At 42.7% G+C, this 122,500-nt stretch overlaps 4 protein-coding genes and 1 pseudogene across 4 annotated transcripts in view; 4 read left to right on the top strand and 1 right to left on the bottom strand.

Moving 5' to 3' along the window:
- The window catches only part of LOC145410816 (organic cation transporter protein-like), a 17,070-nt gene extending 7,227 nt beyond the window's left edge, over nt 1-9,843 (top strand). The window contains exons 7-12 of the mRNA XM_080280938.1: nt 1,749-1,896; nt 2,319-2,410; nt 4,057-4,316; nt 5,537-5,721; nt 6,420-6,568; nt 9,678-9,843. Coding sequence (XP_080137064.1) covers nt 1,749-1,896; nt 2,319-2,410; nt 4,057-4,316; nt 5,537-5,721; nt 6,420-6,568; nt 9,678-9,843 — 1,000 coding nt within the window. The remainder of the gene's footprint in view (nt 1-1,748; nt 1,897-2,318; nt 2,411-4,056; nt 4,317-5,536; nt 5,722-6,419; nt 6,569-9,677) is intronic.
- A 206-nt stretch (nt 9,844-10,049) lies between these two features.
- Nucleotides 10,050-19,569, top strand: Swt1 (Swt1 RNA endoribonuclease). Its single transcript, XM_080280949.1, has 5 exons — nt 10,050-10,120; nt 14,048-15,404; nt 16,283-17,283; nt 18,065-18,205; nt 19,347-19,569. Exons 1-5 carry the CDS (start codon nt 10,050-10,052, stop codon nt 19,567-19,569), a joined length of 2,793 nt encoding a protein of 930 aa, XP_080137075.1.
- A 15,815-nt stretch (nt 19,570-35,384) lies between these two features.
- On the top strand, nt 35,385-75,769 carry Gug (arginine-glutamic acid dipeptide repeats grunge). Its single transcript, XM_080281841.1, is given in 21 exon segments — nt 35,385-35,576; nt 37,033-37,150; nt 38,375-38,445; nt 39,324-39,434; nt 40,683-40,867; nt 42,407-42,493; nt 42,926-43,139; nt 43,913-44,011; nt 45,337-45,417; nt 46,451-46,691; nt 47,800-47,983; nt 49,167-49,326; nt 50,223-50,321; nt 51,393-51,753; nt 51,910-53,902; nt 55,005-55,158; nt 57,598-57,722; nt 58,719-59,149; nt 70,944-71,123; nt 74,009-74,184; nt 75,191-75,769. Coding segments are annotated over 21 exon segments (5,373 nt in total). The 3' UTR covers nt 75,302-75,769.
- Nucleotides 75,770-102,355: 26,586 nt separating this feature from the next.
- Nucleotides 102,356-102,473, top strand: LOC145412265 (5S ribosomal RNA; annotated as a pseudogene).
- Nucleotides 102,474-110,087: 7,614 nt separating this feature from the next.
- LOC145411894 (uncharacterized) lies at nt 110,088-113,684 on the bottom strand. Its single transcript, XM_080281866.1, has 2 exons — nt 111,874-113,684; nt 110,088-111,720 (listed from the first exon to the last, which is right to left on the bottom strand). Exons 1-2 carry the CDS (start codon nt 113,682-113,684, stop codon nt 110,088-110,090), a joined length of 3,444 nt encoding a protein of 1,147 aa, XP_080137992.1.
- Nucleotides 113,685-122,500: the final 8,816 nt, after the last annotated feature.

The raw sequence follows: 122,500 nt of genomic DNA on the forward strand, positions 1-122,500 counted from the left end.
TTTAGACATTTTTATATTTTTTTAGGGTTAGTGTCCATCCCTTCCCTCACCATCTTCCCTATTCTCTAGTGGGTATAGCCTTGTCTTATTCTCCCTTAACACCTTTTCTTAACCGATTTATTTTGCCAGTTTTTTTTATTTTTTTATTCTTAGTTTGTGTCCATTTCCAACTCGCCGCGTCCATCCCTTCCCTCACCATCTTCCCTATTTTCTAGTGAGTATCCTTGTCTTATTCTCTCTTAACACCTTTTCTTAACCGATTTATTTTGCCTGTTTTTTTTATTTTTTTAATTCTTAGTTTGTGTCCATTACCAACTCGTCATATCCATCCCTTCCCTCACCATCTTCCCTATTTTCTAGTGCAGAGTTTCTTAACCTGGGAGACACGAGCCCCGGGGGGAAAAAGTAGGAATATCTCTAATTATACTTGTAATTACCTTAACAAAAGCGTGACTAATATCAAGATGATTATGAAAGAAATACATGCTTGGACGGCTTTATGAACTACGAGAAGAAGTAGCAGTATTTCTAGATTCACGGCACCAGGCAGATCTCCATGACAAGTTCCAGAGTGAAGGCTTTCTGCCATCTCTAGCGTACCTGGTGGATATCTTCGAAGCGCTGAATGCAGTCAACCTTAAACTACAAGGGACAAACATCATCATCATCATCATGCACCACTACACCATTGGAGCCTTCATGGCCAAACACGGCCGCTGGAAATGTCGAATTCAGGATGGAAATACAGCAAGTTTTAGTAACGTGGATTCTGCTCTCATTCACTATCTATCTATCTATATACCTAGGCTGCTTCCCCCAAGGAAAGGGAGGTAGCCGAGACAGGACGACACACTCCCCATTTACTCATCCATACAAACACATTCATTCACATCTTAGCCCCAAGGGGAGAACGGACAGATCCTCACCGCACCACACCGCACAAGGGTCAACTGCGCAATGCAATCAGTTACCTTAATTCGGAGTTTACAAAAAAATAAATAATCACTCATCTGACTGACTTGAAAGCAGCATTCATCAGATACTTCCCACATATAGATGAAAAACGTGAAGCCTGGAAATTCATCAGGAACCCATTTCAGTGTGAGGTAGCTGATGTTTCGGATGAAGTACAGGAGGAGTTTCTTGAGGTAAAGTCAAAGCACTGGATCTTGAGACGTTCTGGGTCAAGTACCTTCCTGTTTATCATCTGTTCTCACATCAAGTACTTCGGATTCTGACAATGCTTGGATCCACGTAACTTTGTGAAGCTGGATTTCCCATGATCGTTGCTGTCAGGGCCAAGTACAGACACCGGGTGAACGTTGAAGGGGAGTTGCGTTGTGCACCCTCTGGCTTTCCACCACGCATTCCAGATCTGTTAGCTAAGAGGCAGTGTCAAGCATCTCATTATACTGACAATTATAGTAACCTCATTTAATATGCTGGGTATATTGTGTTGCACAGAATTCATGCTCAGTAAAAAGACTAAAAGCACCTCCCCCTTTTTTTTTTCAGTTTTTCCTTAAAATCTGGCAGGGAATTTTATCAGTTTGTTGAAGATGCGAGAGGGGCGTGGAGGGAAGGACCAGCTACTAGAGGGGGCGTGGTAGTAAAAGGGTTAAGATCCACTACTTTAACCCCTCCCAACCCCCCTAATCCTTCCCTGTCCCCTCCCAACCCCCCTAATCCTTCTCTGTCCCCTCCCAAACCCCCCTAATCCCTCTCTAATCCCTAATCCTAATCCCCAGCCTGATCAATGAATCCCCGAGGTGGTTAATCGTGCAGGGGCGGTACCAGGAGGCGATGAGGGTGCTGCGTAGGGCGGAAAAGATCAATAAAGCCTCCCTCCCCCCAGACCACGTCCTCAGGTCCATCATGCAGGAGATCCAGACCGAAGTGAGTGGCCGAATTTTTACCCCCGCGCTCCGAATGCGAGAGCGCGGAGGGTGTAGGGAGGGAGTGTGTAGGGGGGAAGCTGTGGGTGTAGAGGGGTGAGGGGAGAGTGTGTGTGGGGGGGGGGTTGAAGGAGGGGAGAGTGGGTGTGTGTGTGGGGAGGTGTTGGAGGAGGGGTGGGTGGGGGAGGGGGAAGGTTGTGGGTGTATGGGGGGGATGGGGAGGGTGTGGGTGTGTGGGGAGGGGGATGGGGAAGGTGTGGATGTGGGGGGTTGAGGGAGGGGGAAGGTTGTGGGTGTATGGAGGGGATGGGGAGGGTGTGGGTGTGGGGGGTTGGGGGAGGGGAGGGTGGGGGTTGTATGCGGGGGTTATGTTCTCCTCCTCCTCCTCCCCAATCCTCTCTTATCTTCCTCTTCCTTCCTCAGAACGCGGCCACAGTCAAGGAGAAGAAACTGGAGGATGTGACGGCAAATATAAGAAAATCCAAATGTTCACCTTCAGTGCCTAAATGGGCCAGGTAAGAGAGAGAGAGAGAGAGACAGACAGACAGACAGACAGACAGAGAGAATAAGAGAATGGAGAGGTATATGAGGGAGGGTGATATATATTGGAGAGGGAGAGAGAGAGAGAGAGAGTCAGGAAGAGGGTGGAGAGGTGTATGAGGGAGGGTGATGTAAGTTGGAGAGAGAGGTATATGAGGGAGGGTGGTATATATTGGAGAGGGAGAGAGAGAGTCAGGAAGAGGGTGGAGAGGTATATGAGGAGGGTGGTATATATTGGGGAGAGAGAGAGAGAGAGAGTCAGGAAGAGGGTGGAGAGGTATATGAGGGAGGGTGGTATATATTGGGGAGAGAGAGAGAGAGAGAGTCAGGAAGAGGGTGGAGAGGTATATGAGGAGGGTGGTATATATTGGGGAGAGAGAGAGAGAGAGAGAGTCAGGAAGAGGGTGGAGAGGTATATGAGGAGGGTGGTATATATTGGGGAGAGAGAGAGAGAGAGAGAGAGAGAGAGAGAGACAGACAAACAGAGACAGACACACACACACACACACACACACACACACACACACACACACACACACACACACACACACACACGCAGATCATACTAACATATTTACTTACCAAATATATATACATTAAAAACCATAGGAATTTCTTATCATAAAATCACTCCATTGTAAAGTAAAATGTGATTAAATATTTTGACTAAGTTTATATGGATTGAGGGGTAATTTTTTTTTTGGGGGGGATCAGGCCCCACCCCCCCTTTTCAAAATTGCTGGCTATGGTTTTGGAATTTCTTATTATCTTTTTCCCCTTTCAGATATTTATGTATTTTATTATTTTATTTATGTTATATAGGAGGGGAGGGGTGGGGAGGGAAGGGAAGGGGAGGGTGGGGAAGGTTAGGTGAGGATAGGGTAGGGTAGGGTAGGGTAGAGTAGGGTAGGGTGGGGTGGGGTAGGGTAGAGGGGGGTTGGTGAGGTGAGGATGGGGTAGGGTAGAGTACGTGAGGGATGGGTAGAGTAGGGTAGGGTAGGGTTGGGTAGGGTAGGGCAGGTTAGGGTAGAGTAGAGTAGGTGAGGTGAGGCTGGGGTAGGGTAGGGTAGGTTAGGGTGGGGTGGGGTAGGTAGGTTAGGTTAGGTTAGGGTGGGGTAGGGTAGGGTAGGGTAGGGCACGGTAGGGGGGGATAGGGTAGGGTAGGTGAGGGATGGGTAGGGTTGGATAGGTACAGTAGGTGAGTTGAGGCTGGGGTAGGGTAGATTAGGTTAGGGCAGGGTAGGGTAGGTTAGGTAAGGTTAGGTAAGGGTAAGGTAGGGTAGGGTAGGCTAGGGTTGGGTAGGGTAGGGTAGGGCAGGGCAGGGCAGGCTAGGGTAGGGTAGGGTCCTAAGCTTCCTAATCCTAACTCATCCACATCAGTAGGTGATAAATTATGCTAGATAAAGTTAGACAGGACCTATTCTGACCCTTCTAATTCTAACTTTCTTTCAGCACCCACAAGAGAGATCTAGCTCTAACCCTTCTAACTCTAACTTCCATTCCATCAGCGCCCATCGACCTAGCTCAGTCTGTCTCTAACCGTTCTAACTCTATCTTTCTTTCAGCACCCACAAGATTGATCTAGCTCTAACCCTTCTAACTCTAACTTCCTTTCTTTCAGCACTCACAAAATGCGCCTCGTCGTCTCCATGCTGAGTCTCAACCTCTTCATCTCCTCGCTGGTCTACTGTGGCCTGAGTCTGAGTGGATCAAACTACAGCAACGACCCCTTCCTCTACATGGTGATAAGTGGACTGATGGAGGTGCCTGCCTATACCGTCACAGCGCCCATCATCAATCGCTGGGGGAGGAAGTATCCGACCATGATAGGATTTGCGATTTGTGGTGTTGTGATTCTTAGTCTGGCTTTTATACCGCAGTGTAAGTGGTTTGGTGTCTCTCTCTTTAATCTCTCTCACTGTCTTTAATTTCTCACTTTATTTTCTCTCTCTCTCTTTATTTTCACACTTTCTCTCTGCCGTAACAGCGCCCATCATCAATCGCTGGGGAAGAAAATACCCGACCATAATAGGCTTCGCGATTTGTGGTGTTGTGATTCTTAGTCTGGCTTTTATACCGCAGAGTAAGTGGTTTGGCGTCTCTCTCTTTAATCTCTCTCTCTCTGTCTTTAATTTCTCACTTTATCTTCTCTCTCTCTCTCTCTTTATTTTCTCATTTTCTCTCTGCCGTAACAGCGCCCATCATCAATCGCTGCGGGAGAAAGTATCCGACCATAATAGGCTTCGCGATCTGTGGTGTTGTGATTCTTAGTCTGGCTTTTATACCGCAAAATAAGTGTGTCTGTCTATCTATATGTCTATTTATTTATGTATTTATCTATCTGTCTATCTGTCTATCTATCTATCTGTATCTATTTATATTTAGTCTGGCTTTTATAATGCAGAGTAAGTGGTACCTTCGTTTCTCTCTCTCTCTCTCTCTCTCTCTCTCTAGTATTATAATTAGTATTGAATAGGATCTGTAAATAGTTCAGATTCAGTGACCCCCAGTTATGAGGTGGGAATGAGTCTCCTTGGTTACTAGTGAAAATGACACGAGGTGGGAATGAGTCTCCTTGGTTACTAGTGAAAATGACACGAGGTGGGAATGAGTCTCCATGGTTACTAGTGAAAATGACACGAGATGGGAATGAGTCTCCTTGGTTACTAGTGAAAATGACACGATAGGATTTAGAGAGCAAGCATGGTGTATTGCTATCTGACGTCTTTTTTTGCACTCTATTTGCAAACGCCAAATTCTAACTCTTCTTCCCCCATGTACCTCTAATTCTAACTCCTCTTCCTCCTTCCTTCTCTAACTCTCCTCACCTTCCACCTCTAATTCTAACTCTCCTTTCCCCTTCCAACTCTAATTCTACCTCATTCTAACTCTCCCCCTCCCCTTCCACCTCTAATTCTAACTCTCCTTTCCCCTTTCAACTCTAATTCTGCCTCATTCTAACTCCCCCTTCCCTTCCACCTCTAATTCTAACTCTCCCCCCTTTACCTCTAATTCTGCCTCATTCTAACTCTCCCCCTTCCCTTCCAGCTCTAATTCTAACTCTCCCCCACCTCTATATCTAATTCTAACTCTCCTTCCAGCACTGCCTGGACTGGTGATGACTTTTGCAATGCTGGGGAAACTCTCCATCACCAGTTCCTTCATGATACTCTTCGTCTTTGAGGCTGAGTTGATCCCGACGGAGGTGAGGCTGCAAGGGATGGCTATGACTATTATAGCGGCACAGATCGCAGCTACCGTCTCGCCTTATATTGCAGAGTTTTTGGTGAGTTATTGCAGAGTTCTGGGGCTAGGTTGCACTGTCTCACTCTCTCACTCTCTCTCTCTCTCTCTCTCTCTCTCTCTGTCTGTTTGTCTGTCTGTCTGTCTCTCTCCCTCTCTCTCTCTCCCTCTTTCTAGTCACCCTCTTCCCTTATATTGCAGAGTTCTTTGTGAGTTGGGGTTTGGTTAGTCTGTCTGTCTGTCTCTCTCTCTCTCTCTCTCCATCTATCTGCAAGAGGTAATATGATCTTTCCCTGATAGGTCCTACTTTCCTGTCTATCTATCCATCCATCCATCCATCCATCCATCCATCTGTCTATCTGTCTGTCTACCTATCCATCCATCTATCTATCTATCTATCTACATATCCATCCATCTATCTATCTATCTATCTATCCACAGGGCCCGCTCGGTCCCTGGCTCCCTTCTGTCATCTTCGGCTTCTCTTCCTTCATCGGCAGCGTTGCACTCATACCCCTCCCTCTGTCTGTCTATATTTCTTTCTATCTACTGTATGTCTATCTATCTATCTATCTATCTATCTGTCTGCAGGGCCTGCTCGTTCCCTGGCTCCCTTCTGTCATCTTCGGCGTCTCTGCATCGCAAGAATCGCACTCATCCCTCTCCCTTTGTGTCTGTCTATCTATCCATCCATCATCTAGGCCTGTCTATCTATCTATCTATCTGTCTATCTATCCGCAGGGCCCGCTCGTTCCCTGGCTCCCTTCCGTCATCTTTGGCGTCTCGTCCTTCATCGCCAGCGTTGCACTCATACCCCTCCCAGATTCACGCAACAAAGGCCTCCCAGACACGATTGGAGATTTGGACCGACTGTGGGAGAAGAAGGAAAGGTGAGAGAGAGAGAGAGGGAGAGAGAGAGAGAGAGAGAGAGAGAGAGAGAGAGAGAGGGAGAGAAAGAGAGAGAGAGACTTAAATGGAGTTAGTTATTGGGTGGAGAGTTGTATGAGGAAGGGTATGTGTTGAAGAGAGAGAGAGAGAGACAGAGTTAGTCATAGGGCGAAGAGTTGTATGAGGAAGGGTGTGTGTGTGTGAGAGAGAGAGAGAGAGAGACTTAGAGTTAGTCATAGGGTGGAGAGTTGTATGAGGAAGGGTTTGAAAAAGAGAGAGAGAGAGAGAGAGGAACATTCAGTCACTACAGATCCTTGCTTTAGTAGTAATAGTAGCAGTGGTGGTGATGGTAGTAGTAGTAGTAGTAATCGTAGTAGTATTTTTATTATTAGTAGTAGTAGTTCACTCTCATCTTAAATGTCGAGACCAACTGCCTAGTCCCGGGCTTCTATGCTCCTCTTGGGGCAATGTAGGATTGGATGATGGATGGATGGGTGGATAGTAGTAGTAGTAGTGGTGGTGGTGGTGGTGGTGGTAGTAGTAGTAGTAGTAGTAGTAGTAGTAGTCCCTACCTTGCCCTAGAGTGGGAAGTGAGGTCTGGATGATGATGATTAGTAGTAGCAGTAGCAGCAATGGTAGTAGTAGTAGCAGTAGTAGTAATAGTAGCAGCAGTAGTTGTAGTAGCATCAGTAGTAGTAGTAGTAGCCATATCAGTTGTTGTAGTAGTAGTAGTAATAAAATAAAAAAACACAGGCTAATAATCTTTTAATCAGTCTTTTGCCTCACACATATTAACAGCAAAAATCAATTTCCATATATATATACATAAGAAATAAAAATATATATATAACTCACTACAGCCTAATTTTGTAAGGTTTAAAAAATCTAGGTATGTAAATAATAATAATAATAATAATAATAATAATAATAATAATAAGTATAATAATAATAATAATGGTAATACTGTAGTAATAATAATAATGGTAATATTGTAGTAATAATAATAATAATTATAATGGCCAAATCAGTTTTTCTTGTCTATAGTCTTTTCACTCTAACTTGGCCCAAAATTGCCGTCTCTCCATCTTGAATTCTGAGTTGTAATAGAGGAGTAGCCTGATTATTATTATTATTATTGTTATTATTATTGTTGTTGTTGTTGTTGTTATTGTCATCATCATCATCATCATCATCATCATCATCATCATCATCACCATCATCATCATCATCCTCTCCCTCCTCCTCCTCCTCCTCCTCTTCATCATCATCATCATCTCCCTTCTCTTCCTCCTCCCCCTCCTCCTCCTCCTCCTCCTCCTCATCATCATCATCATCATCATCATCATCATCATCATCATCACTAATATCATTCCCTTTTCAGAAGTGACATCGATCCACAAAATGAGGATGAACTGGAAAAACTCGCCATCTAACAGGCATCACGTACAGCTGGTCAGAGTAGTGATCTGTTGTGTGAAAGGACGTGGTTTCGATTCCAGGGTGGGGAGGGAAGAGTTGGGTGGTTTGCTGTGAGAGAGAGAGAGAGAGAGAGAGAGGAGGGTAAGGGGAGAGTTAGATGTTTTGTGTTAGGTTTGTCTGATGAGAGAGAGAGAGAGAGAGAGAGAGAGAGAGATGGTTTGTTGTTGGGTTTGTCTGATGAGAGAGAGAGAGAGAGAGAGAGAGAGAGAGAGGAGGGTAAGCGGAGAGTTAGATGTTTTGTGTTGGGTTTGTCTGATGAGAGAGAGAGAGAGAGAGAAAGGGAGATATAGATGGTTTGTTGTTGAGTTTGCCTGTGGTGAGAGAGAGAGAGAGAGAGAGAGAGAGAGAGAGAGAGAGAGAGAGAGAGAGGAGGGTAAGGGGAGAGTTAGATGTTTTGAGAGAGAGAGAGAGAGAGAGAGAGAGAGAGAGAGAGAGAGAGAGAGAGAGAGAGGAGGGTAAGGGGAGAATTAGATGTTTTGTGTTGGGTTTGTCTGATGAGAGAGAGAGAGAGAGAGAGATGGTTTGTTGTTGGGTTTGTCTGATGAGAGAGAGAGAGAGAGAGAGAGAGAGAGAGAGAGGAGGGTAAGCGGAGAGTTAGATGTTTTGTGTTGGGTTTGTCTGATGAGAGAGAGAGAGAGAGAGAGAGAGAGAGAGAAAGGGAGATATAGATGTTTTGTGTTGGGTTTGTCTGATGAGAGAGAGAGAGAGAGAGAGAGGAGGGTAAGGGGAGAGTTAGATGTTTTGTGTTGGGTTTGTCTGATGAGAGAGAGAGAGAGAGAGAGAGAGAGAGAGAGAGAAAGGAAGATATAGATGGTTTGTTGTTGAGTTTGCCTGTAGTGAGAGAGAGAGAGAGAGAGGAGGGTAAGGGGAGAGTTAGATGTTTTGTGTTGGGTTTGTCTGATGAGAGAGAGAGAGAGAGAGAGAGAGAGAGAGAGAAGTGTCTTTAGGTGTCAAAAATAAATAATTAAATATGGACGTGAAGCCTTAATACTCCTTTCACATTAACTTGGCCTAAAATATCTCTCTCTATCTTGAATAAGGGGTCGTTGGGATGATAGTCACGAAGAAGTGCTGTGGAGAGGATGTAGAAAGTAATGCTATGGAGAAGATGTAGAATTTTAGCATTGTAACAAGAGTAACAGTAGAATATTTTGCTAGTCACGAAGAAGTGCTATGGAGAGGATGCAGGAAGTAATGCTATGGAGAGGATGTAGAATTTTAGCCCTGTAGCGATAGATTAACACTACAGTATGATGCTGGTCACGAAGAAGTGCTGTGAAATGATATAGAGCCGTAGTATTGTCTTTATATTCTTCTGTAGGTAGCTATAACTACATTAACACTAGAATATGATGCTAGTCACGATGAAGTACTATGGAAAGGATGTAGACCCTTAGTATTGTCTCAGTGCTATTTAACTATTAGAGATTAACATCCAAATATGGTGCTAGTCTCGAAGAAGTGCTATGGTTGCTGGATAATTATAAGTATTGGGCCTATGATGATGATAATGTACAATATTCTGGTATACCTGTTGACTAAAAATAAATAAAGGAGAGAGAGAGAGATCCTGATCCCACTGTCACTGGCTCTGATCCTGATCCTACTGTCTCTGCACTGAGGTCCTGTGAGGGGAGGCGCGGCCTGTCCTCCGGTGTGGCTAGTGGCCGTTACTGAGGTCCAGCTCCCTGAGGCAGCTGCAGGAGGAGAGCAGCTAGTGGCCATCTCCACAAGTGCGGCTAGTGGCCGTCACTGGTCCCTGCGGGCGGGGGGGGGGGGGCAGCTAGTGAGCGGCTAGTGGCTGTCTCTCTCCTAGTGCGGCTAGCGGCCGAAACTCAGGCACTGTCTGCGACTGAGTATTCAGCCCCACCCCGAACCAGCCGAGGGCTGGTCCAGCTGGTGGGGTGATGCACCAGCACTGTGTAGTTCTCACCGGGTCCGTTGCGGGGAATAAGGGTGCAAGGTAGTAGGGGGATATAGGCCCATACTGCCTGGGTATTACGCATGCCCTCAGAGCCCCTCTATGGTCTGCTCCTGGCGTGGGTGTCGCGACGTCCTGGAGGTGGCTCGTCACGGTGGGTATTTCACTGATGCAAACTATATCGATACAGAAAAATGATATAAATAACATGTTAGAGAATATTAAGGCTCGATATGCAAAACAAATGGCTAAAGAGGAGGTAATGGATGTCTTAAAAGCCATGGTCGGGCCATTCACTTATATATAGTTCATCATTGTCATCATCCGGACCTCTTTTCCCACCCTAGGGCAGGGTGAGAAGTAACAGTGTCCAGACAGCCCAAATTTGCCCAATCCAATGGACCACGCGTCCATTCACTCACTATCTGAAGTGGAAAGAATAATTAAAAGTGATGGGAAGCATACGAGAAATAGGAAGAGAGGAGGGAAGACACAGATATGAATGAAAGGGATGAAGGAAGAAGTAAGCATCACTGCATCAAGTGAATGGATGGTGGTAGCCACCTCTTACTGTCAGCAGGAAGTTAATGTGAAGCTACAGAACTTGGTGAATGGTTTGGGGGTATCCGATAGAGCCAGGATTCCGGGGGATTCCAGGATTCGTTTCAGAGAACTTATATAGTTAATTATTATTGCCGTAGCATGGCCCAGATTTCTTTCCTTTTGCAGCTTGTCACCCAGCTCTTTGGCAGAATGAGACCATATAAGCAACTCTGCATCCCTTCTGAAGCACTTCCTCGTGACTGGTGTCATTCTAGTGTTAATGTGTGGTATCCATCCATTCTGTGTAAATGATCTCCAGGGTTACAGGATATTATTAGTCTTATCGCTCTGTGTAGAGCCGCCTAAAGTGGATCAGCATCATCCGGACCAACTTTCCCACCCTAGGGCAGGATGAGGAGTAGCAATGTCTAGACAGCCCAAATTTGCCCAATCCAATGGGTCACGCTTCCATTCACTCACCATCTAAAGTGGAAAGAATAATAAAAAGTGACAAGAAGGATGAGAGAAATAGGAAGAGGAGGGAAGACATAGAAATGAATGAATAAGACGAAGGAAGAAGTAAGCATCACTACATCAAGTGAATGAATGAAGGTAGCCGTAGGTCTACAGGGGTATACCAATTTACCCGCTTCAGTGGGCATTCAGAGGTTGAGGAAATTCCTGGAGAGAAAGAGAGAGAATCACCATATTTTCGTTCCTTACAATTTAAGACATAACAGAAACCCATAAATAGCTTGTTTCTTCTTATAGATGAAAGCCGAAAATATCGTGGAGAGTTAAATTGTGTGGTGGGAGGAGCAGATTTTTTTTTTTTTTAATATGCAACCCTTTCCAAAAATATTCCGACGAACAAAAAATTAGAAGACAGTAAAATCCATGGCCATCTACGAACAAGTCCCCCCCAAAAAAAAAAGAAAAGAAAAGAAAAGCCAACTTACCCTTAAACATCAATCAAGTTCATGAAACGCTAAACTCTAAAGCATTATAAAATTGGTAAGTTACTAATATTACCTTCACTTATTCAGAAATCAAATAAATAATGATACCTTATTGCTTGACATTTGATACGTCCCATGGGCAAGACGGACCAAGTTTATTTACATTTACGACGATACGTGCTGTGGACGAAGGTACATTATTATTATTTTTATACTGAAACATCTATAACTTCATTAATTTGGTAAGTACTCAGTATATTCTACATTATATTGGCATTAAGTAGGTAATGTTAATCCTAATAATGTCTTAGTGTATCAGAATCATACCAAATTCTAGTATTAATATGTGGTTTTGGTCTCGACTCGTGACCCAGCAAAGAATTATGTAGAAACGACAGTATTTGGTATTTTCAGAAGTTAATAAGGAAGAATACACTTTAAGCTAGGCAAGGTTGGTTTAACATAGATGGGTTAGGCTAGGTTTGCTAGGCTAAAGCTATTTTAGGAAGTGTTAGGGGTGTAGGGTCTGTATTTGCCGTATATAATGCAGGAGAGATCCCATACGTATAGTTTGCTTTTTAATTTTTATTTAATAGCAACCTGAGAATTTAAAAAGTTGTGGAAATGCATAATTTTTAAGATGTCATGAACAACCTCACCAAATTTACATACAAGCTCTGGCAGTCATTCAAACGCAGTGTGTCCAGGCATCTCGAAATGAGTGGATCTTGAATTTGGCTCTCTGTTGTATTGTTTTTGCTTTTTCTTGGTGGGAATGGTTTGCGGGCTCCTGGCCTTTGGTTCCTTCCCTGTAATAAAAACAAAAAAAAAGTACCGGTAGCTGCCAGTCATATCAAGTTTCAGGGTGATTCGACTTCCTGGTTGTTCCATCACTGCTCCTTTCTTTCCTACTAACCAAACCTAATATGACAACTTAACCAAACCTAACATCATTTAACCATACCCGAACTTTACGTAATCTGATCTAACTAACCTAACTGATATGAGTTGCAGATGAATGGGTCTCGAGTTCGATTTGACTTATTGCCCTCAGCAGTATACCAATGTCAATGTCAACAAACCCAACTTCATGCTCGTAGTGACATGGACTTTAATTCCTCGGAGCTTTGGTATCTTAACTATCTTTAGCCAGATGCCTGAATCCTATAAGGGGTGCCCACAAACAAATTGCCTCCATGTCTCCCTGTCCCCTCCCATTTTGCTGCCCTCCCCCCAGCTCTCATCCCACTCTTTCATATGGTATTCTAAGTGAAATATACTGTTATGAAAGTTAATCCCTGTCATGAAATTTTCTATCAATCTGTCTATCGCCAGATGCCCTAATCCCTTAAGGGGTGGCCACAAACAAATCGCCTCCATGCATGTCGCCCTGTCCCCTACCATTTCACTGCCCTGCTTCCAGCTCACACCCCCCTCTCTCATATACCTCTCTACTCCATCCTTCCACCTCATCCTTGTCTCCCCCTCCCTCTCCCTCCCTCCAGTTCACTTACATACACCCTCTTAGTCAGTCTTTCATTCTTCCATTTTCTCCACATGTCCAAACCACCTCAGTGTTAGATAATGTTTAATATTGAACTCCACGAAAGAGTGACCTACCTAACCTAACCTAACTTACCCTCAAGTGTGAAGTAGTTACATGAAGGGTGAAGCTTCTGTAGAGTGGACCAGTTTCCCAGTCTACAAAAGTGACTCTGTTGTTAGTTTTCCACACTGTAATTGACATGGGAGATCAGTTTTGGGGGCAGCTTCCTATATGACACCAGCAACTTCACCCAGGAGCTCCCAGAGATTTTTTGATGAGGTTATGTGAGACTGACGAGGAGAGTGTGAGTGAGGTGGAGGGGGGGAGAGGGAAGGGGATGCCAAGGATGAGATGGAGGGATGGCGTGGAGAGGTATATGAGAGAGGGGGGTGTGAGCTGGGAGCAGGGCAGTGAAATGGTGGGGGACAGGGCGACATGGAGGCGATTTGATTGTGGCCACCCCTTACGGGATTGAGGCGTCTGGCAATAGATAGATAGATAGATGAAAGTGATGTGTATGAGGTGGATTTTGATGCTAGAGAGGGATGCCTTCAAATGGTGGCATTGATATGGCCAGGTGATGGAGCTGCCCACTTATACAAACATCCCACAGTCCCCTCCCTGTCCCCTAAAGGCATGATGGTGGATAGCAGAAGAAGGACAACTTTGGCCTGCAGTTCACTGGGTTCATGTTCAGATAAGCATAGGGTTGCAACTACTACTGCTACTATTACTGCTACTGCTGCTACTACTACTACTACTGCTGCTACTAACTACTACTACTACTACTACTGTTACTGTTACCGCTACTACTACTGCTACTGCTACTACTACTAATACTACTACTACAACTGCTACTACTACTGCAACTGTTACTACTACTACTACTACTACTGCTGCTACTACTACTGCTACTGCTGCTACTAATGCTACTGTAATTGCTACTGCTACTACTATTACTGCTGCTGTTACTACTACTACTACTGCAGTTATACAAGGCAGTGTTTTAATTATGTGACCCTTTTCTTTTTAGGTACAGAATGGAGGTAACCAATAAGTGCTCAAACCTTCCTCCAGGCTGGATAATGAAGGCCTCACGTCGATGCCCCACAGCGTCTTACTACTTCAACACTGAGACAGGCAAATCAACGTGGATCCACCCAAAGCTCCTTGAGTGGGAAAAACAGAATACCACTAAAGAAGAAAGTAAGAAAAAGAAGAAGAAGAAGAAGGTGCAAGAACCAGCTTTTACTTTGAAGAAGGACAAAGAAGACAAAGAATCACCTGAAGTAAAAATGCCCAGTTCGAAAATTAAGAGGCAGGGTGATACAAATAAGTCACTGAGTAAATTATCAGACTCAGTAGTAGAGGAAGAGGTTAACTTGAAGGATAGAAGCCCAGTTCAATTCTCCATCAAAGCCAAAGAGAAAGGAAAAACCCCCACCCCAAAAAACTCAGCGTCATCCACATCATTTGATACGAAACTAATTGGTTCTCATCTCAGTTTTATGAAAGGGAAACAGAAAGGGGTTCAGAAAAAGAGGGATGCAGGTGGTGAAGTGCAGAGTCCCAGGGTAGACTCCAGCAGTTCACCAGGACTGAGATTGATATCCCAGTCGTACAAAAATGAAAATGAGGAGTCAAAAGAAGAAGCTCCACCTGAGGATATAGTGAGTAGAAAGAAGCTTATGGGAAAGAGAAGAGGCAAAAAGAAAAAAGAAACTGGACAGGACCTAATTGAAAGAATCATTAGGGAAATAAATGAGGAATCAGCTCATGTTAAGAAAAAAGAAACATCACATGAGGAAGAGACAAAAAAAGTGGTTAAGAGTAGTTCACATCAGCCATCATCCAAGGAAATCTTGCCAAAGGTGGAGAAATATATACCGGTACCAAAAAAAATATCTGGTGACTCTTTAACATACAGAAGCTTTGAATTAGAGAGAAGTCAGAGTCCGCACATAAATGCCGTCCATGTTGATGAAGTAACCGACATGGAAATAGAGGAACAGGAGATTATAACTGAGATTGCCAACTTCCGAGGGTCGGTGAGTCATTCAAAGCTGCCTGGTAACCAGTGTCTACCCACCTCCAGTGTCAGCAACAGAACTGAGGCTGTGTACTTTGTAGTTGACACGAATATACTGATTCAAGATGTCACACTGCTCGAGACGCTAAAGGTGAATAGAATTGGGGGTAGGGAGACGGTGATTGTTATTCCCTATGTAGCCCTACAGGAGATGGACGGGCTTAAGAAGAAGGAGTCCATAGGGAAGGCCTGTCAGACTGCCATACGTTGGTGCCATAAACACTTCGAGGACTGTGATCCCAGGGTCCAAGGCCAGAGCTACAATAACTACCTCAGCACACTTGCCCAGAACCAGACAGCTGTAAGTACTGCACCACAATGTAGAGTAATGGTTGTCATTGTTTTGGTGGTGGTGGTGGCCTCCCCATTCTTTCTTTCTTTCTTTTTCTTTTTTTTTTTGTCTCTCATCTAATGTGTCCTGATCTCTTAGCCCTATAATTATCAAAACAGAAAATGTAGGTACACATATTTACCACAGCTGTGTGTTTTCCTGTGGTTGTTACCACAAATGAATTGCCTCCATGTCATCTTGTCCATCTGCCATCTGATTACTCTCCCCTCAGCTTACAAACCCCCTCTCTCATATACCTCTCCACTCCATCCCTCCCCATCATCCTTGATCTCCCCCTCATCCGCCCTCCCTCTCCCCCATCTTGCTCACATACACTCGCATAGTCAGCCTCTCATACTCCATCCTCTCCAAACAATCTCAAAGTATATCCCTTGATGTTTTCTAGCACATTCACATAATCCACAGTACTTGTTCACTTCCTCATTTGTCTTTCTGTCTCTCAGTGTAGCTCCACTGCTGTCACTCTTCACTTGTTTCCTTCCAACAAGTTCCAAGCTTCACTTCCATATTGTAGAGTGGGGATCACAGTACTCTCATGCAGTGACCTTTTTTATTTTTTAATATGCTCCCATGCCACTTTCCTATTGTTATCAGTTCTTTCAGTGAACCAACTAACTTTCTTCCCTGCTATACCATTTCACGCACTTTTCTAAGGAGAAAAATAGTTTTTAACTATGCAAAGCTCTGTCTTATGGCTACATGAGCTCCCATTACTTCTGCCTTTGATTATTTATTTTTTATTTCAAAGAGTATTTATATCTAAACAGTATTACGGAGTGCAGTGCTGTTTATACCATACTTTTATTCATGTTTACTTTGCCCTGCAGAGTGGGGATGACCTTATCCGAGACTGCTGCCTACAGCTGCAAAAGGAAGGGCTGGATGTGTGCCTACTTAGCAATGATGTCAACTTGTGCAACAAAGCCTTTATGGCAAATATTAGTGCAGTTGGCATTAAGAAGCTGCGATCTCAGCTGGCACTTGATAGAGCAAAGAATGGTCCCACTTCCTCCCCTGTTAAAAGGGAACTACCGGTAGATGAAGACTGTCCCATGAAACAAGTGAAGGAGTTGAGAGATGATGTACCCACAAGATATCAGATGGACACAATAAGCACGCCAGTAAGCTTGAGTAATTATGGACGTAGTACCACAGATTGTAACATGCGTGACTCATCCACAACCGTCAGTCAGGATGCAACACCACAACCAAAGAAAAGGAGAAGCAGGAAAAACTCCAATCTAAGTTGTGAAGAGGAACAGTTGCTTGAGGAAATCACCGCATCGCTTGAACAAACACTGAGTAGCATCTTGAAGGCCATAATGAAAGAGACGTACGAGGAACACTGGTTATCCATAGTGAAGCATAAGCCACCCTGGTCCATGGCTGAATTATTCTCGTGCTGGGACAAACACTGGATTGCGGTGATGATCGATAAGTTCCCCAGAAACATGAAGGAATTGTTGGAGGAAGTAAGACAAGCCCAGTTGGATTGCAAAAGGGGGAGCTGTAGTGTATCTAAATTATTTGATAAAGTAAAGCTACTGTATAAGTTTTTTGAGGGTAAATATCACAAACACATTCAGCCAATCCACAGAACACCTCAGCAGATAGTGGGTGATGATACGTCAAGACAAGCGCCCTCCACAATGTCTCCATCTACGCCCACACCCGCCACAACCCCTCCTTCCACACCCACACCCAACACACCAGCCTCTTCAGCTCTCGAAATGGGTGCAGAGCTGAACACAAACCAACCGCTACCGTCCAGTGTCGACAACGTTAAAAACATGATCTACCACGTTGGCGTACACATCACTCATTTTGTGTAAGTGTTGTGCTCAAAGATGAATGTTAGTTTTTTTTATTTTTTTTAAATAACAAAACGGAGGAAGGAAAAACAAATGAGTAAAAAAAAAAAATAATCCATACATCAGATTACTGGTGTCCTCTGTCTGTTGGCAAAGTTTGTGTATGTTTTTGATACGCCATACAACTTCAATTTGTATTTTTACTTATTTATTATTTTCCCCACAAATGCTCTATGCCCGTGTCTTCTTCATGTCACCTATAGTCTAACCGTCTGTGTTTACTTCCATATACAGCTCATTTTCATTCTCTTTCTCCTCCACATATATATACTTCCCGTCTCTTCTTCATGTCTCTTACAATCGAACTATCTATCTTTTTATGTGTAATCTATTATACATTTATTATTTATTATCTGTTATCAGTAATGTGGAGTGTGTAAATATGAATAGTTATATCTGTGAGGTTTGTCAGGATTCCAGGGGCTTAAAGGTTAGTGAATGAGAGTGTAGCCCGTTTTATTAGGCATGCATTGGTAGTTATCTCATTTCTATTTTTTTCTCGCTCTCTGGACCCTGCTTAACCCCATCGGTAGGTGGAAAGTGATGCCTGGTTGAAATGGAGGTGATGATGATGATGATAATGATAATGATAATGATGGTGGTGATGATGATGATGTTGATGATGGGGGTGGTGGTGATGATGATGTTGGTGGTGGTGATGATGATGGTGGTGGTGATGATGATTTTGAGGATGATGATGTTGATGATAATGATGATGATGATTTATGCCATTTTCAGAGCCCTGGTGCTTGACGCGTACAATGTGACACACGACCTACCCAAGCTCAGGACAGACAGGCAGATGAACCAAGAGGAGGCATTTGTCAGTGGCATCAATCTACATCAAGTCACTCTGGATCTTGGAAATGCGATTGTCAGGTACAGTACAATACAGATCTACTACAGTATTTAGGCTTGTAGGGTGGGATGTGGGAGTGATCATAGCTGCAGTTTGTGTCATGTGTCTATCTATCTATCTATTGCCAGGCGCCTTAATCCTGCAAAGGGTGGCCGCAGACTGAACGCCTCCATGTTGCCCTGTCCCCCGCCATTTCACTGCCCTGCTCCCAGCTCACACACCCCTCTCTCATATATCTCTCCACTCCGTCCCTATTGTAACATGGTGTGTAGGTGGTTTTGCGGTTTTGCAGTGGTGCAGCAGTGTCAAGTCGATATTGATCATTTTCTTCGATATCCTAGGGATTGTTCACAAGGAATTCGTCCCACCCGGTCAGTCTGTCAGCGGAGAGTTTTACTGTGAAGTTTTGTAGTGTTTGAGGGAGAACATCTGCCACAAATGTCCAGAACAGTGGAAGAACAAGGACTGGGTCCTGCATCATGACAATGCCCTCACCCACACATCAATTGTTGTCTGGCAGTTTCTGGCTTCCACCAACAAGGTAGTCATTCCCCACCCACCCTATTTGCCTGACCTTGCCCCCTGCGACTTTTTCTTTCCCAAGCTGAAATTACGACTGAAAGGGTGTCGATTTGACTCAGTTGAGGAGATCCAGACAGAATCACAGGAGGTGCTGAAGACCATCATGCCTGAAGCCTTTCAGGGATGCATGGACACGTGGAAAAAATGCTGGGATCACTGTATACATGCCCAAGGGGACTACTTCAAAGGTGACAGTGAGAACTAGGAGGTAAGGTAATTTATTTTCCTACAGTATTCAAATTATTGGAACTTTTGGGTAGCACCTCATGTATAAGAGAGGGGAGTGTGAACTGGGAGCAGGGCAATGAAATGGCGGGGGACAGGGCGACATGGAGGCGATTTGTTTGTGGCCACCCCGTACGGGATTAAGGCATCTGACAATAGATAGAGACAGATAGATAGAGTAAGAGAGAGAGGAACCATTGTAAGAGAGAAATCAACATGTACTGGTTAAATTGTATCCCTTGCTATACTCTTTTCATCTTCACTTGGCTCAGAATAAACCACTGAATCCATAATTCACCTTAAAACGTGCATGACTATTCTCTTTAAAACCAGCATGACTTTTCCGTTTCCCAGGTGTGTGAGTGAGAGGAGCCAGCAAGCACTTGTGGATTTGTGTCACCGGCTAGTCAACTTCTGGAGCGAGGCCCGGGAGCCCTGTCCGAACCTGCCCTTCACTGATGCGGACCTGGGGACGCTGGTAGGCTGTCAGCAGGGTCAGCAGTACCTCGCCTCTGTGCTGACTGACTTGGAGCGGCTGATCAATCTTCTCCTCCCAGTTATTAAGGTTCCTTCGTGATCTTTACTGACTGAATTTTTTTTTTTTTATGCAAGAAAGAAGGAACCAAAGGCCAGGAGCCCACAAATTGTTCCTTTCAAGAAAAAAAAATACAAAAGAGAGCCAAATTCAAGATCCGTTTATTTTGAGATGTGTTTGAAAGACTGGAGATCATAGGAAGTAGGAAATACAGACAGAGGGAGACAGTTCCAGAGTTGACCTGTTGCATACATGAAGGACTGGGAGTAACAGTTAACTCTTGCACTAGAGAGTTGGACAGGAAAGGGATGAGAGTTTGTTGATATGCCTCAGTCTACATTTACCTATCAGTAAGGTTCTTTCGTGATCTTTAGTGACTGAATTGGTATCCCTAATCAGTCTGCATATACCTGTCAGTAAGGTTTCTTGGAGATCTTTACTGACTGTTGGTATGCCTCAGTGTACTTTTACCTATCAGTAAGGTTCCTTCATGATCTTCACTGACTGAATTGGTATCCTTTATCAGTCTACATATACCTATCAATAAGGTTTCTTGGTGATCTTTACTGACTGAATTGGTATACCTCATCAGTCTATATTTTCCCATCAGTAAGGTTCCTGTGCAGTGTATAATTCAAGTGATCCTCGTTTGAAGCCAGGGAAGTGTTTTGGAAGTTCACAACACTCTCCTTCATATTTTCACAGCTACATTATCTCCTCCAGAATTTCACAACTCTGCCCTTCGCAATTACACAGCTTTGGAATTTCACAACTTCTACAGAATTTCACAACTTCTTCTTGCATTTGGTATTGTTAATTGGGTGAAACTTTGAAATGAATCGTACCTTACCTCCATACTCACAAATGAAGCACCTCATCAATATACTCCTACCAGTCATTATGGTTTGTTTGTGATCTATAGTGCAATTGTTCCTCAGTTTTAGGTCAGTGATGTGTGCAGAAACAGGGCTAGCAGTATCTATCTATCTATCAATCGCCAGACGCCCTAATCCTGTAAGGGGTGGCCCCAAACAAATCGCCTCCATGTCATCCTGTCCACTGCCATTTCACTGCCCTACTCCAGGCTCACACCTCCCTCTCTCATATACCTCTCCACTCCATCCCTCCATCTCATCCTTGGCCTCCCCCTTCCTCTCCCCCTCTCCACCTCACTCACACACACTCTCCTCGTCAGTCTCTCGCTCTCCATCCTCTCCATATGGCCAAACCACCTCAGTGTGTTTCTCCTAATGCTTTCTATCACATCCACATCCACAACACAATGCTCCTTCACTTCCTCATTTGTCAGTCTGTCTCTCCCTCCTCTCCACAGGGCCAAACCACCTCAATGTGTTTCTCTGATGCTTTCCATATTGACTGGGAGTGATTAACCAACTCCTACTGGTTACCAAGAATCCTTTATGATTTATACAGTAATACAGGTGGTCCGTAGGGTGTCAGGAGAGCAAGCAATACCTTATCTCCACACTGGCAGACTTGGAGGCCTTCGGTAATCCACTCCTACCAGTAATCAAGTTCCTGTCAAGATCCCCATCAATCTACTCACCCTGGTTATTAAGATTCCTGTGATTTATATTCTATCTTTCTATCTATCTATAGCCCGATGCCCTAGTCCTGCAAAGGGTGGCCACAGACAGAATGCCTCCAAGTTGCTCTGTCACCCACCATTTGACTGTCCCCCCCCCAACTCACTCCCTCCTCCCTCATATACCTCTCAACTCCATCCCTCCACCTCATCCTTGGTCTCCCCCTCCCTCTCCCTCCCTCCACTTCACCTACATACACCCTCGTAACCAGACTTTCATTCACCTTTCTATAATGCAAGCCCTTTTAATTTTAAGTCAGGGATGTGTACCAAACTTTCACAACTCTTTAAAATACATTTGGAGGCATTTTGTCTGTGGCTACCCTTTGCGGGATGAGGGCGTCTGGCTATAGATAGATAGATAGATAGATAGACTTTAAATCATGAGGAACTGTCAAATGAGAGGTCCCTTGTCTCCACACTGACTTGTAGTGCCTCATCGATTTACTTATACTATTTATCAAGGTTCCTTTTCAATCTATTATGCAAGTTGTTCTCATTTTAAGTTATGGATGCAGAAGAGAATTTCGTAACTGTTTTTCCACATGCTCAGTACTGTGAATTGTGGGAAGTTGTCAGATGAACTTCAGTGTTAGAGTTGAAGTTGAGTGAGAATTTGAATGTCATTTGTTTTCAGTGTTCTGTTGGTTTGAATATTTGAATTAGACCAGGAGTGTTTGCTTTATTTATTTATTTTTTTATTATCTTGTACTGGCATGAGTACTGAATGAAATAGTGAAATATTCTGTTGGGATGTGTGAGGAGAACATTCCTTGTAACAAATTCATCATCATCATTTTCATTATCATTATCATCATCATCATTTTCATTTTCACCATCATCATCATCATCATCATCATCATCATCATTGTCATCATCATCATCATCATCATCATCATCATCATCATCTCCAATGCCTTGCTCATTCTTGGGAACCTTCATATAGGGGATGGCCATGACAGAACTTGCTATCTATCTATCTATCTATTGCCAGAAGCCTTAATCCTGTAAGGGGTGGCCATAAACAAATCACCTCCATGTCACCCTGTCCCCTGCTATTTCACTGCCCTGCTCCCACCTCACACCCCCCTCTCTCATATACCTCTCCAGTCCATTCCTCCATCTCATCCTTGGCCTCCCCCTCCCTCTCCCCCCCTCCACCTTACTCACACTCTCCTCATCAGTCCCTCACTCTCCATCCTTTCTGCATGGCCAAACCACCTCAATGTGTTTCTCCTAGTGCTATGTCTATGGTGCTAAAATTATATATAAGTAGACAGTGCTAAGGTAGATGGAGTGAGAGTTGTGTAGTGGAGCATTGGGTAGCAACAGAAGAGCTGATGGTAGTGTACTGTATGTGTGTATGTTTCTTAGAATTCTAGTCAAATGAGGAACGTTAGTAATGCAGTAAGATCACATATTTATCACAGGTATTATTATTGTTGTATTTTCTCGGTAAGCTGTACAAGATTCTGGAGTGGCACTGATATAACTAGGCACTTTATAAATGGAGAATGAGAGTCTGACTAAGAGGGTGTATGTAGGTGAGGTGGAGGGAGGGAGAGGGAGGGGTAGACCGAGGATGAGGTGAAGGGATGGAGTTGTGAGGTATATGAGGGAGGGAGGGGTGAGTTGCGGGGAGGGTTGTCGAATGGTGGGTGACAGAGCGACTTGGAGGCATTTTATCTGCAGTCACCCTTTGCGGGATTAGGGCGTCGGGCTATAGATAGATAGATAGACTTTATAAATATCCCTCAGGTCCCCCATATGTCCAAAAGAAGGATGATGGAATGCAGAAGAAGGGCAGTGTCAGATCATGTCCAGATGAGAGTCAGTACACCATCATTAGCAACAGACAGCATATAACATTACTCATGAACAGTCCACTTCAGTATGGCCTCGCCGTAGTGCCAGTCCTCACACCACAGCACACTTAATCATCTCATGCCCCATACATTCACACCACAGACAGTCCTTGTGCAAAACTTCAGGAAAAGATCTGTGGGGGGTCAGTCTGTCTATCTATTGCCAGACGCCTTAATCCCATAAGGGGTGGCCACAAACAAATTGCCTCCATGTCACCCTGTCCCCTGCCATTTCACTGCCCTGCTCCCAGCTTACACCCCTCTGTCTCATATACCTCCCCATTCCATCCCTCCATCTCATTCTTGGCCTCCCCCACCCTCTCCCCCCCTCCATCTCACTCACATACACTCTCTGGGGGTAACCTGCTACAATGATGCTTCCTGCAGTCCACCGAGTGCACATCACAACAACAATTACAGTAACAAACAGCAATTTCACGTGTGTGTGTATAGTTCTTCCAGGAGTATGCCATAGTTAGTTACTCCCCTTATAATTCTTACTGATTATGGGGATCCCCTCCATGTTGAGAGTTGGTGCCTCAGATGCTGTGATATTTAGTCTTAGTACCTCATGTTGATGCTGGAGAGGGACACCATCTTTAGGAGACTCCAAATCACTCTCTAGTTGTACAAGTGCCCCTCCCTTCACCTTGCTGTGGGAAGGACCCTAGACTAATGGTGGTGGGGCACTGTCGACCACAAGAGAGCACTGGACCCCTACACTGTGTACTGTGCTGGAATGGTAGTAATACAGTAAGATAGCACATTAGCTTGGCGATTGTTAATGTTGTATTTTCTCGGTAAGCTATACAAGATGCTGGAGTGGCACTGATATAGCCGGGCAGTTTATAAATGTCCCTTAAGTCCTCTGTACGTCCAAAATAAGGATGATGGAGTGTGGGAGAAGGCCAGTGTCAGCATCATGTCCAGATACTATACTGGACCTGTAGGATGACCCATAGAATAATTGTTTACTTGTAGCTGTCGGGTCTGTGGAGTCAGGCAGACCAGGGTTAAGCAGCAACAATAAGAAATATCCCTTAGCTACTTCCCTAGCCCCTGATGAGAGGATGGTGGAGTGCAGGAGAAGGGAAGCAGAACAGTAATAAAAAAATGTCCCTTAGCTTCATCCCTAGCCCCTGAAAAGAGGATGGTGGAGTGCAGAGGGGAAGTATAGGCCTTCATTCCAGCAGGTTCACATTCAGATAAGCCTGGAGCCACAAGAACAGCTATTGTATGTTAGTGTTAAGTTACCCTTTTTTATTTAACTCATTTTTGCCATTCAGTGCACATTAAGTACAGAAAATATTGCCGATTGTAGTATTATTGTGGCCTACAAAGCTGATTTACCAGTATCCACCTGTTTACCATGCAGTCATCTTTTATTTTTCATGGATGTAAGGGAATAGGCACATCTGAAAATAGTGAAAATCTGCAAATAATGAAAACCCATCCAAAAGAGTCCCCAAAGCCATAATTATATCCATCTGTCTATCTATGTATCTATTGCCAGACACCTTAATCCTGTAGGGGTGGCCACAAACAAATCACCTCCATGTCACCCTGTCCCCCACCATTTCACTGCCCTGCTCCCAGCTCACGCCCCACTCTCTCATATACCTCTCCACTCCATCCCTCTATCTCATCCTTGGCCTCCCCTTCCCTCTCCCTATACCTCTCCACTCCATCCCTCCATCTCATCCTAGGCCTTCCCCTCCTTCTCATATACCTCTCCACTCCATCCCTCCATCTCATCCTTGGCCTCCCCCTCCCTTTCTCATATACCTCTCCACTCCATCCCTCCATCTCATCCTTGGCCTCCCCCTCCCTTTCTCATATACCTCTCCACTCCATCCCTCCATCTCATCCTAGGCCTTCCCCCCCCCTCTCATATACCTCTCCACTGCATCCCTCCATCTCATCCTTGGCCTCCCTTTCCCTCTCTCATATACCTCTCCACTCTATCCCTCCATCTCATCCTTGACCTCCCCTTCCCTCTCTCATACACCTCTCCACTCCATCCCTCCATCTCATCCTTGGCCTCCCCCTCCCTCTCTCATATACCTCTCCACTCCATCAATAAATAAAGCCTGTACGATTGAACCCTGGAATACCAAGGGACCACAGTATGCATATAGCTCATGGATTTTTTATTTTTTTATTTCTTTACTGATAAATTGGCCAGTAGTTTATTGAATAGTGTCACCATTGCAGTATTGTTTTGTTTATACATTACTCTATAATAATGTATGATTCAGTATTATTTGTACCTCTGTATGTATTGTATATATGTATGTGAAATTGAATGATGTAATTATTGTATTCTACTTACATTTGGAAAGTTGTATTTTTACTTAAGGAATTTATTACCAGTTACAGGCACCTATATCCTTTTTACTCTAACTTAGCCTAATAATATCATCACTCATTCTTCAGTACTGAGCTGTAACAAGAGTTTAACACTTGAAAATGATACTAGTCACGAAGAAGTGCAATGGAAAGTGAGTTGTGACATTGTTTTATTCTGCCACCGGGCTGTGAAATAAAGTGCAAAAGGGTAATAATCTAGGCCAAGTTGTTGTAAAAAGGGTATAGTGGTGTAGTGGTTAGAATGTCCCAGTAGGATTGACAGCCATGGTTTCAGTTCCCAAGAGTTGACAGGATTTTCTTTTTATCATGTTATGCCATCAAGAAGTTAGGCTTGGTCACCTACCCTTATATTTACTGAAGTTTGTTAGCTGAATCTGGGGCCTCAGTGCCTCATAGGGGATAGTATGGAATGGCCTGTTACAGTGTACCTCACTAAGTGCCTTAATGCATGTTCACAATTCTTTTGCTACCTGGTGCTAGATTTTAATTATTCCATTTTATTTTTTTTTTTATGCGAGGAAGATGGAACCAAAGGCTGAGCCCGCATGAAACGTTCCTTTCTAGAAAAAACAAAAACAATACAAAAGAGAGCTAAATTCAAGATCCGTTCATTTCCAGATGCCTGGACACACTGCGTTTGAAAGACGAGATCATAGGAAGTAGGAAATACAGACAGAGGGAGACAGTTCCATAATACTTTGAAAATTGGGAACATTTAGTTAGTACGTATTGTGTGTTACGTAGTTTATCATTCTTGTTATTTTTTTCTCAGTGAAGAAATATTGTCAGTTAAAATTCCATAAGCACCTGTAAAGCAGTATTTCCATTGTTGTTGTAGGTGTGGAAATGTGAACCTGTTGGAGTGCAGGCTATAATTACTTTCATGCCATCCACAATCCTCCTTTTAGGGGATAAAGAAGTAATTAAGGAACGTGTGTATAACCATGCAGGTGAGCTCTCATCTTGGAGCATTTAAAAGCTGTAATATGGACTTTGAGCCACTAAGTACAGATAAACCACTTTGTCAGTAAGCAGTATGCATGGTGATATGGTGGTACATACATGCATTTTTTCCTTCTCTCTCTCTCTCTTTTCCAGTAATTTTTGCTAAAGGAGAGATGGTTCGCTTGAAGGAGCATTGTGTATATATCAAGTGTTGCCTTAAATGATGCTGCTAATGATGTTAATAGATGTGATGGTCCTTGGAGATGACCAAATATACTTTTTCAACATTTTTATCAGTTCTGCCACTCAAGGACCATCCAGAATGTTGAATATCCCCAACTTATGTTTGTCTGTGCTTGAACCATGAGAACTGCCAAGATGTGTGACTTCTGCCCATGTTTAAGCACTTTCAGGGTTTCTGATTCATTTTGGCTGAGCTTGTAACAAAACCTAATCCACAAGCTGATCTATCATGTGTGCCACCTCTCTTTGTAAACATCACAGAGGGGCTCTTACACTAAACTACACTCAATCCTCGTAAACCACGGCAATTTGGGTCTGGACCACTGCCGTGGATTACAAATTCTGCGGTTTATAAATAATAACCCTTATGTGAAAAATTAATTAGGGTCTGGACTTTGGCCAACCACCCCCCAAAGCATCCTACCTACACCTATCTAGGCACCATCAAACACAAACATACAAATTTAGGAATATTCAGTGCATGTATTTAATAGAAATAAGCAATGTTAAGGGATCTCACCTTAATCCTATGATGATATTGCTTAAGTGAATGGAGTGGGGTGGTGTTGGGAAGAACTTAGAACCTCTCAGCATGAGGTGGGGGTGCTCCCTCATGCTGTTCTCCCTTCTCCAGCTCCTCAGCCTCCCTCAGGAAGCCCTCAAAGTCTGCCTGGTTTTGTTTTGGTTTCTCCCTGGTTTTGTAGATTGTCCTTATGGTCGACTCGTTCCTCCCATATTCTTTCGCCAGGCTTGCAAACTTCTCTCCCTTCTCAACATGACAAATGAGCTCCAAACGTTGACTATACGACAACGGCGGCTGCTTCTTGATGCCACAGGGCTTAGAGCGCTTCTTCGGGGGTTCGGGAGGGGCCATGGAAGGTAGGAGGTGGGGGGAAAGTGCACAAAAAAAGGCAGGTAGCTCTCGTACCGCACGGTGATGCTCTGTACTGTGCGGGTTGGCGGGCAGAACAACAACAACATGGCGGCATTAGTATGCACACTTGCCACCAGGGATGGGTGGTGATTGGTTGTTGGGTTGCGGTTATCAAATTGAATGCCGCGGTTTACGATTCTCCTCAGAAAAGGCCCGCTTCGGTGCCTAGATCCGCGATTTTCGTGACTTAACAGCGGTTTAAGGATGCTGGCAGTCTGACAGCCACTTTGCCGTGGATTACGAATCCGTGGTTTATAAACACGCGGTTTACGAGGATTGAGTGTACTAATAGCATGTTTTGTATTTTGTTTATAAAGGCTCAAATATACTTGCATACATCGGTCTTGGTCATCTAATGGCAGCTGTCCACATTGCTTGATCTTGCAGCCTCCCTATCCAGCCCCATATTGCTGAGGCCACACTGTATGACCTCATCTCAAGTCTTTTTGGTCTTCCTCTTGCTATTCTATCCCTGACATTCACACCTTCCACTCTCTGCAGCCAGTTGTTATCCTCCATCCAATCCACATGCCCCAACCATCGCAATTTACCCCTTATCATCACATCACTAATGCAGTACATTCAAGTCCCAACCTTCCTTTTAACTCTTCATTCACAAACCTTACTCCCCAGGCCTGTCATTCAAGGATGCACTGCACATCCATCTGATCATTCTCATCTGTACATTTGAGCCCACAAATATCCTCCTTCTTTACTGCCCGAGTCTCACTACCATACAGCATCTGTCTGTCTATCTATTGCCAGATGCCTTAATCCTGTAAGGGGTGGCCACAAACAAATTGCCTCCATGTCGCCCTGTCCCCCACCATTTCACTGCCCTGCTCCCAGCTCACACCACCCTCTCTTATATACCTCTCCACTCCATCCCTCCATCTCATCCATGGCCTTCCCTTCCCCCTCTCCCCCTCCACCTCACTCACATACACTCTCCTCATCACTCTCTCACTCTCCATCCTCTCCACATGGCCAAACCACTCCTAAAACATGGTATATACAAGGACTCCATAGCCCTCTTAAAGTCAGGAGGGGCCACATCTCCCAGAACTTCTTCCAGCCACTGCATACCCTTGTTACTGAGCTCCTTCCTGCCCCACCTCCAGCACAGTATCAAATCCCTCAAATAACATAATTCCTCCACAGATGCAAGACTCTCCAGCAAGATTAGTGTCTCTCTCTCTCTCTCTTTTCTGTATGCACACTTGTACCACTTTGTCACAGGGCAGACTCCTTCCCTACAAATGGCGTTGATCTCCACCTAGGAATCTTAGTCCGTACCACATCTTTTTAGTGCTCCAAGTATCAATCTATCTATCTATTGCCAGATGCCCTTATCCCGTAAAGGGTGGCCACAAACAAATCACCTCCATGTTGCCCTGTCCCCCACCATTTCACTGCCCTGCTTCCAGCTCACACCTCCCTCTCTCATATACCTCTCCACTTCATCCCTCCATCTCATCCATGGCCTCCCCCTCCCTCAGCCTCCACTTCACCCACATACACTCTTCTCATCAGTCTCTCGCTCTCCATCCTCTCCACAAGTTTGAATCACATCTCGTATAATTACCCCTGATGTCTACTGCAACAATATATTTCATGTGCATTGTATCCCTCTCACACTCATATATTTTACACATTGTATATAATTTCATAATACTGTACTTAGTTATATGGTCATCCTTTGTATATTTTTGTAGTAAAATACAAAAGTTTATCATTTATTGCTGTATGTCACCACCACACAACTTTGTCTCTAGAAGCATTGAAGGTTTAGGGAGTACTCAAACTGTTTTCAGCCAATGTACAATTAATTAAATGCGCGTTTTATGTTTGTTACAGGAATGAAGCAGCCAACATCATTTCTCTAAGCCATGTATACACAAGCACTGTCATGTTAGGTTTTTAAATTGATACACTGTATAGGGAATGATGGGGAAGAGTTTTTGATGGGGAACAGGCTAAGGGACTGACAAGAGACCAAGCTGGCTGGATGAATTTTGTGCGGAGAAGCGCGTAACTAGGGATTTGGCACCCCTTTATAATGTAACAGTGTTTGGATTGACTCTATCAGATAGGTATATGTGAAGCTATAGAATGTGGTGAAATTTTGTTTTTTTGGCCTATCTGATGGAGCCAGGATTCCGTGGGCTTGAATGATGAGTGAATGGAAGCGTGGCCCATTGAATTTGACAAACTTAGGCTGTCTGGACATTGCTACTCCTCACCCTGCCCTAGGATGGGAGAGGAGGTCCGGATGATGATGACGATGATGATGATGATGATGAACAGTGTGTTTTGAAAAGGGAATGGAACCTTAATTTCATCCACCCTTTCAACCTCTTCCCACTTCCCTGCTTCATTCTCCACCTTCCCCTTCCCTTTTGACCCTTTTGCCTCTCTCGCCTTTCATCCCATTCACCTTTCTGTCACCCCCTCCTCTCTCTCTTTTCTCCCTCCTCCTCCTCCTCCTCCTTCTTTACCATTTCCCTTCTTCCCCTGTCCTCCCTCATCTCCCCCTTCTCCCTCCTTCCCCCCTCTTCACTTCACCTCCTCCCTCCCTCCTTCCTTTTCTCCTCCTCCCCCTACCCCTCTTCAACCTCCTTCCTCCCTCCCCTTTCCCCACTTAAATCCCCTCCCTCCCCTGCCCATATTCCCTCTTTCACCCCATCCCTTTATCTCATCCTCAGCCTCTTCCTCCACACCCCATCCCTGTATCTCATTCTCGGACCCTTCCTCTCCACTCCATCCCTTTATCTCATCCTCAGCCTCTTCCTCCACACCCCATCCCTGTATCTCATTCTCGGACCCTTCCTCTCCACTCCATCCCTTTATCTCATCCTCAGCCTCTTCCTCCACACCCCATCCCTTTATCTCATCCTCCGTCTCTCCTCTCCACCCCATCCCTCTATCTCATCCTCAGCCTCTTTCTCCACACCCCATCCCTTTATCTCATCCTCAGCCTCTTCCTCCACACCCCATCCCTTTATCTCATCCTCGGACCCTACCTCTCCACCCCATCCCTCTATCTCATCCTCCATCTCGCCTCTCCACCCTATCCCTCTATCTCATCCTCGGTCTTTCCACCCCATCCCTCTATCTCTTCCTCGGTCCATACCCCTCCACCCCATCTCGCTATTGCATCCTCGGTCTCCCCTCCGCACCTCATTCCTCTCTCTTCCTCTCCACCTTATCTCTCTGTCTCTTCCTCCTATCCCTTTCTCATCCTCGGTCTCCCACTCCCCCGAGAACGAGGTGGCTTAAATCCCCTATCCATACCTAGTGGGAGAGATTATTAACTTTTTCAGCTTAGGAGAGCATCCCTGAGTTGTATAAAATCGCCTTAAGTTTGCATGAATTTAAAAAAATATATACAGTATATATCGTACTGGCTTTAGCCTTTGCGCATTATGATAGGTTAGAGTGGCAGAACAATTAAGTGTCCTGAAAACTGGGAGAGGGCTATGTTTTTAAGGAGGTGACAGGTTGATAACTGTGTCAATGATGCCTAATGATGAGTAACGAAGTCCTGCTCCTCTGGTTTATATCTGACTTATGAATGCTTGATTTTTCTTTTTTTAAGTAACTAATGATTTATTTATTTTTTTTTATTTTTATTTTTTTTAATGCATCCCACCCATTAAGTTTTATGCAGTACACCCTTCTAAGTTCACGTGACGTACGAAGGTTCGTAAAAGTCGTACAGTATTCTCTAATATTCATCCATTTAAGTCATGCGCTTATACTACAGCAAACAAAACCACGTGCTGGTTAAGTTACGCGAAGATAGTAGGTTAGATAGCAAAAATGGGTGGTGTACGAGATGTTGGGCGTAGTAGCGCAGATGAAGTTGCCAATGTAGCGCCTCTTTCGCTAGGTCGAAAATTTCACATTTAGCAGCAGTATTTAACGTCAAGGGGAACTCCTACAGATTTTAACACTTCTAGCTGCCTGTCATCTTGTGAACTTAGGAGGTTTTCTAAAACCTTGATATTTTACTTTATCACTCTCCAGTATGTTATATATTTTCAGCACGACAGTATACATGGATAACGTACATGAGAATGTGGAGAATATCAATATACTTAATAAAGAAATAAACTAAGAGGTACTAAGAAGCTTCGTTGTGTTGTCAGGCCACGGCCGATTACTGTGCCGTGTCCCGAGCTCATCTGAGACATCTCTGTGGACCGCAGGCTTAAGTTGCCATTCTAGTGCAATCCACCATCTTCCTTTCGGGAGTAGGGAAGTAGCTGGGGGGCGTTTGTATAGTCAGGCACTTCAATCGCCCTGCCATATCAGTGCCATCACATGACGGAGGCCCCGCCAAGCACGGATGCTTATCAGAACACGGACCAAGGAAATCACCCCAGATATTTTCTCCGATTAATAACTACGAAGAGAAACGAGCTTTACGCATGAAAAGTATAATAATGGGAGGACAAGAAAAGCACTCAAATATTTTCTCCGATTACAAACACTATGAAGAGAATTTGGAGCTTTATGTATGAAGAGTATATTTAAAATGCGGACAGAGGAAGAAGCCGGAAGACGATTATTTTTACTCTGAATTGGTCTAAAATTGTCACCTGTCATGTTTGCTGAGTTTTAACAAGAGATTAACACTGAAATGTGATGCTGGTCACGAAGAAGTGGAAAGAATTTAAAGCCACAGCATTGACCTTTTCTGCCACTGAGGTATGTGAAATAGCTACACAAGGACGAACATCTGGGCCAAGTTAGTGTGAGAGAAGTATAATGGATACAATCAAATCTTCACCAGACGCGAAACAGCGGAATTCACAATCTGTGTTCTCATTTCAATTCCAGATGCAATTTTTTTGTCTATTTGGCGATATTTCTGCGATATTTTAGCGGGGTTAGCGTTTTTTGTGGGCTTTGAATTGACAACGCTGGCGGCAGCAGTGAGCTTGGTGGTGGTAGTGTTGTCACGGTCACCCACACCCTTGTCTTTAAATTCGCTATTATTTATGTGCACAGCAAGGTGAGGCTGGCTACCGTGTCTTAGAGATATATAGTCCATGGAGGTGCTGAGAAAAACCCGATTGAGGGAATATGGACGGTGAAAATGTGAGAAAAATGGAGAGAAAACTAGCGGCATCGTTTAGGGAGGCCGCTGTTTACTCTTTAATAGACTAAATAATTGTTTACCTAGCTCTTCCACCCTTGTAACCTCCCAGCTTTTAATATACACAGGCCTAGCTCAAATTAAAAGCCCCATAGAAGCAAAAAAGAAGGATTTAAGCTGACTATCGTGTTGAGGTCATGGGCTATACGCTAGGCAACCATAAACTTGTGCGTCTCTCTTTAAAAAATGCCACTTTATTATAAATCTTTCTCCCAGTTCTCAAATACCGGGTCTGTGTAACCTTCAGAGGCCATGTGGAGATTTGAAGCATTTTATAGTGCAATTATAGGGGGCAAAAACATCCCATCTTGGTTATGATGTTAGGATTGGGCAATTTGTATAGAAAAGAGTAAGACAGAATCTACCCCAGCGCAAAATATAATTCTATACTCATTTCACCCCAACTTGGCCACGAATTGCTGTCTCCATCGTGAAATCTGATTTGTAGCAATAGATTAACATTAGCATATGAAGCCAGTCATGAAGTGCTATGGAAAGGATGTTGACCTGTAGTACAATATCTTCTTTTTCTACCATTGAGTGAAAAGCTGCAAAAGGATGAACATTTGGGGGAAATTAAGGTGAATGAACTAAATTGGTGTCCCTGTGTTTATAGAAAAAAAAAATTAAATATTGCAATAGAGCATTTCTTCACAGGGCATGTTTAGTATGTCTATCATTGTTCCTGATTTTTATATCCAGAGAAAGATACCTAGTCAGCTTTGTGTACTGCAGAAAGAAAATAATAATAATGATCATAATAAGTAATAATAAATAATAATAGTGATGGAGATAATTAGTTTGTAGCCACCTCTTATGGGATTAACATGACTATTTTTTATAGCAAAAGATGTGGTAGATAGGTGGATAATTATAGTAGGAATAATGATAATAATAATAATGGTAGTTGTAATAATAGTAGTAGTAATAACAATAACAGTAATAATAATAATAATAATGATAATAATAAAATAAAATAATACCGTACCACATATATATAATTTTTTCCTCACGATGACAGACATATAGGAGAACCTGTATAATAATGCCACATAAATATAAGGCGTTAAATAATTTCTTTATGTTAAATCTCTTTTTAGTTCTTAAATCCCAACTCAGTATACCTTTCTTTGGTCATGATAAATTTGAAACACTGTACAGTATTTTGTGTTGTTCCAGAATTAATGTCCTTACACTAGAGTATTTTGTGTCATTCCAGAATTATAAACTCTATACACCTCAGTATTTTGTGTTGTTCCAGAATTAACTGTCCAAACACTACAGTATTTTGTATTGTTCCAGAATTAACTGTCTAAACACTACAGTATTTTGTGTTGTTCCAGAATTATAAACTGTCCGTACAATACGTTATTTTGTGTTGTTCCAGAATTATTAACTGTTATATACCACTACCGTTTGGAAATATTTCTGGTATTAAACTTGGAGAGGTATATGAGAGAGGGGGGTGTGAGCTGGCGGCAGGGCAGTGAAATGGTGGGGGACAGGGTGACATGGAGGCGATTTGTTTGTGGCCACCCCTTATTGGATTAAGGCATCTGGCGGTAGATAGATAGATAGAAACTTGGATATTGAGACATCTGACAGTAGATAGATAGATAGAAGCTTGAAAATTGAGATGTCCGACAATAGATAGATAGAAACTTGAAAATTGAAACGTCTGATAATAGATAGATAGATAGGAACTTGGAAATAAAGACTTTTGGCTATAGATACAAATTTGGGAATGGTTTCTATTCCTACAGGGCTAAAAGAATCATATATTATATTGGAGATACCTGAAATCTTAATTATATTTTTCTGTTTCCCTGAGGTTATTATTATTAGTATTATTATTATTAGGTTTCATGATATTTTTAGGGCATTTGAAATCTTTGTTGTCGTGTTTTATTACCATTGATTTTATGTATCTCTATCCATCTACCTATATATCAGTCAGTCATTATCTGTATCAATCTATCTATCTATGTCTCTCTCTCTGTCTATCTCTTTATCTGTCTATCTAGGCTACAGTACACATATACTGTTACACACCAAACTCTTGCCGGGAAAAACCAACAGGCCTGCATTAAAATGTCTCCTAGTCTAAGTAACTTCTGCATCTTTAAATGTACATCGGCATCTAACTGTAGCTCCCACGGAATATCCAAATTTGCTAAGTTTGAAATTCTATCTATCTATCTATTGCCTGATGCGTTAATCCCATAAGGGGTGGATTTGTATCACCGAAGCTGTGATTTAATTTTCAGATGAGGGAAGACTAAGGAATAAATGACAACAACAGACCGTGGTGACAAGGTTGTGGAGGAGGAGGAGGGTGACACTGGCGAGGGTTGTTATACTCCTGATTGAATATGGATTTGTATAACTGAAGCTACACTTTAATTTTCAGATGAGGGAAGACTAAGGAAATAATGATGACAACAGACCGCAATGGCAAAGTTGATTAGGAGGATGACACTGGCGAGGGCTGTAATACTCCTAGTTTTATGTGAATTTGTCTCCTAGTTTTATGTGGATTTGTGTCACGGAAGCTACAATTTGATTTTCAGATGCAGAAAGACAAAGGAAAGGAAATGATGACAGCAGACCACAGTGGCAAGGTTGATTAGGAAGATGACACTGACAAGGGCTGTAATACTCGTAGTTTTATGTGGATTTATATAACTGAAGCTGTGTTTGATTTTCAGATGAGGGAAGACTAAGGAAATAATGACGACAACAGACCGTGGTGGCAAGGTGGTGGAGGAGGGTGATAATGGCGGGGGCTGTGATACCCCGACGGAGCCCCCTCCCTCCTCCACCCCATCCTCAAATTCAAACTCGTCACCCAACTCCATCCCTCCCAGCGGCGTCTTGGTTCCTGGAGGACCTAAAGGGCCGGATGGGACGGTCATTGAGGAGGTAAGCTGACCCAGGCTTGTATTCTGACTGACTTTGCTGCTTCCATAACTTTTCTTCCATATCAGTCCCTCTCATCTTAAATGTCAGGACCAACTTGCCTAGCCCTGGGCTCCTACACTCCTCATGGGGCAACATAGGATTGGATGATGAATGAATGGATTGATAGTTTCTGCACATTACAGTCCAGTATCCTCTTACATGTTAGTGATGCAAACTGTCAGTATTAGAATGAAATGAGGGAATGTTAAACCTTCTCTGCAAACCTTTAGCTATGAGGCTCCATGAAGGACTGTACTGGCCAAGCTGCAAACATCATATGAGGTGCATTTAACATCAATATTAAGGGTGATTCAGGGGAGCTAAACTACCTTACAAAGAATCAGCCTGACAGGAATCAAGGTAACATTTCTCCCTTAGCAGTTTATTCTTTACACCAGTATCTTCTTTAATGTTATTGATAAAAATGTGATGTCAAAATGATATGTTTAGGTGTAATATGGAAAATAAATAACTGAGGATTTGAAATAGGCTACAGTCCATATGTCTTTGCATTGTCACCCCTTTTTACTGCCATTTTTGCCTAGTCTATAGTACATTGGAGAAAAATTGGCTAGTAAATTCCATGCTATCTTTAAAGTATATTTGCTGGTTTTATCCGATTGAGAGTAACAGTTGTGTGTAAAAGCTTTGATAATTTAGAATACACCTCCTCCCATTTTTTTTTTTTTTTTTTTTTTTTTTTATATAAATAAACAGGGACTACCCATACAGTAAATTAGATGATGTCTTGAATGCAGGGACACTCTCTCTCTTTCTCTCTTGAATGAATGAATGTTATCTCTGGTGGGGGGTTAGGAGTTAATGAAGGAAGCTTGTGAATAGTTTCCTCCTGATGTTAAGGGGACCGTTCCTTTGTACTGTGGGAATATTGTATGCTGGGTGTGAGAAGTATAATGCTTTTTTATACCAAGGATGAGATGGAGGGATGAAGTGGAGAGGTATATGAGAGATGGGTGTTTGAGGTGGGAGCAGGGCAGTGAAATGGCGAGGGACAGGGCGACATGGAGGCAGTTTGTTTGTGGCCACCCCATACGGGATTAAGGCGTCTGGCAATAGTTAGATAGATAGTAAAACTTGGCCTGTCGATGGAAATATGTCTGTAGATTTGATTAATAAGATATGAGGATGACCTGATGGATATGCAGTGCTTCCCCAAATGACAGGAACTTCATGTGGCATACTGAGTAATTGTAAAGGAGCAGCTGAGAGACTGTGTGTAGATTGAAAGGCACTGGTGATGTGATGTGTAAGGGGAGATTGAGACAGGTTGGATGTTGAAATCATCCATCCATCATCCAATCCCATGTTGCCCCCCATGAGGAGCGTAGGAACCAGGGGCTAGACAGGTTGATTAAAATTGGGCGAAAATATCCTTTCAAAACAACACTATATCCAGGTCATGACGGCGGTGGTGGGAAAGAAGCAGCCCGTCAGAGGCCAGGCTTTCCGCGCCCCCAATGGAGAGTACGTGTCCTACCTCTGCACCGACGACAACACCCTGTATCGGCCAGGAGGTGAGGCGTGCCATCTGTCTCTCCATCTGTAGCCATGAACATATCACTTCATCACCCTGTCCTCTGCTTTCAACATACCATCTCACCCTCTTCAGTTTTTTTTCTTATCTTTTTCAGTCGTGGGGGGAGCTTCTCAATCCTTTCCATTACATAGGCTTTGTTTTGTATTCATTAACCCCTACACGCCAGTTGACGTGCATAGCCGTCATGATTTTGGGCGCGGAGCAACACCGGTTGATGTGTATAGCAGCAAGCATCTTCCCACGACCCTTCGTACTTTAACTTATCCTTACTCATCGACGGGACCACCTGGAGACGTGGGGATACTGTCACATGAAAGAGGAAGAGTTGCTGAATCTTATGTCTCTTTAATTTTTTCTCAAGCTGTTATAGTTTGGCAGATATTAGGATTTGAAGTAAGGGTATTTTTTTTTCCATCATGGGTATCCCCCATAGGGAGGAGCGTGTGGCATCAGAAAACCCCCGGCGTGTAGGGGTTAAGGAAGGGGTATGTCTGCCGCTCATTGGGCTGTCCCCCGTTACATGTACACTCGGTCCAGAAAGTATCGGTGCACTGTGGGTCCGTTACCATCCGAATTGATTCAACCATGTGGCAGTGACAGCCCGTTAATACCTGCATATATTATAACATTTATAGCCATTCCCTACGCATTATGAAGGACACAAGCGGTGACTGATAGAGCAGTCATCTATCGTCTGGGATGCCTGCTTGTGGGAGGACAGAACCGCAATTTCCAGTTTCCTTTGTTCCGTGTGTCATAATATTTAACACATATTCTGCACCGATACTTTCTGGAGCGAGTGTACATTACAATTAGGTTAAATGCTCAGGTTTATATAGATGCAGTACCTGATGCAGCTGAGACCTTGATCATCCCCCACTGGTTATTTACATAGCACAAATAAAGCATATATAACACCATGTCTCACATATCCTGTCACATTGAATTATCTGTTGGTTTCTAAATTTAAAAAGGTAGCAGTAACATCATGTAAGTCTTTTATTATTATTATTATTATTATTATTACCATTATTGTTATTATTATTATTATTATTATTATTATTATTACCATTATTATTATTTTTAGTATTACCACTATTATTATTATTATTATTATTATTACCATAGCTACTCCTCACCCTGCCCTTGGGTGGGAAAGGAGGTCCGGATGATGATGATGATATTATTATTATTTTTTCAGATTCTGTGTATATCGAAAGTCAGCGGGCAGACCAGCCTTTCTTCATCTGCTCAATACAGGAGTTTCGACGAGTAAGACTTATCAATTACTTTATGGAAGCTGGTTATCATACAAGCAGTTTCCATCCTTCTCTTGAATAAATCTCACGCTGTGTTGTTTATATGGCGTAAGAAAGCATTAGGAGAAATACATTGAGGTGGTTTGGCCATGTGGAGAGGATTGAGAGTGAGAGACTAATGAGAAGAGTGCATGTGAGTGAGGTGGAGGGGAGGAGAAGGATGGGGAGACTGAGGATGAGATGAAGGGATGAAGTGGAGAGGTATATGAGAGGGGTGTGTGGGCTGGGGGCAGGGCAGCAAAATGGCAGGGGACAGGGTGACATGGAGGCGATTATGTTTGTGGCCACCCCCTTATGGAATTGAAACGTCTGGCCATAGATAGATAGAAGTATAATAAAACACCAGAGATTGTTTGGCTTTATACAGGAATGCAGAGGTTGTTTTGGGATCTGGAATGAGCTTTGCAGTCTCTACAGTCCAATGATGCTGTTTTAATTTTCTTCTAACTACTCCAACTGCTCACTGTTTATGTCAGTGTAAATTAACCCACTTGTTTTCCCTTCGTGTCAACAAGTGGGTTGGTGGAGGGTTAGTGCCCCTACCTGTAAAACATCTAACTCAAAGACAAATGGCCACCGCTTAAGGGATTATGGTGTCTGACAATAGATAGATAGAACAGTCTGTATGAGGGGGTGTTAGCTAGAATTTACCTTTTCTCATGCTGATCAAGTACAAGGCAGGAAAGGAGTGTGTGTGTGTGTGTGTGTGTGTGCGTGCGTGCGTGTGTGTGTGTGTGTGTGTGTGTGTGTGTGTGTGTGTGTGTGTGTGCATGCATGTGAGAGAGAGAGAGAGGTATCAAGTGGTGTAATTTCCTTTTTTTCCTCTGACAGAGTAAGAGGGACACACTGATGGTGAATATCAAGTGGTTCTACCGGCCCTCGGAAGTGCCGGAGACCGTGTACCAGCGCCTGGCTCAAGACCGGAACACAGAGAACAGTAAATTTTAACTCTGATTTACTGCACCTCTCTATGGTCAGACTCAAATATGAAGTCTGTTTGGGTGGGGCCCGCGTGGGGATTTCCCTCTCTACAGCTCTGCCAAACCTCTCTCTCTCTCTCTCTCTCTCTCTCTCTCTCTCTCTCTCTCTCTCTCTCTCAGTTGATTGAGAAAGTTTTTATATATTTATAAGTTTTGTTTTCTTCTATATTGTTTCGACCTTTTTTCCACACCACCACTGAGGAAGTGACTGGTCACCTGAAGTCTGAGGTGGGTGTCCTTGACCTCTGACGACGTCGGAAAGCGACGTTGTCACGTGGTGTGGAATTTATACAAATCATTGCTATTATCCTAAAAATCGACACATTCATAGCACTGTATAGCCTTATTTAATATATTTAATAAGTACAGAATATTTAATATACAATTTCAAATAGTAAATAGCTGACATATGACAGAGAGAGAGAGATAGGTACTGGGGTTGATGCGGCAAAGCTGTAGAGAGGGAAATCCCCTCTCGGGCCCCACCCAAACGGACTTCATATTTGAGTCTGACTCTAGCATTTATTTATAGCACTGTATTTATTAATACTGCATTGTGGTGTGGATGTGGATGTGATAGGAAGCATTAGGAGAAACACACTGAGGTGGTTTGGCCATGTGGAGAGGATGGAGAGACAAACTGACAAATGAGGAAGTGAAGGAGCGTTGTGGTGTGGATGTGGATGTGATAGGAAGCGTTAGGAGAAACACACTGAGGTGGTTTGGCCGTGTGGAGAGGATGGAGAGTGAGAGACTGATGAGGAGATTGTATGTGAGTGAGGTGAAGGGGGAGGCCAAGGATGAGATGGAGGGATGGAGTGGAGAGGTATATGAGAGAGGGGTGTGTGCGCTGGGAGCAGGGCAGTGAAATGGTGGGGGACAGGGCAACATGGAGGCGATTTGTTTGTGGCCACCCCATACAGGATTAAGGCGTCTGGCAATAGATAGATTTGTAGTACTGTATTTATTAGTTATTCAGTTATAATTTCCTTGCTCATGGACCTTCCCTCACCCCATCTGTGGTTGGGAGAAAGGCAGGATGGTGATGATGATAATGTTGGTGATGGTGAGGATGATGATGATGATGATGATATGATGATGATGATGATGGTGATGATGATGATGATGGTGGTGGTAGTGATGATAATGATGATGGTAGTGATGATTCAATTTAAGGGTGTTATGTTGAAGAGTATTTACACTTGTTGGCGCAGACAATAAGTCGCTGGTGACGGACGATCCAGTCATCAAGTCCCGCGAGCTCTTCATCTCCGACGCAACGGACACCTACCCTGTCTCGGTGCTGCGGGGGCTGTGCCGGGTGGATCACTATTCCGACATCCACTCCGTCAGGGATTTCAACCCCGAACACAACTCCTTCTTCTATATATTAGGGTAAATATGGGGAACTAATGGTTTTATTATTATTATTATTATTATTATTATTTTATCGATCGCTATTCTGACACCTATTTTGTCAGGGATTTCAACCCCGAACACAACTCCTTCTTCTATATATCAGGGTAAGTATGGGGAACTACAGGCTTTATTATTTTTTATCTTTATTTCACTCGCATCTTAAATGTCAGGACCAACTTGCCTGGCCCCGGGCTCCTATGCTTCTCATGGGGCAACATAGGAGTGGATGATGGATGGATTTTATTGTATTTATATTTTCATTTTACTTATATATTTTTTTTATGTAAGGAAGAAGGAAGCAAAGGCCAGAAGCCTGCAAAATTGTTCCCTCCAAGAAAAAACGAAATAACTAAATTCAATATCTGTGTGTTTTGAGATACTTGGACACACTGTGTTTCTCTCTCTCTCTCTCTCTATCAAGGAAGAAGGGACTAAAGGCCAGAAGCTCACAAGATGGTTCCCTTAAAAAAATAAATAAAAAAATAAAAATAACAGAGAGCCAAATTCAAGATCCGTTCTTTTGAGATGCCTGGACACGCTGCATTTGAAAGACTGGAGGTCATAGGCAGGAGGAAATACAGAGGAGGTCGTGTACTGCCACAAAGGGAAGTAGGCTGATCATGTACCCTTAAAATATAATGAACTATGGTAACTTATTCTTGGGTCCTTATATCTCAGTGGTGAAAGATTGACTTGGAGAGTATGAGTAAGGGGGGAGAAGGAGACAGAGGATTAAGGTGGAGGGATGGGGTGGAAGGGTATATGAGAGGATGGAGGGATGGGGTGGAACGGTATATGAGTGGATGAGATGGAGGGATGGGGTGGAAGGGTGTATGAGAGGATGGAGGGATGGGGTGGAAGGGTGTATGAGAGGATGGAGGGATGGGGTGGAATGGTATATGAGTGGATGAGATGGAGGGATGGGGTGGAAGGGTATGTGAGAGGGTGGAGGGATGGGGTGGAAGGGTATAAGAGAGGATGGAAGGATGGGGTGGAAGGGTGTGTGAGAGGGTGGAGGGATTGGATGGAAGGGTGTATGACAGGATGGAGGGATGGGATGGAAGGGTGTATGAGAGGATGAAGGGATGGGGTGGAATGGTATATAAGTGGATGAGATGGAGGGATAGGGTGGAAGGGTGTATGACAGGATGGAGGGATGGGGTGGAAGGGTATATGAGTGGATGAAATGGAGGAATGGGGTGGAAGAGTATATGAGAGGATGGAGGGATGGAGTGGAAAGGTATATGAGAGGATGGGGTGGAAGGGTATATGAGAGGATGGAGGGATGGGGTGGAAGGGTATATGGGAGGATGAGATGGAGGGATGGGGTGGAAGGATGTATGAGAGGATGGGATGGGTGAGGTGGAAAGGTATATTGAGTGAGGGTGTGAGCTGGAAGAAGCACAGCCAAATAAGAGAGAACAGGGTGACGTGGAGGCAATTTGTTTGTGGCCACCCAATAGATAAATCACCGATGTTGTAGGTAAATGACTAATATTTTACGTACTTTTCCAGGTACAATCCCGAAACTAGAAGATTGGCCTCTACCCAGGGAGAAATTCGGGTAGGACCATCTCACCAGGCCAAGCTGCCCGAGTACAGGTAGGAATACGAGATGGATTACAACTCACATCCTCTTACAGATTTTGTTATAAGTCGAGGATGCCTGTAATCTGGTGTATAGCCTTTTGGTTTTTTCTCTCTGTTCTATGTTCATCTGTAAAAAAATCTGTTGTGTGTGTGTGTGTGTGTGTGTGTGTGTGTGTGTGTGTGAGTGAGTGTGAGATAAGTACCGTAGTGTGTTTTTGTCTTATTGTGCAGGGGTAATGTTGGGGTGGGTGAGCGTCCTGAGGTGTGTTCCGAGTGTGTGTGTGTGTGAGTGAGTGAGTGTGAGATAAGTAGTGTGTTTTTGTCTTATCGTGCAGGGGTAATGTTGGTGTGGGTGAGCGTCCTGAGGTGTGTTTGGAGTGTGTGTGTGTGTGTGTGTGTGTGTGTGTGTGGGTGAGATTAGTGTGTTTTTGTCTTATCGTGCAGGGGTAATGTTGGTGTGGGTGAGCGTCCTGAGGTGTGTTCGGAGTGGGAGGAGCAGCGATGGATACCCGGGGCCTCGCTGGACACCGACCTCCTCATGTACCTGCGTGCTGCCCGATCCATGGCTGCCTTTGCCGGTCTTTGCGATGGCGGATCCACCACTGACGGGTGTAATGCTGCCTCACGCGACGACACCACCATCAATGCGCTGGAAATGGTAACTTTAAATCTCCTGTAATCCATTGACGTCTTTTGCCTCTCATTCTTGCTGCCTTCAGAGGATTTTTATCAGCATTAGGGAGACCTGTTAAGCTGGAGGGGTCAACTCTGGAACTGTCTCCCTCTGTCTAATCCATTGATGTCTTTTGCCTCTCATTCTTGCTGCCCTCAGAGGATTTTTATCAGCTTCAGGGAGACGTGTTAAGCTGGAGGGGTGGCTACAAACAAATCACCTCCATGCCGGCCTGTCCCCTACCATTACGCTACCCTCCTCCAACTCACACTCCCTTCTCGCAAATACCTCTCCACTCCATACCTCCATCTCATCCCCAGTCTCCCCCTTCCTCTCCCCTCCTCCACCTCACTCACATACACTCTCATCATTAGTCTCTCACTCTCCAGATTATTGATATATTTGAGCCTTTATTGTGTTATGTATCTTCATGGTAGTGTATAATATTATAGTCGCGGCGCACAACTCTAATGTTATGATCGTGCCCTGGCAACCTACCATTCAAGAGTGCATCTGATTTTGTGTATAACAATTGAGACGTATGTGATTCTATAATAATTGAGACGTATGTGATTCGTGTATAATAATATTCGTTTATAATATATTCGTGCATAATAATATGATTCGTGTATAATGTAATATGAAATCGGACGCACTTTTGAATGTTAGGTTGCCAGGGTACGATAATGACAACCTCAGAGTCTTGCACCGCGACTGTTGTGTCATGTGGTGTATTTTAATCCCTTTTAATTTCCCAGTTGCACAATAGCGACTACGATCATGGGAAAGCTCTACAGGCTCTCGTCAAGTGCCCAGTACCTGATGGCATTGAAAAAAAGTGGTCCGAGGATGATAGGGTAAGTTGACCTGCATCCACCCATGTCAGTATGAATGCCTGGACAAGAGGGATGGTTGTATGTGGGAGTTCAGATTTTTAAATGTGTGTCTTTGGATGTGTGAGAATGTGAAGGAGTGTTGTGGTGTGGATGTGGATGTGATAGGTAGCGTTAGGAGAATCACATTGAGGTGGTGTGGCCATGTGGAGAGGATGGAGAGACAGACTGACAAATGAGGATGTGAAGGAGCATTGTGGTGTGGATGTGGATGTGATAGGAAGCGTTAGGAGAAACACACTGAGGTGGTTTGGCCATGTGGAGAGGATGGAGAGTGAGAGACTGACAAGGGGAGTGTATGTGAATGAGGTGGAGGGGGAGCGAGGCAGGAGGAGGCCATGGATGAGATGGAGGGATGGAGTGGAGAGGTATATGAGAGAGGGAGGTGTGAGCTGGGAGCAGGACAATGAAATGGCAGGGGACGTGGTGACGTGGAGGCGATTTGTTTGTGGCCACCCCGTATGGGATTAAGGCATCTGGCAATAGATAGATAGTGTTTGAATGAGTCAATTGGGAGTGTGTCGTCCTGTCTCGGCTACCTCCCTTTGTTTAGGGGAAGCAGCCTGGGTAGATAGATAGAGTGATAGAACTGGATATACGATTATGTGGCAGGTTCAGAGATAGATAGATAGAACTGGATAGATGATTATGTGGCAGGTTTAGTGGTCATGCAAGTGATGGGTCTTCCACTCTCGTACTTTCCTTGAGTTTGGGTCCCACCTCATCCCAACTTCAGACAGAGAAAGGGTTAGGATATTGCTGTTGATGATTGTGTGTGTGTGTGTGTGTGTGTGTGTGTGTGTGTGTGTGTGCTTACCTAATTGTATCTTCACAGGAATAAATCAAACTCAAACTGTCCCGTTTGTGTGTGTGTGTGTGTTTCTTACCTAATTGAAACTTTACAGGAATAAGTCAAGCTCGTACTGTCCCGTGTGTGTGTGTGTGTTTGTGTTCTTACCTAATTGTATCTTTACGGGAATAAGTCAAGCTCGTACTGTCCCGTGTGTGTGTGTGTGTGTGTGTGTGTGTGTGTGTGTGTGTGTGTGAGTGAGTGAGTGAGTGAATTAACTAGATTTCATTCATGGTAAATTGGTAAGGATTTTTTCCACATTTGCAGCTTATTTCCCAAGGCTCAATGGAAGAATTAAATATACATACACTCCTTGTTAGTCTCTTTCTCCATCCTCTCCACTTTGTCAAAATACATTACCTTAGCAAGAATTAATATAGACAGCATTTAGTCCATATTAAAACTAACATTTTTTTTATTTTTTTAAATTTTTTTACAGAAAAGATTTATGAAAGGACTAAGGCAGTATGGCAAGAACTTTTTCAGAATTCGCAAGGATTTGTTACCCCATAAAGAAACGGTAAGTTCGTGTTAAGTACGGTAAGGTATATGTTACGTACTGACTGACTAGGAATGTGTGTGTGAGTTAGGTGGAAGGGGAATAGGGGGGAGAGGGAGACCAAGGATGAGATGAACATACTGACGGACTAGTGTATGTGAGTGAGGTGGACGGGGAATAGGGGAGAGTAGAAGACCATGGATGGGATGGAGCATGTGGGTGAAGATGTGAGTTGAAGTGAGGGAGGCCACATAACGGAGAACAGGATGATAGAGACAGCTTCGTGGTCACCTCTGGGATTAGGACATCTGGCTGTAGATAGAAAGACACTGACTGTATATGGGAAGTGCGTAAGTGTGTATATAAATCTATCTTCCTATTGCCAGACGCCTTAATCCCGTACGGGGTGGCCACAAACAAATCACCTCCATGTCACCCTGTCTCCCGCCATTTCACCGCCCTGCTCCCAACTCACACCCCCACCTCTTTCATATACCTCCCCACTCCATCCCTCCATCTCATCCTTGGCCTCCTCCTCCCTCTCTCCCCCTCCTCCTCACTCACCTACACTCTCCTCATCAGTCTCTCACTATAAATAAAGAAATGAAAATGTGTAGATGGTTTGGCCTGTGAGTTGGAGTGAGGATTCCAGTGGCTTAAGTAGTGTGTGAATGAATATCTGACCCATTTCACCAGGCATACCATAGTTAACCCTCTCCTGTGCATTCTTTTTCTGTGTTTTCAGTATACTATATTATTCCATCTTTAGGTGGGGAAAATATGATGATGATGATGATTTAATTTTCATTATTATTATTATTATTATTATGATTGTTGTTGTTATTATTATTATTGTTATTATTACAGTATTATTATTATTATTATTATTATTATTGTATTTATTTTTATTATTATTACTACTACTACTACTACTTCATTTTGTTGTTATTATTATTATTATTTATTTTTATTATTATTATTACTACTACTACTATTACTACTACAACTACTGCTATATTATTATTATTATTATTATCATCGTCATCATCATCAGAGTGAGCTGGTATCCTTCTACTACCTGTGGAAGAAAACCCCGGCGGCCGCAGGTCACCGCCCCCACAGGAGACACCGACGACAGAACGTGCTGAGGCGGATACGAACGCCCCGGGCCCAGCGCAACACCGGCCCCAGCGACCCCTTGGACCCCTCGTCAGCCTCGGAGAAGGATGACGATTCCGACGACTCTGATTCGAAGGACAGGCAGGGGTATCACTGCCGGCACTGCTACACCACATGTGAGTTGTGCAGCGTGTCCTGATTTTACGATTGAGATGCTTATTAGTCTGTATGCAGCCAGGAGAAATAATAAAAATACATCAGGATAAAAGCTGTTGCCAGCTGTATCAACCCCTTCCCCTCACCATACATCGTTTTGTTTTCGTTTTGTTTTTGAAGGCTTCAACATGCTTGCTGCGTTGGCCTTGGTCACCTAATGGTGGCTCTCCATGCTGCTCGATTTATGGCAGCCTCCCTGTTTAGTCCCTTAACCCTGAGGTCACACTTTAATGACCTCGTCCCACATCTTTCTTGGTGTACCCCTTGCAACCCCACCGCCAATATTAACAGTTCTCACCTTCTGCACCCAATAATCATCCCCCATCCTCACCACATGCCCAGACTACTTCAGTCTACCTCTCCTCATCACAACACGAATACAAACTCCAGTCCCATCCTACCTCTCTTCCATCGTAAACCTAGCCCCCCCAGGCCTTGCACTCAAAGACGCACTGCACATCCACCTAATCTCTGTCATTTCTGTACGTCTGAGCCTGCGAATATCTTCCTCCTTCACTGCCCAGGTCTCACTGCCATACAGCATCGCACTTTTAACACATGCTGCATACAAAGACCCCTGAGCACACAGGGAGAGTCCTCTCAATGTCAGGAGAGGCAACAGCTCTCTGAACTTCTTTCAGCCACTTCTCACCCTAGCCACAGAGCTAGCTCCAGCCCCACCTCTAGCACATAACATGTCTCCCAAATAACAAAACTCTTCCACACACTCAAGTGACTCACCAGCAAGATAAGTCCTTTCACATTTGACAATCTCCACATGCTCTCGCTGACACTCTGCACACATTAAATCAGCATTATCTCGCAGTCTGCCTCTAAAAACCACTACATCTTTTATGCACCCATTTATCACAAACACTGCACAAGATGAAATTACTTCCCACACCCTTGTGGCAAACTGCACATGGCCACTCTTCTGCTTCTTTGACAGTACCACCACCAACCCTAGACCATCCTGACTGCTTATTAGTGAACAGTGGGATGTTAGGTGAAAAGAGGTTGATGTTGATGGTGATGATGGAGATGATGATGGTGGTGACGGTCTTACAGCATCACGGGATTGGCACCACGCCGGGAAGGACAAGCAGCTCCTGTGCTACGAGTGCCGCATCCACTTCAAGCGCTACGGAGACCTGCCAGTGATCACCAACCCCCGTGAGCCCCCGCCTGGATCCTCCCGCCCACCGCCCAATCCACCCACAGAAGAAGACCTGAGGATGAGAACGCGAACCAGGTGAAGTATAAATCAATTTGTGTGATAAACTTGCCTTAGGGAGTTGTTGTATTTTGTTGTATGTTGGCCATGTGGAGAGGATGGAGAGTGACTGATGAGGAGAGTGTATGTGAGTGAGGTGGAGGTGGGGAGAGGGAGGGGGAGGCCAAGGATGAGATGTGAAGAAGATGGAGAGTGAGAGACTGATGAGGAGAGTGTATGTGAGTGGGGTGGAGGGGGGGAGAAGGAGGGGGAGGCCAAGGATGAGATGTGGAGAAGATGGAGAGTGAGAGACTGACAAGGAGAGTGTATGTGAGTGGGGTGGAGGGGGGGAGAGGGAGGGGGAGGCCAAGGATGAGATGGAGAGGTATATGAGAGAGGGGCATGTGAGCTGGGAGCAGGGCAGTGAAATGGCAGGGGACAGGGCAACATGGAGGCGATTTGTTTGTGGCCACTCCATACGGGATTAAGGCGTCTGGCAATAGATAGATAGATATAAGTCGGACAGTCTTCTACCTCCTCCCAAAGATCCAAAATAGTGGGGGTTCTACTGTATTTCGAGTTCTTTTTATCTACCAGTGTTTTGGCTCATTTTCATTTTGCAGTTGTCTCCCTCTGTCCGTATTTCCCACTTCCTATGATCTCCAGTATGCAACAGGTCAGCTCTAGAACTGACTCCCTCTGCCTGCATTTCCTGCTTCCTATGATCTCCAGTATATATGCAACAGGTCAGCTCTGGAACTGTCTCCTTCTGTCTGTATTTCCTACTTCCTGTGATCTCCAGTATGCAACAGGTCAACTCTGGAACACTCTCCCTCTGTCTGTATTTCCCACTTCCTATGATCTCCAGTCTTTCAAACGCAGTGTGTCCAGGGATCTTGAAATGAACGGATCTTGAACTTGGCTCTCTTTTGTATTGCTTTTGTTTTTTCTTGGAATGGTTTGTGGGCTCCTGGCCTTTGGTTCCTTCTTCCTTGCATATTGAAAAAAAATAATAATAAAAAAGAGTAAGTATATGAAAGTCTGCCCTAGGGTGGGAAAGGAGGTCTGGATGATGATGATGATATTGATGATGATGATGATGATGATGATGAGATGATGATGATGATGATGATGATGGTGGTGGTGGTGGTGGTGGTGATGTTGATGATGATGATGATGATGGTGATAATAATGATGATGAAGTTCATAATTACATCCGCAGGGCCAAGGAGATCAGCACAAGGCATAGGGTGGCCAGGCGGTCCCGAGCCAACACCCCGGATATCACTGATGAATGCCCCACCCCAGACCGCAGGACCCCAGACCGACGCACCCCAGACAACAGACCTGCACGACTCTCTGGCTCACCCGCACCTAAGAAGGTTTGTGGCACTTTCTGTTTTTGTTTTACTGGGTATGCAAAGTGGTAGGTAGTGGCAACCATCATCCACTCACTTGATGTAGTAGTAGTTATTCCCTAGGCAGTCTGGCCGAACAGCCCCGAGTCCCTAAGGAAGGCCATGGCCGAGACCGGGCTTTCCCACAGAGCTCTTAAGTGTATGTTGTGTTGTTGGCGTAGGTGATTGTGTGCAATGCAGTCTTGCATAATGTGCTTAATAGTATGGGGTGCTGTGTTGCATATTGTGTGCAATGCAGTCTTGCATAATGTGCTTAATAGTATGGGGTGCTGTGTTGCATACTGTGTACAATGCAGTCTTGCATAATGTGCTTAATAGTATGGGGTGCTTTGTTGCATATTGTGTGCAATGCAGTCTTGCATAATGTGCTTAATAGTATGGGGTGCTGTGTTGCATACTGTGTGCAATGCAGTCTTGCATAATGTGCTTAATAGTATGGGGTGCTTTGTTGCATCCTGGGCAGGCATCAGTGACGGAGTCATCCAGCCTCTTCTGATAACTGCTTGGCTTTCCTGCAGTTGATAGGTCTGCTTGGCCAAACAGACTGGGGTTACTGTACTGCTAATACTACTGAGACAGCCACTGGTAGTTCTCCACGTTACATGCTTCCCCCCCCCCCTTTTTTTTTTTTTTTTCTACCTCACCTCATATTTTGGTGGGTAAAAAGGTCATGATGATGATGATAAAGAAAAAGACAATATTGATGATAAAGAAAAAGAGTAATTATGATGATGATGATAAAAAGAGCAAGAATAATGATGATAAAGAAAAAGCAAGAATGATGATGATGATGATATAGAAGACGAAAGGATGATGAGGATGTTGTTGATGATGATGATGGTAACTTTATTTTTTTTTAGGGTGATGACAAGAGTGTGCGGCGTGTGAAACGGTCTATAGGAGCCGACGAGAACTGCGGCCCTGCAACGCCCAGCAAGAAGAGGCGCAATGGAGATGATGTATGTGTTCTCTCTCTTCTCTCTCTCTCTCTCTCTCTCTCTCTCTCTCTCTCTCTCTCTCTCCCCTCTCTTTTCTCTTCTCTTCTCTCTTCTTCCTTTTCTTCTCTTTTCTCTTCTCTTCTCCTCTCCTCTCCTCTCTTCTCTTCTCCTCTCCTCTCTTTTTTATCAGTTCTTTTGTAACTATAGAAAGATCAAGCCTTCATTATTTCCCCTTCACTACAAGACTCGTCCCTTAACCCCTTATATCCATTTATTTAATTTTGTAGTTCATTCTTCCAACCTCCAGATGATTTTTATTTAGCCTAGGAGAGATACAGTGAATGAGGTAAATATTGCTTTTCATTATCATATATAGATTGAGATCATAGCTAAGTCTTATATACTGTAATAGTTTGTTGATTAGGTAGAATCGTTTCATTTCGTTTATAAAGGATGCATACGTCGGCCTTGGTCACCTAATTGCAGCTCTCCATGCAGCTTGATCTCTGGCAGCCTCCCTGTTCAGTCCCTTATCCCTGAGGTCACAGTCATAATCTCATCCCAGATCTTTTTTGGTCTGTCTCTCACAGCCCTACCCTCAGTGTTCACACTTCCCACTTTTGACACCCAGTTGTCATCCTCCATCCTCACCACATGCCCAAACCATTTCAGTCTCCTCCGCCTCATCACAGCACCAATACACATCAGTCCCATCCTTCCTCCCATCCTCTCCACATGCCCAAACCATCTCAATCTACCCCTCCTCATGACAGCACCAATACACATCAGTCCCATCCTTCCTCCCATCCTCTCCACATGCCCAAACCATCTCAGTCTACCCCTCCTCATCACAACACCAATACACTCCAGTCCCATCCTCTCCACATGCCCAGACCAGTACATTACTAGGAAGTAGAGGCAGGACGATGATGATGATAAGTGATAATGATGGCTGTGATGATGATGGTGATAATGCTAATAATAATGATGATGATGACCAGTAAAAATGATGGCTGTGATGGTGATGGTAATGCTAATGCTAATGATAATAATGATGATGATGGTAATGATAATACTCTCTGTCCTCACCAGATGTCTGGCCTGAGTTCAGAAGAGAGTTCTGATGAAGGAGATGGTGGTAGTGGAGACCCAAGCTCTCTGTCCCCTGCAGCCCCAGGCACCCCAAATCCTCCCCTCCAGCCAGCTTCCCCACCCCAGCAGCCACCCCCCCAGGAGCCCCCACCCCCTGTGCCGTCATCAGTGGTGCCGCCGGTCACCAGTGCCACCATTCCCACCAGTACCGTCGTATTGACAACCGCACCGACACCCCCCACCAGTTGTATGCCATCTTTAACAACTGCTGCCTCTGTGCCGACCCCCTCCTCATCTGCTGTACCTCCCCCACACCTCCACATCACCCCCACTACCGCCATGACGCCCCTCCCTGTTCCCCGTGCCCCCACCCCCACCGTTACCACCGCGTCTATGTCGCTCAGTACCACAACCGCCACAGTGGCCACCTCCACGCCTCCCCTACCCGTTCCCACAGCGGCACCACAACCCCCCACTCACACACCACACCACGCACCGCCTCTCACGTCCCCATTAGCGTGTAAGCCACGACAAATAATTCCCTCAGGGGCTGTGTGGCCCGCTGCCATTCCTGCATCCCCGGCCGTACCTGGGTCACCTGTCGCCAGTTCCAGTGCTCCTCCAACCACCACTAGTATAGCAGGGCCAGCTGGCTCTCAGGTTCCGCCACCTGGATGGGGTGGAGTAGTACAGCCACCTCCACACCCCTCACCAACTATTCCCAGACTGTCACCAGGTAGTTTGGTTCCACCACCTGCCCACAGTGGTGCTGTGGTGCAGCCACAGGTAATAAGTCGCCTGCCCACACCCGTCTCTTCTACGTCAAACCCGCCCGTGACTCAATATAAACCTGCAATAATCACCTCGTCAGCGGTTCCGTCCACCGCCAGCAATATAATTATTCAGGGTCTCAGTAGACCTATAGTCACTGGCAGCAGAATTCACTCAGCCCCTCAGGTAGTAAATCCAGTTGCCACTAGACCATCAGCATTAACAGTGGTGGCTCCAGTGGCTTCAGTGGGTCTGGCTACCACTTCCACTGTGTCCACAACCACGGTGACCAGTTCTGTGAGACCAGCGACCACCACCACCATGGAGGAACGAGGCTCGGTGGTGCGGGCGCCCATCACCAGCGTCCCTCCTAATGTTTTAGCCACCGTGCCTCACACGCCACCTTCTGTACAAGACAAACCAGTCAAAGTAAAAGCAGAAGCAGATGTGGTCAGATATTCCCCGGGTATTCACCATCCAACCCTGAGACCTTCTGCTGTTCATGGCTATCCTGCCCAGCCTCCTTCCAGTAACCCATCAATCAGCCAGGCCCCTCCCTCCACCACCAGTGCAGTGTCAAGAGTCAGTCCTGCTCCCTCTGCCTATGCCCCTGTTTCTGCACATACTCAATCCACCATCCCATCAACACCCTCACGAGCCCCTCACTTGCCAAGCTCATCTATTCCCCCTTATTCTTCCCCTGTGGGCATCATCAAGCCAGAACAGATTAAACGAGAGCCTGAGGTTCTGATAAGGGCTGATAAGATAAAGTATGAGCCATCACCAATACCCAGTGACACTTATAAAACTGAAATTCCCAAACCTGAGCCAAAAACTGAAATCAAACAGGAAAGGGGCGACCGTCCCGAAATCATCGCCGAGATTAAATCCGAATCGCGGCAAGATACCAAGCCTCCCATTTCTAGTTCCTCTGGCATTCCTCCTCCAGCTTCTTTGGCTTCTTTACCAGCTCACTTGGCCATTCCAGGTTACCCTTACCCTTATGCGTATGGATACCCATTGGCCATGCAGTATCCATATCCTACACATCCACGTTCTTCGGTTCACCGGCCCCAGTCACCCTCACAGCGCCCCAGCAGCACAGGGTCATCAGTACCCACCTCGGCTCCAGGGGCCACCAGTAGAGTGTCTCCCAGCTCTGCCCCTCTAACCACTGTGTCTTCCACATCCACATCATCTGCTGCCAAACCTGTGGCTGCTCCAGCTGCCCATGTGTCAACCCATCCTGCATTATTCTCAAGTCGGCCGGGTGTTCCGCCACACTTAACCTCTCCCAGTAAACTGCCTACAAACCAGCCTTCCCCCATAACACCAGGGTTGCGGCCATCCGTAACTGCACCAGGTTTGCCAGGCGTGCCCCCGGGATTACCCCCCGGACTACCACCAGGTATGGTGCCACCATCATCAGGCCCGTCTCCCCTGTCCACCCCACCAGCAGCCCACACTGGCCCTGTGGTGAAGCCCCCCAGCCTTCCCATGAACCTGTCCCAGCCCCCTGTACCCACCACTGGCCAGCCACCCACCACCCAGGCCCTTCCTGCCACTGTCCCACCCAGCCACCCAGCATACCCTGGGGGACCGGCCTCTGCCCTCACCCCCGGAGGCAACAGTCAGGATGTAGAGGACCACGATGATGACGATGATATACCCACTCATAGGGAACCTTCTCCCGAACCAAAGATTGAAGACTCTGAATTCCATCGATCAGAAAGTGCTATGTAAGTTAAATATTTGTTGTGTAAAGTTGTGGATATTGGTATAAAAACTTCTGCATCTGCACATTTAGCCTGTCATATTTCTTTGGTTTTGCTGCCATTGGATGAAATACAAAGATCTTGTTATTATTCTTTTACAGGAATTCCTTTTTAATAGTTATTACCGTTACTGAAGTATATCTATGTAAAGCATTATTGGGTGAATGTGACAGTGTACCAGTAATTGTATGGGCCAGCATCTTTGTTTTTGTTTTTGTTTTTGAAGGCTCCAACATGCTTGCATATGTTGGCCTTGGTCACCTAATGGCGGCTCTCCATGCTGCTCGATCTCTGGCAGCTTCCCTGTTTAGTCCCTTAACCCTGAGGTCATGCTCAATGACCTCGTCCAAGGCCTTTTTTGCTATTTGCCTAGTTTTAGTATTTCGGATTTAGATTAATCTCTTGTTTTCTTGTCGCCATATCTAGTTGTATCCCATCTGTTTTCTTTTAAGGCATTTATGGTCATTGCTCACTCTGCCTTCCATTCACGCAATTCTAGAGATCTGATTTTTCTTTTTTACATTACTGTTCTGTATTTTATAATCATGTCATCTTGTCCTTACATCCTCTTTCAGAAAAAAATCTTCTCTGTCTAATTTTTCCTGTCCTCTAACTCCTTTCTTGTGTGTGTGTGTGTGTGTGTGTGTGTGTGTGTATTGTGTATTTTTTATGTGTATGTATTTACTTACTGGTACCTGTATTTACCTTGTTATTCAGGATTTTAGCTCACTTCCTGTTTCCTCTCACTGTATATACATTCATCCAATCTGTTTTTAACTCATGAATCTTTTTCTGTTGTATCTCATCCCCTTCCAAACTCACCCAGTCTCGTTATGGTGATGATGATGATGATGATGACAGTGATGATGTTGATGATGATAATGACATTGATGATGATGATGATGATGAGGAGGAGGAGGAGGAGGATGACAGTGATGATGACGATGATGGTGACGATGATAATGATGATGATGATGATGACAATTATGATGATGATGATAATGACAGTGATGATGATGATGATGATTAGGAGGAGGAAGATGTGTTTACCATTTTCTCCTTACAGATTTCTTCGACACTGGAATCGTGGAGAATTTAACTCGTGTACGCGGACGGATCTCACCTTCAAACCCGTGCCTAACAGTCAGCTGGCGAGGAAGCGAGAGGAAAGATTAAGGAAGCAGGCGGAGAAAGAAAAGGAAGAGAGAGAGAGGATTCAGGTATGCAGACTTTGCTGTGTCGCTGCTTGTTTGTGCTGAGTAAAAGAAATGTGGTACGGAGAGCGTGGATAACAATAGAGTGGTGGAAAAGGTATATCTGAGCAGAGTTGAAGGAGGGAGGTAGGCCAAGGAGAAGGTGGAGAGATATGGTGGATGAGTGTGTGAGGAAGAGAGGTTTGGAAGTCGGTGAGGCTAGGGAACTGACAAGAGATAGAGCTGGCTGGATGAATGTTGTGAGGAGAAGTGCATGATCAGGGATTTGGCACCCCTTTTTTAATGTGACAGCATCCGGATTGACTCTTGGATACGTTTATGTGAAACTACAGAACTTGAATGTTTTTGGCGTATCAGATAGAGCCAGGATTCTGGGGGCTTGAATGGTGGGTGAATGGAAGCGTGGCCCATTGGATTGGGCAAGTTTGTGCTGTCTGGTCATTGCTACTCCTCACCCAGCCCTAGGGTGGGAAAGGAGGTCCGGACGATGATGATGATAAAAGTTGTGCAGTAATACCTTGTTAATTCAGGTACAGAGACTTTACTGTATCACAAGCAAGTTTGTGATGAAGGGTAAAAGAAGCACCATAGTTTATTTCCCATTGCAAACAACTTTATTATTAGAATTTAAAAAGTTGTTCAATTATACCTCGTTATGTTGTTATTGTTTCGGCCCCAAGCTCATTTGGATGTGAACCAGGTGGACTTGAAGTTGAATTACCCTTCTCTTACTTGCACCATCTTCCTTTTGGGGGATAGGGATGGAACTGGGGAATGTTTGCATAACCAGGCAGTGGAGCCATTCGGTTATGTTGGTGCTATCATGTAAAGTCCTTCCTGTTTATCACCACCTTGTTGTAAGTCAGCTAATTCAACTCTGGAACTCTTTCCCACTGTCTGTATTTTCTACTGCCTATGACCTCCAGTCTTTCAAATGCAGTGTGTCCAGGCATCTTGAAATGAACATATCTTGAATTTGGTTTTGTTGTTTGTTTTTTTCTTGGAGGGTATATGAGGGAGGGGGGGGTGAGTTGGGGGGAGGGTAGTCAAATGGTGGGTGACAGAGCGACTTGGAGGCGTTTTGTCTGCGGCCACCCTTTGCGGGAATAGGGTGTCTCAAAGGCTTTCGATCGAGTCTGGCATAAATCTTTAATTTCCAAACTGCCCTCCTACGGTTTCTATCCTTCTATCTGTGCCTTCATCGCTAGCTTCCTTTCTGGTCGTTCTATAGCCGCTGTTGTAGATGGCCATCGTTCTTCTCGTAGATCTATCAACAGTGGTGTTCCTCAGGGCTCTGTCCTATCACCAACTCTCTTCCTTTTATTCATCAATGATCTTCTAAGCTGTACATCTAACCCTATCCACTCATACGCTGATGACTCCACCCTTCACCTTTCCATTCGGTTCCCGCAACGCCCATCTCAACAGTTACTTCAAGAAACAAGGGATGAGGCTATGGCACACCTAATGTCTGACTTGGCTCATATCTCTGACTGGGGTAAAAATAATATGGTTGTCTTTAATGCATCTAAGACTCAGTTCTTACACCTATCAACCCGACAAAATCTTCCACAGGTATACCCACTAATGTTTAATAATATTCACCTTAATCCTGCATCATCCTTGAACATGCTTGGGGTTTCATTTACTCGGGACTTATCTTGGAAAGATCATATTACATCTCTTGTAAAATCTGCTTCCAAGAGATTGGGTGTGCTAAGCCGACTCCGCTCTTTCTTTACCCCTGCACAATTGTTGACTCTATACAGGGGTTTTATCCGCCCCTGTGTGGAGTACAACTCTCATGTGTGGGGAGGCTCCCCACATACAGCTCTTCTTAATAGGGTGGAGTCAAAGGCTTTTCGTCTCATTAACTCTCCTCCTCTTACTGACTCCCTTCAACCTCTGTCTCTTTGCCGCACTGTTGCATCTTTATCTCTTTTCTATCGCTACTTTAATGGTCACTGCTCCTCTGAACTGTCTGCTTGCATTCCTCCACCTCTGCGACGGGCGCGTAGCACCCGTCTGGCAGCAAACTCTCATCCCTTTTCTGTCCAACTCTCTAATGCAAGAGTTAACCGTTACTCCCAGTCTTTCATTTATGCAACAGGTCAGCTCTGGAACTGTCTCCCTCTGTCTGTATTTCCTGCTGCCTATGATCTCCAGTCTTTCAAACATAGTGTGTCCAGGCATCTCAAAATGATCGGATCTTGAATTTGGCTCTCTATTGTATTTTGTTTTTCTCTTGGAGGAACTGTTACTGCAGGCTCATGGCCTTTGGTTCCTTCTTCCTCGCATAAAAAAAAAAAAAAAAAAGATAGAATAGAACAATCTTACTGGCTTCTTGCCTTTGGTTCCTTCTTCTGAACATAAAAAAAATAAAAAAGAATAAATGCCAGAATGATGAGTTTCAGTGTGCCATAATACAGTATGTTACTTTTACAGCGCAAGGCCAACACACCAGACAAGCGAGAGACACCCAAAACCTCAACCTCGGGTGAAGGCAGCTCTCTCTATGACCGAATGCAGCCCAGAAACCCTGTTGATACGCCAGCCCTCTCGAGATTAGGGTATGTTTTTTATATATTTACTTTTTTGTAGTTTGGTAGAAATAGCCAGTGAATAGGACCACGAGGTTTTTATGGCATTTATCGATCTGGGAAGCTTATGATCAGGGATTTGGCACCCCTTTATTGAGATGGCAGCACCCGGATTGACTCTAGCAGATATGTTTATGTGAAACTGCAGAATGTGGTGAATGTTTTTGGCGCATCAGATAGAGCCAGGATTCTGGGGGCTTGAATGATGAGTGAATGGAAGCGTGGCCCATTGGATTGGGCAGATTTGGGCTGTCTGGATGTTGCTACTCCTCACCCTCCCCTAGGGTGGGAAAGAAGGTCTGGGTGATGATGATGATAATGGAAGTTTACAAACATGGTAACCTGAGAGGGACCACAGAAAGCTTTGCATATACGTGGTGTTGATGGAAAGCTGTTGAATGCTGTTAAGAGTTGTTATCGAGGTTGTAAAGCTTGCATAAAGGTGGGTGGGTGTCTTAAGTAAATAAGATCAGTATTGGAATGAGACAAGGTTGTGTGATGTCCCCATGGCTGTTCATTCTATATTTGGATAGAGTTTTGAGAGAGGGAAAAATTTGGAGTGAGATGTGAGGATGGTGTGAGTGTTGAAAGGAAATCTGATGTATGAGGTGGGTGGGTATCAAAGTAAATAGCTTTAGATCAGTATTGGAGTGAGACGAGGTTGTGTGGTGTCCCCGTGGCTGTTCAGTATGTGGATGGATTGGGTTATGAGACAGGGAAGAATGTGGAGTGAGATGTGAGGATGGTGGAGGATGTTGAAGGGAAATCTGACATATGCAGGTGATGCTGTGTTGTGTGCTAATAGTGATCAAAAGCTTTGCCATTCTCCAGTCCATATTCTAACTTTCAGGGGATAGGGAAGTAGTTAATGGGCATTTGTATAACCAGCCACTTGATCAGTCTGGTTATATCAGTGCCACCTCTTGAAAGCATCCCTCTCCACCACCTCGTTTTCTCTCTCAACAGGGAGTATGCGAGGTCCCCAGCTGGACTATCCCCAGGTGCAAGTCGGCCTCCCCCTGGACTGGGTCTGCCTCCGGGCCTGACCAGTGGTGCTCCGGGCCTGGACCTGCTACACTACAGTGGCAGTTTGGGCAGTATGGCCGCGCTGTACCCGGCTGGATCCCAGGAGCGTTTAGAGATGGAGGCTCGGGACCTGCGTGACCTTAGGGAGAGAGAACTGACGGACCGTATTAAGCAGGAAATGCTCAAGCGGCCCCTCAATCCCACGGACCCAGCTTACCCCCATGGACTCTCGCCTCACTGGTTGAGTGCGGGTCGCTTCCCCGGCCTCCCCCCGCCTGTCTCCCTGCCTTCTGGTTACGCCCTCTACCCTCCCTCACCCTCAGTGTCCTCCGCCATCATTGCATCGGAGCGTGACCGGCTGGAGAGGCTTGGTGAGTACATCCAGCCATCAGTCATTGGTATTGTTTTGTTATAGTGTATTGGTATCCAAATTATCTGGGTATTGGTATGCTAAGTTGGTATTGCTGAGTTGGTATTGCTTTGTTGTAGTGTATTGGTACCTGTATTTGCTGGGTATTGGTAGGGGAGCATGTGGTATTACTAGATATTGGCTTTACCCTTCACCTCATGGCTTTAGTGCATCAGACTTACCCCATTCTTTTTTGTAAGCTTCATTTATATCATATTTCCCTCTGTCATAAATGCAGTATTGCTTTGGTACCCCACTGCAGAGGAGGATGTGCGAATTTGACTTATTACTGTCCCCTCCAGACAATTTTATTAAACTTAGTAATGAGTTTTTGTAGTAGAGCAAAGTAGTGGCTGCCTCTGTGCCCATCACTACAAGATGTGTCTCTTAAAGTGAGTATAATTGTCTGACTGCAGCAAGACCAAAACACAGAGGATATCATTGTGTATACGATGCAACACTGTAAAACACTTTATGGCATAGGCCATCCTTCATGGCTAGGGTGTCTGTAGGTGAATATTACTTCATTCTCTCCACTGTGATGGCATCTTTTATTGTATATGTTGCCCATAATATCACCACAGGGGCGTAGCAAGGACTTTTAAAATGGTGTGGGCCAAGGAGAACTCTTTAGGGAGATTCAGGGTATTCTTGTGTGTGTTAGGGGTGGCAGAGCATATTTCAGAGGTAGCCATTGCCATCCTGGACAACCCTCTTTCTGTGCCACTGTACTATTGGAGTATTTCAGTTAACTTTGAATAGTCATCTGATAGTGATTGGGCTAGATTTCCGTTAATCCCTTTTAGCTAGGGGGAAAAAAATAAAATGAAATGATGCCATACTCTTGGCTCAAGTTTTTGTTGAAAACACTAACATTTTTCTTCTTTTTTTCTTCAAAGCTGCCTTGTTATGCACCATAAAAGTTTTTGGAATAAATTACTGTTGTTGATTCATGAATAAATTTATAATTAACTAAGTGAAACATCTGTCAGTGAGGATTATTCATAAAGTAATTTCCATCTTTACACAGTACTGTAGTAGGCAAACCTGTAATCCTTTCCAGACATTGAAGATTTAAATCATTATATTTTGGTACCAGCGCATGATGTTGATGTGGTGTGGATGTGGATGTGATAGGAAGCGTTAGGAGGAACACACTGAGGTGGTTTGGCCATGTGGAGAGGATGGAGGGTGAAAGACTGACGAAGAGAGTGTATGTGAGTGAGGTGGAGGGGGGAAGAGGGAGGGGGAGGCTGAGGAGGAGATGGAGGGATGGGGTGGAGAGGTATATGAGAGAGGGGGGTGTGAGTTGGGAGCAGGGCAGTGAAATGGCGGGGGACAGGGCGACTTGGAGGCGAATTGTTTGTGGCCACCCCAAACAGGATTGAGGCGTCTGGCAATAGATAGATAGAATAGACCAGCGCATGATCTTGTTTTGGCTAAAAGCATTATGGAAGTTAGAAATAAGAGAAGCATTTCAGGGGAGAAACTGAGAAGAAGTGGCACATAAATACTAAATTGAGGTTGTGGAGAAGTTAGAGTCAGTGAACTGGAGCAAATGGATCTGCAAATGCTTACAGAGTGTCTGGGATTAGTAGCCAAGCCCCAGGCCCCTTTGCTACAGCTGGTGTAATACTGAACTGGATGATGGACAGATGGATAGATATTGCTTCAGTTCATCCATCCATCCATCATCCAATCCTACGTTGCCCCATGAGGAGCATAGGAGCCCAGGGCTAGGCAGTTGGTCCTGACATTTAAGATGAGAGTTTTAATTATTTATATGTTCAGAGATGGACCCCTTTATGTAGCAAGGTTTCTCCTGTCTATAACCTGACACCTATTGATCTATCTATTGCCAGATTCCTTGATTCCATAAGGGGTGGCCACAAACAAATTGCCTCCATGTCGCCCTGTCCCCCGTCATTTCACTGCCCTGCTCCCAGCTCACACCCCCCTCCCTCATGTACCTCACCACTCCATCCCTCCATCTCATCTCATCCTTAACTCAATTTAGAACATCATACATTGGTCCCTCTTTATTCAGAACTTTGTTACTTGTGGTTTCCCTTATTTGTGGGTTAGCTGATTGAAGTTGCAGTGTTTGTGTGTGTGTGTGTGTGTGTGTGTGTGTGTGTGTTTGTAAGAGAGAGAGAGAGAGAGTAGGGAAAGGGAGGCAGTAGTAATAGGAGATGGAACGTAGGGGAATTGGTGAGAGAGAGAGAGAGACTGACTATCTTATTCAACTTAGGAATTGGAGAGGCTATACACAGGCAAATGAGTCCCACCTTAGTATGATCGACCTCTTCTAATTTAAACAAAAGTACCTGACAGCAGCAAGACTAAGCTAAATAGGATGTTGTATGAATTCAAGGGATTAATAAGCCATCTCTAAATACAATACCAGTAGTTTAAGGTGTTTTTTGGGGTGATGTAATGACCTGTGCTGTTAAAATGTGAAGATACACGAAACAAGTATATTCTGGTGTCTGATGGTGATTTGAGGTACTGCAAAGGGTTGTTAGGTGGTTGTTAAGTTGGAAATGTGACAGCAAGGACTGGTTTATATAGACATGAATTATTTATGGATTTCACCATTTGCAGAGGTGCCCATTACGCATCTTGAAATGAACGGATCTTGAATTTGGCTCTCTGTTATCTGCTACTACTACTACTAATAATAATAATACTAACAGCAGTAGTAATCTATCTATCTATATACCGAGGCTGCTTCCCCCAAATAAACGGAGGTAGCTGAGACAGGACGACACACTCCCAATTTGCTCATCCACACACACACACACACATTTGTATCTTAGCCACATCCACCCCACGTTATTTTACAACTACCAGATAATTTTACTTGACTTGGAAAAGTTTCATAGCAGTGGAGGAATTTCTGAAGGCCATACGTATCCCCATCAGCTGTCCCTACGAGTCAACAGGTGGGTTGGTGGAGGGTTAGTCTCCCTTCCCGTAAAACAGCTAACACAAACACCCACCCCTTGTGGGTTTGTGGCGTCTGGCTATGGACAGATAGTTGTAAATATCTCTCCTTAGCTAAACCAGATCATATGGAAATAGCAGATATAATCCTAATAAAACTATCTTTGAAGGGAAGCATTGAGGGGTTTTGTAATCATGTAATGCTACGAGGGGTCTTGTTGCCTGCCCTTCGGCGAGTTGTTGCTCTGTTCCCCTGCCTTGTCACTGCCCTTTCCCCAGCTCACACCCCTCTCTCTCATATACCTCTCCACTCCATCCCTCCATCTCATCCCCAGCTACGTGTTATTCAGCGTAAGGATGGATCGATACCCATGAAGTGGTTGGTGGAGACTGTATTTACCCCCTCCAGTTTGAAAAGGTCCCCCCCAAAAAAAAAAAAAAATAAATAATAATAATAATAATAAATGAATTAAAAAAAAAATAATAAGATGGTGAAAGTACTATATGAAGTATGCTAAGTGCCCCCCCAAGAAAAAATAATAATAAATAAATAATAATAACAATAATAATAATAATAATAATAATAATAATATGGTGAAAGTAATATATGAAGTATGCTAAAGTCTCTCAGACCTAAATAAGAACATCTGTATATAGTAAAAATTTAAGTGTGTGGTGAAAAGTCTCCCTCATATAAATAAAGATGTTTGGAGACAGTTGAAATAATACCTTTAGTACAGTAAGCCTCCTTCTTGTAAATAAAAATGCTTGGAGATAGTAAAGATAAAGCCATTAGTAAGGGAAAGTCTCCCTCGTATAAATAAAGATGTTTGGAAATGGTTGAAATAATCCTTTAGTACAATAAGTCTCCCTCTTGTAAATAAAAATGCTTGGAGATAGTAAAGATAAAGCCAATAGTAATGGAAAGTCTCACCCATAAATAAAGATGTTCGGAGACGGTTAAAATAATGCCTTTAATACAGTAAGTCTCCCTCTCGTAAATAAAAATGCTTGGAGAGAGTAATGATAAAGCCTTTAGTAATGGAAAGTCTCCCTCATATAAATAAAATTGTTTGGAGGTAGTAGAAATAAAGCCTTTAATATAGTAAGTCTCCCTCTCGTAAAGAAATATGTTTGGGAATTGTAGAAATAAAGTGTGTAGTACAATAAGTCTCCCTCATATAAATAAAGATGTTCGGAGACAGATAAAATAATCCTTTAGTACAATAAGTCTCCCTGTAGTAATTAAAGACACCTGGAGATAGAAGTAAAAATAACTAACTGAACTGAAAGGGTTTAGATGCATGTTTCTTAACTAACATCCCAAACAGTAATACATTAGAGAACTTGCACCTGTATCCCCTTGAGGTTAGGAAGCTTTCTACACTCCTTCTTCTTTAACTTGGCCTAATGTTCTATCTCCATGTTTGAATGTTGAGTTGTAACAGTAGATTAACAGTAGATTTTGAATTTGGCTCTCTCTTTATCCATCTGTCCATCCATCATCCAAAATCTCCGTTTATCTTCTTTTTTTTTCTTGGAACAGTCTTGCTGGCTTCTGGTGTTTGGTTTCTTCTTCTGTGCATTTAAAAAAAAAAAGTGATGCTATTGATGAAGAAGTGTTGTGGAAAGGATATAGAGTCATTGTATTGTACTTTCTTCGACCAAACTACTTGAAATCAACAGGAAAAGGAAAAAATCTGGGCCAAGTTAAGGTGAAAGAAATATAGCACTCTCTATGTAATTCAGTTTGCATATTACGCTTCACTGTTCTCTTGTCCAGTGTGCCATTATAACATCAGCATAATTGCATAGATAACACATGAGATTTTTAAGGCATCATGCAAAAAAAAATAACATGGAAAGGAAGAGGTGTTATACTGTTCTCTAACTTGGCCCAAAATTACCACCTCTCCATCTTGAATGCTGAGACATAACATTAGATTGATGATTGGGTATTGCCAGTCATGAAGAAGTGCTATGGGAAAGATGTAGAGCTGTAGCATTATATTTTACTGCAGTTGTAATAGTAAATAAGCTACAAAAGGATGAAAGTCTAGGCCAAGTTGAAGTAAAAGGATTATAGCAACCCTCATAACTTAGATGCCACCATTTCTTACCCCTTTTGCTCTGGTTATACTTCAAACAAACTCTCATTAACTCTATCTTGGCCGTGGATGCAGGTAGGTTATGTAATTAGGCCCACAGCAGATGGTTATGTCCAGCTGGGGAAACTCCTTTTGGTTTACACAGTATCTATCTATCTATCTATTGCCAGCCGCCATAATCCCATAAGGGGTGGCCATTTGACTTTATTTGTTTTACGGGGAGGGGCACTAACCCTCCACCAACCCACTTGTTGACACGTAGGGAGCACGTATGGTTTGGACTCACCCAGCAGAAAACCGCCACCTGTCTACAGGATATCAAATGCTGAGATGTTAGAGAAGATGGTTAGTAAAATATATTGTCAGCTGGAAAGAAATGTTAAGGAAGGTGTGGCTGTAGTATTCTTCTTCCAACAAAGTGATAGCTAAAAAGGGACTCAAATCTCTGTCAGGTGTGCTCAGGCTGACTATTGCAGTGAAAGGTTGTGATGAGGAAGGATAGATTGAGATGGTTTGGGCATGTGGAGAGGATGGAGACTGACAGTTGGGTGCAGTGGGTGATAAGTGTGATTATCAGGGGTATAGTTGTGAGAGGCAAAAAGACCTGGGATGAGGTCTTAGAGTGTGACCTCAGGGATAAGGGACAGAATAGGGAGGCTGCCAGAGAGAGCAACATGAGCCGCCAGTAGGTGAAGAAGGACGATGCATACAAGCATATCGGAGCCTTTATAAACGACACGATTATTGCTACCAGATGATTTTATTCAACGTAGAGAATGGTTCTTGTACTGAAAGAGTTTGTTAATGCTGTATCAGACCCCTATAATTTCAAAAGCCTTAAACTGATTAAACTTAACAGGAGATGACAAGAATTTAAAAAAAGATATCCCAGTCCTTCGAATTCAAACTGATATCCTTAACAGTAAATGATATGACAGTGAGCATTGACTTTTGAAACAGTGAGCAGTAATTTTTGAAACAGTGAAACAGTCCTTATAGTCTGGCAGTCCCTCCAGAGTTATTATTATTATTATTATTTTTTTTTTTTTTATTTTTTTTTTATGATTCATGGTATTCAGCAGGGCTTTGTTACTCTTCTTCTTGTGGCTTCATTTCATCCATCATCCACCCTCCATTTTACTCATCACACTCATACATTCAGACCCTTTAACACACACACACACACACACACACACACACACACACACACCAGTATACTCATCTGGGTGGATACAGGTGGGGTGTTTAGGCGGTGGGAGTGGGGAACAATAACCGTCATCTTGATCACATATTTCATCAGCTTATATATTTTTTCTGTTTAAAGCTTAATTTTAGCTATGTTTGGCTTCAGAATTATTGGCTGTTTATTTTGCAACTGCTTTTTTATATGTACACGTTCTCAAAAAAGTATCATCCCACTAATGGCACATATCACTCTGAAACATGGACGAAGCATTGTGAAATATGGGGCATTCTGCGATTATGTGAAAACAGTCTAACTATCTGTCTATTGCCAGATGCCATAATTCCATAAGGGGTGGCCATTTGACTCTGAGTTATTTGTTTTACGGGGAGGGGCACTAACCTTCCACCAACCCACTTGTTGACACGTAGGGAGCCCATATGGTTTGGTTATATGGTTACCACCCAGCATTGTAAATGGTTTCCTGGCTTACAGGAATCCAGTAGGCTTGTCACTCAATGTAAAGCCACCTGAAAAGGAAAGAAGAGAAATAAAAAGTGACAGGAAAGATGGGAGAAATAGGAAGAGAGGAGGACAGACACAGAAAAAGAATGATAAAGGCTAAGGAAGAAGTAGGCAGCACTACATCAAGTGAGTGGATGATGGTCACCACCACCTACCACTAATGTAAAAACAGTATCTTTGTTAATTATTTGAATGTGAAACTGCCAAAAAAGAAATCACATACAGGGTGGTATATATTTTGAGGCACCAGATTTATTGATTCATGGGTCTGCAGAACTCACTCATTTTCACAACCATCATACCGTAAGAGCAGAGACTTTTTTGATTGTGTGTACTGATAAATTTCATAGGGAGTTATAGATGAGCTTTCAAATTTCAGTGCAGTAAGTCCTTGTTGTGTTGTATGTCTCTCTCTCTCTCTCTCAAATATCCTTTTTTGAAATTAACGTCACAGTAAGTTACATGAAGTTCTCAATAAAAGTTCCATTGCTACGTAAAAAGATGGTTTATCAATTTTTCTGAGCTTTATCAATTTTTCCAAGTTTACAGTGTTGGTTGTATAAAAAAAAACTGCAATAATTTGGAAAACAGTCCGAGATAATGTAAACTTACTGTATCGCGTTTTTCAGTATAACCTTTTTGGCAGTTAACATCATAGTAAGTTGCACAGATTCAATATAAAAGTTCCATTGCCACCTAGAAATATCCATCTGTCTATCTATAGCCAGACGCCGTAATCCCATAAGGGGTGGCTGTTTGTCTTGGAGTTAGTCGTTTTACAGGGAGGGGCACTAACCCTCCACCAACCCTTTTGTTGATGTAGAAAGAAGTCATATTAATTTTTCCCAGTTTACAGTATTCGTTGTATAATCCATCTATCTATTGCCAGACGCCTTAATCCCATAAGGGGTGGCCACAAACAAATTGCCTCCATGTCGCCCTGTACCCCGCCATTTCATTGCCCTGCTCCCAGCTCACACCCCCATCTCTCATATACCTCTCCACTCCATCCCTCCATCTCATCCTTGGCCTCCCCCTTCCTCTCCCCCCCTCCACTTCACTCCATGTACATACACTTTCCTTGTCAGTTGCAATATTTTGACAAACGTTTCTGGGATATAACAAGGACTTAGTGTAGTACATCCTAAGCAGTATAAGCTTTGAAAGAGACGCCTTTAAGCTTAAGGCATCTAAGCTTGGTGAATACTATACAGGACCCTATTCACTTAAGCATAAGAAATCATGTTGGCGTTTCTTCATAATCATTATTTTTCACATCATGTCTTATGGAGTGGAGAGGTATATGAGAGGGGGGTGTGAGCTGGGAGCAGGGCAGTGAATTGGCATGGGACAGGGCGACATGGAGGCGATTTGTTTGTGGCCACCCCTTATGGGATTTAGGCGTCTGGCAATAGATAGATAGATACTGGTAGATGTCGTAGCCCTTTAAGTACAGCGTAATTATATATTCTTACGAACAGATGATTTTATTTACTGTAAGATTGAATTCTCAGACTTTCATAGTTAGATACTGTCATTGTTAACCCACCTCACTGCTTGAAGTCCTTCCTAAATGGAATAAAATCACATGTTCATAGTAAAAAAAAAAATAATAATAATAAAAATAAAGATAAAGCAGTGTGTGTCATTGGAGTGAAGGGGTGAGCCTGTTAACTACATTTTTATTTAATTATTTATTTATTTATTTTTTGGTTCATGGTACTTGTAGACAATTTTATTCAACCAGGAAAGGATTTCTAATTGTCTATCTATCTATTGCCAGACGCCATAATCCCGTAAGGGGTGGCCATTTGACTTTGAGTTATTTGTTTTATGGGGAGGGGCACTAACCCTCCGCCAACCCACTTGCTGACATGTAGGGAGCACGTATGGTTTGGTTATATGGTTACCACCCAGCGTTGTAAATGGTTTCTTGGCTGGGAAGGAATTAATTAGGTTCGTATCTAACCCTTCCAGTTCAATAATAATATTACCCGTTGCATAAAGAATATCTGGAAATAGCAAGTATAAAATGGGATCTGGAAATAGCAAATATGAAATAAGGTCTGGAAATAGTAAGCATTAAATAGGATCTGGAAATAGCAAATATGAAATAGGATCTGGAAATAGCAAATATAAAATAGGATCTGGAAATAGCAAATATGAAATAAGGTCTGGAAATAGCAAATATGAAATAAGGTCTGGAAATAGCAAATATGAAATAAGGTCTGGAAATAGCAAATATGAAATAAGGTCTGGAAATAGCAAATATGAAATAAGGTCTGGAAATAGCAAATATGAAATAAGGTCTGGAAATAGCAAATATGAAATAAGGTCTGGAAATAGCAAATATGAAATAAGGTCTGGAAATAGCAAATATGAAATAAGGTCTGGAAATAGCAAATATGAAATAAGGTCTGGAAATAGCAAATATGAAATAAGGTCTGGAAATAGCAAGCATTAAATAGGATCTGGAAATAGCAAATAAAAAGTAGGATCTGGAAATAGCAAATATAAAATAGGATATGGAAATAGCAAGTATGAAATAGGATCTGGAAATAGCAAATATGAAATAGGATCTGGAAATAGCAAATATGAAATAGGATCTGGAAATAGCAAGTATGAAATGAGAAAATATTTAACAGAATTGACGAGGGTAACTGAGAAAAGCATAGCAAGAATCATAACAAACCATAAATTAACAAAGGATCAGATTAACTAAAGATCAGAGAGTGAGAGACTGATGAGGAGAGTGTATTAACTAAGGATCAGATTAAGTAAAGATCAGAGAGTGCGAGACTGATGAGGAGAGTGTATGTGAGTGAGGTGGAGAGGGAGGGAGTGGCCAAGGATGAGATGGAGAGATGGAGTGGAGAGGCATATGAGAGGGGTGTGAGCTGGGAACAGGGCAATGAAATGGCAGGGGACAGGGCGACATGGAGGTGATTTGTTTGTGGCCACCCCTTACGGGATTAGGGTGTCTGGCAATAGATAGGTAGATAGATAGATCAGATTGGTGAAGTGCATAGTAAATAGATTGAAGTGAGAAAAACTGGTACCAGCAGAAAGGTTTGAATCCGTTTTAAATACAGCCAGCCCTCCATATTTGCAGGAGATATATTTAAAAACTTCGTGCATCTGGTGAAAATCTGCAAACAGTTCGTGTCTCTACAGTGTGACCCCTTTCAGTTGTATTTTTTAACGTTTTGATTGCTTAAAAACTGATTGTATTGCCCCAGGTATCATTAAACATTACAGTCTTCTTTAAAGTGAATTTTGAAATGATTTAGTTTCCCATGAATGAATAGATAGGTAAAAATAAACCCATGAATGAACAGATAGGTAAAGAACGAACCCACGAATATAGAGGAGTGACAGTAATTTCAGGTTTTTGAATTGTGGGTAATTGTCACCTAAATTACCTCTGAACCTCCATGCTTGTAGTTGGGAATAAGTAGGGAGGAACTGTCAACTGTGAGCATACAGTCTATACAGAGTGGCCCCATGCATTGCACCCCTTGCATTTTAGCTGGCAAATTTGTGTATGTGGTGGGGAATGGCTCGTATCACTGTTATCGTTGTTTATCCTGCATCATTTTTTCCCATAACCCTTTTCATGCTTTTAAATGTGTGCTTTTTTACATCCACATTGCATGGTGGATTATAGTCACAGCACATGAGTCTGAAGTTGTCATTATTGTGCCCTGGCAATCTATCTGTAGACAGTGCATCCGATTTCGTATCATATTGTATTATACACGAATATTATTAGACACAAACATGTTATACATGAATCACACATATCATACACGAAATCAGACGCACTGTTGATGGGTAGGTTGCCTGGGTTCGATAATGACAATTTCAGAGTCGTGCCGCGCGACTGTAGTAATGTGTTGAGGCAGCTGAAGTATTTGCTTATATCATTACACTAAGCTGTGCAGTGTAGGACCACCCTTTTTAATCCCTACCATCATTGCATTACACTGTTTACTCCCTTGAGGCTTACTGTGTTTTAGAGCTGTCGTACATCAGTGAGCTTGTAGGATCACCAGATAAGAAGAGGCTGTAGTCATGATGAAAATAACAGATATCTGTTGTGGCGAGCTTATGCAGTACAAGAGTTGCCACAGTAATGATGAGTGGAGATGGCGTTACCTAGTAAATTAAAAAATAATAAGTGAAAGTGTTACGTGAGGAGTTACTGTACTTTTCATTTATAATTATCCCAGTTTTTTTGTGCTTTTGCTTGAGCCATAACTAGGCACACTGTAGTTGGTTCGTTCTGACCTGACAGAACCGGATTGTTGACACAATATGATTTTGGAGTAATGGTTGCGTGAAATTCAGTGAACCTTAGTTATGAGGCAGGCCTGAGTCTCCCTGGTTATCAGTCAGATTATCCCTCAAGTGTAATCACACTTGGCCATCAAATGAGCTAAAAGGAATTAGGGTCTTCGTCAGGTTAGAACAAACACGCTGTACAGAAAGTCCTTGGTGTTTGTAGTCTTTTCTTTTTTTTATGTTCTTTGTGCAGTAAAGTAAAAACTTGTTGCTTCATTGCTAACAGTGAAAGCTGATCTGCCAATTTCACCCAGTTGGATTAAATTGGGATAGTCATCCCTCCATTTTTGCTGGTGTTTGGGAACAAACATGTCTGTGAATAGTGAAAATCCATTTGTGAAATTGCCCTTATAAATAAGAACCCCCACAGTCTAAAAACAAAAGGCCATTGTAGTTCCCCAAAACATCACCAGCCATTAGACGCTGTTTGTTGAAAATGTATTTTTAGAAGATTTGGCAAATTATATTGTTAAATAATCACAAAGTTCATCATATATATTATATTTTGTGATGGTTTACTCGCTGGTGAATAAAGTCAAAACTGCAAAAATGTGGGATGACTGTTTTGGAAGCATCACAGACATATAATGAGGACTTACTGTAATTGAGGTTTGGCCATGTGGTGCTGACCTTGTGTGTGTTGTGTGCAGGGCTGCCGGCCACCACACTGGGCCTGAGTGCCGCGGCCACACCCTCGGACAACCCACTGGCCTCGTCCACTGCGGAGAGGCTGGCCCTGGCCGACCACATGCATCGGATGCAGATGATCAACGAAGTTCATGCGCACACTCACTCCCATGCCCACACCCACCTTCACCTTCACCCAGGAGGTATGATTATCCTGCCCACCTCTCATCCTGGACTAGCCTAGTTTTGGCCCATGCACATCACAAAGGATGGTGTAGGATTGGCCACTACCAGTTTACCCTATAGTACCCAGCCCTCATCGGTTTAGAATCCACACTTTGCAGAGAGATAGTAGGGGATTGGCTCCTACCATTGTACCCTCTGCCCCTTAGGTCATGTCCACACCAGATGCTTGCAGGCGAGGACTTTTTGGACAGGAGTTTTAATCATTGTAACCTGTACAAGTTGTCCCACTGGATGTATGGGCTTTTATGGGTTGCAGTGATGTTGAACTGCCACATACCGTACTCCACTAAATATTTGGTGTGGACACAGCCTAACCCCTCCATCCTGGTCTGTGGTAGCCTAACTGTGAGCCGTGTACTGTGATGGAGGTGGTGTGGGATTGATTGTCTCTGTGTTACCTTTGTTGTTTCATCAGTTTCATGCCCATCACATTTTTTTCCTTCCCTCTGCTTCTCATTCTCTCTTGAGCACTTCTTTAACACGTGTCTTGTGTCTGTAGGTGTTAAGATGGTGGGGAAGCCTGAGGTATGTGTGTGGAATATTCAGTTGACTCTTGTGTTACAGCTTAATGTGTCACAGATTTGTTTGGTAATCGGTCTTACAACCATCTTTTCCTTTTGTTAATTTTGCCTGTCTCGTCATAATAATTTCTTGTATGCTGTTTATTGTGTCTAATACGGACATAATGGTAATCTCTCTCTCTTCCACTTTTGATTGTATTCAGCCAGGGAGAGGCCTTAAGAAATTGGAGGATTGGGACATAGCCTTCATTAATTAGTTCAAAATGGGAGACCTTTCCAAAGTTGAATAAAATATCTGGACGTAGAAGTAAATGCAAAACTACTTAAGGTTGAAAATGTAAATATTGTGGAGGAATATTGATGATCCATGTACAAAAATAAACCACTGGGGTTGATTGGAGAAGGTAATATCATACAGAGGAATATTAATGATCTGTGGACAAAAATAAACCAGTAGGGAAGATTGGAGAAGTTAATATCATGGAGGAATATTGATGATCCATGAACAAAAATAAACCACTGGGGAACATTGGCGAAGTAATAACATACAGAGGAGTATTAATGATCCATGAACAAAAATAAACCGGTCGGGAAGAGGTGTTCGAGAGCTGCCTAAACCAACACAGATACAACCAATAATAAATGAAGGACACAGCCAAAAAACATCACAAAAGTTTCTGGAATATCCCATATCAAATACATCCGATCTTGTAGGAGTGTCGGTTGTTCTTGCTTGCTTAGTACAGTAGATGGTTGAGTGGTATGGTTTGGTGTGCAAGAAGAAGTATTTATTTCTCTCCTTCCTTTAGTTATTTGAATCCTGTTGACACTCATCGGCTGTCATTTGAAATTTGAATTTGGCACAGCATGCTTGTGTATTTGCATGAGTTGTAGACAAAAACAAAAATTGCATATGTACCGGTATAATTTTTTGGTTCTGTTTTATGAGATGGTTATGGGTTCGTGTGTGTGTGTGTGTGTGTGTAGCTTAGAGGGTGACATTATTATTATTACTATTATTATTGTTATTATTATTATTATTATTACTATATTAACCTGTAATTTGTGACTATATTGAGCACCTGGCCTTGAGTGCAGCATACCTTTATAGTTCAGACAAATTTGAATTCTCCACATTACAGATTTATACCTGTCAATATTTCAGTATTCCCTATCACATCCAATACCCATAATATTTGCATTTGATAATATAGGAAAATATAGATTGTATAGTACAGTATATACAGTATTTTTTTTTTTGTTAGAACAAATTCTCTGGTTCAGCACACTGTAATGCCAAAAGTACTGTACTGTATTGCACTTATTGGCGTAAAATTTAAACGCTTATTCTTCATCACATCCTCTATGAGCCAGTATGACCCAAAAAATCAATTGGAAATCATTTTTAAATATATATTTTTTTATTGCTCACCATAGGACCTCCAAATTTTCCCTGAGTTGTGATTAATGGGTTAGAGTAAACACTGAAGACATATAACAGTTTTTGTAATTAGTAAAGGAATAATTACATATTTGAATCCTCACAACAGTACAGTATATTTCATTTACTATAACTTGGTAGAGATTTGTGTCCATTTGCAGCTTGCTTCCATTACCTGAATGATAAAATAGGACAACACTAAGGCTCTACATCCCTTCCATAGCACTCCTTCATGACTAACTTCATATTCTGGTGTTAATCTCTTGTTACAGCCCAGCATTCAAGATGGCGAGATGGCAGTTTAGGCCAAGTTAAAGTGAACAGAGTGTAGTTAGTGTAGGGCCTTCTTGTGAGTTTCTTGCCTTCTAAACATTTTTTATTAATATTAGTTTATTTTTATTTTTATTTTTTTTTTTAACTTCAGTAGAAATGTGAAGAAATCATTGATGTTTATAAGATTTTTTTGAATGTTTTTTTATTTTCTTCTTTTTCATTTTTAAATTCTACAGCAGCAAAATCCATGCCGACATGTCAGCAAGTGGGTTGGCAGAGGGTTATTGCCCCTCACCGCAAAACAGTTAACTCAGAGACAAACGGCCACCCCTTATGGGATTATTGCATCTGGCTATAGATAGATAGATAGCAAATTCAACTCAGTTCAGATTTTATAGAGAGAGGGAGAGAGAGTTTTGTGTAATTTTTTCATTATATCACAGTAGCAAGGATGAGATGGAGGGATGGAGTGGAGAGGTATTTGAGAGTGGGGGGTGTGAGCTGGGAGCAGGACAGTGAAATGGCAGGGGACAGGGCGACATGGAGGCAGTTTGTTTGTGGCCACCCCTTTCGGGATTAAGGCGTCTGGGAATAGGTAGATAGATAGATAGATAAATTATAACTTCCTCTTCCTCTACAGCGGCAGCGGCTGGGTATCCACCTCGTCCACCCCTTGCGTTAAGGCCCGGTGACCCCCCTCCACCCCACTTCCCCCCAGGCTACCCCCCCCAGAGCCACCCCGCAGCTGCCCTACTCAGCCGACCCTACGAGGAACTGGCTCACGTATGTATTGGTGTTGTATAGTGTGGGGTTCCGTATTGTAAGTTTCTCTCTCTCTCTCTCTCTCTCTTGTATATATAGGTGTTGTGTAGTCTGGGGATTCCATATTTATTTCTCTCTCTCTCTCTCTCTCTCTCTCTCTCTCTCTCATATGTATAGGTGTTGTATAGTCTGGGGATTCCATATTTATTTCTCTCTCTCTCTCTCTCTCTCTCTCACACACACACACACACACACACACACACACACACACACACACACACACACACACACACACACACACACACACACACACACACACACACACACACACACACACACACACAAAACCCCCCACTGCCCAGTACTGTCTATCTTACATTACAGGGAAGGGCAGTTTGTTCCTGTGGCCTTTTTTCTCCTCTGATTCATGTCCCAATTGAGGTAAAAGACTTGCTTAAGGTCTCAACATGCCAACTGAATAGAGATATAGAGTTAAAGTGATGATTGAGGGCATAGAGTGATGATTATTGTTATATCTTCATCACACACGCACCTCATCTCATAACGCACTCATCAGGAATTAGTGAGAGAAATCATGTTAATCTGCAGCAAACCAGAGTTAAAAATCATCATCATCATCATCATCATCATTGTTTTTATCCTAGTCATTGCCATCTTCATCATTATCATCATCATTGTCATCATCATCATCATCACCATCAACATCATATCATTGTTGTTATCCTAGTCATTTCCATCATCACTATCATCATTGTCATCATCATCATCATCATAATTATAGCTTATCATCATCGTTTTGTTTTTATCCTGGTCACTGCCATCATCATCATCATCATCATCATCATTATATTTTATCCTCATCATTGTCATCATCATCATCATCAGTCATCATCATCATCATCAGTCATCATCATCATCATCATCATCATCATCCCAGCTCTGTTAAAAGATAGGGATGAGGGTACTGAGTTATATAATTTACGAACATTCCTTCTCTCTTTCCCAGCTCTCCGCAGCCCATGAGCAGATACAAAGACAGATGCTGATGGAGAGAGAGCGCTTTCCCCACCTCAACCCAGGAGGACCCTTTAGGCCTGAGTATGGTCACGGTCGGTGAGGGTAGGGAGGGGTGACCACAGCCTCCCTTTAGGGGCCACTAGCATAAAACGACACCAGGCAGAGATAGGAATTTATACAGTGGTCTATACTCATTTTACTCTAACTTGGCCTAAAATTGATCTCTCTCCATCATCAGTGCTGGGTTGTAACAGCTGATTAACACTGGAATATAATGCTCGTCACAAGTGCTACGGAAAGGATGAAGAGCCGTAGTATTGTCTTATTCTGCCCCTGAGCCACGTGGCATAAGCTGCAAAAGGACGAAAATCAAGGCCAGGTTAAGGTGAAAGGAGTATAGTACCGAATAGCGGACGTCGTGGAGGGAGAAGGAAGGTATATGTCTTGATGCAGTGAAAGAGTGAGGCTTTGTACCCCATAGTTTAAATTGAGTACTTGACCAGGGGGAAGTGAGGTATGGTATGCGTGTGTGGAAATACAGAAAAAGAGCTGGGACAACTTGCTACAACAGTTTAATACAGAATTCTTGACTTTGTAACAGGGAAAGGAAGGTACAGTATATATGTGTTGATGCAGAGAGAGAGTGTGGGGTATATGTGCAGTTGGAGTTGAAAGTTGGCTTAATATTTCATCTCCTCTACCTCTCAGTTCAAATTTCTGGTGTATACACTTTGGGAAAAAATTCACAGTATCTCACTCCTCTACGACTCACTTTAAATTTGTGGTTTATATAGAATTTGGGAAAAAGAATCACATAATATTTCACCCCTCCTCATATAATTGGGGAAAAATTCACTTAAAATTTCACCCCTCTACCTCTCACTTTAAATTTGTTTTATATATACAGTTGGGGAAAAAAATCACTTAATATTTCACCTTCTTTACCTCTCACTTTAAATTTGTGGTTCATATAATTAGGGAAAAAGTCACTTAAAAATTCACCCCTCATACATCTTACTTTAAATTTGTGGTTTATATAGAATTTGGAAAAAAGAATCACTTTATATTTCACCTCCTCTACCTCTTACTTTAAATTTGTGGTTCATATAATTGGGGAAAAATTCACTTAAAATTTCACCCCTCGTACCTCTCACTTTAAATTTGTGGTTAATATACAGTTAGAAAAAGATAAAATTTGGCTAATATTTCACCACTCCTATCTCCTCTTTTAATGTGTGGTTATGTGGGATAGAAATTAGCTCAATATCTCACCTCTTCTGGCTATCACTTTCCTCTGCTGGCTAATATTCTTGAGCTGAGAGAGGCATTGTTTGTTTCTCTGCCTGATGACTCCAATTGATATGATACTGCAGGTAGGAAAATACAGATCTGGCCCCATATTTTCTGGTTAGGAAGCTCTGTAACACCCTTTCTATCTATCTGTCTATTGCCAGATGCCTTAATCCCGTAAAAGGTGGCCACAAACAAATCGCCTCCATGTTGCCCTGTCCCCCGCCATTTCGTTACCCTGCTCCCTTTCCTAAGTGATTTATTTTGTTTATTACACCATTCTGTCCTCCTCAGTCTTATATTATTTTGTATATTACACCATACTGTCCTTGGTTGTCTTATATAAATTCTTTTAACTTTGCCACACTGCATAGATAATGTCCATCTATCTATCTATAGCCCGATGCCCTAATCCCACAAAGGGTGGCCGGAGACAAAACACCTCCAAGTCACTCTGTCACCCATCATTTGACTGCCCTCCCCCTAGCTCACTCCCCCCTTCATCATATAGATAATAAACAAAAGGATATTAACCAACAATATCCTTAATTAAATTGCCAAGGAAGAGGTGTTGGGGAGCTTCCATAAATAAGAGTACAAGCCTTAGTTATGCAGGAAATGAACTGGAACAAAAACAGTTTGAAATACGTTAAAATGTCAGATGTTCCGTAGACAAGAGAAAGTGGATGCCAAACACTCAGTACTTTTCGAAGATGATATAGAGAAAACCCAAAGAAAATTCCCTGTGTCTTTCATTGCCCCAAGAAGAGGCTGAAGGTCTTTCACTCATATCATTTCACCAGAACCATACACAAGTTGCCAACCTTTAACAACGTCATTCCAGAGGTGCACTGTATTTTGCAGTCTAGTATTGCCACTACCGAAGGATTTTAAAATGCGTTCAGAGAGGTTTTATTTCAGACTGGAGGAGCCAAATACAGTATAGTCTTCAGTAATCCCTTCACCATCAGAGGCCTGTCCTAAGTTAATTATAATTATCTGGAAACAGTGGAGAGGTATATGAGAGAGAGAGGAGGAGGCCAAGGATGAGATGAAGGGATGGAGTGGAGAGGTATATGAGAGAGGGAGGAGGAGGCCAAGGATGAGATGGAGGGATGGAGTGGAGAGGTATATGAGAGAGGAAGGGGGAGGCCAAGGATGAGATGGAGGGATGGAGTGGAGAGGTATATGAGAGAGGGAGGAGGAGGCCAAGGATGAGATGGAGGGATGGAGTGGAGAGGTATATGAGAGAGGGAGGGGGAGGCCAAGGTTGAGATGGAGGGATGGAGTGGAGAGGTATATGAGAGAGGGAGGGGGAGGCCAAGGTTGAGATGGAGGGAAGGAATGGAGAGGTATATGAGAGAGGGAGGGGGAGGCCAGGGATGAGATGGAGGGATGGAATGGAGAGGTATATGGGAGGGGGGTGTAAGCTGGGAGCAGGGCAGTGAAATGGCGGGGGACAGGGCGACACGGAGGCGATTTGTTTGTGGCTGCCCATAATGGGATTAAGGCGTCTGGCAATAGATAGATAGTAGGAGTAAACCAGGAAAATAAGTCACTGGTTTTAAGGAAATAAGCGGTGTTGCCCAGGGAGTAGATTTTCACTTTGTTATCTACTGTTTTCTTCAGCTTAGGGTAGACTTTTTGAACTGAGGGGTTAGAGGCAGCCTGAACAAGAGCACACAGAGAGTACATACCTCTGTCAGGGTAGAGGTATTTACTCTCCGAAGGAACTAGCGAGAAAAACACAACACCAGATTGAAAGGGGTTAGGAAATAGTATACACAAAGTTAATATATGTTTTGTTAGTATTTTGTGTCAGTAATTATGTGGGATTATTGTTTATATCATAATGCAATTAAAACTGGTATGATTGTGGAAATATTATCTTTCTTCATATGTGGAAATTTTATCTCCCCTGATATGTGGAAATATTATTGAAATTGGTATGATTGTGGAAATATCATCTCCCTTCATATCTGGAAATTTTAGCTCCCTTGATATGTGGAAATATTATCAAAATTGGTATGATTGTGGAAATATTCTCTCTCTTCATATGTGGAAATAGTATCTTCCTTGATACGTGGAAATATTATCTTAAACTCTTTCAGTGAGATGGAATCAAGATCAAAAATTTGCCAACATTTCCCTACTGGCCATGGCATTGGAGTATGTTAGGTGGAATGTTTATACGAGAGACTAATATGACCAACACAACAAAAGAGTATGAGGAAATATGACTGACACAGCAAAAAAGCATGAGGAAGGAGGATACACAACAAAAGAGTATGAGGAAATATGACAGCAAAAAAGTATGAGGAAAAAGGATACCAGCTGTTATTTAAGGAGGAACTAGGAGAATAAAACACAGTGCCAGCAGGGGAGTGTTGGGGGAGTTTTGATCATGCTAGTACAGGTGGGTTCTTTATAGGAGCATCCACTATACTGTACAGGAAATGGTGATACAAGATTGGGCAATTTACCCAAATCTGGTGATGCGAGCACGATCAGCCTCACCCCATTTTTCCTCTGTGTTATGGTCTCTGTTATACGAGTTTTGGCTTTCACATTTTTCACTCCGTTATACCAGTATTCGCCACATCAGCAGTCCTCCATTAACATATCCCACTTGTATAACAGGACCTGCCTGTACAGTATAGTTGAAAGTTCTTGTATATTGCTGTGCTTTAGAACTAATTAAATGAGATACCTACCCATCTGATTACAGGTATAGCTGATCAGAAGCTGTGGTGGCTCAGTGGTTAGCGTACTCACCTACTGATGCATGAGCCCAGAGTCTTAGGGTTGAAGCCCACGCCGTGGCGGACACATAAAGTGGGTGCTGGTAATATGTCCTTTCATATGCTTGCATATGTTTGCACCCTGTCGGTTGTACCGATGACATATACAGACTGACACACACAAACATAGCCACTACAACACTGCCACTTTCACATGCAGTACTCTTCCTACAGACACCCCTTCCCTGTCACAACTTGGCCAGTATGGGGAAGGGTTAATTCTGGCTGTCACTTTCTATGAGGAAAAGGTCCGGTCCTGCAGTGGACTTAATATAAATTGATACAGATGCAAATTGATGATTGGTTAAGGAAGTTTACAAGAATTCGTTCACTGTGGTGGTCATATTTTATTTTATTCTTGCTGTAGTACCAGGTGTTTTTATTCAGTGTATGAAGGACTGCATATAGTAATGGAATTTATGAATGCTGTGTCAGGACTCTCGAGTTCAAAAGGTCTGTCCAACGCTGAATAAAGTTGCTAGGTAGTCGGAAGAAAATAAAATACGAATCATTGTATTGAATGAGTTAACTCTTCAGTACAACAACACACTCTATATTTTGCTCTTTCTTTTCACCAGATTATTTAATTGAGCTGAGGAGAGCCTTTGCGGATAGGGAAAGGATAGATGTAGCAGTAGTTAACCCTTCCCTTGCTAGACATCTTTCCTTTCACTGAATAGAGCAGTTAGATGCAATGAGACTGACGAAAATGAAGTTCTTGGCCAAAAAGGTTAAGTGTTGATAGGGTTTGGGGAAATTTTCAACCCTTTCACAGTTGGTGGTGATCTTGATTATATATATTATTTAGGTTATTTTTGTTATTATTATTATTATTATTATTATTATTATTATTATTATTATCATTATTTCACTCTCATCTTAAATGTCAGACCAACTTGCCTAACCCCGGGCTCCTATGCTTCTCATGGGGCAACGTAGGGTTAGACGAGGATGGATTATTATTATTATTATTATTATTATTATTACTATTTGTTTGTGGCCACCCCTTACCGGATTGAGGCGTCTGGCAATAGATAGATAGAGCCTCGGGTGAACACCGTGAAGGGACAAAAATGGGGTTGGCTATCACAGTTACAGAAGTGCTAGTGCCGTAACAAATGGTAGACAGAGCTTCATATCAGCCTTGTAATGTGTAGAGAAGTTTGGACATAATTTAGTGTAAGGAATTTTTTTGTAAGGTTTAGAGGGAGGGGGAGACAGGATGAGGTGGAGGGTTGGAGTTGAGAGGAACATAAGGGAGGGGAGAGTGAGCTGGGGGGAGGGCAGTCAAATGGTGGGTGACAGAGCGACTTGGAGGCGTTTTGTCTGTGGCCACCCTTTGCGGGATTAGGGCGTTGGGCTATAGATAGATAGATAGATTTCCCATAAGTACCATGTCTGTCTCAATAGTGAAATTAAGGAATATTTTTGTCAGTTTTAGTAATACAGTGGAACAGCATCACCAGAATTAGCTCAGTAGTGTTTTATTCTGTGTTTGTGGAAGGGAAAACGTAGGTAGCACAGATGTACGTTTGATGATGAAGACTGAGAAAAGAGGGCTGTAGTGTTAGTGTAATGTTTTATCATTCATTCACTCATTCATCTAATCCAGTGTTGCCCCTTGAGGAGTGTAATCACCTAGAGTTATTCCATTATCATCATCATCATCATCATCATCTCATTTATTATCATCATCATTGTCATCATCATCATCTCATTTATTATTATCATCATTGTCATCATCATCATCATTATTGTCGTCGTCATTTATCATCATCATCATCATCATTATCGTTGTCGTCATTTATCATCATCATCATCATCATCATTCATCAGTCATAAGAATCCATGATATTTATTAGATTTCCTTCCACACTGTAATATTCAGCACCTTCCATATGCCCTGTCTATTTATGTAATATTATGCTTTTCACTCATAGAAGCCATTAATATATAGATAGATTTCTTCCCTATAGTATTTTCCTCAGTATCTTTCTATCTCTCTGTCTATCTATTGCCAGACGCCTTAATCCCATAAGGGGTGGCCACAAACAAATTACCTCCATGTCGCCCTGTCCCCTGCCATTTCACAGCCCTGCTCCCAGCTCACACCCCCATCTGTCATATTCCTCTCCACTTCACCCCTCCATCTCATCCTTGGCCTCCCCCTCCCTCTCCCCCCCTCCACCTCACTCACATACACTCTCCTCGTCAGTCTCTCACTCTCCATCCTCATATTTAGAATGAGCATGGAGATTTTATAGCATCCCGTCCTCCATTATATATTTTCCCTTCTTATACTTTGTCCTCTGATATATCCTCCCTCCCCCCCCTCTTTTTTTTTTTTACCATGTGGAGAGGATGGAGAGCGAGAGACTAACGAGGAGAGTGTATGTGAGTGTGAGGTGGAAGGGGAGAGAGGGAGGGAGAGGCCAAGGATGAGATGGATGGAGTGGAGAAGTTTATGAGAGAGGGGTGTGTGAAGTGAGGAAAGGGTAGTGAAATGATGGGGGACAGGGCAACATGGAGGCGATTTGTTTGTGGCCACCTCTTACGGGATTAAGATGTTTGGCAATTGGTAGAGAGATTGATTACTCATTGAAATAGAGACTGTTCAAGATGGCAGAGGAGGTTGTGAAGCACCTCATTGTTAGGGATTTATTTTGCTTATTACACCTTACCATTCTCTTGTATCTCTCTATCTATAGCCAGACGCCTTAATCCCATAAGGGGTGGCCACAAACAAAGCGCCTCCTTGTCACCCTGTCCCCTGGCATTTCACTGCCCTCCCCCCAACTTGCACACCTCTCTGTCATATACCTCTCCAATCCATTCCTCCATCTCATACTTGGTCTCCCCCTCCCTCTTCCCATCTCCACCTCACTCACATGCACACTCCATGTTAGTCTCGCTCTCCATCCTCTCCACATGGCCAAACCACCTCACTGTACAGTATTTCTCCTAACACTTTCTATTATCAGTTGTTATAATATCAACACAGTTTGTATCAGTAACACACAAGAGGATATTCATGTGTAATGTGCAAAATAAATCACTTAGGAAGAGGTGTTAAAAAATTACCAAAGCCACATATCATACAACTTCAAGAAATAAAAGGAAGAGAGTTGCCATAATCAATTTTTAACATAAGTAATGTATATTTCATTGAAGAATACTATACTGTTATCAGACCATTTGCATTACCACTCCCATTAACACACACTCAAGCTCCTGTGACTCCCTCTCTGTATAAAATCATCAGGTATTAAGTGTGCAGTGAGGTTGGATGGTGAGGATATGGAGAATGTGAGTGCATTCAAGTACTTGGGTAGTGTGATGAGTAAGGATGGAACTTTGGGGGATGAAGTACGTGAAAGGGTACAGCAGGGAAGAAAGGGGTAGGATCTCGGAGAAGCCTGAGAATATGGGGACAAAATTAGAATCCTGGAATTTGAAGGGAGAGCGGGGTAGGATCTAAGAGAAGCCTGAGAATATGGGGACAAAAGTAGAATCCTGGAATTTGAAGGGAGAGCGAGGTAGGATCTCGGAGAAGCCTGAGAATATGGGGATAAAAGTAGAATCCTGGAATTTGAAGGGACAGAGGGGTAGGATCTAAGAGAAGCTTGAGAATATGTGGACAATATTATACCAGTACATTTGAAAGGGCTGCAGTGCTGGTTTGTTGTTGTTGTTGTCCCTGTGTAATGTGTTCAGACATGCCTTTGAGCATTTCTAAGACATTGTACGAAGCTGTGGATTTGTAGACACCTCATGTTGAGCTACGATTATGGGTAAAACTTTATTTGTGTTAGAGTATCGTCATCTTCGTCATCATCATCATCATCATCGTTGTCGTAGTCTTCGTCGTCATCATCATCATCATCCTACCTTTATCCACATTAGAATATGACTTTTTGTAAACGGATATTGAATTAAGTACTACCCATGGGGACTTTCCTTTTTAGTAAACTGAGAAAGAAAATAGTGTAATAATAATAATAATAATAATAATGATAATAATAATTTCCATCCTCATCTACTGCTGAGATTTGAATATGAATACTTGACAGAAATGTTAATAAGTACCCTCCCTCCTCTTGCCCATCCCCTCCCTCCCTTCGTAATTCCACCGATCTTGGGATAGTGCAATGTTATATCTTTTTGAATGGCCTATGCAAGTTATACCCAAGATTCAACAGTTTTTAGCTATATACCTGTACTGTGCGTTAATTTTTCATCTGTGTAATATATTTGATGTGAAAATTAAGCATATTTGAGTCCTTTCTGTATATTTGACATGAAAATTTGAATATTTGAGTCTTTTCTTAAATGGCCTATGCAAGTTATACCCAAGATTCAACAGTTTTTAGCTATATACCTGTACTGTATGTTAATTTTTCATCTGTGTAATATATTTGACATGAAAATTCGCATATTTGAGTCCTCTCTCTTCTTAAATGGCCTATGCAAGATACTCACCTCCAAGATTCAACAGTTTTTATCTATATACCTGTACTGTATGTTAATTTTTCATCTGTGTAATATATTTGACGTGAAAAGCATATATGAGTCCTTCACCTCATAAAGTTTGGCGATATATGGTGATGCACATGGTTGCACAGAAGAGATATAAGGCAACAAATGCAAGTATATTTCTGCACATAAACACTGTACATAAACCCAGTAGTTGATGTAGGTGGACAGAATGAGATGTTTTATCACCTGTAAACATATCAAGGAGCAGACAGTGGTGGGCTGGCTAAGGCTTGCTCCACAGTGTTAATTCATTTGCATCCTATCACGATTCCCAACACAGTAATATTAGGAGGTATGGGGCTGGGTACTGTTTGTGTCTCAGTGAAAAGAATGGCTGGCAAGGCAAAGTTGACTGGAGATGCACTCAAACCTCAATTTAAGGGACCTCCATTTAAAGGATTTCGGATTTAAGGGACTCCATGTGCTGCCTGACAAACGGACAAGACCATTCAAAAATTATATGTAATGTCTAGGTTATACACGTTTCTTTATACAGTACCGGTAAAATAATATAATCATATAAATAAGTAAGATAAGTGAAACAATCATTGCATTTCATAATAAGATTGTCTTTATATGTGGTAAAACAATGGAAATTTTCAAGTAAGGGACATTTTCAAGTAAGGGACAAGTTGATTCCCCATTTAGTCCCTTAAATTGAGGTTTGAGTGTATATGGAACTTACCAGAGCTCTCACGGAAATGATTCCCCTGTATGGTAAGCTTTTTGAAGGTATGGAGTTTCCTGAGAATCAATATTAGGAGGTATGGGGCTAGGGAGTGTGTGTGTCTCAATGAAAAAAAAAACTAATAAGGCAGAGTCGACTGGAGAGAGATATGAAACTTGCCAGAGCTCTCACAGAAATGATTCCCCTGTATGGTAAGCTTTTTGAAGGTATGGAACTTCTTGAGAATCATTTGTATCGCAGTGAAAGTGTCCCCAACAGTAGTAAGCATCCCACTGAAAAGACGCACTGCACATGGAAGTATGCAGCTCACCTTTGGCAGTATGAAGCTCACCTTTGGAAGTATGAAGCTCACCTTTGGAAGTATGAAGCTCACCTTTGGCAGTATGGAGCTCACCTTTGGAAGTATGAAGCTCACCTTTGGCAGTTTGAAGCTCACCTTTGGACGTATGAAGCTCACCTTTGGAAGTATGAAGCTCACCTTTGGAAGCATGAAGCTCACCTTTGGAAGTATGGAACCCACCAGGAATTATTTGCATCTCTGGAAAAAAAAAGATAAAAAAAACAGTGTCTTCGGAAAGGTATGGAATGTCACTAAAGATATTTGGTAATCTCTTTATTTATGTTAATGGTTTGTATACTGGCTTACATCATCACCGAATGGGACCGAGATAGCTTAAACCGAGGAATGAAAGGAGTGAGAGAGGTGCGGAAATGTGGAAGTGGAAGCGGAAAGAAATGTGAAGGTGTGAAGGATGGGACTGAGGAAGCATGAACAGGAGTGAAAGGAGTTAAAGTGGTGTGGAAATGTAGAAGTGAAAGTGGAAAGAAATGTGGTGTGAAGGATGGGACCGAGAAAGCATAGACAGGAGTGAAAGAGGTGTGGAAATGTAGAAGTGAAAGTGGAAAGAAACGTGGTGTGAAGGATGGGACCGAGAAAGCATAGACAGAGGAGTGAAAGGAGTGAGAGAGGTGTGGAAATGTAGAAGTGAAAGCGGAAAGAAATGTGAAGGTGTGAAGGATGTAAATGGTAGATTATTAACCCATGGGGATGAAGTAAGGACCAGATGGAAAGAATATTTTGAAAGCCTGACATGAACAAAGAGTAGTGGCTGTGCAAGGGGCCATAATTTGTAGCAGCCAGATTCACTTTCTTTGTATGACTGTAGCAAGTGGAGTGACAAGCATTGATAGTTACGGTTATTTTCTTTTCTTTATTGGTTTATTGGTGGCTTGATTGCATTTTACTAAACTGTGCAGATTGATAGCTACAGTTATTTTAATTCAAAGTCTTTATCCATTTCCTTGATTAGTTTATTGGTGACTCGATTGCATTTTACTAAACTGTGCAAAATTTTACAGGAAGTGTGCATTAGTGAAGCTGAAGAAAGATGGTAAACAGAGGGTGGTTCTTAAATTTTGCATCCCAGTTTGTGTGTCTTGGAGGGATGGCTCAGTCTGCTGGTGTGGGTGTGCAAGTAAATATTGGCAGCTTTGTGAATTCTCTTTTTAACTATGCCATCAGTGTATGCATAAAAACAGACACTATTTTGCATCAAGAGGTTGTGGGGAAGTGGAAATGATGTCGGGTAGACGCTAGAAACCTCCCAGCAACACACAAATTGAGTTGCCTAATATATGGACTGTGCTGTACATTCTTTTTATTACAGTATTTATTTTTTTAGGAAGCCCCCGTACTTTTAGCCCTTTAGTCTTGTTATGCTATTTTTATTTCTCACTGTCTCCATTTGATTTCATTCACTTTAAAAATTCCGAGCTTAAGGGGTTGGATATAGTGTTCATTAACCCCTTCAGTGTAAGAGGCTCATCATCATCATCATCATCATCATCATCATCCAGGTCTCCTTTCCCACCTTAGGGCAGGGGGAGGAGTAGCAATGTCCAGACGGCCAAAATTTGACCAATCCATGGGGCCACGCTTCCATTCACTGATCATTCAAGTCCCCGGAATCCTGGCTCTATCTGATATGCCAAAAACATTCACCACATTTTGTAGCTTCACATAAACGTATCCGATACTGAATAAAATCACCTGGGAGCAACAAGACACAGCTAAAAGTTGTCTCAATTGTAGGGGTTGAACCTCTTTAAATTTCCTCCTCTCTTTGGTTTGGTGTATTAATTTATTCTTGCCATCTTCATACAATTTTCAGCTTAGGATAGAGTTTCTGAGCTGGAGGGGGCTAGGTTCATCTTTCCCTAACCCATTCATGACCAAAATTTCTTCCAGAGTTTATAAAAATTGTCAGGAAGTAGCATGGTGAAAGGGAATAAAGATACCATTATAGTGAGGGTTGATTTCACATACTGTTTAATGTTGGTTGTGTAGTGGCCGGATGTGTACTGTGAAAGTCCGTCTTATTGAGTAATGTGATACCTTGTTTGACGGTTTTAGGACACAGTAGTTTTTTGTACACTTAATTATGTGGGAGGCCTGAGATTTTTTATGATTCATTGTCTAGTGTTACCTTATAGTTTCAGCAGTAGTACCATGTTTTGTTATGTGTACCGTGTTATATATATAAGAATTATGTTACTTTACAAAAAATTAATTCAGGATGGAGGTAGATTTAACAGAACTGTGTGTAAATATTGGCCTGAAAAAAAGACTATGATTGGTGGATTGTAGAAGAGAATGATGGTAACATGACGTGTGTGACTTGTATTATGAAGAACATGAATGACAGTGAAAAATACGGGTGTTTCTCTTTCCTGCAAGGGGAGTCAACAGGGGCTTGAGTTCTTGCATCCCAGGCTCATCTGAATGTGAACCCAGCGGACCACAGAGAACAGTCCACTTCAACTGGGCGCTCCCGGAGATTTACTTTCGAGGTTTTGTTGAAGGATTGTCTGTTGTGTAAAAGTGTGTTGCATGAAATAAGTCACTGTTTTGTGGCTTGGGGGGGCTGCATTACAGTGTGGACATAGTAGACTGTTTAATAGTTACTGTATATTTTGTGTTAGTACTGTACAAGGAAGGGTGATGGCTACTTTGCAGTTTTGCCAAGTGCACTCGCATCTCTGGACAGCATAGGATCAGAAGGATGGGTATCTGGTGGTGGTTCATGAAGGATGCAATTAGGCTGGAGGTTTTGGATGGCTGTGGTGGCAATGTATTTATGTGTGTGTGTGTGAAGTGTGATGTTGGTAACTTGGCCTTGATGTGGAGGGTCCTGGAGGCTTGGTTGTTGAATGACATGGAGGGTTAGAAGTACTTGTCCTACAGCAATAAGAAGTTTCCATGGATGTCCTTTGCTTGGAGCTTCTATAGCATACCACACTTAGTATAATGTCTTTGCTATGTCCATGGTAACAACAGTGGCACCAACACCATTGTCCAGAGTGTTGTACAGCTCCTTGGAGAGGGATATTGGACTGTCCAGATCTGAAGCTGAACTGTTGATTGGAGAGGTGGTTGTTATTCAGGTAGGTACAGATGGCTTCTGCTGAACACCTTTGCCCCACAGAGAACAGGGACATGGACCTGTAGTTCTTGTGGTGGAGTTCTTCCTAAGGTCGGGGATCATTCAAGCCTCCTTCCATAGTGAGGGCCAAGTGTTTTCCCGAAACAGACTAAAATCTGAAAGAGGTCCTGGATAGCTGTCTGGCACTGTGCTGTAGGAGCTGTGGGCAGATATTTTCATGACCAGTGTCCTTGAAGTATGCCTCTCTCTGCAGATGCTTGACCCATGTCACCAATGTAGTCACAGTCTCTCTCTCGCTCTCTCTGCTGTCATTTATTGTTAAGTTTTACACTAAGTCTTTCTGTTAGGGCAGGACCTTCAGTGTAAGAATACCCCCCCACCCCTCCTCCGCCCCTCGGCATAACTGTCCTCAGAGTTCTAGCCTACGATTACAGAGCCTATTACAGCAGGACTACCAGAGTAAGGACTGTACCACCCCTTTACTCTCTTTCTTGTATGGTAAGAGGAAGAGATGGTACAACAGGTGGAGCAGAAAATGCCTTTGTATGAGGTCTCCCCCAACCCTTCCCCCTCCCTGCATCGCATAAAGTCCCCCCTCCCTGCATCGCATTTCCGACTCACCTCTTCCTGCCTTTAAGAAACCATAGTTCCTCATACACTTGACAAACTTGGGAACAAATAAAATAGTGAAGTAAGGGTAAAACGGCTTCATTTACTGATTTATTATCGTTTAAGCAGCAACTGACGTTAAGTAATGTTGGCAACCCTGTAGTATTGGTAGCTCCCATAACCCTGCTAAATCTTAAAAAATATAAACTAGTAAATCATCATGGGTATACTGAGTAGGTGTATATAGCTACCATTTAGGACTTAATATGATTTACACAGTGGTTATTTTCCTGTGTGTGCAATATGTAATGTTGGCAAGCCTGTATGTTTACATTTGGAGGTAACATTCAACTGGCGGGAGGAAGAGAAGCCTCGATTTTCTTATTTGAGGTAATAATTACGGTATTTATTGCATTGAATACTGAGTGCTGTTTGTGTTTCTTTGTGTAAGTTCATCATACCATATATTTAAACTTTAGTTAGGCTAAAATTCACTCATAACTTTAGCTTCAGATGTGAAGTTCTAGCGTTGTTCTCAATGGGTACTCTTTTAATTTTTACTGTAGACTCTTGGCTGAACCGTTATATAGATTTAAGGTTCACTTAGTACCATGGCATTATTGTATTTCCCTTTTTTATTAGTCATCATACTCATAATCCCACGACAAAAGTGACATTAGTGTACGGTAGTAGAAGGTGCTTTTGTGTAATGCCAGAACAATCCACTACACCCACATCATTGCAACCCGTTATACACAGTTCACTTACACATCTACCTCATTCACACAACACACAAACTTTTCACATAAACTCAGCAAAAAATCTTCGGGGGCTCCTGACTAAAGTTGACGATTTTTTGCAGTCATGTTTAGATATGCCTAAGGTCGCAGTAACAATTCTTTTAGCTTGTTACTCATGCTGTTGTTCTTTTTGTTGCTGCTGTTGTCTTAGGCTCGTCTAGGCCTGAACTTGGTGGATTGCTGGCTGAAGTTGCTCTTTTGAAATCTAATCCTCTTTATTTTTTATTTTATTTTATTATTATTTTTTTTTCCTTGAGGGTAGGGAGTTTGTATATGACACTACTCCCTAACATCAGAAAAAAAACAAGTTGGATTATGAAAAGATAAAGAGGGAGTTAGGGGAATTTATCAGTTCTATCAGCACCACCACATGAAGGCACTCCTTTCCAATGCCCGAGTTTACCTGATTAATATATACATTAGTGATAGGGTTAAGGGACTGAATAGGGAGGCTGCCAGAAATCGAGCAGTGTGGAGAGTCGCCATTAGGTGACCAAGATTGATGCATGCAATGGAAAAAAAACACTGCTACCCCATTCTTTACCCATTTGAAGTTGCATTATTATTATTATTAGCATTATACTCCTTTCACTCTAACTTGGCCCAGATTTTTGTCCTTTTGCAGCTTATTTCACATAGCTCAGTGGCAGAAAAAGACAATACTACGGCTCTGCATTCTTTCCACAGCATTTCTTCATGACTGGCATCCTATTTTAGTGCTATTTTGCTTTTATAACTCAGCACTCAAGATGAATGGGGTGGTAATTTTAGGCCAAGTTAGAGTTAAAGGAGTATAGTATCATTATTACTATTGTTATTTTTTTTATTTATTTTTTTTACAGTAGTTACAATGGACTGAACACTGCTACCCCATTCTTCACCCATTATTATTATTAGTAGTAGTACCTAGTAATAGTACAGTATTAGTATTAGGCTAGGATCATTCATATTATTTTCATTTATTTGTTATTTATTTTTGTTTTTAGTCACAATGGACAAAAACACCACTACCTCATTCTTTACCCATTTGAGTTATCTATCAATCTATCTATCTATAGCCCGACGCCCTAATCCCGCAAAGGGTGGCCGCAGACAAAACGCCTCCAAGTCGCTCTGTTACCCACCATTTGACTACCCTCCCCCCAGCTCACCCCCCCTCCCTCATATATCTCTCAACTCCATCCCTCCATCTCATCCTCGGTCTACCCCTCCCTCTCCCTCCCTCCACCTCACCTACATACACCCTCTTAGTCAGTCTTTCATTCTCCATTCTCTCCACATGTCCAAACCACCTCAGTGTATTTCTCCTAATCTTCTCAACCACATCCACATCTACCCCACAACGTTCCTTCACTTCTTCATTCGTCAACCTGTCCCTCCACGTCACTCCACATGCTCCTCTCAAGTAACTCATTTCCACTGCTCTCACTCTTGACTTGTTCCCCTCTTGCAAGGTCCACGCCTCGCTTCCATACGTCAGGGTAGGGATCACAATGCCATCATGCAGTGACTTCTTAACTTCCATACTCACCTCCCTATTTCTCATCACTGCTTTCAGTGTACCAACAACCTTCCTTCCCTGCTGTACCCTTTCACGTACTTCATCCCCCAAAGTTCCATCCTTACTCATCACACTACCCAAGTACTTGAATGCACTCACATTCTCCATATCCTCACCATCCAATCTCACTGCACACTCTGCGACTTCATTCCTCTCAAACACCATAACTTTACTTTTGTTTACATTAACTTTCAGCTTCCTCCTCCTACACACTGTCCCAAATTCATTCACCAAACCTTGCAACTCCCATTCATCTTCACTCAACAATACTGTATCATCAGCAAACAGCAACACCGGAAGCTTCCAAATCTCACCCTCATTCATTATTATTATTATTAGCAGTAGTAGTAGTACAGTATTAGTATTGTATCATTATTATTTTTATTTATTTATTTAATATTTTACAGTAGCCACAATTGACAAAAACAGCTTTACCCTATTCTTTACCTGATTGAAGTTACTGTTAGTATTATCATTATTATTTTTATTAGTATCATATTTATTATTATTTTTATGTATTTATTTATAATTTTACAGTAGCCACAATGGACAAAAACACTGCTACCCCATTCTTTACCCGATTGAAGTTGCTGTGTCATCATCTAGACAAGGAGGTGACGAGCCTGAAGTTCAGTTTTAGTCAGCCTGTTGGGTAAGATGAACGACAACCTTTCCGCAGTACTGTATCACCATCGTCTGTAAACATATCTTATTATTTTACCTTTGAAATGATGATGATGATGATGATTGACGATGGTGATTGACAATAATGAGGGTGATGATGATGAGTGATGATTATGCATGATGAATGATGATGATGATGATTGACAATAATGAGGGTGATGATGATGAGTGATGATTATGCTTGATGAATGATGATGATGGTGATTGACAATAATGAGGGTGATGATGATGAGTGATGATTATGCTTGATGAATGATGATGATGGTGATTGACAATAATGAGGGTGATGATGATGAGTGATGATTATGCTTGATGAATGATGATGGTGGTGATTGACAGTAATGAGGGTGATGATGATGAGTGATGATTATGCTTGATGAATGATGATGATGATGATTTACAGTGATGATGATGATGATTTACAATGATGATAATGATGATGATGATGGTTGATAATTTTGATTGATGGTGATGATAATTGACAGTAATGATAGTGATGATGATGAGTGATGATTATGCTTGATGAATGGTGATGATGATGATGATTGACAATGATGATGGTGATGATGATAATGATTGACATTGATGATGATGATGATAATGATTGCCATTGATGATGATGATGATTGTTGTGATGGTGATGATTATGCTTGATGATTGATGGTGATGATGATGATGATTTATAATGATGATAATGATGGCGATGATGGTTGATGTTGATTATGCATGATGACTGATGATGGTGAAGATAATGATGATTGATGATGATGATGACAATAATAATGATTGATAATGATGGTGATGAATGATGATGATGACAATAATAATGATTGATAATGATGGTGATGAATGATGATGATGATGATTGACAATGATGATGATTGACAATGATGATGATGATGATGATAATGATGATGAATCCAATAATGCTTCAGTATAAGGTACACAATATAATTTTACATTTTCAGGAATAATACTCTTTTTTTTTTCTCTCTCTCTCTCATTTTAACTAGCATCATACTTTTTTTTTATATAAAGTATTTGCACCTCCTATCAAACTTGAGTATTTTCTGCTTTTTGAAATTCTCTTGTGCCTGTAGGGGATGAATAGAAAGTCAATATTATTCTAGTTCCTTAGCCTCGTTGCCCTTGTATAGAATTGAGGTGCCTGGTGAGTCAGTGGGACAGGGTGCTTGAACTAGATGTGTTTTGATTTCACTCACTCACTTACTCACTCAGTCCAGCCAGATGTGTGTTGCTTTCCTTCACTTACTCACTCACTCACTCACTCCAACCAGATGTGTGTGTTGCTTTCACTCACTCACTCACTCACTCACTCACTCACTCCAACCAGATGTATATTGCTTTCACTCACTTACTCACCCACCCACTCACTCACTCACTCACTCACTCACCCACTCACTCACTTCAACCAAATATGGCCTGTGTGTGTGTAATACTGAGTGGTGGTTGGGCTATATTACTCATTCTGCCACTCAGGGGAGAGCAACTGATCACTCTTACCATAAACACCTGGACTAAATAGCCAAATAGTGAGTTAATATTCTGGTATTAATATTTTCCAAAGACTATATATTTTCTCCTCATATTTCAGGCAGAATCCTCAATCGTATGATAAAGTAATGAAGATGTTGACCAGTGATGTTAAAGGTCTTAAGGTGAGCATAATAATTTAACTGTGTCTGGTTTAATATCTTCCTCATCTGTTTGTCTGTAACTCTGTCTGTCTATCTATTGCCAGACGCCTTAATCCCGTAAAGGGTGGCCACAAACAAATCGCCTCCATGTCGCCCTGTACCCCGCCATGTCACTGCCCTGCTCCCAGCTCACACCCCCCTCTCTCATATACCTCTCCACTCCATCCCTCCATCTCATCCTTAGCCTCGTATGGCCATGTGGAGAGGATGGAAAGTGAGAGACTGATGAGGAGAGCATATGTGAGTGAGGTGGAAGGGGGAGAGGGAGGGGGAGGCCAAGGATGAGGTGGAGGGATGGAGTGGAGAGGTATATGAGAGAGGGGGGGTGTGAGCTGGGAGCAGGGCAGTGAAATGGCGGGGGACAGGGCGACATGGAGGCGATTTGTCTGTGACCACCCATTACGGGATTAAGGCGTCTGACAATAGATAGATAGACAAATAGATGGATAGGTAGGTAGGTTGATAGATAGATAGATAGAAAAATACAAAATAAATTCCATACACCAGATTACATGTGTCTTATGTTCTTTTAAAAATTGGAGTCATGTAATCAATGGACATTAATCTAAGTCTTCTCTCTCTCTCTCTCTCTCTCTCTCTCTCTCTCTCTCTCGTTTCCAGAAAGAATCCAATGTAATCTCTCAAAACCTGGAATCGACGAGCAATTTCTCCAGCTACTTGTCATCAATGCAGGACTTCATCAATCAGCAGAGCGCGGACATTGACAAGATGGAGCAGTATTTAGCCAAGTAAGTTGAGCAGTATTTATCTATCTGTCTATCTATCTATTGCCAGACACCTTAATCCCATAAGGGGTGGCCAGAAACAAACTGCCTCCATGTTGTTCCGTTCCCCCGCCATTTCACTGCCCTGCTCCCAGCTCACACACCTCCCTCTCTCATACACCTCTCCACTCCATCCCTTCATCTCATCCTTGGCCTCCCTCTCCCTCAGTTGAGCAATATTTACCCAAGTTTAGCAATATTTATCCAAGTTTAGCAATATTTATCCAAGTTTAGCATTATTTATCCAAATTTAGCAATATTTATCTAAGTTTAGCAATATTTACCCATGTTTAGCAATGTATATCCAAGTTTAGCAATAGTTACCCAAGTTTAGCAATATATATCCAAGTTTAGCAATATTTATCCACGTTTAGCAATATTTATCCAAGTTGAGCAATATTTATCCAAGTTTAGCAATATTTACCCATGTTGAGCAATATTTATCTACCGTAAGTACGTTGAGCAGTCTTTATCCAGGTACCATAAGTTGAGCAGTATTTATCCAAGCTGAGCAATATTTATCCAAGAGCAATATATACCCCATTAAGTAATACGTTCTAGTCCCATCCTTCCTCTCATCGCTTCAATCACAATGCAATATCAGGTGATTTAACGCACACATCATTTACAGGTTCGGCTACACTCCCCTTCCAAAGCCCCAGGAGTCTGACAAACAAGAAGAAAAGAAAAACAGTGCTGGTGAGGTGAATGACGCAGCCCAGAGTGCCGCGGAAGAATCTGATAAGTACGTATGGTGTTTTTTTTATTTATGTCTGTAGTGTTCTTTTTTTCAATGCAGGGAAGAAGGACCCAAAGGTCAGACACCCATAAGATAATGTTGATCATGTTGGTGATGGTGGTGGTGATGATGATGATGATGATGTTGATGATGATGATGATGATGATGGTATACTTAACTTTATTATTATTTTCAGGAGTAAGGAGTCATCAGTTACCATTGGAGTGTCAGGTGGGACCCCAGTGTTGAGCAGCGTGAGTCAAATGGTCCTACAAGGGAAGGAGTTACTCACAGCGTCATCCACTCAGCAGGTAAGTGTAGTCCAGTTACCTCGACTTAGCATAGATTTTTGTCCTAAAGCTGATTTCCCATAGTTAGATGATGGAAATAACAGTCCTGCAGCTGGAAAAAACAATACTACAGCTCTAAATAGTACTACAGCTAGAAAATACAGTACTACAGCTAGAAAATACAGTACTACAGCTAGAAGATACGGTACTACAGCTAGAAGATACGGTACTACAGCTCTAAATAGTACTACAGCTAGAAAATACAGTACTACAGCTAGAAAATACAGTACTACAGCTAGAAGATACAGTACTACAGCTAGAAGATACAGTACTACAGCTCTATATAGTACTACAGCTAGAAAATACAGTACTACAGCTAGAAGATACAGTACTACAGCTAGAAGATACAGTACTACAGCTCTAAATAGTACTACAGCTAGAAAATACAGTACTACAGCTAGACAAAACAGTACTACAGCTCTAAATAGTACTACAGCTAGAGAAAACAGTACTACAGCTAGAAAATACAGTACTACAGCTCTAAATAGTACTACAGCTAGAGAAAACAGTACTACAGCTCTAAATAGTACTACAGCTAGAGAAAACAGTACTACAGCTCTAAATAGTACTACAGCTAGAAAATACAGTACTACAGCTCTAAATAGTACTACAGCTAGAGAAAACAGTACTACAGCTAGACAAAACAGGACTACAGCTAGAAAAAACTACCACAGCAAGACAAAACAGTACTACAGCTCTAAATAGTACTACAGCTAGAAAATACAGTACTACAGCTAGAAAATACAGTACTACAGCTAGACAAAACTACTACAGCTAGAAAATAAAGTACTACAGCTCTAAATAGTACTACAGCTAGAAAATACAGTACTACAGCTAGAAAATACAGTACTACAGCTCTAAATAGCACTACAGCTAGAGAAAACAGCACTACAGCTAGAAAATACAGTACTACAGCTAGAAAATACAGCACTACAGCTAGAAAATACAGCACTACAGCTAGAAAATACAGTACTACAGCTAGAAAATACAGTACTACAGCTCTAAATAGTGCTACAGCTAGAAAAAACACTACTCTAGCTAGAAAATACAGTACTACAGCTCTACATCCTTCCCACATCGTATTTCTTGTAGGTAAATGATTGAATAAGGCAGTACTGTGGCTGTATGTCCTCTTGTCATTACTTGTGGCTAATATTTGGAGAGATTTTTGCTCTTTTGTAGCTTATTTTCTGTGGTTAAGTGATGGAAAAGACAGTACTACAGCTCTGCATTTTTTCCACATCTCATTTTTTGTTGGTTAATGACAAACTCTGGAACTGTCTCCCTCTGTCTGTATTTCCTACTTCCTATGATCTCCAGTCTTTCAAACGCAGTGTGTCCAGGCATCTCGAAAGGAACGGATCTTGAATTTGGCTCTCTTTTGTATTGCTTTTGATTTTTTATTGGAAGGAACAGTTTTTGGGCTCCTGGCCTTGGGTTCCTTCTTCCTTACATAAAAAAAAAAAAATAATGAGTGAATGAATGTGTAACTCATTTCCTTTGGTGTATTGTTTGCGAGTTCTTCAGCTTTCTCGGTTCTGTCAATCCCCCCACACCCTATATTAGTTGGAAGGAGGGTTTAAATGATGAACGGATGGATTACATTGTGAAGCAGAAAATGAAGGGATCCATACAGAAAGTTCTCGTTGTATTGTTTCATTTATTGGTGTTCTTTTTTAGCCATTAAGTCCACAGTGTGTCTGTCTGTCTATCTGCCTATCTGTCTGTCTGCCTATCTTATCTTTCTCTCTATTCACCTATCTATCCATCCATCACCAGACACCCTAATACTGAAATCTTGCAACAATCAGTAGAGAGTTGGCCTTCAGTCATAATGAACTCAGGTTCAAATCCCTTTGGGGCAGGGAACAGTGTAACCCGTGGATTGCCAGCCACGGGTCAGGCTGGGTAGCATCGCATTGTGAGCCACAGCTCAGACTGTGCCGGCCGTGCATCGCTCTTAACAACTCAACTCCCATGCAAACTTAATAACTTATGCATGGCGCTACGCAAAGAGGGAGAGAGAGAGAGATTATTATTTGTTTTCACCAAATGATGCCCTGGATGTTTATCTTCAAATTTGTAATAAACAAAAACTAGAAAAAACAAATTATTTTTCCTTCATTTTTGGTGCACTGCAGGGTGGGATAAAAAAATGTAATTGCACAATCCTTGGGTTAAGGATTTGAATGTCTTTAAAGCAGACTTTACTGATGTACCAGAAGACCCGCCAACATGTTGTAAAAATACCTCCGCTTATACCAGTACACCAGTCCTGTATGAGACAGCCCTAGCATGTATTCAATATGGACGGTGGGTGTTAGTGCCAAAAAGGTGACATGTGGAGGTTTATGGACATAGGAGGACAACTGGGCCATGGTAACAGGCTGCAAAGCCTGTGCCTAGAGTCAGAAACACAAAAAAATAAAATAAAACAACTTCTGTCATCTGACTACTCTTTCCCCAACTCCCACTCCCTCTCTCGTATACCTCTCCACCCCATCCCTCCTTTTCAGTCTGCAGTACTTCACAGGAAATTGGCCATTAAAGTTCCATTACTACTTCTGAAACCAATTTGCCAGATTCTTCCAGTTTACAGCAGCAGTTAAGTACATTACGAACAGATGATAGGGACTTACTGTGTGTACTTTTGTTACAGGGAGGTATGGCTAAATGTGAGACCCCATTAACAAGCAAGACTGGCAGTGCACAGAATCCCCCTGGTACTGATGAGGCCTCTGGGTCAGGCCTCGGCAAAATGGTGTCTCAACACTCAACTGTCTTGGATGAGATGAAAAACAAACCCGCAAGCCAGTCCCTCCATGAGAAAGACCCAGACCAGCAGCATGAGCCTGAGAAAGTAAAGGGGGATCAAGTGCATCAGCCTGGGAATGTACCAGATTTTAGGACACCAGTGAGGGGAACTCCAAGTGGAAGAAAGTGGGCTGGAAAAACAGGACAAAATAATACCCCTTGCCGAGTGAACCCCTTGACTGGGAGTTCCAACGCTGTGCCTACTCCAGGGGGAAGGAATTTGGTGGAAAAAACACAGCATACGACTCCTGGATCTTCAGTGACTGTAAAAGTAACCCAGGATATAACTCCAGACTCCAGAATGAACCCTTTGACTGGAGGTTCCAATATTGTACCTTCAACGCCAGAACTTTCAGAATATACCATGAGGATAATAAACCTTGGCCAGCTTGTGGAAGAGGCCAGCAAAAGTGGGAGGGCTAATTCTGTGGAGGCCACTGCTACCTCACAGGAAAATAATACTAGAGGTGCACCAAGCAAAGCCCCGTGCACCACCAAACCATCTGAGCCTAAATTAACATATTCTGAGAGGCTGTGCACCCCAGAGGAACCCTTAATCAAGTCCTCAAAAGCTGAAGGTAGGGTTTATACACCAGAGGAGCCTGTGTTATATTCCTTGTGTACTGAGACCAAGGACAGCACTCCAGAGGAACCCACACTATGCCTGAAGGAAAACATATATCCTTGTGCATCAGGTCCACAGGTACAGGAAACTGCCCCTACCGAACCAGCTCTCTCATTCAAAGCTGGGAGTATCAAGGGAGGCTTTCCCAAGGACCGAACGCCTGAAGAGCCAGTTATAAAGTCGACAATTGCGGGAGACTCTCAACAGCAAGACAAGCTCCCCTGTTCACCAGAGCTCTCGGAAATGACCCAGTCCTTGTTGTCACTTACCTCTTACCACACACACAACACCTCCCACGATACAAGGAGAAAGATGCATGGACCTCGGAAAGTAGGCCAGTCCTTCTCCTCCGTGCTAAGCCAGTTGAGTGCCAAGCCTTCCCCTGAGATGAACGACATGGAGGGTTCTTGGGGAGTGAGACAGTCAGCCCAGCCTAAGGAGTATTCAAATGCATCAACAAAACCCAAAATCACATACGCATCAGGGACGACAGTGGGGGAATTCTTTGGCCTCAATGTTCCTATGTCTCCTCAACTCTCAGATATCACCACAAGGATACTGAACAAGTGAAAAGCTGAATTGTGGGCTGTGTGGATGTTGCTACTCCTCACCGTGCCCTAGGATTGAGGAAGGAGGTCTGGATGGTGGAAAGGAAGTTCCTCAATGAATACAGGTGGGCCATTCAAAGCAGAGAGGATATAGAAATGCACAAATGACAAAACCAGAAACTATATGACACAGAAACAACTATAGAGGAGTTTTTTTTTTTATATATTAATATCCCTGTGTCTCATTTGTCTGATATCACTGTGAAAATACTGAACAAGGGAAAATACAAATCCTTAACTCCTTCATTTTGGTGATTTATTGCTCTCTTGCTGTCTCCACGTGGTTTTATTTCTTCATAACAAGGGAAAATTTTTATCTTAAACTCCTTCATTCCGGTGATTCATTTTATCCACTTTCATTAGGACTTTTCATACATATAGGTCTTAGAGAAAGGGCATTGGACTATAGATAGATAGAAAGATAGATAGATGTAGCCTTCATAAAAATGACAGATTGAATAACATTGTACAGTAAAGCTTGCCATAGATAGAATGATTTATGGTACAGTGTTATTCACAGCCTTTATAACCCATTCACTATAAGCCTTCCCTGAGCTGAACAGAATCATCTAGTGTAGGAAACATCTATCTGTCTATCTATCTATCTATCTACAGCCAGACATAATCCCATAAGGGGTGGCCATTTGTCTTTGAGTTTGTCGTTTCCTGCCTGTGTTTTGTGGGTGTGGATGACCAGACAGACCAAAGTTACTCGCAGACAACATAGTTCTTTGTCCTTCTATCTACAGCCAGACGCCATAATCCCATAAGGGGTGGTTGTTTGTCTTCGAGTTTGCTCTTGCCTGCGTGTGGTCCGTAGGTGTGGATGACCAGACAGACCAAAGTTACTCTCAGACAACATAGTCCTTCATCTCCTTTACTATATTGACTTACTATACTCATTTTTTTATCGAGGTGAAGATGCACTTGACAAGCTGGTGATGATTGGCCGAATGCAACACTACTTCATAATCTCTTTACTCATTAGCATTATTAATTGACAACATGCTCTATCTATCTATTGCCAGACGCCCTAATCCTGTAAGGGGTGGCCACAAACATATCGCCTCCATGTCGCCCTGTCCGCTGCCATTTCACTGCCCTGCTCCTAGCTCACACCCCCCTCATATACCTCTCCACTCCATCCCTCCATCTCATCCATGGCCTCCCCCTCCCTCTCCCCCCCTCCACCTCACTCACCTACACTCTCCTCATCAGTCTCTCACTCTCCATACTCTCCACATGGCCAAACCACCTCAGTGTGTTTCTCCTAATGCTTCCTATTACATCCACATCCACACCACAACGCTCCTTCACTTCTTCATTTGTCAGTCTGTCTCTCCATCCTTTCCAGGTGGCCAAACCACCTCAGTGTGTTTCTCCTAACGCTTCCTATCACATCCACACCACAATGCTCCTTCACTTCCTCAATTGTCAGTCTGTCTCTCCATCCTCTCCACATGGCCAAACCACCTCAGTGTGTTTCTCCTAACGCTTCCTATCACATCCACATCCACACCACAACGCTTCTTCACTTCCTCAATTGTCAGTCTGTCTCTCCATCCTCACCACATGGACAAACCACCTCAGTGTGTTTCTCCTAATGCTTCCTATCACATCCACATCCACAACACTCCTTCGCTAGGTTAACTTGTCCCCTGTTGTACTTTGGTTCATTCCTCTTTATGGGACAGTTCTGGTACATTTGGGAGATCAAGAGTGGCCCTTTGTACCAATTACTGATATTCCATGAGCCACATTTTCCCACTAGCCTCGTACACTTTTCATATATGCCTTTAGGTTTGGTTAGGCACTTGTCTTTAGTATTGGGACTTAGTGGTTATTCTTTGGTTTCTGCGCTCCTTGTAGGGTACTACTGGATTTGATGATGATGATGATGATGATGATGGTGGTGATGGTGATGATGATGGTAATGGCAGTGATTGATGATGATGATGATGGCAGTGATTGATGATGGTGGTGGCAATGGTTGATGATGATGATGGTGATGATGATGATGGTGGTGGCAGTGGTTGATGATAATGATGATGGTGGTGGCAATGATTAATGATGATGATGGTGGTGGCAATGGTTGATGATAATGATGATGGTGGTGGCAATGATTGATGATGATGATGATGATGGCAATGATTGATGATGATGAAGATGATGGTGGTGGCAATGGTTGATGATAATGATGATGGTGATTGATGACAATGATGGCAATGATTGGTGATGATGATGATGTTGGCAATGATTGGTGATGATGATGATGTTGACGATGATGATGATGATTGATGACGATGACGATGGTGAGGAGGAGGAGGAAGAGGTCAGTATATTCGTTCAAGCCCCTGATATTATTAAACATAGGAACGGCTTGTGCCAGACCAAATTTATACCACCATCCCATGCAGTTTAAAACGTCTCATATATGCTGAATAAAATCACTTGGGCGTGGAAAAAAAAAAATCATCATCATCATCATCCAGACCTCCTTTCCCACCCTAGGGTAGGGTGAGGAGTAGCAATGTCCAGACAGCACAAATTTACCTAATCCAATGGGCCACGCTTCCATTCACTCACCATTCAAGCCCCCGGAATCATGGCTCTATCAGATACGCCAAAAACATTCACCACGTCCTGTAACTTTACACAAATGTATCCAATAGAGTCAGTCCAGACGCTGCCATGTTGAGAAGGGGTGCCAAATCCCTGATCGTGCACTTCTTCTCACAACATTCATCCAGCCAGCTTGATCTCTTGTCAGTTCCCTAGCCTCACCGACTTCCAACCCTCTCTAGGGTGTATGGCATAGAACAGCATCATCCTTAGAAATACTGTATAATTCTGTATTCTAACTCTAAGCAGTATTGTAGATTGTACCAGAACAACTTAGCGATGTATTATCCTTATTAAGCTCTGATATTCTCTTGTTCGTATATTTTAGTACCCACATTTTGCACCATCATCCTTAAATTTACTGTATGGTACTGTATTCTAACTTTCTAAGCAGTATTGTAGACTGTACCAGAACAACTTAGCAGTGTATTATCCTTATTAAGCTCTGATGTTCTCTTGTTCATGTATTATAGTCCCCACATTCTGCACCATACCACGTTGAGTACACCGCTTCCCGTCCGATCAGCAAAGTTAAGCAACGTTGGGTCTGGTTAGTACTTGGATGGGTGACCGCCTGCGAACACCAGAAGCTGTTGGCATAACGTTTTCCCTACGTGTCAGGTGGGGTTGGTGGAGGATTAGTGCCCCTCCCTGTAAAACAATTAACTCTAAGCCCTTGGCCACCCTGTTTGGGATACATGGCATCTGGCAATGAATGAATGATGAATTCTGCACCAGTACATAAGTTGAAGTATAGTGTGCAAAATATACAGTATCTAGGTATTAAAAAGTTTTTGAAAACCACTTGGAATACGTTTGTGTGGAGCTACAGAATATGGTGAATGTTTTTGGCGTATCCAGTAGAGCCAGGATTCCGGGGGCTTGAATGATGAGTGAATGGAAGCGTGGCCTGTTGGACTGGGCAAGTTTGTGCTGTCTGGACGTTGCTACTCCTCACCCTGCCCTTGGGTGGGAAAGGAGGTCCGGATGATGATGATGATGAACACTTCCCCATAGTCTTAAAGTACTGTCCTGTAATTAGATGTACTCATGTTTCATAAAAGGGATGGATTGCAGTAAGTTTAGTAATGTTTTCCTATCAGTACATTACTTTTAGTACATTTGGAAATAATGAAAAATAAACTTTAGTGTTAGTAATTGCTTCTGTGTAAAGTTAACCAGAGTTCAGGAAGTTAAAAAGCATGTAGGGAAAATTATCTATCTGTCTATCTATTACCTATCTATCTATTGTTTGTCTATCTATCTATCATATATCTGTCTATCTATCTATCTACTGCCAGACACCTTGATGCCATAAGGGGTGGATGGAAACTAATCACCTCCATATCCCCCTTTCCCCTGTCATTTCACTGCCATGCTCCCAGCTCACACCCCCCTCTCTCATATACCTCTCCATGCCATCCCTCCATCTCATCCTTGGCCTCCCCCTCCCTCTCCCCCCCTCCACCTCACTCACATGCAATTCTAATGCTGAGGGATGGTTGGATTTTATTGCTCATGTCTTGCAACTCAACTATACTCTATTCACTTAACGACCCAGACTCTCATCCTTTTGTAGTTGATTTTGCATAGCTCACTGGCAGAAAAAGACAATATTACAGCTCTGCATCCACATTGCATCAGCATTCTAGTGTCAGTCTGTTTTTACAAGTTCCTTCCTTAGGGACTTGGGGCTGTTCGGCCAGACTGCCTAGGGAATAACTACTACTAATACTACTTGGCATTCAAGATGGAAAGGTGGCAATTTTAGGCCGAGTTAGAGTGAAAATAATGTAGTCTTTTTTATCTTAAAACCAGCCCTGGGCACCCTAGGCTTGTGGGAAAATACTGGAATTGATGATGGATGATGGAAAGGTAATGTGATGGTTACAGAAAGAGTATTTTTAAACAAATATTTATTTTCAACTTAGATTATAAGAAAACTGAACATGTATAAAAGGGATAATATTACATTTATTGTATATTAAACTATATAATTTTAATATTCACAGTATTTACATATAAACAACAATTCAGCCGAGAAAATTTCCAGTAAAGTTTGAATTTTTGAACGAACACATCTCCACTGAATACCGGCACAGGGTTAAGTAAACAGGAGATCAAACGGTTTTAAGTTAACCCTTTGAAATGGGTGATGTTCTTTAGTGTTTACGATAATCTTGCTGCTATCCGATGATTTTCAACTTCGGAAAGGCCTCTTAATGCTGAAGGAGTGTAGTTACGCCATATAAGGAGCTCCATGAAGTGCAGTAATTCCGAATGTGCCAAAATCTGTCTATCTATCTTTGTCTATGTATCAATCCATCTGTCTATCTGCCTAACTGTCTGTGTCTGTTTGTCTATCTGTATATTTGTATCTATTTGTCTATCTGTCTATCTATGTGTCTGTTTATCTATCGATCTGTCTATAGCTACATGCCTTAATCCCATAAGGGGTGGCCACAAACAAATCGCCTTCATGTCGCCCAGTCCCCTGCTATTTCGTTGCCCTCTCCCCATCTCACACCCCTCTTTCAGAGAAAGAGAGAGAGAGAGAAGCACCACAGGAAAACAGAGAGAGAGAGGGGAGGGGGCACCATAGACAAATAAAGAGGAACATTATTATTATCATTATTATTATTATTATCATTATTATTATTAGTTTATTTATTTCTGAGCTTGGCATGTTCGTAGTTACTCTGTGGAGCTCCTCATATCACACCCCTCCACATCAAAGAGCCAATCCTACGCTGAACAGAAGCACTAGGAAGCAGCAAGAATGTACTGAAGAACACACACCCTAAATTTAATGGGTTTCAATACTGGCATCATTGACACTGTAAACAACACCATATTTTTATCTATCGTATTTTTATCTATCATATTTGTCTCTACTATATTTGTATCTATTTTGTATACATTGTTCTGGGAATGGTTACAAATTGAAGTACAAGATTGAAAGACAACATTGAGAGTAATATTGTACATAGCACATTCTTCTGTAATATTTGTACTAGTATATGGGTGCATAATATCCCAGAGTGAATTAGATTTGAAATAACATGAAAATACTATTGACTCTAACGTATGGAGTCACTGGGTAAAACATATACATAAAGGAGTATGGGTTGATCTGAGAAAAATACATAACACCATGAAAATCTATCTATCTATTCCCAGACGCCTTAATCCCACAAGGGGTGGCCACAAACAAATCGCCTCCATGTCGCCCTGTCCCCCGCCACTTCACTGCCTTGCTCCCAGCTCATGCCCCCCTCTTTCATATACCTCTTCACTCCATCCTTCCATCTCATCCTTGGCCTCCCCCTTCCTCTCCCCCTCCATCTCACTCACATACACTCTCCTCGTCAGTCTTTCACTCTCCATCCTCTCCACATTGCCAAACCACCTCAGTGTGTTTCTCCTAACACTTCCTATCACATCCACATCCACACCACAATGCTCCTTCACTTCCTCATTTGTCAGTCTGTCTCTCCATCCTCTCCACATGGCCAAACCACTGCATTGTATTTCTCCTAATGCTTCCTGTCACATCCACACCACAACGCTCCTTCACTTCCACATTTGTCAGTCTGTCTCTCCATCCTCTCCACATGGCCAAACCACTGCATTGTATTTCTCCTAATGCTTCCTATCACATCCACACCACAATTCTCCTTCATTTCCTCATTTGTCAGTCTCTCTCTCCATCCTCTCCACATGGCCAAACCACCTCACTGTATTCCTCCTAGCCACGGATGAGTTCAGAGATATCCATACAATTTCTACAGCACAGATAACAGTGACATCTTTGATCATCTTCTTTTCACCATCTCTTGCTCTATTTTATTCAGCACTGGAGAGAGATCAGAATTGGAAAGACCAGATTATTATTATTATTATTATTATTAGAAGTCTCCCTAGAGCTGTGTAAAGGTATCTGGAGGTGGGAGGAATATCTATCTATCTATCTATCTATCTATAGCCCGACGCCCTAATCCCGCAAAGCGTGGCCGCAGACAAAACGCCTCCAAGTCGCTCTGTCACCCACCATTTGACTACCCTCCCCCCAACTCACCCCCCCCTCCCTCATATACCTCTCAACTCCATCCCTCCACCTCATCCTCGGTCTACCTCTCCCTCTCAAGGGAGGAATATGTCAGTAAAATATCACCTAATGAAAGGGGTTCATGAGTAATGTGAAGTAGTTTTTCTTCCTGCCTGTCTTTTCCTTTCTTCCCTCCCTCTCTCCCACCTTCTCTCCCTCCTTCCCTCCCTCTCTCCTCTCCTTTCTTCCTCAATCCCTTCTGTCTTTCCCTCCTTCCTCCTCTTCTCTCCTTCTATCCCTTCTGTCTTTCCCTCCTTCCTCTTCTTTCTTCCTCTATCCCTTCTGTCTTTCCCTCCTTCCTCCTCTCCTTTCTTCCTCTATCCCTTCTGTCTTTCCCTCCTTCCTCTTCTCCTTTCTTCCACTCTCCCTTCTTCTATCCTTCCTTCTCTCCCTCCCTCCTTTAAGTCACTGGGAACTTAATTTGCAAAAGGTGATATATAATAAAAATAATAATAATAATAATAATAATGACTGCCTGTACTTATCACACCAAAATTCCAAAATACAAACAATAATACATGAATTCAAAAATATGACACACACACACAATACTATGCTTTTTCAAATGTATACATCTCCCCCATTACACATGGGTACTGTCTCCTCTATGGGACAGTTCTTCGATAAATGCAGGGAGAGAAAGAGTGGGCCCTTGTGTGCTGATCAAGTCCAATACAGTAAGCTCTATATTATCCATCATTGCAGTCCATTCACTCATCATTCAAGCCCCTGGAATCCTGGCTCTATCTGATACGCCAGCTAGTCCAGTAAGCTCTATATTATCCATCATTGCAGTCCATTCACTCATCATTCAAGCCCCCGGAATCCTGGCTCTATCTGATACGCCAACTAGTCCAATACAGTAAGCTCTAAATGCTGGAGAATATAGGCCTTTGTGAGTCAGGATGCCTCAGTACTGGTGGGAAGGGAGGTCCGGATGATGATGATGATGATGATAACGATGATTATTATTACTATTCCATGCTGTACTGCCTCTTGTCTCCCTCCACTTCTAAGCATCTCATATATCTTTAACTACGGCTGGATTTTACCGTTCATTATAACTTAGCAGCCAGGAAACCATTTACAACGCTGGGTGGTAACCATATAACCAAACTATACGTGTTCCCTACGTGCCAACAAGTGGGTTGGTGGAGGGTTAGTGCCCCTCCCCGTAAAACAAATAACTCAAAGTCAAATGGCCACCCCTTACGGGATTATGGCGTCTGGCAATAGATAGAGACATAGAAACAGGGTAAGAAAATATTTGTGTGTAAAATGTAAGGTGTCATCTAGAAAAGTAGCATGAAATTAATCAGATACAGTATTATGCTATGGAAAAAATGCACACCAAGAGAACCTGCTGAAATATATAACCCTTTCAGTACCACAGCATCAGCGTCATTTTATTCTGGATACCATTAGAGGATTATATTAAGTTTAGGATTATAGTTTTCATAATCAGGGGGTTAAAAATCATCTCTTGGTTACTCATCCACAGCAATTATAGCTTTATTTACTCTGACTATCAGTTGGTGACTCTACAAAGTTTGGAGATTGTCTGTAGTACTGAATGGGATGGGTAACAGAAGATATTGCAGATGGTAGATACTGTATTAAGCAAACTATTTGGGGGAGAAAATAAAAAATAAATAGTACTACTGCTAAAAGAATTTGCTTTGGCAACAGAACAGTTTAGATCAATTAAACATATATACCCTAGCAGTGGTTCCATCCTCGTCATAACCTAGTTTCCCTGTGTGTAAATGAGATATGTTAAATGAAGTCATAAAAATCTATCTGTCTATTGCCAGATGCCTCAATCCCATAAGGGGTGGACACAAACAAATCGCCTCCACGTCGCCCTGTCCAATGCCACTTCACTGCCTTGCTTTCAGCTCACACCCCCCTCTCTCATATACCTCTCCATTCCATCCCTTCATCTCATCCTTGGCCTCCCTCTTCCCCCCTCCACATCACTCACATACACTTTCCTCATTAGTCTCTCACCCTCCATCCTCTCCACATGGCCAAACCCTGTAGTAATAAAAATAAATAAAAAATAATGCAGTAACACACATAAGAGTACACAGAAGCATTTGGCATAGTGTATCTACATGTACGTAAGTCTCCTAATGCTTTCTCTTTGGTATACATCACACAAATAATAACGTTTGTGAGAATTTCTGCCCGATCCGTAGTGCCACAAAAATATTAACTACAGAGAAATGCATGACTGGTGTCTAGCATGTACAAAAATTTAAAATGGGTGAATATCCTCTGAGTTGGTGGTTATTGGTAAACATGTCAATATAACCCAGTTTGATATGGTATTGTAGACTTAGTGGTAGTAGTAGTAGTAGTAGTAATGGTAGTAGTAGTAGTAGTAGTAGTAATTGTAGCCCCTGGTTCATTTGAAATTGTAAGTTGGTGGACTGCAAAATGCTCAGTCTTTAAAAGGTCACAGTACTTGGTTTTTAAATGCTCAGTCATATTTTAAAGGTAACAGTACTAGGTTTAAATGCTCAGTCTTGTTTTAAAGGTCACAGCACTTGGTTTAAATGCTCAGTCTTGTTTTAAAGGTCATAGTACTAGTTTTCAATGCTCAGTCTTGTCTTAAAGGTCACAGCACTTGGTTTAAATGCTGTCTTGTTTTAAAGGTCACAGTACTAGTTTTAAATGCTCAGTCATGTTTTAAAGGTCACAGTACTAGGTTTTTAAATGCTCAGTCTTGCTTTAAAGGTCACTACTAGTTTTTTTAAATGCTCAGGCTTGTTTTAAAGGTCACAGTACTTAGTTTAAATGCTCTGTCTTGTTTTAAAAGTCATAGTAGCTACTAGTTTTTTTCAATGCTCAGTCGTCTTACAGTATTTACCTTAATGAAGTGGATCAGCATTTATGGATCAGCGTTTATGTCCACTCTTCTACATATTCACCATAACCATTAAATCAGAGGATAAAGTAAACGTTTTTGTAAATGAGAGTGAGTAATGTTGTACTGGAGTTAAGTACAATTGTCTGTTTCACCCCTCTCATGCCATTACCTCTTTTCATTTCATTCTTGCTTCTCCTGTTGATTTTATACAGCTTAGGGGACACCTGTTACAGTGAAGAGGTTGATTATACACTCAGACCTTGATTTAAGGGATTAAATGGGGAATCAACTTGTCCCTTACTTGAAACTGTCCCTTACTTGAAACTGTCCCTTGTTTTACCACATATAAAGACAATCTTCTTATGAAATGCAATGATTGTTTCACTTACTTACTTATATGATTATGAATATTATTTTAAGGGTACTGTATAAAGAAACATATGTGTATAACCTAGACATAACGTATCATTTTTGAATGGTCTTGTCCGTTTGTCAGGTAGAATATGGAGTCCCTTAAATCCAAAATCCCTTAAATGGAGATCCGTTAAATCGAGGGTTGAGAGTATACTGAGTAGGTCTGTATTTAACCCTTCCATTCTGAAAAGCCTCCCTTAAGCATAGTAAAAATAGTAGAAAAAATAATAAAAATATAGTTTAAAAAAATATCTAGAGGTAGCCGGGGAAAAAACTGAAAAGACGTGATTGACGTTGATCCGGTTGACGTCCATTTTTATTCATCCTGTTACCAAACTGTTTTATTTAGCTTAGGAAAGGCCTCTTGTACTGAAGCGGTTTACTAAGGCCATATCTAACCCCTCCAGTTCCTAAACCTGTATTCTTGTCAGTTACGGAAGCTCCCTAATGCCTTTTCCTTAGTGATTTATTTTCCATACTATCCTTACTGCTGTCTTGTATGTTGCTCTTATCTTTTAAACATCAACATTAAAAGTAAACGTAACACACAAGAGATTATTAATGAGCTGTATGCAAAAATAAACTGGTAAGGAAAAGGTGCCAGGGAGCTTAAATTGATATATGCAAAAATAAACTGGTAAGGAAAGATGTTAGGGAGTTTAAATTGATGTATGCAGAAATAAACAGGTAAGGAAAAGGTGTTAGGGAGCTTAAACTGATGAGATTGTGGGTCCACGAGTCTATGCTAAGCTGAATAAATTAGTCAGGAATGCAAGAATAAAATAAAAATGATATCCCGAGACTCAGTGGGTGGATCTAGTACGGACCAGCATAAGAGGGGTATGCTAAGAGGTAGGCCGCTTGTGTGATGCCCTCGGTGGACAGGTTTATTGGGGAGTCTGGAGGCCCTGAGGATGGGAGCTGGGGAGGGGATGTGGATGGGAGAGGCAGGGAGGGTGGGTGAAGCGGATGTGATGTTGAGGGGAAGGTGGAGGAGAAGGGAAGACTATCTACTGATGGCCCAATAGACTGGATGCCCCCTGATAGACCCGCCAGTGGGGAGGTACTTCTGTTTGGCACGTTAGAGGCAAAATTGCTATACGGGGATGGGGGAAGGGTTGTTGATGCCACGGTTGTAATGGGATTTGCATTTCCGTCCTTCTTTTCACCATCCGCGTCCCTTTTTCTTTTTGGCTGCAGCATGGAAGGAAGGTCATCATCCGACTCGTATTCCTCGAGGTTTTTACTGTGTGCGCGTAGGAGGTGGGTACTGAGGTTGCAACTTCGGGTAAAGCCTTTGGAACACCAGTGACAGACAAACTTCTTCTCCCTTTCTACTGCCTCCACTTTTTTCTTGCTGGGGGGAAACTTGCCATGGATGCGTCTCAGGTGCTTCCTCAGAATGGCCCTGCTGGAGAGGGTCTTGTCGCATATCTCACACTTCTGGGGGCCTCCGGAATCGTCCTTGTGATTTTCTGATTTATTTTTCTCGTGTAAAGCCAAGTGGGTCTCCAATTTCTGCTTTGACGAGAGGAATTTATAACACAACTTACACTGTTCTTTAGTCTTGTGTATTTTCTCATGCTTAAGCAGTACACTTTTTCTGGCAAAGGACGCAGGGCAGATTGAGCACTTATAATCACAGTGTAGCTTATGCATCTTCTGGTGAGTCGCGAGTCTGTCCTTACGAGTGAATTTCTTCCCACAGACCTCACAGTCGTACGTTTCATTATTGTGAACCGCTAAATGTCTCTTAAGCACATCCTTCCGAGAGAACAACTTGCCACACACCTCACACTTACTTCTCTTATTTTTATGCACAAGCTCCATGTGATTGTCCAGGAAATCCCTCCGAACAAACTTTTTCTCACACAACTCGCACTTAAAGGGCTTGTCATCCACGTGCTTCAGTTTATGGGTATCTAAATTGTACACGGAGGAGCAGAGGAACCCGCAGGTCTCGCACTTGTACTTCTTCCCACCGTGGACCTTCATGTGGTTCTGCAGGTACTCTTTTGAACTGAAGGATTTGGGACACTTGGAACACCGATGCTCCTTCTTTCCCTGGCTCTCCTGTGTATGGCTCAGCATGTGCCTTCGTAACTTCGCCTCCCTGCTGTAACTTGCACTACATATTGGACAGGCAAACCGTCTAGTCCTGATGTGAGTTTCTAGATGCTGCGTGTAATGTTTTCCCTTGATAAATGTCTTTGTGCAGAAACAGCAGGCAAAGAAGGCTTCCCCCTCTATCCCGTGCTCCTTCATATGGGCTTTGAACTTCTTATTGTCCTTCCCAAACTTCATCGAGCATACCCGGCACGTGAACTCTATCCCCTTCATCAGCATGTGGGCGGCCAAGCGAGAGGTTTGGTCAATCTCCCGTGCTTTGGGGTCTACCAGCTGCTTCCTCGACACTTTAGCTGGATCAAGTGGTGGCTTCTGACCATCGCTTGGGAGTCCTGATATTGACTCTAGCGATGGCTTTTGCGTACTTGCGATTCCTGAAATTGGAGGTTTATCTTGGCTTATCTGCTTACCCTTGTTCTCCACTACTAGAAGCTGCCCATCACCTGAGATCCCTGACACTGGAGGTCTACTCTGCCCCTGTTTCCCCTTTTCTTGTACTATCAGATCCCCTTCAGGTAAGTTATGCTTGATCCAGTCCTCTATGCTCCCCTCTGATCTTGCTATGTGCTCACTGCTACTCGTTTCATTCTTGACGTGGACCTGTACGTTTTCCACAGCTGGCGTGTTATAATTTCTCGCAGACAGACAATCCAGAGACTCAGCCCCATAGTTCTTTGTTTGTGGATTGGTGGTTGTGTCTGTTCGGTACTCCCTCATCTGAATGACGCTTGGTTTCTTCTGTGCACGACTTTTCCTCTTCTTGGCGCCACTCTCGGCTTTCTTCGGAACCATGTCTGCTCTCTGTGGCTTTCCATCGAGGTTAGCTGTGATTGAATTAAGCTGCGTCAGTGAAGTAACATCTGTCTGCTTTTCATGTGTAATGGTTTCTGGAGGTGTCCCATGGCAAGAGAAATCAGTGTTTGAGAAGGTTGCATGGTAATGAAAAGGATGCTTATTTCTAAACCCAGGATCGCGGTGACTGGGTTGATTGTGTATTGATCCATTTACAACTAAGTTATTATTGGTGAAGTTGCCTAATCCACCTCCTAACGAATAATTATTTACGACAGATATCTGTGTGTTATGTAATGCCTTTCTTTCAGTGGGAGTGGATGAGACGACAACTGCATTAGAGCACGCTGGGTCAGACAGGCCAAACACTGGATTGCTGGCTGTACATAATGGCTGTGTTGTGTGGGATACAGTTTCAGCCCCAACATTAGATATACTTGAATTTATATTAGTTTGACTGCTGGTGATGGGCATGCCAGGTAGGGGAAGGTGGCTAAAATTGCTCATACAGGAATTGTGGTTGACTGGGACAGCTGAGTTCATGAGATTTGCCGACGAACTCAAAGGAGGGACCAAGCCTGGTTCTGTGTACTGTAGAGAACTGCTGTCGTCAATTGTCAAACCATCGCCATTTGCAGTAAGGCCACCAGTGAGTCCCAGAGTACGAGAGGCCGACAGGTCTGGATGAAGGCTGGGAGTATCCGAGTGCTGTAGGACGCCATCCGTCATGTTCCCGTCAACTGGGGGGTCCAGTGCTTGATCAGGAATGATGTAGTGTTCAATGTCCAACTGCACGTACTCATCGTTCACCTGGAACATGCCATTCAACGAGTGCTTGTGGGTAAACAGCTGTGATCCTGTGCTGACCTTCTCACCACAGAGCCAACACTCCCCCACACTCAAGGTGTAATTGGTACTGAGGTTGATGTGTCTCAGCTGAAGTACAAGCTTTCCACCATAGCAAGTCATCCTTCCATACACATCAGCAGCTTCCAGTGGTGCCTTCTGTGACAAAACAACTCCCTGACTACTGCTCCCCGATGCATCCGTCATATTACTTGTCGTCTGGTCAAACAATGAGGTCTCAAGTTCTTTGTGGGTGGTGTCTGTTCCTGAGGACAAATCAGGACCTAAATCTTGACAGGCCAACTTTGCCAGCAAGCTTTGGGCAGTTTCGCTATCTCCTTTTGGTAGGGAGTTGGTGAGGTCTGTCATCTGACAGATATCCCCAGCATGAAGGTCATCAAACCTCTGTAAGATGGAAGACAGACCTGACAGATGCTGGATATCACCGTAGCCTCCACCCACCGATGATGCCGTGTGAAGGGAATTGAGTGCACTGCTACCCAGCCCACCAGACCCAAGGCTTCCCCCTGGACCCTTCCTTCCCCCGGGGCCATCAAGTCCAAGATCAACATCAAAGCTCATTGGCCAGAGGTCGCCTCCCAGGGTGGGAGTCTCAAACCCTCGGCACGATTGGCTGTTGTCACCCATGATGACTCTGGAAAAAAAGGATGGAGTCAAACATCAACTAAGAGAAAAGCATCGAGGCCCTGTGAAATGATGGCCATAGCACCATGGTTATAACTTGACAATGACAGAAGAGTATTCCTAACTAGTAAAATGCACCAGGGGCTAAAAGCAAAAATTTACCAACTAGACAAGGGGAAAAAAAACGAGGACCAGTAAGGGCTTGAATAAAGTATGAAGAGGTAATTATCTGCAATAGAACTGCCACTATGGTTTATGTCAGCAGGAGTTGGGGAAAGGTTTGCCGAGATGTTTTAAATTGGGTTCAGTCTATACATTTTTTTTACGTCTACTCTTCAAGGCAATATTGGTTGACATTTAACTTGAACCTACTTAATCTAGCCTATATGGGCAGTGTTGTTCCGGATAATTATTTAAAAGCACAATGTAACGATGCTTTACGGTAAAGACATATAGACTGAAACTACCACCGAGATGTCTGAGTGGTTAGCATCCCAGTAACACTAAGACTGGAATCCTGGAGGGGACAGTTGGCATCCCTCCACCCACTGCAGGTGGGGTAGATATATGGTATGGTACCACATAAGAAAGACAACTGTGGTAACCTGCACGATATAGCAGCCTCATATAAGGTTAAACTGAGTGAATAACCCACTACATGCTCAAAGGCCAAAGTTATGGACATGAGTACCGTGGCTGAGCGTTTCATGGCATCGGCCCCCATACTTACCTACTTTAAAACAGGAAAACTTTTTGGGATAGGTACAGACCAATGATATCCTTAAACACTTTGCTCTTGTTGGTATAAAGACGAAAATAATAACTGTACATTAAATATTTACTCTCGCTACCCTTTCTGCTCTCAAATCACTTATATGACAGGTTAGTGGTTTGGTTAGATTGTAATTAGTGTGGTGATTAGATCGGTTCTGAAACTTTTTGGGATACGTAGAGCCTGTTCAGTGCCTCCTGTTGGTAGCTCTGTAAAATCACAAAATCATAAAACAAACCTACACACGTACAAGATAATGGAGACATTTTGTGATGGAATTTGGAATATATTGAACTAATTATGCGGCGCTTGCTTTCTCCACCATTACCAAAGCATGTTACCTTTTCACTCCGGGGCCTCAGACGTATTCATCTGCTTATGTTCCCCCGGAGACACAAAAGGAAAGGAGGAAAAAACCAAGGAAAAATAATGACAACTGGGAATATGTAACCCTAGTGGCTCAGGCGCAGCTGAATGTAAACACACGAAGACTAGCACCACCCAGTCCCGTTTCTTTGGCAACGGGGTCACATTCAAAGCTTCCTTTTTCCCTTTAACTTGACCTAAAATTGCCATCTGTAGGTCTTGAATCCCGAATTGTAACAATAGATTAACGCTAGTCAAGAAGAAGTGCTTTGGATATGGATGTGGAGCCTTAATCTTGTCTTATTTAGTCATTGGGATGCTTGACATGTCTTTGTTGTTTACCCTTTTTTTTTTTCTTCTTCTTCCTAGGTTCATCTAAAACGTAAGCCCGGAAGACTGCAGGCTTAAGTTCCCTTTTCGCTATCCTTTTTTCTGGAGACAGGAAATAGTTTAAGGACGTTTATATGACCAGGCAATCGAGCCGCCTCTTGTTATATTGGTGCCATCACATAAAAGCCTCCCTCTCCAGCACATTTATAGAAAGCCAATGAGAGAAAACACAGGCAGGATCGAAACGTTAGCTAGGGTTAGAGGGAGTTAAGTTCTAGATGAAGTATATATATACGTATTTAAAAACCAAAATGCAGACAAAATTTAAGCATTTTTCTGCTTTGAAGGAAAGTGTTACCTTGTGGAAAGCAAGGCAGTTATGTTGACTGAGATCAGTATATTTACTATATCATACGGAAAACGGCAGCAGGGAAGAAAAAAATGTAGGTTGATGCTGGGAAATACTGTATTTTTCTGGTAAAAGTGAGCAGTAAGCTTAAAATATATACATTCATGGACTTTGAATCACATAATGCGTCGTCATGATGTATTTTTACAAGCAAGTGTGAACAGATTACCCTTGTTTGGTGGATACACAGCCTCTGCGCTGGATGTTGTTGGTCATTAATTTATTTATATTGTTTATTTCTCACGCCTTTTTTAGATTATTAATATGTTCATAGGAAAAGACCACATATTCACCACTGAAAATAGAAAATTAACCCCTGTTTTTACTCTCAGAAGAAATTCAAAAGTCCCGCCGCAAGATCTCGCCCGCTCTCGCTATTGCTCGCACTTTCACGACGAGCTGTCAGTTGACGCAATGGTGGAGTTGTGTGAGGGTAAGATGGCCGAGCTGGAGGTCTCAGTGCCTCTAGCTCAGTTCGATACGGACGAGTGGGCTGAGTTTTCCGATTTCCAGTCCTCTCAGGATGCAAACTGTAATTCCACGCCGCCAAACCCCACCTTGGCCACCCCCGACAAGAACGACAACGAGTGCGTGGATAACATGTCCGATACTACAGAGACCTTCAAAGATACATTTTCGGCCTCGCTAGAAGACCTTGTGAACACCTTTGACGAGAAGATAACCAAGTGTTTCTGCAACTACGAGGACCAGGTGGAAAAATACGCGCCCGTGCAAGTGAGGACCCAGGAGGAAATCATGAACGACTGCCAGTGAGTAGGATAAAATGTTCTCGAGTTTGGGTTAGTGCCCCCTCCCCTTCCCCTCCCTCCCCCTCCCTTATACAGAAAACGTGGGGTGTCGTCGTCTGCTTTTCATCGATCCTGCACCACACCTTCAATACACACGCCCTTTTCTCCCTATTCCCCATTTTTACGCCATATTAATAGTATACCATCTTCCCTGATACCTAATTATGCTTTAAAGACAGATATTTTTCTTCCAGTTCATAGGGAAAGTCCTCAAAATGTCTAGTATTCCATCTAGCCCTTTCAAAACACCCATTTTTTTTTTTTTATATTAACCTTTATGCCTATTAGATACCTTTCGTAATAGGCTGGATTGTCTTCTGATATCTTATTAGGCATTCAGATTGGCCGCTTTCTTTCCGTTATGATTTAAAAGTTCAAAATGTTCATCGCTTTGTCCAGAACTTTCAGAACAATCATTTTTCTTAATATTAACTCCTTATACGTCAATATCAGGCTGTCTTGTCCACAGATACCTTATTATGGCGTCGAGATACAATGTGCGGTATTTTATTACGGTTAGGAAGCTTACTAACACCTCTTCCTTACCGATTTATTTCTAATTCTGCTCCGTTAATATATTCTTATGTGTTATTCAGTCTGTTGCTGCTAGGAAGCTTACTAACACCTTTTCCTTACCGATTTATTTCTAATTCTGCTCCGTTAATATATTCTTATGTGTTATTCAATCTGTAACTGCTAGGAAGCTTACTAACACCTCTTCCTTACCGATTTATTCCTGATTCTGCTCCGTTACTATATTCTTCTGTTATTCATGCAGTCTGCTGTGGTTATAAGGAAGCTTACTAACACCTTTTCCTTACCGATTTATTTCTGATTCTGATTCTGCTTCATTACTATATTCTGTCATTCATGCAGTCTATTATGGTTAGGAAGCTTACTAACACCTCTTCCTTGCCGATTTATTCCTGAGTCTGCTCCGTTACTAAATTCTTGTGTTATTCATGCAATCTACTACGGTTAGGAAGCTTACTCAACACCTCTTCCTTACCGATTTATTTCTGACTCTGCTCCGTTGCGCTATTCCTGTGTGTTATGCAATCTATGTCGATTTTTAAAAGATACAAAGCAAACCAAGGGATATAAATGAGTCTGGAAAATAAATCGGTAAGGAAGAGGTAACAGGGAGCTTCTTTACCCGACGAGAGTGCGGGCTATTATTTTCTTTCTATTGATAAAGTCGTAACAACACTCATTATGCTATTTAGTCTTTTCAAAACAATTTTCTTAATATTTACCATTAGTGTTCAGAAGTAGGCAATATTTTAAACTGATATATTGTTGTCTTTAAGTTTCATATTCTTTCGTAGTCTTTTCAAAATATATCGTCTCTTTTCTCTATAATACCGGTATCCTGTCCATTTATTGATCACTAAAACACTTCATATTATTCTCTCTCTCTCTCTCTCTCTCTCTCTCTCTCTCTCTCTCTCTCTCTCATTATCTATAGCCAGACGCCTTAATCCTGGAAGGGGTGGCCACAATCAAATCGCCTCCATGTCGCCCTGTCCCCTGCCATTATACTGCCCTCCCCCAACTCACCCCTCCCCCTCTCCTCTCATATACACTTCATTTCATTAATTCATTGCCGTATATATCACAGGAATCTTTTTTTTTTTAAGCAGTTATTTATGTGTCCAAAGCACTTCGTTATATAAACCCCCCTCCCATATATCATCAGATTTTTCCATTTTCTTTCGCTTAACTGTCTTCACAAAAATTTTCTACTACTACTACAACTTCTACTATGGTACTACTACAACTTTACTACTACTATTACTACTGCTGCTACTACTACGGTACTACTACATCTACTACTACTACTACTACCACCACCACCACCACCACCTTACTACGACTACTACTATTACTACTACCACCACCACCACCACCACCACCTTACTACTACTACGACTACTACTATTACTACTACCACCACCACCACCACCACCACCTTACTACTACTACGACTACTACTGTTACTACTACTCAAATCTGGACTTAAAACTGCCATCTCTCTGTCTTGAATGCTGAGTTATAACAATAGATTAACAACTGAGTACATTGCTATTGTCTGTTCATTTTACCTTGGCCTAAAATTCCCTTGCCTCCATCTTAAATGCTGACTCATACCAGATTAGCACTAGAATATGATGCTAGTCACGAAGAAGTGTTACGGAAAGGATGTAGAGCCTGTATTGTCTTTTTCTGCCCGTGAGTTACGTGAAATAATTGAATGCTGAGTTACCGTATACCAGATTAGCACTAGAATGTGATGCTAGTCACGAAGAAGTGCTATGGAAAGGAGGTAGAGCCTGTATTGTCTTTTTCTGCCACTGAGTTGCGTGAAATAATTGAATGCCGAGTTATAACACCAGCTTAGCACCAGAATATGATGCTAGTCACGAAGAAGTGCCATGGAAAGGATGTAGAGCCACTGTATTGTCCTTTTTTTCTGCCTTTGAGCTACGTGAAATAATCGAATGCTGAGTTATAACACCAAATTGGCACTAGAATATGATGCTAGTCACGAAGAAGTGCTACGGAAAGGATGTAGTGCCACAGCATTGTTACTGAGTTACGTGAAATAAATGAATGCGGTTGTAACACCAAATTAGCCCTAGAATATGGCGCTAGTCACGAAGAAGTGCTACGGAAAGGATGTAGATCTGTCTTATGCCAGACCCCTTAATCCTGTAAGGGGTGGCTACAAGTAAATCGCCTCCATGGCGCCCTGTCCCCCGCCATTTCACTACCCTTCTCCCAGCTCACACACCCCTCTCTCATGTAGCCTACCTCTCCACTCCATCCTTTCATCTCATCCTTGGCCTCCCCCTCCCTCTGCCTCCTCCACCTCACTAACATGCACTCTCCTCGTCAGTCTCTCACTCTTCATTTCTCTCCACATGGCCAAACCACCTCAGTGTGTTTCTCCTAACGCGTCCCACCACATCCACACCACAACGCTTCTTCACTCCGTCCCTCCGTCTCATTCTTGGCCTCCCCCTCCCTCTTCCCCCTCCACCTCACTCACATACAGTCTCCTCGTCAGTCTCTCAATCTCCATCCTCTCCACATGGCCAATCCACCTCAGTATGTTTCCCCTAACGCTTCCTATCACATCCACACCACACCACAGCGCTCCTTCGCCCCGTCCCTCCATCTCATGCTTTGTCTCTCCCTCCCTCTGCCCCCCTCCACCTTACTCACATGCACTTTTCTCGTCAGTCTCTCACTCTCCATCCTCTCCACATGGCCAAACCACCTCGTTGTGTTTCTCCTAACACATCCCATCACATCCACATCCACACCACAACGCTCCCTCACTTCATCATTTGTCAGTCTGTCTCTCCATCCCCTGCACATGGCCAAACCACCTCAGTGTGTTTCTCCTAACGCTTCCTATCACATCCACACCACAACTCTTCTTCACATCCTCATTTCTAGACATCTTAAATAATAAAAATAATAATTAGACATATAATCAGAAGGTCCCACCTATATCACAATACTTCGTCGTGTTTCAGAATTATACTTGTGGTTAGAGCGATGTTTTTTGGTTTTCTGTTTAGGCTTACGTGACTAAAATGACATTTTTTTGAACTATTTTTTACGTCTTAAACGTTACGAAACACACACACACACACACACACACACACACACACACACACACACACAGCTACTTTCACTATAGCATGACTCACAACTGGTTTTGGGAGAAGGAAAGTGAGGTGGGGTAGGAACCACCATTTTGAGAGAGAGAGAGAGAGAGAGAGAGAGAGAGAGAATTATTATCGATGGGACAAGTTACTGTTCATATCGAGTCCTAAGTTGTGTGTGTGTGTGTGTGTGAGAGAGAGAGAGAGAGAGAGAGAGAGAGGCAGCCTTGGCATTCTTCACAAACCTAACTACCACGCCCCTCCTGATTACCCTATAATCTGATTGGCCCGTTAGTCTCTCTCTCTCTCTCTCTCTCTCTCACACACACACACACACACACACACACACACACACACACACACACCTTTACATTCTCTCTCTCTCTCTCTCTCTCTCTCACACACACACACACACACACACACACACACACACACACCTCTCTCTCTCTCTCTCTCTCTCTCTCTCTCTCTCTCTCTCTCTCTCTCTCTCTCTCACACACACACACACACACACACACACACACACACACACACACCTCTCTCTCTCTCTCTCTCTCTCTCTCTCACACACACACACACACCTCTCTCTCTCTCTCTCTCTCTCTCTCTCTCTCTCTCTCTCTCTCAGCCATAACAATGGTCTGCATGTAACTGAAGTCAATATAAGAGAAGAATTTAATTTCCGAAAATCCTTAGTACTAGACAGACGGACAGGGCCCCTACTACAAATGCTCCCAGGTTAAAAAAATTCGGATTGTATTTTGGTATTCGCGTCGGTTAAGGAAGCTCCCTAACGCCTCTTCCTTAGCGATTTATTCTTGGGTATGGCTGGTCAGTATCGTTTAGTACGGTACGTATGCAGAGTATGGCGATAGTAAAAGGATTTGTGTAACAGAGAGAGAGAGAGACCAAGGTGTAATAAGCAAAATAAAGAGAGAGAGAGACAGAGACTAAGGGTAATAAGCAAAATAAGTCGCTTAGGAAAAGGTGTTAGGGAGCAACTGACGTAAATACCGGCCTTGACCTCGAGGGGATAAAACAGAATATAGAAATTGCACAACACGGAAATACTGACTTATATGACCTTGATCTATACTCGTTGGGTAAGGTTGCTCCTTAACACCTCTTCCTTAGCGGTTTATTTTAGAGACTACTCATTAATAGTCGCTTGTTTGCCTGTGTCTTTAATAGTGATATTGATTGCATAACAAGAAAATAGTAACGGAGCAGAATCAAATAAATCGCTAATGAAGAGGTGTTAGTAAGCATAAGAAAATAGTAACGGAACAGAATCAGGAATAAATCGCTAAGGAAGAGGTGTTAGTAAGCACAAGAATTTAGTAACGGAGCAGAATCATAAATAAATCGCTAAAGAAGAGGTGTTAGTAAGCGTAAGAAAACAGTAACGGAAGAGAATCTGAAATAAATCGCTAAGGAAGAGGTGTTAGTAAGCACAAGAATTTAGTAACGGAGCAGAATCAGAAATAAATCGCTAAGGAAGAGGTGTTAGTAAGCACATGAGTATAGTAACCGAGCAGAATTAGAAATAAATCGCTAAGGAAGAGGTGTTAGTAAGCATAAGAGTATAGTAATCAATAAATCGGTAAGGAAACGGTGTTTGTAAGCTTCCTACCCTTGCCAGAATACCGCCTTATATGCCACAATCCTGCTGGTGGGTGAAGTTTTTTTTTATGCAAGAAAGAAGGAACCAAAGGCCAGGAGCCCGCATCGATTTGAATTCCGAAGAGGCTGGTAACGGTTTCTAGTCACTTGATACCACAAAACGCACATCTTACCCTTGTACGGTGTGGATTACAATATCTAGCCTAGCCCTGGACCCCTACGCTAACACAGGAACTTATTTCCTTGTTAGTAAAGTCTAGAAATAGAGAGAGAGAGAGAGAGAGAGAGAGAGAGCGAGGATGAGTCAGCCTTTATCCTAACACATAAACTTATTTCCTTGTTAGTAAAGTATAGGAACAGATTAGGAGAGAGAGAGAGAGAGAGAGAGAGAGATTTACGTTTGATCCTGGTAAAAGTGTTTTTCCTGTTCAAAGACGTTTAAAATAATACAGGAGAGAGAGAGAAAGAGAGCGTACCATACGGCGATGCATGATAGATTTATATAACAGAATAGGACAGTAAGGTGTAAACAGGAAAGTAAATCGCTTATGAAAAGGTGTTAGGGAGCTTTAACGTGTACGAAAATACGTTCCAAGGAAGCTCCCTTACACCCCTTCTTAAGCTATTTATTTTGCCTATTGCAGTTCTCTTCTAGATAATTATATAATGCAGACACCGCCATACTCTACATACATAACAAACAGATTTATATTAACTAGCCGAATGCAAAAATAAATCGCTAAGTAGGAGGTGTTAGGGAGCCTCCTTGACCGACGAGAACAAGGGTCTGAGACAATTCCACTGATTTATATTCTTTCCGTGGCACTTCTTCG

This window comes from Coenobita brevimanus, chromosome 11 (genome assembly GCF_032717465.1).
Source record: "Coenobita brevimanus isolate Jiangsu-jjx chromosome 11, ASM3271746v2, whole genome shotgun sequence".
NCBI classification, from domain to species: Eukaryota; Metazoa; Arthropoda; class Malacostraca; order Decapoda; family Coenobitidae; genus Coenobita; species Coenobita brevimanus.

Excerpts from the sequence above, each read along its gene's own strand:
- Swt1 (XM_080280949.1), top strand. The coding sequence starts at position 10,050 with ATGCCCTCAGAGCCCCTCTATGGTCTGCTCCTGGCGTGGGTGTCGCGA. Across the intron at positions 10,121-14,047 it reads CCTGGAGGTGGCTCGTCACG|GTACAGAATGGAGGTAACCA; the intron begins GTGGGTATTTCA and ends TTTTCTTTTTAG. Across the intron at positions 17,284-18,064 it reads GTACACATCACTCATTTTGT|AGCCCTGGTGCTTGACGCGT; the intron begins GTAAGTGTTGTG and ends TGCCATTTTCAG.
- LOC145411894 (XM_080281866.1), bottom strand. The coding sequence starts at position 113,684 with ATGGGTGACAACAGCCAATCGTGCCGAGGGTTTGAGACTCCCACCCTG. Across the intron at positions 111,721-111,873 it reads CAAGAAAAGGGGAAACAGGG|CGATGGTCAGAAGCCACCAC; the intron begins GCAGAGTAGACC and ends AGGACTCCCAAG.